Source organism: Serpula lacrymans (assembly GCF_000218685.1).
Source record: "Serpula lacrymans var. lacrymans S7.9 unplaced genomic scaffold SERLAscaffold_1, whole genome shotgun sequence".
In the NCBI taxonomy this organism is placed as follows: domain Eukaryota; kingdom Fungi; phylum Basidiomycota; class Agaricomycetes; order Boletales; family Serpulaceae; genus Serpula; species Serpula lacrymans.
In genome coordinates, this window is record NW_006763290.1 from 4,465,843 (window position 1) to 4,609,151 (window position 143,309).

At 41.9% G+C, this 143,309-nt stretch overlaps 23 protein-coding genes across 23 annotated transcripts in view; 12 read left to right on the forward strand and 11 right to left on the reverse strand.

Moving 5' to 3' along the window:
- SERLADRAFT_404853 (uncharacterized protein) overlaps positions 1–433 on the reverse strand; it is a gene marked incomplete at both ends in the record, with an annotated part of 6,557 nt that extends 6,124 nt beyond the window's left edge. Inside the window, 2 exons of the mRNA XM_007312690.1 lie at positions 8–365; positions 419–433. Of these exons, the coding sequence (XP_007312752.1) occupies positions 8–365; positions 419–433 (373 nt within the window). The remainder of the gene's footprint in view (positions 1–7; positions 366–418) is intronic.
- A 1,807-nt stretch (positions 434–2,240) lies between these two features.
- Positions 2,241–3,259, reverse strand: SERLADRAFT_455145 (uncharacterized protein; the record flags this gene model as incomplete). The annotated part of the gene is made up of 4 exons (XM_007312691.1): positions 2,241–2,496; positions 2,557–2,797; positions 2,847–3,070; positions 3,132–3,259. The coding sequence occupies 3 exons, from the start codon at positions 3,155–3,157 to the stop codon at positions 2,574–2,576; spliced, it is 474 nt and encodes a 157-aa protein (XP_007312753.1).
- A 4,014-nt stretch (positions 3,260–7,273) lies between these two features.
- On the forward strand, positions 7,274–7,678 carry SERLADRAFT_432513 (uncharacterized protein; the record flags this gene model as incomplete). The annotated part of the gene is made up of 1 exon (XM_007312692.1): positions 7,274–7,678. The coding sequence occupies one exon, from the start codon at positions 7,274–7,276 to the stop codon at positions 7,676–7,678; it is 405 nt and encodes a 134-aa protein (XP_007312754.1).
- A 12,673-nt stretch (positions 7,679–20,351) lies between these two features.
- On the reverse strand, positions 20,352–20,902 carry SERLADRAFT_432516 (uncharacterized protein; the record flags this gene model as incomplete). The annotated part of the gene is made up of 2 exons (XM_007312693.1): positions 20,352–20,687; positions 20,738–20,902. 2 exons carry the CDS (start codon positions 20,900–20,902, stop codon positions 20,352–20,354), a joined length of 501 nt encoding a protein of 166 aa, XP_007312755.1.
- A 1,395-nt stretch (positions 20,903–22,297) lies between these two features.
- SERLADRAFT_432517 (uncharacterized protein) lies at positions 22,298–22,729 on the forward strand (the record flags this gene model as incomplete). Its single annotated transcript, XM_007312694.1, has 2 exons — positions 22,298–22,374; positions 22,429–22,729. 2 exons carry the CDS (start codon positions 22,298–22,300, stop codon positions 22,727–22,729), a joined length of 378 nt encoding a protein of 125 aa, XP_007312756.1.
- Positions 22,730–24,483: 1,754 nt separating this feature from the next.
- SERLADRAFT_404854 (uncharacterized protein) lies at positions 24,484–28,090 on the reverse strand (the record flags this gene model as incomplete). Its single annotated transcript, XM_007312695.1, has 9 exons — positions 24,484–24,507; positions 24,942–25,088; positions 25,510–26,172; positions 26,519–26,620; positions 26,715–26,984; positions 27,056–27,641; positions 27,691–27,764; positions 27,814–27,885; positions 28,028–28,090. 9 exons carry the CDS (start codon positions 28,088–28,090, stop codon positions 24,484–24,486), a joined length of 2,001 nt encoding a protein of 666 aa, XP_007312757.1.
- A 1,282-nt stretch (positions 28,091–29,372) lies between these two features.
- On the forward strand, positions 29,373–33,038 carry SERLADRAFT_404855 (uncharacterized protein; the record flags this gene model as incomplete). The annotated part of the gene is made up of 19 exons (XM_007312696.1): positions 29,373–29,414; positions 29,477–29,496; positions 29,553–29,680; positions 29,729–29,828; positions 30,068–30,081; positions 30,167–30,243; positions 30,316–30,513; positions 30,565–30,852; positions 30,975–31,073; positions 31,132–31,306; positions 31,573–31,619; positions 31,757–31,788; positions 31,883–31,941; positions 31,997–32,183; positions 32,236–32,323; positions 32,369–32,473; positions 32,522–32,752; positions 32,803–32,941; positions 33,025–33,038. The coding sequence occupies 19 exons, from the start codon at positions 29,373–29,375 to the stop codon at positions 33,036–33,038; spliced, it is 2,043 nt and encodes a 680-aa protein (XP_007312758.1).
- Positions 33,039–43,981: 10,943 nt separating this feature from the next.
- On the reverse strand, positions 43,982–44,215 carry SERLADRAFT_344367 (uncharacterized protein; the record flags this gene model as incomplete). The annotated part of the gene is made up of 1 exon (XM_007312697.1): positions 43,982–44,215. The coding sequence occupies one exon, from the start codon at positions 44,213–44,215 to the stop codon at positions 43,982–43,984; it is 234 nt and encodes a 77-aa protein (XP_007312759.1).
- Positions 44,216–45,528: 1,313 nt separating this feature from the next.
- Positions 45,529–46,853, forward strand: SERLADRAFT_404856 (uncharacterized protein; the record flags this gene model as incomplete). Its single annotated transcript, XM_007312698.1, has 6 exons — positions 45,529–45,684; positions 45,738–45,857; positions 46,191–46,316; positions 46,375–46,446; positions 46,473–46,548; positions 46,570–46,853. 6 exons carry the CDS (start codon positions 45,529–45,531, stop codon positions 46,851–46,853), a joined length of 834 nt encoding a protein of 277 aa, XP_007312760.1.
- Positions 46,854–48,035: 1,182 nt separating this feature from the next.
- SERLADRAFT_432527 (uncharacterized protein) lies at positions 48,036–48,464 on the forward strand (the record flags this gene model as incomplete). The annotated part of the gene is made up of 1 exon (XM_007312699.1): positions 48,036–48,464. The coding sequence occupies one exon, from the start codon at positions 48,036–48,038 to the stop codon at positions 48,462–48,464; it is 429 nt and encodes a 142-aa protein (XP_007312761.1).
- A 231-nt stretch (positions 48,465–48,695) lies between these two features.
- SERLADRAFT_412419 (uncharacterized protein) lies at positions 48,696–51,145 on the forward strand (the record flags this gene model as incomplete). The annotated part of the gene is made up of 5 exons (XM_007312700.1): positions 48,696–48,880; positions 48,942–49,021; positions 49,073–50,390; positions 50,476–50,659; positions 50,693–51,145. 5 exons carry the CDS (start codon positions 48,696–48,698, stop codon positions 51,143–51,145), a joined length of 2,220 nt encoding a protein of 739 aa, XP_007312762.1.
- Positions 51,146–51,723: 578 nt separating this feature from the next.
- On the reverse strand, positions 51,724–52,510 carry SERLADRAFT_376108 (uncharacterized protein; the record flags this gene model as incomplete). The annotated part of the gene is made up of 2 exons (XM_007312701.1): positions 51,724–52,056; positions 52,115–52,510. 2 exons carry the CDS (start codon positions 52,508–52,510, stop codon positions 51,724–51,726), a joined length of 729 nt encoding a protein of 242 aa, XP_007312763.1.
- Positions 52,511–52,995: 485 nt separating this feature from the next.
- Positions 52,996–53,462, forward strand: SERLADRAFT_376110 (uncharacterized protein; the record flags this gene model as incomplete). Its single annotated transcript, XM_007312702.1, has 2 exons — positions 52,996–53,341; positions 53,406–53,462. One exon carries the CDS (start codon positions 53,055–53,057, stop codon positions 53,322–53,324), a length of 270 nt encoding a protein of 89 aa, XP_007312764.1.
- Positions 53,463–66,517: 13,055 nt separating this feature from the next.
- On the forward strand, positions 66,518–66,799 carry SERLADRAFT_432533 (uncharacterized protein; the record flags this gene model as incomplete). The annotated part of the gene is made up of 2 exons (XM_007312703.1): positions 66,518–66,632; positions 66,696–66,799. 2 exons carry the CDS (start codon positions 66,518–66,520, stop codon positions 66,797–66,799), a joined length of 219 nt encoding a protein of 72 aa, XP_007312765.1.
- Positions 66,800–70,042: 3,243 nt separating this feature from the next.
- Positions 70,043–71,444, forward strand: SERLADRAFT_455154 (uncharacterized protein; the record flags this gene model as incomplete). Its single annotated transcript, XM_007312704.1, has 3 exons — positions 70,043–70,254; positions 70,309–70,541; positions 70,600–71,444. 3 exons carry the CDS (start codon positions 70,224–70,226, stop codon positions 71,341–71,343), a joined length of 1,008 nt encoding a protein of 335 aa, XP_007312766.1.
- Positions 71,445–73,798: 2,354 nt separating this feature from the next.
- On the reverse strand, positions 73,799–74,238 carry SERLADRAFT_404860 (uncharacterized protein; the record flags this gene model as incomplete). Its single annotated transcript, XM_007312705.1, has 2 exons — positions 73,799–74,127; positions 74,211–74,238. 2 exons carry the CDS (start codon positions 74,236–74,238, stop codon positions 73,799–73,801), a joined length of 357 nt encoding a protein of 118 aa, XP_007312767.1.
- A 3,052-nt stretch (positions 74,239–77,290) lies between these two features.
- On the reverse strand, positions 77,291–79,442 carry SERLADRAFT_404861 (uncharacterized protein; the record flags this gene model as incomplete). The annotated part of the gene is made up of 7 exons (XM_007312706.1): positions 77,291–77,486; positions 77,515–77,615; positions 77,669–77,759; positions 77,901–78,217; positions 78,295–78,366; positions 78,442–78,733; positions 79,276–79,442. The coding sequence occupies 7 exons, from the start codon at positions 79,440–79,442 to the stop codon at positions 77,291–77,293; spliced, it is 1,236 nt and encodes a 411-aa protein (XP_007312768.1).
- A 5,203-nt stretch (positions 79,443–84,645) lies between these two features.
- Positions 84,646–84,957, reverse strand: SERLADRAFT_344264 (uncharacterized protein; the record flags this gene model as incomplete). Its single annotated transcript, XM_007312707.1, has 1 exon — positions 84,646–84,957. A coding segment is annotated over one exon (312 nt), but the record flags the coding sequence as incomplete, so codon positions are not given.
- Positions 84,958–89,024: 4,067 nt separating this feature from the next.
- Positions 89,025–89,958, forward strand: SERLADRAFT_432538 (uncharacterized protein; the record flags this gene model as incomplete). Its single annotated transcript, XM_007312708.1, has 3 exons — positions 89,025–89,115; positions 89,234–89,377; positions 89,447–89,958. 3 exons carry the CDS (start codon positions 89,025–89,027, stop codon positions 89,956–89,958), a joined length of 747 nt encoding a protein of 248 aa, XP_007312770.1.
- A 7,398-nt stretch (positions 89,959–97,356) lies between these two features.
- Positions 97,357–97,563, reverse strand: SERLADRAFT_343458 (uncharacterized protein; the record flags this gene model as incomplete). The annotated part of the gene is made up of 1 exon (XM_007312709.1): positions 97,357–97,563. A coding segment is annotated over one exon (207 nt), but the record flags the coding sequence as incomplete, so codon positions are not given.
- A 2,258-nt stretch (positions 97,564–99,821) lies between these two features.
- On the reverse strand, positions 99,822–100,972 carry SERLADRAFT_404863 (uncharacterized protein; the record flags this gene model as incomplete). Its single annotated transcript, XM_007312710.1, has 5 exons — positions 99,822–99,890; positions 99,952–100,230; positions 100,281–100,339; positions 100,749–100,865; positions 100,915–100,972. 5 exons carry the CDS (start codon positions 100,970–100,972, stop codon positions 99,822–99,824), a joined length of 582 nt encoding a protein of 193 aa, XP_007312772.1.
- Positions 100,973–112,642: 11,670 nt separating this feature from the next.
- Positions 112,643–112,973, forward strand: SERLADRAFT_432546 (uncharacterized protein; the record flags this gene model as incomplete). The annotated part of the gene is made up of 2 exons (XM_007312711.1): positions 112,643–112,732; positions 112,794–112,973. The coding sequence occupies 2 exons, from the start codon at positions 112,643–112,645 to the stop codon at positions 112,971–112,973; spliced, it is 270 nt and encodes an 89-aa protein (XP_007312773.1).
- Positions 112,974–130,124: 17,151 nt separating this feature from the next.
- SERLADRAFT_432548 (uncharacterized protein) lies at positions 130,125–131,180 on the forward strand (the record flags this gene model as incomplete). The annotated part of the gene is made up of 3 exons (XM_007312712.1): positions 130,125–130,394; positions 130,452–130,522; positions 130,583–131,180. The coding sequence occupies 3 exons, from the start codon at positions 130,125–130,127 to the stop codon at positions 131,178–131,180; spliced, it is 939 nt and encodes a 312-aa protein (XP_007312774.1).
- Between the last annotated feature and the right edge of the window lie 12,129 nt (positions 131,181–143,309).

A 143,309-nucleotide genomic window follows, 5' to 3' on the forward strand; every position in this document is an offset into this window, starting at 1 on the left:
AAGTTACCATTGGTAGCGGTGTGGATATTTCCACCTTCATCTAGCAGCCTTACAAAAGAATTGCCTCCAAAGCAGGCAGGGCAGTATTGGACCAGAATGGAGGCACAATGCCCTCTTGTCAAAGGCTGAGAGATAGTTGGGGTGATAGTTGGGGGAAGTGCAGTTGGAGATAGAGGTGTAGGAGTGGAAGTACTGGAGGACATTGGTGAAAAGGGAAAGGTGGGAGGCTCCTGAGTGGCTACCACAAGATCACAACAGTGCTGGACCGCAACCTCCACTTGGCGCTCAACTTTGACTTGTAGGATGTCGTACCACTGAATGGCATGTCCAAGGCTACACAGAAAAGGCTCTTGAATGGCTTCACCCTGTGAGGTAATTGTTCTGATGTTTTGTAGGTGGCATTAAATAATGTACATACCTCTGAGGTGGTCATTCCGAAGCCTCTGCAGGTAACTGTTCTGATGTTTTGTAGGTGGCATTAAATAATGTACATACCTCTGAGTTGGTCATTCTGAAGCCTCTGCATATGTAGTGAGTATTCAAAGCAGCGGTCAGGGTGTTGATGACATTGCAAGATTGTTCAAACAGGGCCTGATAGAATGTTAATAAGCCGATTGAAACTGCCATGCAATGTTGTGATGGCACTGTGGGAAATAATCTGTGATATATGAGGACTTGGGGGAGGCTGGAACACAGACAGCTCAAAACATCCATCAATGCAAAATCTGGGTTTGATGAGAGGGAATCACACAATGAGGGAAATGCAAGGACGTACGGCCAAAAAAAAAGACAAAGGATCAATGTCCGCTTGTGAATACAATTGGTATTAGTGCATGCTGACAGTGGCTGGTGGAATACCGTCAAGGGCTTGCCAAGTGTCTTCATCATGTATGCATTTTGTGGCTTTATAAAGTGGGGTAACAAAGCTTTCCAGCTGGCAAAAAGTCGGTTTGTGGATTTGTCAGGGAGAATGTGACATTTGGAGGGCTGTGGCTCACTAGATGGGCTGTAAAGATCAGGAATTGCAGTGTCATTGTTGTCAGAAAATAGGCTGTCACGCAAGGACTCTTCAGGGTGTGTTAATTCTTGATGAATGGCTCCACCTGTAGGATTGACTCCTGCAGGTTGCTGTGACTCTGGCTGTGTCTGACTTAAGAGTTGTTCCATCTTATCTAGCAACCGACACCGCTTTGCTTCCTTGCCCAGGATTTCAACTAGCACCTGCATTTTTCTTTTATCGTGAATTTTTCAGGGGCTGAAAAAATGATGCCCAAGTCCATAGCTATGTAGATGAAGAAAAGAAAAGAGAGAAAGAGCATGAGAATATCGACTTCACCTGAAGAGTACCATAGTATCAGTGCCAAGAGCCTATCTGTAGTAAGGCTCTCGACCAGTGTTGTGCAGAGGCTCAGCAACAACAAGGAGGATGCAGGGAGCCATTTGAGGAGGGAAATGTCTTTTTTTAGCTTCTAATTAGATTACAAGCACAGATGCTGGGTCTCACAGACCAGTTTTGCTCTACAAAGGAACCGGGTCTGTATGACTACTAACGAAAAGCAGGGTCTGAGGTGTATCACACCATTCTTTCTCTCCGGTGCAAGACTGTATATTACCACAAGTATGTACCCTCACAATATGATTTTGATGCCACCTTGGGACTTTTTCTGCATGAATCTTTCCTTTAGAAGGTCTTATTTGTCTTTGTGAACAAGCCCATAATAATTACAGTTATTATAGTTATTTTTTTAGGAACTAGGAGTAGTCAACTGACAAAACCGGATAAACCCGGTCTCTGCCGAAGCAGCCATTGTTCTCCATGGAGCATAGTCACCACTCCATGGAGTCACCATTGTTCTCCTAGGAGTCATTATACTGTAGCGAGTAGCACCTCCGACTATAAGTAGTAGGGGGCTTAGTATAGAAATACCTCAGTCGTTTCTATAGCCTCTTGGGCAGCGGCTGAGTTTCACATAGATTTATTATCAACACCTCAACTGTAATCAGAACAGATGAGGGAAATAGACAAAATAGTGAAGCAAGTATATAAGAAGGAAACAATGAAGTTTGAATACCACTTTGTATCGTAAACTTTTAGTCTATGATCCAACAATTTTTTGTTTTACAAGCGCTTACAAAAGCTATGGAAAAAAATTCCGATTTCGTTGATGAACAAGATCAGCAAAAGCAAACGACAAGAGAAAATAGAGCCACTATTCAATAAGTATGAAAAACCGGATGAGTAGCGGTTATCAAAGGTTAAGCGCAGTGCACGCTCGGTATGTTATTTCCATTCCTTCAACTGTACATTCAATGTGACTTGTCCTGTAGAATCAAACATTTGGTTAAGATTCAAATTCGCTGAACATCTATTTTGTATCGTATGAAGTCCAAGACTTCTGTGTTGTGCTTAGGAATGCCAGAGTTTTAAATACTGGAGTACGTATCGCCGTTCGCTATGTGCTTAATTACATGCTCCATCTCGAATTAACAAATTTCCTGTTGGAGGGAAGGGTATGGATACGAACCCATAAGTCCAAATGTAACGTACATGCTCACCCGGCAAAGTAAATAATTTACCCGACAAATCTCATCGCGTCCGCGTTGACAAAGTATTTAGCAACCTCCCCCACTTTGGTGGGGGGTGTTGTGGGGTCCGGTACAAGCATGAAAGTTTGAGAGAAAACTCGTGGTTGTCCGTCGAGAGATTTGTTGAGAATCGCGGTGGGATTGCCAGCAGGACCACGTCCATGGGTAACGTTCCCTGATATTGTCAGCAGAAGGGAAGGTGGTTGGCTGCCTATTCGGACGATTAGCGAGCCAGGCAAACAGAGAGGGGATGCACGAACCGGGTATGGGGTGACAATCGAATGACTGCACTTCATGCTTCGTGCTCGGCATGCCTTGTATAAGCTTCTCTATGCCATCCACACCTTGGAATGGCGTCCCATTCCACGTCAATGATGAGGTAGGCCTATAAAACTTGGGTAGGTCATTGACTCGCGTTATAGAGTCGTAGGTGGTATAGTATAACCGGGTAAAATGGTCTGCCGCTCTGGTTGCTATTTCTATGCTGATAGATATTTCTGAAAAGTCACGATAAAGTGAAGGCAGTATCATAACGGAGAGCGTACTCGTTGCGTGTAAATGGTGAGGCCATTGTAAGGTGTATAGGCGATGCTCAAGTGCTCAAGCTCGAGTTCAGGAAACCACCTCACTGCACATTGGGCCTCTGGGATCAGGAATTACTAACTTAGGTCCCGTTGTAACGGTCACACTCAGTAAAAAAGCTAAGTCGCATAGAGTCATGGATAGTCACAGGTAGTCATGGATAAGTCACACAAAGTCGAGGTATAGTCACACGCAGTCAAAGTCCAACAGTCACATGTAGTCACCATACAGTCATAGAATTAACAACAGCTCCGGGAACCTTGGAGATTTAGACTTGTACATAGTCACATATAGTTGTGTATAGTCCACTTATAGTCATACCATAGTCAAACTGTGGTGTGAAGTCAACTCCTCATCTAAATTCACCAAGTCTCAATGCTATTATGTTGAACTTACACTCAGCAAAGGTATTGGCATAAATTGAGCAAAATTAACATTTATATTACAATATTTGCACAAAATGATTTACCTACTACTCTTCGTTCTGTGTGCCTTCATTCTGTTTCTCAAGCTCTTCTTCAGTTAGCCACTCAAGCCCTGGATGTTTTCGAAGTACATATACCCTCCTATTGTAATACCAGATCCCAACAATGTCAACTATAGAAGAAATTGGAAGAACTTTGATATCTTTGGCCCATTTTCCTCTCCACACATTAAGAGTGCACTAAACATCCACAAGGGGATAATATACAACAAATTATTGTGTATTGCCATCAAGTCCTTCAATCTCATAGAATGCAAGCGCTTCACCAAAAAAAAGGGACCACACTTGCATCATTTCCTTCAAAGTAATGATGTGATCTTGAAGGAGGGTGTCCCTGTAGCTTACTCATCTGGGTGTTCAGGACATTTTTCTTGCTCACATGCATTTTTCCCTATCTTGTGACCAGCATATTTGGATTAAAGGGAATTTGTTTCCAGGACAGGATAGCCCCTATATGAATATAGAAACTTTGGCCAAGTTTATATTCACGTTTTCTGATTGGCACCTTGAAAAAGAATAGGGTTGTTTTCTTAGATCCTGGTTGAGTCTGCAACTCAGGAGGGCCTTCAAGACTTCTTTCTCATAGATAATATTAGCCAAATTTGCAAAAGGTGCTTTTTTGGAACAGATCTTGTGCCCAAATTCTCCAATAGTCCTTTCCACAGTAGCTTGAGAGCTAAGGCAAAGTGATACATACCACTTAATATGAACAGGAACATGGATCAACTGGAAGATACACAATTGGAATCTTGAAATCTTCTCAGGATGTATTCCAACATAATTTTTTTCTAAATCAGTCAAGAATACTTTAATGAGCTGATGGAGATCGGTCAAGTCTTTGGTGCTCCTTGCTTTGATAGTCATGGAAAATTCAATTATAGCCATAAGATGGGAGAAGTTCTGAAGCACTGAGGAATTTATCCCTAGCTCAATGCCAATTGGTATTATGTATCAGTATAACAGTGCCATCTACTCATAGACTTTATATTGACCTTGTCTTTTTAAGTGGGGATCTTGAACTGGGCCACAGAAATAGGGTGGCAGTGTTGACATTCCTGAAGCAACTAGTTTACCAAACATTTCAGCCTTCTGTATGTTGAGGTGGATGAGTTCAGACTGTGAACTGTGGATTGTCCACAAACCCCATATAAATGCAACAATATTTTCAAAAACAGATGGAAAGGATCAATTGGGAAAACTGAAGGGTGAATAAATGCCAGGCTTGCTGCTGCTAGAGGCATGCAAGAAATCCCTGTCTCCCTTGTAATTTTAGCACAAAGATTTTTAACTGTGGTAGCATCAAGTTTGTTGATTGTAGCCCAATAATGTTCTTCTGTTTGTATTGGCAGATTATACAGGTTATATATGGGATGATCACTGTTGTATTTATTGTTTTCTGGTGGTGACAATGGGTAGAACTAAGCCTTGGCACCTTTTTCAAGACTGGATCTTGCCCCTTTGACCAAAACAAATCTATCACCATAATTTGCAGTATGTCCTGCCATCCCATTTAACTTTGCTGAGCCTAGCATATCTCCCAGAATCATAGTCATGTACATGCAATTTATGAAATAGGAAAAATCTATAGCATCCCACATCTATATACCTTGACTACATTGTGCTGCATCCTGGAAAAGGGGATATATAAATGACTCAATATTTCCTGGACTGTGGGGTCCTGGAATGGCCATGGTTAATATAATATTGTTGGAATGGTACCTCATTTCTGGAGGTATGTTGAGCAATATCAGAATCAATATCCAAGTATCAGACTGCTTCGTCATTGTAAGCTGGGCCCCATCTGTGGATAATGTAAAGGCAATGTCACACTCATCCTGAAATAATCCCATGTCCTTATAATGGTGTTCATGAACACTCCCACTGGGGAAATCAGAATATCTTGCCTGAGCCTGAGTCCCAGAACATTGTAAGCCAACTGCAAGTAACTTCAATGTTTCTTGTAAACATCTATCCCTGTATTGCAGGAGTTTGGATGTTTGCTTATTTGCAAACATTGCTTGGATAATTGGAATGAAAGATACATATAGCATTTGTGCTCTGGGCATATTTTTAGATCCAGCAACTTGCGACTTTCCCCACATGTTACACTACACAATTTTCGGACCTTCAAATTTCATTCTCCTCTTTAACTTTCTTCTATAGTTTTCACACACTGTGCCATGAGGCACTTTCCATTTTGTTCATCTCGCGCTGCACTGTGTTTCTTTATTTTTAGCTGCAAGTATCTTACGCAGTGGAGCTGGTCACACGGGCTGTGCCCCATGACATCATTAGCCACTGCCTTCATCTACTGTACAGTACAGATGTACAAACAACCTGTAGTAGTATATATACCCCAATCAATCAAGGAGACTCCTCAGCGAGTCCTCCTGTTGTTCACCCACAACAAACTCGGTCCTTACTCCCCTCACTTTTTTATAGTTTTGTCTGAGTTGTGTGCCAGAGTATACAAACTCTAGGTCGTTACATTAGGACTTGCTCTCTCTACTCTCTCGCACTTTGTGCAAACACGGTCCCCAGGGTTAAGGGGTTATTATTTTGGAATATCCTGTATAGCAGAAGGGTGCGCTCCTAGTGATGGCCCTGTAGTGCTCAAGGAGAAAAGTCAATTATCTACACACAGCCCCCAGTGTTAAGGGGAGTACTTTAGCTCAGCAGTTGGTGTAGAACCACTGTTGATTAGTTTTAGAATAGAAAACTTCTTCTTCACATTCCTTTGACCAGGCCGGGCACTTGCCTCTGCCAGTCTGGAGAAGGGTTGACAGCTTAACAAGCGGACCACCACCTGACAACCATTTGGACCAGGGTTTATTACATTTATTTTTTATATACATTTTCAAATACTATAGTATGGGTAGTTGGAGATTGAGATCCGATACTCAGCTGGGAAGAGGTAGACCTGCAGACAGCAAGCGGGGACCCCCAGTTACGTTTTTTTATGTTTACAAAGAGAACAAGTCAACATGTTGTTGCAAACCACCCAACCCAATGTCAACACCTTGTTGCACAATATTCAGGCACAGGTTTTGGCATTGACCACACAGCTCGCTGAGCTTCAGGCAAACCCCCCTGAAGCGGTTGAGTGAAAATTCAACAAGAAAGTCGAGATTGTTGCTGACCCCGGCACTTTCAAAGGAGACCCGGTATGATTTGCCAAGTGGTGGATCAAGCTTCAAATTTGGATCAAGGCAAACTGGGATGCGTTCACCGATGATTTTGAGATAGCAACAGCTGTGCTATCAAGATTAAAAGAACCTGTGGTGGGTTGATACACCCAAGTACGACTCCAGGAGTGCTATACCGCTGGTCACTGGCCTACCTGGGACGAGTTAAAAGTTAAAATTGAAAAATATTTCAAACCACAAGCTGAGCGTGACTAGGCGCGCCAGCAAATAAGTACTTCAAGCAAGGAAACATGAGGACAAATGACTTTGTTACTCGGTTCCTGGCCTACAAAATGAACATGTGGTGGAGCTGTTGGAGCACAATGTGCCACCAGCCATTGCACAACAGCTTTACATACAAGATATGCAGAGCAAGAACCTTTCAGCAGCTACTGAAAAGGTTTGAAAGATTAGTAGGGCCATAAAGCTCTACAAAATGCAATTCAGTGGCGGATCCACCACCAAAAACAACTATTCCCAGAGGAGCCCTGGGTTATCAAACCAACATAATCATTCTCAAGGGTTCAAGCTGTTCGGGCTGCAACCAGGGCAGGGAGCCCCTATGGATATCAGCATGGTCCAAAGTGAACAAATGCGCAGATTCAAGGGGAACTGCTACAATTGCAGCCAAGAGGGACACATGTCCCAAGATTGCAGAAACGGGGTGCAGACTGCTCACCAAAAAAATAACCAAGGGTGCCAGGCGCGCCAATTAGAAGCAGAGAAACCAGATGATTGGCTCACTACTCTGGCCGGTCATTCGTATGACGAAATCCGAGCTTTCTTCTATGACCAACAGGTCAACAAGATGAAAGCCCAGGGAAAAGAATTTGGAGCTTAGGTCACATGGGTGCCTTCACTCCTCGAAGAAATGAAGTAAACCACAACAAGATGGCCCCTGCTCCGGGGTGTTGCACGAGCAATAAAGGAAAGGGGGTGGCTCTCACATTTGTAAATATTTTTTTTAATTTGCTATCTGAAGTATGTACTTGTATGAAGAATTGTAACTGTAATATTTATGATACTACCGCTGCACCACCGTCTCCTCTGGAGTGTGGCCCCGGCAAGACAAACACTAGGGTGCTTGATTCTGGTAAAAATAAAAATAAAAATATAGAAAATTATAAAATAGAAAAACATGTTTCTCTTGATATTTCTTCTTCTTCTTCTTTGGAGCCATTTTCCACAGAAATCCCAAGGCATGTGTTAATGCGCACATATTTATTCCAAAAAAAGATCCATTTAGATGTTGGTGTGGAAAACCTTGCCCGGAGCACAGTACACCCAACCAGCGCACTGCTTGATTCATGCACTAACGGCATCTTCATAGATCAGGTTTGGGCGGAGCAAATTGGGCTCCCCCTTGTAAAATTAGATGTATCTATACCCGTCTATAATGTTGATGGTACACTTAACGCAGGTGGCTGCATTATGCACAAATGTTTTTTTGTTGTCGAGTACCAAGGACACAGAGAACGAGTCACCGCCAAAGCTACCCAACTAGGGAAGATTAATTTAATCTTGGGCTGGACCTGGCTATTTAAACACAATCCTGAGATTGACTGGCAGACAGGGGTTGTCACATTGTCACATTGCCCTCAGGAGTGTAAAAACTTGGGTAAACCATATCACGTCCGTCAAACTGAGCGCCTTGAAAAGATAGATGCTGGTCACGTTTATGGACTCAGATCTTTGGAAAAGATTGACAACAACAATGAGTACCATGACTTCTGGAAAGTCTTTTCAAAACATAAGTCAGAGCACTTCCCAGAGGCTAAGCCTTGGGACCATGCAATAGATTTGAAGGACACGTTCAAACCAAAAAAGGGACACATGATTCCCTTCTCTGCTCCAGAAAGAGATGAGGTTTCAAGTTTCATAGACAAACAGCTTAGGAAGGGTTACATCAGACCTTCCAAAAGCCCTATAACATCCCCGGTGTTCTTCATTCCTAAAAAGGATGATAAGAAGCGCATGATTATGGACTATTGTTACTTGAATGAGTACACAGTTAAAAACACGTATCCACTGCCTTTAATCAGTCAGCTAGTGGACAAGTTGGCTGGTGCCAAGATCTTAACAAAGATGGATCTCAGATGGGGGTACAATAATGTACGTATCAAGGAAGAAGATGCTTGGAAGGCCACGTTCACGTGCTACCGAGGATCCTTTGAGCCCCTCATTATGTTCTTTGGGTTGACCAATTCACCGGCGGCCTTCCAGAGCATGATGAACAAGATCTTTGCGGATATGGAAAACTGTGTCGTCATTTACATTGCCAATTTATTAATATTTACAAAGTTGGACAATGTGAAGGAAGTAGACTTCCTCGGTATGATAATTGGCCAGAACAGAATCAGGATGGATCCTGAGAAAGTTCAAGCTATATTGGATTGGCCTGAACCTACTTGCATTAAAGGAGTTAGGGCCTTCCTTGTCTTAGGCAATTTCTACCAAAAGTTTGTTGAAAACTTTGCAAAGATAATGAGACTATTGAACAATCTCACTAAAAAGGACATTGTTTGGCACTGGGGCGCCAAAGAACAAGAAGCTTTTGATAAGCTTAAACAGGCATTTACAACAGCGCCCATATTAGCATTTCCAGAATTAGACAATCAGTTCCGGCTAGAAACCAACTTTTCTGATTTTGCTACTGGGGCTGTTTTATCAATCAAATGCCCTGATGATCTTTGGAGGCCTTATGCCTATTTATTGCATAGTTTATCGCCTACAGAGCGCAACTATCAAATTTACAACAAGGAGATGCTGGCCATCAATAGAGCTTTAGAGCACTGGTGGCACTACTTAGAAGGTGCTAGGCACCAATTTGAAATTTGGACTGATCTTAAGAATCTGGAGTATTTTATGACAGCCCGAGACTTGAACCAAAGACAGGCCCGCTATGTGGTGTCCTTGTCAAGGTTAAATTATAAGTTAATTCATAAGCCTGGAACTTCTATGGGGAAAGCAGACACTTTATCTAGAAGAGAAGATCATGCCAATGACATCAAAGATGACAACAAAGGTGTCATCCTGATAGATCAATCCAGGGTCACCAATGTTTGAATTGGGCAGGATTCTGAACTTCTAGAAGTCTTCAAGAAAGACATCTCCTCAGAAGAGAATGTGCACCTTGATGGCAATGAACACTATTTATGGGAAGACAGGCTCTTCCATTTTAAAGACAAAATCTATGTGCCTGAGTCCGCAAGGATCAAGGCAATAGACAGACGTCACAACACTCCAGTGGCTGGGCACCCTGGGTGGCAATGGAGTTGATCTCCAGAAACTATGTGTGGCCTGGCATGGTCAAAGATGTACAGGAATATGTAAAATCCTGTCTGGGCTGTGCCATGGCAAAGAACTCGCATCAACCGCCTACCGGTAAACTTATGCCAAATCTGATACCAGCTGGTCCCCGGCAGGACATATCGGTTGATTTCACGACAGATCTACCCAAATCAAATGGGTATGATTCAGTAATGGTGGTAGTAGATTGCTTCTGAAGTGGTATTCATTCCCACCAACAAAACTATTACTGCCACTGGTACAGCAGATTTATTTAAAGATTTTGTATGGTCTACCCACAGATTACCAGAAACGGTTATCTCCGATAGGGGCCCCCAATTTGCTAGTGAATTTACAAAAGAATTATGCCAAATGCTGGGCATCAAACCTAAACTATCAATGGTGTTCCACCCGCAAACCGATGGACAAACGGAGAGGCTCAATCAGGAATTGAAGCAATACCTCCATATATTTATTAATGATGGGCAGACAGATTAGGCTAAGTGGCTAAAGATAGCCCAGTTCTTATATAATATCAAACAGTCATCAGCTACAGGGAAAGCACCATTTGAGGTTACAAGGTCATACCTCCCCAGAATGGGTGTGGAACCTGGCAAAAGCAAGAACGAGGCTGCTAGGAACATGGCCAAAGACATGAAATCTGTCTTAGATGAAACGTGCAAGGCGCTATTCAAAACTGCAGAGTAGATGAGAGACAGGGCAGAGCGTAGACGCTCTAAGGCCCCTGACTACAAGGTCTGCAAGTCTGCAACCTGGTTCTGGTTAGACACTGACCACTTAAAGTTAAAAGACCTGCAGTCTAGAAAACTGACCAAAAAGTGGATTGGCCCTTACCGAAGTCAAATCCAATGCAGTGGAGCTGGAACTCCCAAAACGAATGAGGGTAGTACCCACGGTCAACATAAGCCATGTGAAACCCTACAAAGGGCCGCTGCCAGAACAGTGCGTAGAACGGCCTGGACCGGTTGTAGTCACCCAGGAAGGTGAAGAAGAGTTCAAAGTTGAACGAGTGGTGGATGCACACTTGAAGCGTGGAAAATTAGAGTTCCTAGTCCTATGGAAGGGCTATGGAGATAAAGACAGAACAATGTGTTAGTTTTGGTGATTCTGCACCTAGTTGTGCTATCTATTTTCCCTTCTTTCTAAATCACTTTCCTCTTTATTCTTTTTGCTCTATTGTTCAGTATTCACTGAGCATTCTATAATTTCGCCTTTGTGGCTGATTTGTTTACCTTTGTTTACAAAACTTCGGACTAGTATTGCAGAGTCCAGGATTCCTATTCTTTAGTTACTCATACTGGACTCTAGGTACTGTACACATTCTGTACTCTCTGATAATAAAGTTACTCATACTGGACTCTAGTTCTGTCCCTGTTAGCTCTCAGAAAGTGGCTAGACACTTCCCAGAAGTTCTCAATTGAACACAATGGAACCAGAAGCCCATCTGAACAATTCCTGCAATGCTGTTCAATAATTTTATTCTAAGAATCCCTCGGCTCCTAGGAAGCTTAGAGGCATGTATTCAACTCTTTTTAATTCCCTTTTTCAACCTATGCCCAAATATTGAACTACTACCTCCGGTACTTGGTCTAGCCTGGAAGTCGAGCCTTAGAAGGGGGGTAGTGTTACAATACACAATTTTTGGACCTTTGAATTTCATTCTACACTTTAACTTTCTTTTGTAGTTTTCACACACTGTACCATGCAGCACTTTCCATTCTGTTCACACTCCACTTTCTCGCGCTGCACTGCTTTCCTTTATTCTTAGCTACAAGTCTCTTATGCAGTGGAGATAGTCACATGGGCTGTGCCCCATGACATCATCAGCCACTGCCTTCATCAACTGTATAGTACAGATGTACAAACCACCTATAGTAGTATATATACCCCAATAGATCAAGGAGACTCCTCAGCGAGTCCTCCTGTTGTATCCTCACAACTAACTTGTTGAAGCCTAAAGGGTAACCATTCCCTCATCATCATCTCTATAGTAACTAACTCTTGGTTGTTACAGGCACCATGATTACTCCCAATGAATGCTCTGCCATCCAAGCCAGCACCCGTCCCGCTCAATGTAAGCTTGAGCAGCTACCCCTGCCAAAGTGCCAATTCTCAAAAGAGGCATTAAGCGAGGTCAAGCATCTCAAAAACGGCAAAAAAACAATGACCAGTGACCAGTATTATTTCAGAGGGCACCCACTCAGACATTGGGATGACAGTGAATCACTCTCATCTGCAGGCATTAATGCCTCAATCTACTACAGGCCAATCTTTCTTCTAATTCAATTTAGTATGCTAATGTCTATGCTTCAGTGCCTGTTCAAAAGTCACTGGCTCCTCCGTCTTTTTTGTCTATTGCTTCGGATATTGGATCCAAAAGGTACAACATAGGATTTATAGAAGTCAATTCCTCTATATCCAATTTGAAAGGTACTTTTTCTCCATTTTTTTCATTCAAATTTAGACCTGAAGCATTCTAGGTATCATCTCTTGCAATTTCAGCTCATTCTCCTCTGGCATTGATCTTCTCGACACCATGGATTTATCCCCTGACTTCTCCCCCGGCCTTCTTTCCCCCCCTGTGCTCAAATTCATTGAGCGTATTGAGCGTGCTGATCTACACTCCTCCAACTTTGATGAAGTCAACCATGGTATCTCTTGGGGCACCATCAGTTTACCTCCGGCTCTATAACCTCTTTAGCTCTACTGACATCCTGGGATACAATAGGTAACTGCAAGACAGCTAGGCGTCTAATTGCTGCAGCTGTAAAGACGTGTCAAATTGCAAGACACATATGCTTTCAGGACAAGATTCTTTCTTCAACATTTCTTGCAGATAATTATCTGAGCAACATTCTCAACCTTCTGTAAGCAGCCTGGAAGATGGCCAGAGGGGTAAGTACTTGGTTTTCTCAAAATATCCATCATCTTTTCAATAAATCTATAGCCAATATCTAAGGGTAAGGCCTCGTCTGATTTATCCTTGTCCTCTACTCTTCATGGGACTGCATCAATCATCTCATCCATCACTTCAGCCTCTATGGCACCTCCCTTGTCTGTTTCCACCGTCTCAGCTCTCACTGTACTCGCATTGGTGGCTGCCTCTGCCCCGCCTGTCTCACAAATCACAGTTGGTGATTCTGATTCACCCAACGAGGAAGAGCATTGTGTAGAATTCCAGGTAAGTGTGTTATATCTGTCAGTGAAAAACCAACTCATACTCAATTCACAGACCTTGAAGAAAGACGAGCTGATTGAGTGGATCAAGACCAGTGGGGTCACCATCTCCAACTTAAAATGAAGGAATAAAAAAGGTATTGATTGATTTTTTTTACCACTCTAACTATCTGATATGATTTTGTAGATCTTGTAATGACTATACTGGCCTTACCCTCCGAGAAACAGCCCTCCAAGAGGGAAATTAATTCATTTTTTATCTAATGTCAGTCTCATATTTGTTTTTTTTATCACACAACTAACTTGTATTACTATTACAGCGGAAGGGGAAGAAAAATTTGCCCACAGCCGAGAAATGATTGAAGACAAAATTTGAATCCGCTCGCACAACATGAACATATTTTTTTTTGGTCGTTATACAGTAGAGGTTTTCTCTTGTCGCTCTCCTATGATTTTTTGTGTGCTTTCCTTATGCTTTCTTATGTTTTTGTATGCTTTATATGTACTTTGTATGATTGAGACTATTTGACTGCAATGTGACTAAGCTATTATTTGCAACAACTGGCAATTGAGACTACACTAGACTACAGAGTCACTTGACCTTGCTGGACTCTTGCTTGACTTTGTAGGACTCTTGTCGGACTATGTTCTCCCTTATCCTGGACTGAGAAACACAACTGTATCAAACTAAAATTGACTATTTCCTGCAGATTTTAGTCACAGTTCTTGCAAGTCGGACTGCCGCTGGACTATATGTGACTGTATGTGACTAACCATTATTACTGAGGGTCACACATACAGTGGCATTTGTGTGACACCAAAAACCTTACACCTGACACATCACAGTGAGGAGCATTTTGACGTTCTAAAATGTTATCCAAAACTGCATATAAAATATATAGTTTTACGTTAACATTTTGATTGTCTGAAATTTAAGATTTCGCTTAGGCCCAAAATTGTAATTGAAGTAGTATATTTTATTGTACATTTAACTCTTTCAAAAGGCATATATATATATATATATTATATTGAAAAATAGACACCTATTATTACAAATTTCACTCAAGGTTTGAGTGAGTCCCAAAATTTACTGTGTAGGGTGCACAAAAAGTCGGTGTGAATATGATATTTCATCCCCCACGTCTAAAAGTTATAAGTATGAAATTCCGGTTATCATTTTGGTAGCGCCTGTAATATGACATTTTGAGTGCTATCAAAAGGCATCGCCCACCCATCAGCCCCTGATCGCCCCTTCCTTACCCAGTGGTCGCCCAAGCAATGCCCCCTCTTTCCATGCCTTAGATACGGTGTCACCATATCATATATTCTGTTATATAATACCTGTACATCAATAGCATTAACTACTTGTGACATAATTGTTAACATTTTTAGAAAGGTCTCCCTGAGTGAATCATCTGAGACATCCAGTAATTGTGATGCCCATCTGTCGGGGTGGTACTTCCTCTGCACATCCTTCAATAGTAGTTTGAAGTCTCCCGGAACCAAGGATCTTGCCTGGGTGAAAAAAGCCTCAACATTTTCCCAATTGGCATCATGGGGTGTTGTAACATTCTGGGAGTATAGGCCAAGGTACCTCCATAGCTGAGGGAGGGACCTTAGATGTATTAAAGAAGTTCCACACTGCAATGAACCATCAAATAGCATGGGCATCATCCCATTGTCCATCCATATTCTCATGTAATACCTGCTGCTTCTTCGGTTCAAATTCTTGTTTCTTATGTTCTTCTTCCTGCTTTAGATGCTGTTTTTTTTAATTTGTCCTCTGGTATTTCTGCTTCTGCCACTCCCAAACTGACTTTGCCTCAAGCTCTGCTTGTGCAGCAAATGCTTCCTCTATGACTTTTGTATCATCAAACTTCCCTTAGTTAACTTCCATGTGTTCCCATCACAATTTTTGGACTTCTTTCAACCACTGACATCATTTGAAAACACCTCGAGCCAATCTCCCAGCTATGTCATTGGGGATATGTTGCAGGTTCATTTGTAGCCCAGCTGAGGGGAAACCACCTTCCTTGGACTCATGTACTTCTCTGGGATTATATAGCTGCTATCTATCTCAGATGTTATAGAATTTTGAGTTTACTAAATTGGGTGAAGTGTGAACCAAAAAAAACAAGCTTACATGTTTGTTTGGGAACACTGGCTTGAGATGCACCAGGAAGACTACTGGCATCATTATTGCCACACACACCTGCTTCAATATCTTTGTCAACTGACATGGCACTGCCTGTACCCAGCGTTGCGGAAGATTTCTCTTGTAGGTAGTCCGATGGAATGATTGTTAAAATTTGGGGTGCCGGATAGACATGGCATTTATACGCCGGATCCAATTTATGTATATCCCACTCATCCATCATACAATATAAGAGCTCCCTAGAGATGTGGTCAGAAATGGAGAGCGCTCAATGGAAAGAGTACCTACCCATTGAGATTAACCAGCCGAGGCCAGAGCCATTTGTCATTTACCTCAGGTTCCAATATTGCTTTTGGAACATATTGCCACGTTAAATCTCCAGAAGGGAAGACCTCAAGAATCCTTCTGTGAGTAATATTACAGCCCTGGGATGTGACATGGTTGTTGTTGGTGGTGAAGTTGTTGTAATTTACAAACACGAGCCTAGAGGCTGGATGCCGCAGTAAGCATGATGACTGCAACGGGTCAATGACGCCAGGTAAAGAGCCGCTAAGGAGTCAAAGGTTAACTTGTGAACACATAATTGAGCAATATGAGGTGTAGAAACACCCCAGATTGCATCAGCCAGCTGAATGAATGAGACTGAGTGCACTGCACTGGCCTTACTAGAAAATAAAATGAGTGTGAGGTGGGAACAACAAATTTTGATATGCAGCAACAGAACAGGAGATCAAAAGGAACTTGAAAGAGTGGGCCATGTACCAAAGTTTATACTACCTGAAAACAAAAGCTCAATGTTAATGTGCTGCCCATCAAGCGGCAGAATGAGTAATGCTGTATGCATTACCTAACTGACGACAGAATGGAGCTGGAGATATCCTTTACCCCTTATTTGGAACACAAAAAGCTCGCACATCAGCAGGCAAGATCCAACCAAACCTAGTAAATGTGTTTGATGTGAGCCAAATTATTCATCAATTATTCTTATTGGGCTTACTTACATAGTTGCTCCATTGCTACAAAGAGAGTTCATTATTGAAAACAGTTAACACAACAGATTTTGATGCAAAAAACACAACTAATAGTTATACATGTACAAGCTATTACACAGCTGACATAAATACATGCACTGTTGTAAAGAATTACTTAGGGGAAAGCTAGATAGTAAGGTAGGTAGACTTACAGTAATAATCTAGAACCACAATGACACAATTTCACCAACAGTTTTGTTACTGTGCTAGAGGAACTTGGGAGTTTTCTTGTTCATAACCATACCCACTTTCCACATCTTCCCACTCCTCAACTCAGCGGTATTGTGGTAGATATATTCTAAGCATTTATGAAACCATTTCTCAGCAGAGCCCAACCAAAAACCAGTATCGAGGCCCCCACCCATAAACACTGGATTCTTTGGTCACTATAATGATTGAGACATTTGAGGTCCATGTCCAGTGTAGACATTGTAAACCCCTGAAATGAGATCCAGCTCTTCCTGAGAGAGACAATCATCAATGAAAAAATGCCCGTCTATAGTCTGAAATATTTTCTTTGGTTCTTAGGCATCACTTGAAGGTCCTGATAAGACAGCTTCTGGGGAAAGGACATCTATAGCCAGATACCATACAATCCCACCTTGCAGTAAAGCAACAGGTCCACAAGTTCTGAGCAGAAGCTTGTTGCAGGCATCCTGATAACAACTATAGTAAATGACATCAGGTTAACCTTCCCTTTGATACCCCAGAGTAACGCAATGAGGTGGGACAACACTGGGCGGTGTTTCCACTTGCAGAAGAGTTTTAAACGGTATAGCCATTGATACAAGCTGTAAAGCAACATTTTCCAAAATAGGCCCAAATCCTCGCCGTATACATTCTATTATAGATGAAGACCTGCTCAGACAAATTTTGCATTTTGGGCTTGTTGCTAAGTCGAGAGAGCTGAGTAAATAGCAGTCTTGCAAATTGTCTTTGAAGCAAATGGTGGTGATTTGAAAAGGAAAGTGTGTCCTTGAATGTAGTTCAGAGAAGAACTGCTCATGTCCCAGACAGGTGACAGTGCACCTCTAGCCCTTTCATATTGACCAAGAGATAGAAAAGCAGATGTGAAGTAGCAAGCAGAGGAGGACCAGCAGGGGAGCTGTGCATCTGAGCCAATATCTCCCAGTATTCCTTTGATGTCTTTCCATTTAATGAGCTCAATTGTGTGACACTTGCCAACTGAGAATATATCTTCTGGTACAAAACCGTAACAAAATTGCATGATATCCTCTGCTGAAGGTACAGTGCACTGAGACACAACCAGATATTCTTGAGCCAAGGACAAGTCAACTCGTAAGGAAGAGGTGATCTGCTCACAAAATTTGGGTGGCATTGGGGCTTGTCCTTTGATTTCCTTGTGATTGCCTTCTCCTGACAACATGTTATCTTGCCCTGCATCCACAACAAAGGTCGTGACATATATCCCAGCAGTGGGAGAAACTGTTGTAATATTTGGGCTGATTTGGAATTGACAACTAACATTGACGGACAACGTCAAATGGCATATGTCTTTGCACCCAGTAAATTGCACCATCATTCTCAACACTCCACGTATAAACACAACACTCCCGTGTCTCTGGCATTGGGAAACTAGATATTAAGATGAAGACGCTGATGGCGACTGGATTCACGAGCGCAAATCACAGTGTTTTTATCATCTCTTCGGGCCATAAAATTTCTCTAATGCTCTCCAGGCCTCTGTTTGCTTCCTTTTTCTACTTGATATTTAGTGTATTGTTATAGTTGTACAAGCCAGCGAGCTGGTCACAGTAGGCAGTGTACATAGACTCCATCTTGTGCTGCATTTGTTTCAGCCATTCTTGCTTGATCCGCTCCTTATCTGCCTTTACTGTGTTCACAGCTCACAATGAAGGGTAGTATTTCAGGATAGGGGCCATCATAGTTGAGGGTTGTATTTGGCTCTGCCCATATATTCTATAATAAAACCATACAGGAACATTGGCTCATATTGTACAGGATACTATTTCAATCCAATCATAGGGTTGTGAAGCGTGTATGAACACCCCGCATTATTTTGTCGACTGGGAAAAGTCACCAACAACTAAGGATCATAGATTTTTAACTCATTCTGGATGAACTTCGCAAGAGTCTTGCAGTACACAAGCCCAAGGTGGGTGAGGATCTTCCAAATGCTTGCCTTGGATGCTTTAGCTTCACTCTGGTGCCCCTTGAGGTATCCGAAGTTTTTAGGAGAGAGGTATGTCTTGCAGTCAAGAGGCCAAAAAATTGGCTGTAATTGCTCGAGAGAACACATCATGAGAGTGATACTATCTTCAAGCCTTGCCCATGACATGTGTACTTTCTTTTCAAGATAATAGAGGCCGTCAATTTTTTTGACCATAATTTTGGAGGCAAGTTTCAAGCAACCAATGAGTGGGCCATCAAATTTGATTTCCAGTGGTGTAAAACCAATGTAGGAGCAGGCGGCAGAAGCCCAACATGGACATGGAACAAGGGCTTCACGAGGGTGCATGCTAGCACAAAGGACATCATCCGGAGATGGAAAGATGCATAAACGCAAAGAGTCTTATCCAGATGAATGAAGGAGTGGTCTGTTGACTGCGCCATTTGTATGTAGTACAATGGGGATGATTTTTAGTTTATGAAGTGATAAAGGACCTTGTCCTGTTCTTGGGAGGGGCTTTCAGGTATTCTTCCTCTCTAAAACATCTGTGGTGTATAAACACCGCAGACGCAGAGGATCAATCAGTGGTGGTGGTCCAGAATGAAGTAACTTGAAAGCTGGTGGCAGATGAAGACGTGCAAATCATTTGTCATGTGTGATGACCAAATATGGGAAAGGCCTGTTGCGTGACTGTGACCATGACATGTCCGAGTCCCCATCGCCCAATCATTTCCCACTGCATCTCTATCATGTTATCGCACAATGCAACTAGGGGGTTTCTACCTCCCAGTCATACATTCTTTGTGGACAATAAACCTAGGCCCAGGACCACTGCAATCTCAAATTGGAGAGTGCTACCCATGTCAATTATCTGAGCTATCACAGGGCAGCTGTTTGTTGTGTGCTAGGTCATCTGGGGTGCTCCTACCTCCCAAATGCTGCTGCTATGGCTCATTTTTGCCATTGTCCAGTTATTTCACGTGAGTTGACACCCTTGTTACTTCTAAGTGATAGTAGGGGGGCCTTACATTCAACCATAAGGATATTTCACAGCACCATAGTATATACATCTATGTACAAGTTACAACCTGCGTACTAACCTTGAACCATCTGAACTGTTCCCTCAATACCCGCAGAGTCAGTTTGCGATAGCTGGCGCTTTGATTATCCAGCCAATCCTTGTCGTAAAGTACCTTGGGAAGGCTACAAGCTGGATTGCATTTTGTTAGCGGATTCTTGTTGCTCCGCCTTTGTTTGGCCGGCTTGAAACCTCACTGCAAGTAAATGTTGTCATCTTGCAATATTGTCTTATCAATAATTCCAAGCTCTTTCTTGATGTTCCTTTGCCAAAACATCACCTTCACCCTATATATTTTTTCCACCATTCCCTCATCATCACTCTCCACATTGCTCTCTTCTGAGCTCATACTGTCCTCTCCCAGACAATCAATCATGTCTTGCAGCCATTTTCATATTATAGTGTCTAGTGCACCACTATGCTTCTTGGTTTTGATAACCATCTCCAGTGTTTGTTTTGGACGTTTAAATTTCTATGAGATCTCAGTCAACAGTTCCCAAGAGCAAATAACGGGCTTACATTACTTCATCTTTCCCTTTGTCTTGCTTAGTTCAACCTATCATCCTATTGTGTAATCAACTCTTCTCAACTTCCTGCCATGTTTCTACTTCATCATCTGAATTGACTTGCTGCTTTCCAGTACAATTTAACCCTATTAAATTCATCAATAATTAAATCTTCTAAATAGCTGTCTGGAGCTTCTGGTAGATGCCATTTGTTTTTTGCTTGCTTCAGGTATTTGAGAAGATATTGGAATATCTTCTTGTTCCACTCAAAACCCACGTCTCCCCTCATATTGAAGTGTATGTCTTCTCTGTTGGGCCCAGTAGCATTTTCATCACCTCTGTTATACACAAGTACATTGCTTCTGACTGCAGAATTGTGTATAGCAAATTCTTCGTCCTGGCCAACATCAAACTTGGACTTGAACAAGCGCCGCATCAGCCTCTATTTTATTGTAAGCTTCGTCCTAGGTTGTGTTGTGTTCACTGACTGACCATATATTGTATATGTAGCGCCTTGCTATTTTGGAACTGTTGGATTTCTGCCGCTTTCTGTTTCTGTTGGCGGTGTGGAGAGCCACTCTGATTTTGTAGGCTCTGTGCACTCTGTGCAAGAGAGGCCAGAGCGGGGAAGGCCCAACACATTGCCGCTTCCATCATACTGATGAACCTTGCATCATCCCCTTTGTCCTTTGGAATTGACTCTCCTTGTCTGGGAGACTATGAAGGCCCTGTATTGGCATCAAGCCCCGGATGTGACGACACCAACAAGACACAGTCTTGGGGCACTGGAGCACAATGAAAACAACACTCAAAAGAAGAGGAAGAGGTGGGAGTGGTTACCCATTTGGTAGGAACAAGTTAGTTGTTGGTAGACAACAGGAGGATTCGCTGAGTCCTTCCCCATGTATTGCTCCTGTATATATACTAAAATACATGAGGTACTGTACAGTTGTAAATAAAGTTTAAAGTCCGATGTCTAGCATGTGACCGGTCACATGCTAAATCTAGACACTGGTCAGGTGTTGTGTCACATGACTATGAACAGTTCAAAAATGTAAAGTAAAGTAAATGGTCACATGACTGGTCATGTGACTTGGAAAAATAAAAGTAATACAAAAAAGGTGAAGTGTAAGTAGATACTGGTACGTCAATTCTAACACCGGAGGTTCCTGTGACCCCTTTCCCTTTCATTGTGAGTAACAAATATACAATATTTACCCTTTTACTCACAACTTTGTGCGCTACCAATGTTGTTCTCGCAGATTATCTATAATGCTTCCTCAATACGCGGGTCATTACACGGCTTTGGGGAGTTGATTGGAAATAGTGTGTAGTAGATTGCAGATTGATTGTGTTGGAACCTTTGGTTGCTTCCTGGGTCTGACTACCACTATTGTGCATCTCGGAGGTATTACTCAGGTCAGCATGCCTCGTCTTATTTCTCTTCTCCCCGCATAAGTATGAATCTCTTAATGTGACAGGCAAGCAAAACAATACCTCTTTCTGGACAAGCTGCTTGAGCTTCTGTGTGAGATTGGCAATTGTAGCCGTCTTTTCCACCTTCATCTGTGCTATGTTGAGCTTCAGTCATTTTTTGGCCTTTGCTCTCTCTTTGTCAATTTTCCTCCTGTGCATCTCCTCTCGTTCTAGCAATGTTTTGTTAAAATGTGCTTCAATAATTGTTCTCCATTCACTTTGGCCACTAGTTGTCCTTTTAAGCAGCTTCAACTATATTATAACTATGACCTTTACAGCTATAGGAGCTATGTAGGCTACCATAGGCTATAAAAGCACTTATAGTACCTTGCCTATAATAATATACTTGAATCCAAACACTTCTAGCCTGTTTCTATTATTGAACAAGTTTATTAGATTAATCCAGAGTTTGAGGGAATTATAGATACTTCTCCCCTTGGTTGAAATTTTGCCTACTACTGTGCTATAAGAGCTATAAGAGCTATGATTGCACTAATAGTACTATAGTATCTATGAGTGCATTTATATATATAGGTGGTGGCTATATAGCGCTATATAGCAAAAGGGTTTTTCCTGATGCAAGAAGCAAAAAATGGAGTGGTACAAGGAATAGCTGCTTGGTTATTGGTGGGTCTGAAGTTGGAAGAGACTCAGTAAGTCCCCAGGCCCCTGGGATCCTGGGAATACTGATTAGCTCTACCTAACAGGATACAGCTGCAAATATATGCAAAACAAATCAACAAAAAGGGCACAACCACAAAAAAATTGGAGTTAGAGGAAAGGCGTCAACACCTGCTCTCCCGTGTAGATGCTCTCAACCTCAATGTTGAAATATATCTAGGTAATATTGATGTTGTCAAATTTCTTGAGGAAGTCCCAGGGTGGCCAAATTCCAACAAAGTCAATGATGCAGAAGACATAAATCTGTTTGACCTCCCAGGTTCCTTCAATGGCAATGATGGGCCTATTGAGAGGAGAAAATTGGTGTTACAATCCAACTTAGGGTGATATGTATAATGACCCTTCTATACAGGACCCCGAGATGTGTGGGTGTGGGTTTTTAGGAGAAGGGATAGTTGGATGATGAAAGATAGGGGCTTGTGACAAGTAAAGACAAGCACTACCTTGCTAATCATAGTACAAGGTAGGTTTAAGAATGACAAAATGACGAGGTTCCCAGTGATAGCAGGCTCCTGTTGCACAGACTGTAGTGCTCAGAAGGACTCTAATCAAAAGAGATGACAGTGATTTCTGTAGTGGCAAGTGAATACATAACCATATTAACAACAAAAAAAAGCCTTGGAAACACTTTGTACTTGGTGTACTAACCTTGAGCATTCTTCAGCAAAGCCACACAGCATAGCAGCAACTTATACTAACCATAAATTGTTGCCAGGTTAAGATTGGCCTATTTCTCTTATAAAAAAACCAACAGCTCATCTAAATTCCAACATTACAAAGCACTCTGTGCACTATATGGGCACTTACTGCAGGAATTTTTTATCATTGCAGGTCAGATACATCAGCAATATTTTCATTCTTGATGGCTTACTTAGCTTTATGTACTAAAAATCATTAGGACTTCATTGTGGGAGGTTCAAACAGTGAAAAACTTGTGTCAAAGTGTCTATGTAGAAAAAAGTTCATGTAAAAAGTATGTTATCTTCATGTGTACCTTCTTTGAAAATTCTGAAAGTTAAGTGGCTACTATTCATTCTCAATGGCAATATCTCAAAGCACATCACTTCTGTGTGACAGCAACAGCATTTTTCAGTAGACATATATACTGAATACTTAGTATAAGTAATATTCATGGTTTTACTGCTTAATCCAACAGATTAAGCTATCCTTGTTGACCCTACTATACTAATGTCACAGTGTTTATATGCAGTGATTATGATACACCAACAAGAAATTGAAGGTGGGGAAGAAGGAGAGTATTGTTAATGGGTAAAATATATAGCAAGTGAAAAGGAGATTAAGTGGGAATGGTGACAGGTTTCAGAGTGTCAATTCCTCAGAGATCTGGCAGGAGATTCCAGGTCAGTATGACCAAGTCCTTAGTAATATGCAGTGTGAGAGATTACAGCTAAATTCATATTGCTAAACTAGGGTGTGAGAACACAAGTACAGATGGACTGGGTGGTGTATAAAACTAACTGTAGTGCTGACATTAACATACTGCAGCTCAGCCACAATAATTAGCCTTTCATTGAGATTTAGTCTAATATTATTATTCCATGTTACTGGTAACATTTTGGTTCATTTTATCATTTGCATACTAATAGTATGATTGAAAAAATGTTGTTTGATCCACAATATAGAATTCAGTTGCAAACCTATGTTGATATATGCATTTACCATATGTCCATACTCAAAGACAGATACCAAAACCAGAGAAGACCTGTATTCTTACCTCCACCTGGTCACATCCATGAACCTTCCTTATCATATATCATCTGATGCTTGCCTGGAGGATATATTATCTTCACAGGTTGCAGTTGCTTTTACAGTAGAGACCCTTGTCTCTTCAGCTGGTACTGTCAAGTTTTCTGCCAGACCACTCCTTGTACATGCAATGTAAACCCTATTGCAAACATGTTAATACCATGCCATAATATTGCTATCTGTGGAGGCATGATATTGGTCAAAAATGGTCTTATGGTGAAGAATGGGGGGAAAAGGTAGAGAGCTCCAAATAGACTCTTTAATTAAAACTAACTGGTGGTATAAACAAAGTAGAAGAGACATTACAACTGTAACTACTGAGTGAAAGATGCTGCACTCTATAAAAAAAATGATTTACTAATCAAATAATCCTAGTCTTACACTGGAAACAGGTCTGCCTAGAGGACTTCACTATAACCTTACATTCAACATGTTTGGTATGTGACATTACTATCACAGCACAATGGGATCCACACCCGTGTACAGTGATTCTGGACCTTCTGGGCATGCAACCAATCAGTATGCTTTCCAAGTACACCTTGGTAGCTTAGTTGGTAAAGCACCAGACCATGAAAGCTGGAGTCCCAGGTTCAAGCCCTGGCCAATGCATGTTTTCTCATACTATAAACAAATGTCATAATTTGTCAAGAATAGGGTTAATTTTTCTCACTGCACCATCTTCACCTGTAACCTCCATTCCTTTAGGTCCAGCCTCAATAAGTGGCTCCAAAATCATCTATACTGAGGCATGAAAAAGTCTTTGAACACGTACTATCTTCTCCTTTGTTGTCAAGCTTTTTTTCACCAATTTATTGACAGACAGATATCCAATAAGTACACAAGCGTGCTGAGAGGGTTTGTGCCTAATAGAGCTGGGTATATTGCCTAGTGTAAGATGTGCTCCCTGAGGTAGAAGAGCCTAAAATCAAAGAAATAAGTATGAAATTTAGAAAGGAAATATTGGCGTGAATATATTAACCTGTACAGAATGCCACCATTTCCCAGTCCACATCTTATTAATTATATGATTATCCCTGTTGCTGTTTGTGAATATTCTTAAGGGTTTATAGACTATGTCTGTCGCATGTGCTGGATTGCCCAACAAAGACGCAATGGCTTGTAAGGGGTCTCTATATTATATAAGGTGTTTTTCTTCTGGACGATCATCAAAGTGTAGATATTTTGAGTGCCATTTGGCCCTTTCAGGAATTCTGGAGTGGATAATTTTTAGAAGGCTTCTGCTATTTTGATAAGAAAGGCCCAGTCTCTGGGAAAGCTGGCATAAAGGTTGGAGGTCAGTTAACATAAAACATGAATCAAAGTGTGGAGGCGTCACTCACTTCAGGAATTGCCAGTAATCTGTCAAGAGATTTCTGGCCAACCCCCTCCTGCAATGCCCAATGTGCAAATTTCCAGTCTAATTCTGTGGAAAATGGAGCCCATCTATTATCTGGAAGATCAACGTCCATTTCATCGTCATCTTGATGTAACTGGTGAAAACTCTCCCTCCATTTATTATGAGCATCCAGATCCACCCTTATAACCTTGCCAGCATTCTCATTTTGTTCCACTACTCTTTCATCATTGTCATCATTGTTATCCAGATTAAAGTGCAGGGAGTGGGGGTGACATGAACTGCTAGCCTGCATCTCTGGGTCAGGGTTCAAGTTATACTGGATGTTGCCTTGCATTGCAGGATCATTCAGGAAATTGTTAAATGGTTCTTGTAAGCTGTTGAGGAATATATCTTCTGACCCATCTGAGTCATAGTCTTCTTGGTCATAAAAATTTTCATCCAAGTTGACTTCATCAAATACTACTTGTTCAGGGCCTAGGTTGTCTGCCTCAAGTTCTCTTCTCTTTCCTTTCCTATACCAAGCACAAATCGCTGACATTGATAGGTGAGCCATGATACCTTGTGGTGTTTTCAAAAGTTTTCCACATGCAGGATATGTGTGATCAACCATACTTGGTATGTGTGCCATTTTCTCCTTGAACCTAAACTACACCATACACATCCAGTCAGTTTATGAAATAATAACACCAGTTAATATGAAATTGATACCTTTGATTATCTAGGACCTCTTTGTAAATATGCTCTCAAGATGCAACACCTGAATCTGCACCGGCAATATCCCAAATTGGAAATATGTAGTGGTAAAACATAGAATTTGCTTGTTCTAATACAAAGAGACTTCATACATGCCTAAGTACAATATTGTTTACAAGTGCAGAGTACAAGAACAAGAGAAGTAATACATATAATGTTGTCCGTGTCCGTTTTTCACTTCCTCCTTGTGATATTGTTGCTGGAGCTACCTACACTCAATTTCTGTCAAACAAGCTGACCCACTTCTTCTTCAGAGTGAAAAGGACTCCTTCTCCTAGCTGCCTTACCACAACTTCGGGGGGCTTTATTGTGATCCTGAAAACGTCTATGTGCCAGATTAGCTACAGATCCTTGAAAAGCCTGAAGAAAATTGTCAAAATCCAGCTGGATATTGAAGACTGAGAGATCCATGGAAGATATCTCTTTAGGCAATACTTGGGGGTGCAAATGGGGAGTAGGTAGAGTAGTGGTGGGCATGCGTGAATGGGTACCACTCTGAAGAGGACAACCAGTGTGGTTTGCTATCAAATCCTGGGTAGCAACCTCTAGCGCTGCCATCTGAGCAGCTGCACTTTCAGCTTCTAGGTTAGCAACAGTCTGGGGCGCACTCCTCATAATCTTCTCCATCTCCAAAATTGACCTGGTAATAACATGATTGAAAACTTCATTGAATTTGTCCTTGAGTGGGATAGAGTTGGCCCACATCTATATTAGGTACCACCCTCTGTACGTATGTTATATTAGTCAAAGAAGATTGTGATCAAGAGGGGACCCACCAGTACTACGGGCATAGGAAGATCCCGTGCGTAGCCCTCCTTCCCTACAACCTTTGGGTCCTTTTCATACAGGTACATATCCACCACAAATCTACCTGCCCATGTTACGCTGTCAGCTGTCCTCAGAGGGCCATATTTGATATTGTCATCCTTTTGTAAGTTGTACCAATACTGCATGTTGACGGGTTCAGCGTACCCATATTGGGGCTTTGCGTATTTGTGGGACTCGTAGAATTTGACCACTAGAATGCCAACAAGGTGGGGGAGCTCCTCCCAGTACTTTTTCACCTTCTGGGTGATGTCCCCAAGTGACTGGGAGTGGGAGACCTTGACAATGAACAAGTCCTGCCACTCAGTGCTAGGGTTGAGGCTTTGGAACCTGAGGGCTAAGTCGGGTACAGTGGTGATTTGACCTCGCCGAAGGAACTTGGATGTATTGGGGTTACACTTGAACTTCCCATCTGGCCGTCTGATAAGGCCTGATAGTTCCCCCTGTAAAAGGTCACTGAGGCGCTCGATGAAAACTTCATGTACAGGAGTAGGCATGCTCAGTTGCAAGATGCCTTTCACATGGTCATACATATATCTGGAAGTAAGGACATAAGTACAGTATATTCACTCACGAAAAAGCATACCTTAGAGTGCTGTAGTCACTTTCTCTGAGCTTGTCCACAAACTCAGGGAAACTTGATGGTTCAATATAGAATTGCTAGGGGGAAAAATCAGATCAGGAATGTAGCCAGACAATAATTTCTCACCTGGACATATACGTCCTGAGAATTATACTTCAAGTTCCTAACAATTTGCTCAATGATAGGCTGGACTTGATCCTCAGATGTAGTGATTAGTGCAGTATGGGTGGACATTGAAAGAGTGGATGTTGATAGATACTCTGGGGAGTGGCAAAAGAGCGTTGTTGAGTAGCTGTGCATTGCCATCAGGTAATTTTTTGAAATTAAATAACTGACTTACCTTGTGGTCCAGGAGAGGACTTTGACCGAGTAATAGAGGGGGTGTACCAGTAGGTAGCACCATTTCCAGTGGAAGTGGAGGATATTGCGTACATGGGGAACAGGTGCATTTTTGTAGACTGAGAATGGGATGTTCTGCTGAAATACATCTCAGTACTCAGCCAACCAAGTAAGTAGTTTAAGAAAACCCAGGAAACTCACCTCATATCTAAATATTTGCACCAATATGTAGGTGTTAGCGGGCGGGCAAGGAAGAGAATGATTCAAAAGATGATAAATGGAGAGCCGCCCACATCCACAGTTGGATGTGTGCGGTCGCATTTCCATGCAGTGTGAGAAAGGGGACAACAGCTGATCTTTTTTCTCACACTGCATGGAATCAACAGGTTGCTATTGTGAAAACCTGATAATCACTATGAGAAAAATAGTAAGTCTCTGTTCATTCCACCTCAGTATCAGCACTCACTGCATATGATTGCAATAATAAATACCCAATGAGCCGTGAGAGAATGGACAGTCTGACCGTCCATTCTTGCACGGTCCAGCAGATTGTTGATTTGATGTTATCAGCATTGCAACGCCTTATCATATTGTTGTGTAACCAAGGTCAGGCTGCCATACATTTTCCCACAGTCTTTGTAGTATACTGAAGATGTACAGATTTACTATTTCGGCATTACAGGTCAAGATCCTTGCTCAGATACTGGGTCAGCAACTACTGCCAACAGAGCTGATGGATTTTCACGCCCAACTGGTGGGTATCCTAAGCACGCTCACTCCTGCTGACCTCTTTGCATTGCTAGACAAAGTGGCTCCATCCTCAATGGTTCCATCGTCACTTTCTGATAGCCCACCTTTTGTCACCATCAACACCTAACCATATCATCCCCAGCCCACTCTGGTGAAGAGGTATGTTGGCTCTCCCCTCCTAATGCCAATGTTACTGACTATTGTTTCTCCACAGCAAACTCAAGCTGACAAATTACAGACCAATCAATCTCTGCAACAATCTCTGACAGTGATTCGCTCACAAAGATGCCAACCACGTCAACACCCATATGCTGCTGCAGCTCCTACTCCTACTCTTGCACATCGATCTTGTTGATCTCCATCTCCTGCATGTCAACAACCTGCTCCTGCCCCTGCTCCAGCTCCTGCACATTGACGGCCTTGTCTTGTCCAGTAATCTCTGTGGCAAGCAGTCAACGACCCTGCTATTAGGATCAACTCGGCCGTCGACTCTTTCATAGCACGACTTGCGGCTGCACATGAAGACTCCTCAATATTCAACTCAGGAGAGTTGGCACACTCTGTCAACTCCCTGTTGACCTCTGTTACGTCCACCAATGACTACCTGGACGAGTCTTTGGCTTCTGTTGTGGCGCGCTGTTAGCGCATGAGCAGTAAAGACATAGGTGTCAACTTTTTGCTGATGATCAGCTACATCCAGTTTGTTGCCAAGTCCAAAAGGTAAGTGAAAATTGTTACAAATAATTATCATTTTCTTTCTGATGTTTGTATGCTAGTCCTTGGTCTCAGGAAGGTATCTCCCTGGCAAACCTTTGGAGGGATTTCCCTCAGCCCAAACCGTCTAAGAAACAGTTTGAGCAATGGCATGCTATGGGCTGCAAGTTTGCAGCCATAGCAGCCGGTGGTAAGATGGCCTTTGTCCGCATTAAACCATACTTACAGATCTATATAGGATCTATCTATGCCCTTGTTTTGGTTGCAGGCTTGAACTTACAGGTTCAACTTGGTGAAATGGATGGAATGACGCCATGGGGGATAGCCAATGTCTTTAGGTGGCCAGTTTAATGTAAGTGTACTACTTCTTACTGCGTGTATCCTAACTAAACAATGTCATGCAGCTACTGTTAGTGGACAGCTGGTGATTAGTAGAATCATCCCAACTATTTCTAGCTTACACCAAAACCTGCCACTGAACATGAACTGCATATTCACACCTGGCGTGCTCAGTTATTATGGCCTCCCTGCAAATATTGATTGCACAAATTTTGAGGCTTCTGATCAATTTTTTAAGGCTATCCGGTTCAAGTACGTTACAATCATTTGATTCTAACAGTCTCTGATTTTTTTTTGGTTTTTTGTATTACTTTCCAACTCTTGGATCCTCATCTAGATTGTTGGGGAGTCCGTATGCGCACTATAGACATAGCTCATGTACCCATACATCATCATGGTCAGGCTATCTTAGGTGTAGGTACAACATCTTCAGTACGCTTCCTGACTCCCTTATCCAATCTTGATGACATCCTGCCTTATTCTCAGCCACTATCATCATCATTACCACTAGTTGTCCTCCCTGAAATGTATGTGGTTAGCACAACATTCCAGAATATGGCTGAAGGCAATCGCCAATACTCTGCACCACGGGATCCTGGCACTAACTACGAGTGGACCAAATCAGAAAGTGAAAGGGCTAGTCGAGCCATCAAGGTCACAGATGTGGAGGACCTGACAGCCAAGGTATATCATTATCATGTATGTAGTGTATGCAATCTCAATACTTGTTCTTAGATACAGAAACATTATGATGGGGGTGTTCATACAGACCCCTCAGCATACTTGTATATACCATCCTCAATAGTTCCCTCCATCCCTCTTCTCTTGAAAAACAGCAATGATTCGCTCATGTTATTTTTAAACAGCTCTATGCCAGAATCAATCCGCACCACTCTCCTGCCTAACTTCCAGTCCTGCCTAGGCTCCACCACATCTCTACATCATGTAGACTCAGCTGTTGAAGGTAAAGGCTTCACATTTGAAGCTCTACATTTTTCTTGGTACAACCGCCATTGTACAAAAGTGAGTTCTTTTTTTTTCCATTTACAAACTATGCTGAATCAATGAAGGGAAATGATGCACCCAATGATATCCTCCCTTTGATGATGAGGAGAAAGTATGCCTAGAGGACAACTTATTTGCAGCTTGTCCCCTATACATCCAAGGAGATTCAAGACCACACTGACATTTACCAGAGACATAAAAATGTATTTGCTGATCTCTTTGAATGGATAAATGAAATGGTGAGTGACATTGTTTCTGGTTAATTTACAGGATAATCTGCTGATACCATTGATGTAGCTTGCTACTTATCTACCTGCCAAATATTTGGTACTCAAACAACATGCTGAGTTACTCTTTGGTAACAACACCTCTGCTGTTTGCCCATTCTTAGGTCTTGTGGTCAATATCAATGTTTCAACCAAGGCTCACAGGGATGCCAAGGACAAACTCTTTTGTCTAGTCATACCACTGGGTAAGCATGAAGGGGGAGAGCTTTGTCTTGTTGAGCTTGGCCTGGTGTTGCAGATAAGAGAGGGGGATATTGTGCTCTTTTGCTGATGTGATATAACTCATTTTAACTTGCACTTCAGAGGGCAGAGGGGCTCAATTGTCTTGCAAACTGACAAGGAGATGTATAATTGGAGGAATGGGCAAAACAGATGGGCTGGTCATTCTTCTTGACATTGATAACCATGGACTTTGTACTGCATTTTGTCTTTTTGACCTTGATACTCTTAGACATTTACCAATTGTTTGATCCAGAGTTTGTCACTAATTGTACTAGTGTATATTTGTTTGTTGTATCACTTTTGAGAAGAAAGTTGAAAGGTGTGAGGGATGAAATGTTCCACTGTTTGCCAATTTCTCATTTTCTATATCTTTTACCTCTGTCTCTGTCTACTATTTTGGTGATGGCTGCTAGCATAAGATCTGGGCAGAACAAAACTCAGGGGAGTAAGTCCAAGAAGCCTTTAACTAAACATTCCAGGGCTCAAAGGACATCAAACTCTTCCAATAGGCTTACACAAGATGAATAAATCTTATACAGCCAACTGATGAAGAAGTTGCAAACATCTGAAAAGGATGCAAATGCTGACAGGCTAGCAGGTGAGTCATTTAATATGTGTTATGTATCATGTCCATTACATAATACACTTCCCAGATATTTGTCAGAAAACAGCTCACATAATGGATACTAAGGATGGTGAGGAAGAAGGAGACTTGGATAGGCCTGACATTGATAGTGAAGATGAACCTCTTCATAAGAGGGCCAGGAATAGCATGGAAGAGGAACTAGAAGATGAAGATGAAGATGCTCTAATGCAGACCTTTAGATGCTTGACAGGCAAGTAACTCAACCTTAGCTATAAGCTTTACTAATACAGCATCATCAGAAGAAAGCTCACAGCAAGTTACTCCGTCGCCTTCATTGACCCAGGAGTTGGACAATCCTTGCTACGAACAAATGGTCTCATCATTGCGTACCAATGTGAGTTTTACCTTTTTTTGCTAGTTCACTGATCCACATATACAGATACAGATTACTGCATCACCAGCTGAAAGTGTTTGGTTGGTCAACAATAACCGTAAAAGGAATAGCAGTAGTTCTCCTTCATTGACGCCTTCCAGAGATTCCAAGGTAAGTGTACAATAAGTTTAAAGATTATGAGGCTTATATTCTCCAAAGGCCATCATCACTAGCTTTAGTCCTACCAGCTCCAGGCTGGCTAAAGCAGGACATTCTCAAATGTGTGTCATTCTTTCTACTGTAAAAGGCTTCCCAGGTACTGATGAACGAGATGAACTTGTTTGGAATGCAATCATCAAAGTTGCCAGTTCTTCTTCGCTATTCAAGACTACCATAGTAGATTTGGAGAATGCAAGGAATGAGCAGAAAAAAAGTAGAATCATCGATTATGTGAGTGAGAACAATGCTTCCAATATTACTAATATTAAAATTTTAGACAGGTGTGGGCAGCTGCAGCTCAGCTTAGAGGTGAAGTCAAACAAAAGGCTAGGATACTCATTCTCTCAGAATATGCCCTCAAAAACAAGCTCCCAGAGGAAGTACGTACTATAGTGGAGTGGTTGTTGAGTAACGGAAAAGGTGTCTTTACATTTGGTGGTTTGGATGTTTCTGTAAGTGTTCATATCTACTCTTCTCAAACGTTTTATGACTATGTATATCAGACTTATTCATATGATAAGCAAAAACCTTTTGGACATCACATCATCAAGCTACTACTTCAGGTTCAGTGGTTTCATAAAAAGGGGGAGGGCGTTAATAAAACTAAGTGAAACTCAGCCGCTGCCCGAGAGGCTATAGAAACGACTTTACTATTTACCTAAGTGAAACTACAATAGATGTTAGTTTAAAATAATCTCTAATAAATGTAATGTAACATACCTCAGCCGCTGCCCAAGAGGCTATAGAAACAACTGAGGTATTCCTATACTAAACCCCCTACTACTTATAGTCGGAGGTGCTACTCGCTACAGTATAATGACTCCTAGGAGTACAATTGTGCTCCTAGGAGAACAATGGTTACTCCATGGAGTGGTGGCTATGCTCCATGGAGAACAATGGCTGCTTCGGCAGAGACCAGGTTTATCCGGTTTTGTCACTCCCACTCGAGTGCAACCATAGTCCCATAGCTTTAGAGAATTTCCAGTGTTTTTCATGAGTGAGGGGTTTAGTGAGAATGTCTGCAACCATATCTCCTGTAGGAACGTATCTGATTACTGCCTCTCCCTTTGATACTAAGTCATCTTGGATAAAATGATATTTCCGTTGAATGTGTTTTGTGCGAGCACGGAACTGTGGATCTCGTGTAAGAATGATAGCTGCTTGATTGTCACAGTGCAATGTTGTAGGTCCATTTTGAGCATGTCCAATTTCTTCAAAAAATGTCCAAAGCCATGCAAGGTGTTGTCCAGCATTGCTCAATCCAATGTACTCTGACTCCGTGGAGGATAAAGCTACCATGCTTTGTCTTTTGCTTGTCCAGGAGATTGCTCCTCGGATGATGATAAAGACAAACCCTGATGTTGATCAAGACGTGTCTGGGTCTCCAGACCAATCTGCATCTGAATATCCATAGAAATCCATGTCCATGGAGACATCTGTGCCATCATACCGTAGTTCCATGTCCCTGGTTGCTTTCAGATATCAGAGGACACATTTTGCAGCTTCCCAGTGATGGCTCCTTGGAGCTGAGCTATGCCTGCTTGATATTCCAACAATGTAGGCAATGTCTGGGCGGGTTCCGAGCATGGCATACATAAGGGAGCCTACAATTGAGAGGTATAACACTTGACGCCCTTCAATATGCATTTTGCATTGCACAATATCTTCCCCTGGAGCATTTGCAAGGAGTTTTGATCCATGGGCCATTGGTGTCCATACTGGTTTGCAGTTCTTCATTCCAGTACACTCCAGGACTGTGTCAATGTATTGGCGTTGCAATAGGGATATTGTTTTGTTTGAACGATCACATTGGATTTCTATTCCGAGGATGTATTTTGCTTCTCCAAGGTCCCGCATTTTGAATATGGATTCAAGTTTGGCTTTTGTGATATCCATGAATTTTCGGGATGAAGCTCCTAGGAGGAGGTCATCTACATAGACAACAACAAAGCATATTTGTTTGTTGTCCTGGAATACATAGAGACATGTTTCTGCATTTAGTCTTGTGAAACCGAGCTCCTGGAGCTTGCGATCAAAAGTTTTGTTTCATGTACAACCAGCTTGTTTTAACCCGTAGATGGATTTCTTCAATCTCCAGCAGTATCCAGGTTGGATAGGAACACCCCTTGGAGGAAGCATGTACAGTTTTTCTTCAAGTTCTCCATTGAGATAAGCTGTGGATACGTCCATTTGATCAAGTTCTAGGTCGTACTTTGCTGCCAGGGCTAGAATAATTTGGATTGACTCTAAGTTTGCAACCGGAGCAAAAACCTCCTGGTAATCAATCCCCTCCCTTTGAGTAAAACCTCATGCAACAATCCGGAGTTTGTATCTCTCAATGTTTCCGTTTTGATCAAACTTGATCCGGAACACAGGTTTTGATGTGATGGGTTTTACTCCCTTCGGAAGTGGAACAGTGTCATATACTGCATTAGTATTGAGATTTAGGAGTTTCTCCTCCAAGGCAGACTTCCATAACTCTCCATCCGGACATGATAAGGCTTCCTTTAGTGTCCTTGGAAGGTCTGTGTTAGATGGACCGGTACTTGCTATTCCAGCAAAGAATGTCTCCTCTGTATCAGATGTTTCTTCATGAACCTCAGAAGTGTTAGGTTTCTCCATGGAGTTGTCATGCTGCTCTTTTCGAGACTGTTCCTCATCTAAAGTCCTTTGATAATCTCGGTTTTTGTCTGCAGGACGGGTCTGGCAACTGCTTCTGCGTACTCCTAGGACTTCAGCAGGCATGACTGCTCTTTTAGGAACTTGTGCAGGTACTCCAGGGAGTAGATGCATTTGTGTATTTGTTGCCCCACTCACTCCTGAAGGTGTTGAATCACTCCTCGGAGGCGTTGTATGCCTTCCAGAAGCTGATCCAATGGACAGGCTGTCTAGCTGTATTCGGACTTTTTCCACATCACCTGGCTGTATGTTGAGGGGCTGGTCTCCCACTGACTGTAACTCTACTTTGGCTTTCCATTCTGAAGATGGCCAGTGTTCAGGTCTTGGTTGTAGAGACTGTTGTGGAGGGTGTCTTAGCTGATCTGGTGCTCCCACTGCTCTCAGAACATCTTCATGCTGATATGGTTCCATTGCTTGTGGAACATCTCCTTGGAGATGTGGTTCCATTTGCAATTCATTTGGATCTCGGATCCGAGGGTCAGGGTCATCCTCCTCCAATGTTTTTTGGTCTGGATAATGAGCATTCTCTGGAATGAGTCCCTCTCACTGATCTGTGCTAGTGTCTGTGTTCCAGGGAGCAGTGTCATCCTTTTGTACCTTTCCGGATTCATTGAATCTGACATGCTGACTGGAAAACACAGTCCGTTTTTCAGTGTCTAGGAGTTTGTAGGCTTGCTTTCCATGTGTGTAGCCAATCATTATGGCTGTGCGCCCCTTGGAGTAAAACTTCCCTTGCCTTTTGTCTTTCGGAATCAAGGCATATGCTTGGCATCCAAAAGGGCAAAACAAAGTTGGATCAACTCTCCTTTTAAACAGTATTTCATATGGGGTCTTTCCATGGAGTCCTGATGCTGGGCTGCGTGCTGTGATATATGCAGCTGTTTGCATGGCATCTACCCAAAATGACTTTGGGAGCTTGGAATCATGGAGCATAGTGGTTGCTAATATAGCCAATGTCTGATTCATGCGTTCTGCAATGCCATTTTGTTCCAGAGTATCTGCAGCTGTAGTTTCTTGGATGACACCATCTCCTCGGAGTTGATTTTTGAATGCATTGCCAGTATATTCTCCTCCCCCATCGCTCCGGAGGAATTCTGTGTATAGTGGAGTGAAGTTTTCTTCTCCCAAATGAGTCCAGAAGAATGTTTGGACATCTTCTTTCCATTGCTTGTATTGTTCCAGTGCTTCGCTTTTATGTTTTAGGAAATATATCCATGGAAATTTGGAGAAATCATCTACAATGATAATCCAGTACCAAAAACCCTCCCTGGAAGTTAGTTTGATTGGTCCTCCAACATCTGTGTGCACAATTTGTATGGGGCGCTTGGCTCGGTTTCCTCCAGTGGACTTGAAAGGTAGTTTCTTCATCTTTCCTAAAGCACAAGGTTCACAAAACTCCGGGGTTCCGGTAAGGGTGTCTATGTCCTGGAGCTGTCCTTTTGTAACCATTCATTGCAAGCGGTCCATTCCAATGTGTCCCATTCTCCTGTGCAATAAATTTACATCTACTGCTGCAAAAGCTGACTCCGGGTTGATTTCGGGTTTTGCTTGGATGTGATAAAGTCCTCGCTTGTGTAATGCAGTGAGGATAAGTTCCTCCCTTTTCCGAACTTCACAAGCATTTGACCCTGCTGGAAAAAGTGTTGATAACCCTGTTTTGGACAATTTGTGGACAGAGACGAGTGCTAACGTGAAGTTTGGCACAAGTAAGACATTTGACAGTGCAATATTGTAGTCCTTTTTGCCAACAGTTGCTTGTAGGATTACTATCCCAATGCCAATGGCATTTACAGAGGATTCATCCCCAAAACTGATTGTCCTCGGAGGATGCAGAACATGGTATGTTCCTGGCTCAAACCAGGAGCGGTGAGGGACCATGTGGGATGTTGCTCCGGAGTCAATAATAATTGTTGTTTTGGTCTAATCGGGTTCCGACACAAGGTAAGCTTGAATGCGTTTAGCAAGGGGCTTGGAAACATGTACATGATCCAATGCAATATGACTCTGTTCCTCCTCGGAGTCAGATCCAGATGATTGCTTCGCTGTATTTGCCTTTTCCTTCTTCCTTTGTCCTTTTTCAGAGATATGGTCCTGGATGATTCCATTTGCCTTCTCATCCTTAAGTATCCAGGTGATCTTAGGATCCTCCGAGGAGGAAGGTTTTCCTGGTGAGGGCTTAAGCTCCTCTCCAGTAACAACCCGGAGAACTTTTTCCCGACGTAGCTTTGAGATGATCCGGAGTTTCCATATCTGAAAATTGTTGGGTCCAGTGAGACCTGGACATGCAGATGTATCGCGTGCTATGGTCATGGTTCCGAGGTTGCCGTTTCAAATAAGAATTATTTCCTGTGTAGCTTTTGCGCACCAGGGCTCATAACCTAATAAAACTAAGTGAAACTCAGCCGCTGCCCGAGAGGCTATAGAAACAACTGAGGTATTCCTATACTAAACCCCCTACTACTTATAGTCGGAGGTGCTACTCGCTACAGTATAATGACTCCTAGGAGTATAATTGTGCTCCATGGAGAACAATGGCTGCTTCGGCAGAGACCGGGTTTATCCGGTTTTGTCACACTGGACCACAATGAAAACAACATTCAAAAGAGTAATGAGAAGGAGGGATTTCCCCTCAAGGTGCGACCGAGTTAGTTGTTGGTAGACAACAGGAGGACTCGCTGAGTCCTTCCCCATGTATTGCTGCTGTATATATACTAAAATACATGAGGTACTGTACAGTTGTAAATAAAGTTTAAAGTCCAATGTTTAGCATGTGACCAGTCACATGGTGAGCATAGACACTGGTCAGGTGATGTGTCACATGACCAGTCATGTGACTATGAAAAGTCCGAAAATGTAAAGTAAAGTAAATGGTCACATGACTGGTCATGTGACTTGGAAAAAGTAAAAGTAAAAAGTACAAAAAGTGAAGTGTAAGTAGGTGCTGGTATGTCAATTATAACATCAGATCATTATAAACTCCGTGTCAGACTCTATGCTCAATAGACTAAAGTCCACTGCCAAAACTGTTGAACCCCACACTATGTGGAATGAACTCTGCAAACTACATGAAGGGAAGGGTGATATGATTCAACTAGATATGTGGAGAAAAATCATGAGATTGGAGGCATCCGAAGAAACAGACATCACCAAGCACATCAACAAAATTCTCAGGCTCAGGTCTGACCTTGCAGGAATGGGAGGATCCATAGGAGACCCCCGCATGATGATCATGTTATAATTGCCTGAAAGCTTTTGACCCATGCTCTCCGCCATAATAGCCAGCTTGCGCCAGTCTAAAACGGGTCTCACACCCAAGGATATCATAGCACATGTGCTAGAAGAGGCGGACCACCAAAAATCATGTTTCAATGGTCAGGAGTCAAACCTAGCCCTCGCTGCAAAATCCAAAGATAAAAGGAATCAGCGAAACAAAAAGATACCTCACAAAAACGATGCAGAGTGCTACAAATGTGGAAAGAAAGGACACTTTGCAGCAGACCATGAGAGTCAGGACAACTCATCCCACAGACAAACCAGGTTTAATACCAACCGGAAGAATAATAACTGGAGAGAAAAGGGAAAAACCACAGCTAAAACAGCAAAAGTAGAAGAATCATCAGACAATGATAACTTTTATGCGCTAATAGCCTCCAATGGAACCTCCCACCATAACAGTCCCACTGATAGGCCAGCAATTATTGATTCCGGTGCTACCAAACACTTCTGTCCCTACAAAGACATGTTTCTCTCGTTCACTCACATTGAACAGGAGACCATTGAAATAGCAGGGGGACCACCACTGAAAGCCCTAGGATGAGGTGATATAATAGTCAGGCTGCCAAACGGCAATAAGCATTCAACTATAGTACTGAAAGACATGATATACGCACCACAAATGTCAAATACCCTCATATCAACCAGCCAAGTTGACAAAGCCGGATACTGCATACACATTGAGAAGTGAATGTGCCGCCTACTATCACCACATCCTAAATGTCACACCATAGCATCCGTATCAGCTCAGAAGGGCTCTAACAAGTTAACAACACTGCACCACCAAAGAACATTTTTGAACGCTTTGGTGGATCAGCCATAAATGCCAAAATGGACATAAACGAGCTACATAGAGCCCTTGGCCACATTTTCCATTTGTCTGCAAGGAAGTTAGTAAAATCTGGTATGGTCACAGGCATAGACTTGGACAAAACTGCCGAGAAAGAAGTATGTGATGCCTGCGTAAAAGCAATATCAAATGTAAAGCCATTCCCTGCAGTATTGGACACTCGCACATCCTCATATGGAGAATGTATCCACTCAGACCTATGGGGACCTGCATCTGTAGAAGATATAACAGAGAAGAAATACATGCTCACCTTCACAGACAACTTCTCACGAGAAGTACACGTACAATTCCTATCAAGCAAAGACAAAACCCTGCACAATTACATCCTATTTGAAAAATGGCTGAAAACCCAGAAGGATGGAGCTATAATCAAAGTTCTACATTCAGACCAAGGGGGAGAATACACTAGTAAAGAGTTTGATCAACACCTTGACGGACAAGGAACTGTCCGCAAACTCACCGTGTTAAGATATTCTTTACCTACTCATTCATTAATGCTTCTCATATATTTTCTCTATTCTATTTCCTCTGAAAACCGCTCTTTTGCACATTACATAATCATCGGACATTCCCAAACTTACACAAAACTCAGACTTTCTTTTTCTTGACAACCTCAGTCTTCTAATAATCAGACTGAGGTATGCCATTTACACTTACATCACATTATAATAACTTACTTCTACCTTTTAGACATTTTCTCTTACAATTTGCTTGACTAAACACACTGTACACGATTCACCGCAGCAAAACAGTGTATCAGAATGACTAAACAGAACCCTGATCAAACATGCTGGGGCCATGTTAATAGCTTCACACCTCCCAAAATTCCTATGGAGTGAGGCCATTAAACACCTCATATGGACAAAGAACAGATCACCCACCCAAAGTCTTGACGGAAAGACACCATACAAAATGATACGTGGTGAACTACCAGACCTATCAGACTTGCACAAATCTGGATGCAACGACTTTGTAAAAGACAATTCAGCTGGTAAACTCGATGTCAGAGCCAAGAAAGCCAAATACATAGGATTTGACCCACAAAGTAAAGGTTACCGGGTCTACTGACCTGACAAGAGAACTATAAGTGTGGAAAGAAATGTAGTATTTGTACCACATAAGAACTCACACAAATACATGACTACCATACCCAAACATAATGTCGACAAAATCCCACTGACTGCCACCAAACCTACCCTACCCTCAAATATGCACAATACTCCTCCTAAAGAACAGTCTATCAGCAAGATACAGGAGGTAATAGAGAGAGAAGAGTTAACTGACGAAGAGGCGGACAACCAAAAGGAAAAGAACAACATGAGGGAAAGGCCCACACATATTGCCGCACTTAAACTGCAAGGCTTCTATAAATCATTGAATGATGGGAAACTTACTGCCAAATCAGCACACATATCAGAAGAATCTGACGTGTCTATTGAACACAATGATTACTTAATGGCCTATGCAACCGGAGCTGCCGACTGTGACAGTCCTCGTATCCGACGGGCACTTCAAGGCCCTGAAAAGGATCACTGGACAAAGACGATTAATGAAGAACTAAGTCAACTAAACAAGCTACATACCTGGGATGTAACTGACCCTCCACCGGGGTCAAATATCATACAAAGTCATTTCGTCAAATGAAAGGAGAGAAATACTAAAATATAAAATCAGGCTTGTCGCAGATGGAAATAGACAAAAATACAGAGTGGATTACCTCCAGACATATTCTGCAGTTGCCAGATTAAGCTCTCACAGGATGGTTCTCACCCACGCAGTCTCAAAAGTCTGGGAAATTGAGCAAACCAATATAAAGAGTGCATACCTGAATGCCCCTCTTGACGTACACGTTTACATGCGACTACCCAACCAAATAATGGATGACAAGATCAGCAGGAAGATTGTCCAACTGTGCAAAAGCATATATGGTCTAAAACAATTGGGCAATAAATGGTATAATTGTCTAAATAATACATTTACTCACCTAGGGTTTTGCCAATCAGAATATGATCATGCAATATACATCAGGCAAGATGGTCAACCTGACATGGTAGTCGCAGTGTTGGTTGACAATATGTCAGTAACAGCCAAAGCAAAAACTACAATCAACAATTTCAAACGAGACCTACAAAAACAATACAAAATCAGTGATATGGGGGAAATATAGTGGCTATTAGGCTTCAAAATAATGAGGGACAGAAAGACACATACCGTATCAATAAGTCAAACAGCATACATTGACTCCATCCTTGAACAATTCAGTCTAAAGGATGTAAAACCCCTCAAAACACCACTAGAACCTGGTATAATCCTATCAAAGGACCAAGTACCAAATACACCCGAGGATCAGAAAAGAATGGAACACATACCTTACCGCAAAGCAATAGGGAAACTAATATACCTATCACTAGGTACACAACCCAACATCACATTCACCATCTATATCCTCTTGCAATTCTCAAACAACCCAGCACCCGTACACTGGGAGTCTCTAAAATGAACGATGAGATACCTAAAAGGGACCAAAATGAGAAAATTGACCTTGGGAGGGACTAACGAAGGATTGATGGGTTACTCAGATAGTGATTGGGCCTCGCAACCCCACCGTCACTCAATATCCGGATACATATCCACCTTCAATGGTCGACCAATATCCTGGAACACCAAAAAACAGCCAATCATTGCCCTATCAAGCATTGAAGCCGGATGTATTGCACTCACCTCCACATTGAAAGAAGCACTATGGCTCCAAACATTGCTAGTCAATATTGACCCCAACTTTCCTGCAAAACCCACCATCATAGCCACTGACAACCAAGGTGCACTCACCTTAATGAAATCGAACTCCTACCATGTGCAAACCAAGCACATCAACATCAGATATCATCACATCAGAGAAACTGTACAAAATGGAGATATTGATATCAGATATTGTCCTACAGAAGATATGCCTGCCAATATGCTTACCAAAGGCCTTTTACGCACCAAGTTGGACAAATTCTTGTCATACATTGGTCTGCGCTAGGCTCAAGGGAGGGTGTAGTGATTGTGCAGCTCACGCCCAATAAGTGTGAGCAACAGGTAGACACCAACAACTACAAGTGGCGCAAATTCACGCGCGCATGAATCTCCTTCTTGATATAGATATCAGACATTCCCACAAACTCATACTTACTTGTTCTTCATTCATTGTTACACCTCAGTCTTTTATTCATTGGGTAAGGAAACCATATATTACAATACCTACAAAACTATACTGACTTCACAATAGTCTCTTAATTTATTGCTATAGGTACTTACAACAGACTCAGTCTTTTATTCATTGACTGAGTCTCTTAAATCATTTCTATAGAATATCATAACTTTATCATGATATTGCTCAGTTCAGTTGCAAAACAACAACAACATTATTCGAACAGCCAGAACACATAATAACTAAGATGGTGCCAACCCAGAAGTTTTGTCCAGTAGTAACAACATTTGTAGCCCAAGTCAAACCCCAATCATATTCACTCACAAGATGTAACACTGTAGTTAGTCTGGTTAGTATCTCTACCCTGTATTGCCACTCGTTTCTCTCATATTTTGGCTAATGCACTGTTTGTGGATGGCAAATGTTCAGGGAGAACATAGACTGGACTGGGAAAACTTGGCTGTGCAAAAAAATCAGCAAGATCAAAGCAATAACTTATAAAGTACATACCAATTCCACCACCCCATAAGTTTGTAAACCTCATCTTTTTTGTCGCAATCCTGGAGAAGGTTAAGAATACTATTATAAAACCGCTCTGAGTCCATGGCCAAGTCACAGATCCTTGTTGAGCAGTTGCCAGTGGTTTTTTGTTTGCGGCTGTGTCCATGATAATATCATTGTTTAATTGCACCTGTTCATGGTTGGAGGATACTGGATTTCCACTTGTATTAGAACCATGTGGTGGATTACAGTGAGCATAAACACGGCCAATTCCAAGGCCCCAGTAATATGTTACCATCATGTCACAATCAACAAATCTGTCGAAGAGAATATTAGTATAGTGAACCGTTTGAATAAAATGATTTAACTTACTGATTATTGTAGTAATGCTTGAAATTTTTACCATCTTGAGCAAATCAAAACATCTGAATTCTTTTTTATTGAGGTCTGTCATTCATGGTGCACTGGTAGTGGAGGATAGGGTGAAAGCTGGGGAGTATATTGTTGTGGACATGATTGATGGGGACATGTTTCTCCGGGTGACAGCTATACATGAGGAAGAAGGGAGTTGATACAACGTGAGTGTACACTTTGCTCTTTTAGGATAAAACTTCAAGCTTCTATTCATTAGATGTCTATCACGCTATATGATGCCTTTTTTCTCCCTTCACTGTATTTCTCTGGCCGTGTTCTGTAGTGCTCCTGATCTTAGAAGAATGTATCCTTTGCCTTACCTGCTCATCAAGTAACTTTTGGTAGAACAAATATTCCCCCACAGCAGACACAATATCAGCAACTGCAACAATCATAGCAGCCAGTGGTCCAGTCTAGTCAGGGATAAGCATTACCAGGGTTGAGTACATATCTTCAACCATCTAATCTTGTGCTGCCAGGACCAGGTTTTTCTCCACTATTGCAGTCACGTTCACTGTTGCAGCCTCCCACAACTTATCATTCACAGGCTCTAGTGAATAGCTCCTAGTCTAATACTATCACTGGCTCCTTTGACTCCAGTCGCTACTCCTGTGGCCACAACACCAGCACCACTCACCCTTGAGAAGCAACATATTACCACTTTCAAAAGTATTGTTCTGACATTGCAGAATATTTTTGCTACGGTCAACCTCAATTGTCGGCTTAACCTGAAAACTATTGTGTTACACGCTTGTAATGCGGAATATAATCCCAAGGTTGGCATTATTTGATTTGTTATGTATGTGCATATTGAGTTTCTCACTTCATCACTACACAGCATTTTGCAGCTGTTATATGTGTATCTATGGATCCCAAGATGACTGCACTCATTTTTGCTTCAGGCTAAATTGTAGTCACTAGTGCAAAGTCAAAAAACCACTTGCAACTAACATCACACAAATATGCACGTATAGTGCAAAAACTTGTATTTGACACAAAGTTCTCCCAGTTCATCTTCAGTAGCTGTGATGTCAAGTTTATTATACAACTAGAGGCCTTAGCATGTAGTCAAGGGCAGTTCAGTGGTTATGAGCTAGTGGTAATAGGTAATATGTTCTACTAAATTACTGAAGCTGGTGTTCTCCACCATATGTTATACCTTGTCTTTCCACCTTGCCATGCTTCTCCATTTACACTTATTGGTGTACTATAGAGGCATAATATTACATTTAATAGTTATGTACTCTCTTCACAGTTGTTCCCCAATCTCATGTATCACAATTCAATTCCAGATGATTCAGAGGCCTTTTTTATTACAATAATATCAGTGCACACTTAGGATATTAAATGTTATGTGACTCAAATCATGTTGGAATAGCCTTGGTATGGTTCAACTTCTCTGGCTTCTGAATTACCATCCACCAACAATGCATCCATATTATTGCAGGCCATTTTCTTTTACATCAAAAACCACAATCATTTATTCTTGCATGGGCACTAGATGCACTCAACCATCTCAATTTCATTTAGTCACCTTGCTAATTAAATAATTTAATGTACATCAGAAATGGTGCATCGTTTCAACATGTCAGTGAGCTGCCCCTGCAGCTGTTGCTTTAAATGCTTACAATGTGTTTGCAGTGTGTTGTCAATGGTTCTTTTCTGAACCGCTGACATTGTTCTCACTATAAAATGATAAGAATTCTCACTTTGCTCTTCTCCACTTTTTGTTCATGTCTGACCCAAAGCTATATTCCAAGCCTGATATCACAAACCCTGGTGCCGGCCCATTTCTCCCTGATCCTTAAGCAACTAAAGAGAAGTTATTTCGAGGTAATATTTATACTCTACAATGTCAAAATGTAGACTATCTAATTTATGGTATTAACAGGTCCTCAAAGAGTTTCAACTTTATGACCAAACTCTCATGAAGGAGGTTAGAGGCCTGAAGTCAGATAACAAGCTGCTCCTGGCCAATGCTCATGGCCATCAAAAGAAATCAGGTATACCTCAAGAATTTGTTGTTAACAAGACTACCATAAAAAAAATGCCCGCTGGTATGGTGTCATGTTCAAGATATTCCCCAATAAGGCCATGATGAATCAGACCCTTCCAGAGATTCCTGTACTATTTGATAACACCAACAATTATGATATCCCCACTACTCAAAAGAGTGCACTACTTGACGGGTTATACAAAGCATTTCCAGACAGCCTGCATCCGCTTATGACCTCTAGCCACTTTAGCAACCTCGTGAGTGCATATTTATTCTTATTTTTCTTTACTTGCTAAAGATCTTATTATAGGTTGTGCCACAGGCTCAAGCTGTTCATTCTGATCATCTCAAGAAACTCTGTACTTGTGCAGCCAACATCTTCCCCGACATTCCAGCCAATTACATCAGTAATGCTCAGTACAAACAAAAAGTCAAGTTTTAGTCATGTGAAGTCAGGTTCTAGTCATACAAAGTCAGGCAAAAGTCACACTTTAGTCAAGGTTTAGTAAAAAATGACCTGACTCCCATGGTGTGATGAACTCACTACTTTTTGAGTGCAAATAGTGAGAAGATAGTCATATTTGTAGTCATATGTTAGTCATTTACTTTAGACTGAAACACAAAACTGTCACTTCAGTACAAAAGGAAAATGGAACTTGACAAAAATTTTCAAAAGATGTGGCTACCACTGGTTGGAACAAAGTGTCTACTTTAACACACACATCTTTTCTTAGTTTGTTTCTGGTGTTTTATTCACACACAGGTCCCAAAAAACTGTCTTTGTGGCCAGACTTCTCTGGAAAAAGAGGGACAATCCAAGAACAACACAGCAAGGCAATGGGGTGTTACAGGTGCCACACCAGGTGCAATAGCTGGGTTTTGTATTAAAGTGAGTCCCACCTTTTTACTTTACGGCTTCAAATCTAACTATTATTTACCATTAACAGACTGCTGTGCTGCTTGCACCCGACACTCAATTTAGCCATGATGAGCTGGGAAAAATCTTGAAGATCAACTATGTAGAGTTTTTTTCATGCTCAAGCAGGTCCTTATCATGGGTTGGAACATCCCTTGCATCAAGTCTATTGTTCGGAACATCAATTACTCTATCTGGGGCACTGGTCAGCCCTGTTGAAATACAGCAGCAGGTTCTCTCAAAGATGAAATATTTGACATTGACCGCATCCTGCTGGCCCTCAATGTAAAGGAAGGTGAAACAAAAGCTGGAGAGAATATAGCTTTGCTTATTAATATGGCTGTCAGTGTCACTGCTGAACTCCAGCCACCAACTATAGTCATAGATTCAGAGTTTGTAGCTGGCATTTGTGATAATGCTGGTGCTGTAGCCATTGATACTATGCAACCTTGCAGCAGGGGGAGAAGGGATAGGGTGGTTTTGGGAACAGCTAGGTCTAGTGCAAAGTAGTTTTTTTAATTTTGTCCTTACAACAATGTTCCATCTTGCAAACCAAGTTTGTTTTATTGAGGTAGTGTTGCAATATAATGTAGCTTTCTGAGTTATGGTGGTACATTGTATTTACATTGCAACGCAAACATGTAGCCATTACAATGAATATTGCAATGCTGACGTCATGATAAGGGGGTAATTGTAATCACAATTGCAATTGGGGGCTTTGATTGCAATTTTATTTGAAGGCACTGGGGGCAAAATCCCATGTTTTATATTAAAACCTTTGAAAAACACTTGAAAAACAGAGACTTTGTTCCTTAGCATGTTTCTCAACATGACATTGTGAGTTATTTTGCTCACTGTTTTTTCAATCTTTTCTCATGAAATATTAGAGAAAATATCCAAATGTACTGTCGCAAAACATTTTTCCACCCAGTGTAGATGCAATACTGATTGCCAATGTTTTGCAAAAATACATTTTGTATATTTTCCCCAATGTTTCTTGAGAAAGCATTGAAAAACATTGAACAAATAAAATCCAATGTTATTTAATGAAATATGCAAAAAAACAAAGTCTCTGTTTTTCAAGTGTTTTTCAAATGTTGTATTATAATGGGAGTGGGCAACACCAGCCAACTCGGTAGCGTTCCCACAATCCCGTGGGAAACAATTGAGACAAGAGATAATGACACAACTGGAGGGTGCGGGTTGCGAGGCTAAAGGTTCTTTGTACGCCAAGTTGTGTACAAACTTTGAGAGGGAAAGTTGTTTGCAATGCAAATATCTTCAAGTTGTTGTGAGCAATTTCGAAAATCGTCTTTTTTGAGTGAGATATGCATTCCATATTCAATTCAGTAGGTAATTGTACAGATTTTGTAGAAATGATCACAACAAATCAAAGGTATATACAGTGAAATAAGAATGCGCCACGACTTGCACAGAGAATAGATGAATGACATGGGCCTTTAGGATATGAAGGGATGGCAGTTAAATTGGCGCATCGCGCGACCACAAGCGCGTTTGCTGATGTGCGGGCACTGATTGCCTCGACTCTCCCTGGCGAAACATCACAGTCATTACTCCTTTCTGCGCTGGAAATTTCATCTCACTTACTGGATAGTCCTTACAAACTCTGTGAGCCTTGAGAGCCTGCCTAATCATATCTCCCTGTCAACTTCGAGCCCGAGCTAGCCTTTGATGCCTCGCTGCAGAAAACAGCGCTCTCAAGCCCAGGCAGCCCACCTTGATCGAGCGCGAGAGTTGCGGTGGCTGCGCCTCGATTCCAACAAGAAGAACAACATTATTTCATTCTATAATGCCTTGAGTCAGGCTGGAGTTCAAACACGCAGGGCTGCTCACTCACATGCAATCAAAGACCTTGAAGTTAAGTTGTCGAAGGCCAACTGCAACTTTGATCTTGCTAGAAAGGCTCTCACACAAAGAAATTCCTGCATTAGACGTCAGAATGCTGAGCTGGCAAGCAAGAAGGCCTTGCTTGCAGCCAGAAGTGCGGAGGCCATGGAAATGAAGAGTACATTACAAGCACTGGAGCGGAGTGCGAGTGCAGCAGTTGAAGATCTTTATGATGCACATTTGAGAGTGCAGCGGCTGCACGTCCTCCTTTGAAACGAGAGGCGCAAGGTTTCTCGTTCAAAACCTGCAGCATGGTTAGCCAAGGCAAGCCTCAAAGAAGTTCGCACCATCAAAATTCCATTAATACAGAAGGATGCCTTAGAAGGCGGTGGCACATGAGGAGGAGCTGGCGGGGTGCATCAGAGAACTCAGACTTTGCGCTGAAAGGAGTGAGGCAGACATTGCATCTCTGAAGGACAACTTGAAGGCAAGCTGAAGAAAAACATGCACCTATCAGATGTGTGCACTTTGGACATCTCGGAAGCTGGCAAGTGCACTGACACGGAGAAAAGAGGGGACACTGCATCAGTCGGCAATGCAGCGCATCATTTCCAAGGGGGTCTACTCACAGCAAAGTCGCTCCCTCGCAAGATCACTTGTTCTGGCCGGCTGTGCGCGCGAAGCTGTGGGTAAGCTCGTCCAGCAGGTGTTCAAGCTTCTCGGCTTGCCCATACCTCCATGGATGAGCAGGCGGACTGTTGGGAGGGCAATACTTGAGGGTGGTGTAGCAGAGAAGGTCCAGTTGGCCCATGAGATGGCACAAACAAAGAGTGAGCACAATCCAAGTTAGAACACTTGAAATTTGACTTGCGTACTTGTAGGCCTCACTGTCAGCACTGACAAAACATCCCATAGGCATGTGAACTACGAATCTCGGCACATTTCATACAAAGTTACCTCCTATGCCAAGAATGATGTAACACCTGCCAAACCAGTTGTGCGGCTTCTGGGAGTTGAATCATCAAAGAACCATTGTAGCGAGACGCAGCTAGAAGGCCTCCAATTATCAGTAGCTGCTCTTGCAACAATTTACAATGACTCTCCTCTTGCGCAATGCACTGGTTCTGACTTCAGTGATTGGATCTTCACACGGAAGGCAAAGGGGATCAATGGTGACCATGCCGCTGATCAGAAGAAGGCCTTCTGGCTGTTTCAAGCATGGAAATCCGAGAACTTGCTGGCTGATCTTGGCAATAACGCTCTGTCTGAGAACCCTGCTCTCTCGGCATCATTCTCTGAAGCCCTGGACCGTGCAAAACATCAGCTGGTTGCAGAGGCTGGTGGGCTCGAGTGCTGGAACAGCCTCTTACCCTCTGAGCGCACCAAACTGGAGTTGACAATGAAGTCTTCCATGGTGCGGACACTTGGACAAGATGCCTACCTTGGGTTATCAGAAACAGAGAAGCATGAGGCTGAGTTCCTCATACGTGCAGGGTGTTGCATGCACAAGGAACTAAATGCTGTAAAGGGCGGGAATGATGTAATGATGGCCAAATGGGATCGACTTGGCGTTGAAGGGCCAGTGCTCCTTGCAAACAAGGATAATGATGCAACGCTACAGGGTGCTTCTCATGGTGCTGATTGTGAGCCAACTCCTGCTGAGGTGCGTGCACTGAATGAGTCAAACCAAGGAGCAGTCAAGGCAATCAGTCTTGCGGGCGGAATCTTCAACAATAAAGATAAGAAGAAAGGCCAGCATGATACATATTGCTGGTACATGGAAAACAGAGGGCTGGTAGCCAGTCAATTTCCCGACACGAGCAATGTCAGGTTCCAGTCTCACATTGAAGCTGCGGAGGTGGTTCTCACGGATCATCAAGCTATACTCGAGTTTCTGGAATTTGTACGAGATAAGAAAGATCACTGGAAACTCAATCACATGGAACTCAACTTGTACAAGGCTCTCCACTGTTCGAAGACAATGACGGAGGTTGTTGCCATTGTGATATATGGTGGTACAGTCTTGCATCCATATTCACAGATGGTTCGGGGGCCAGGCACAGAGTCTCTCAATGTGCTGGACTTGGGACCGTTACACGAGGAACTGAAAAAGCACCTCAAAGTCATTCTTACTAATCCCAAGCTGATCTTTGGTGCTAATGTGGCCCCCGAGACAGCTTGCTTTGGTGGTCGGCCCTGGTGTAATACTGCTGCTATGGCTGCAGCATTCAAACTTGCCTCCAAGCTTGAGCATCTGCATCCAATTACACTAGCCCTATTCCAGGGAGCACTCGACAAGTGGGAGTCATTCACAACTGAATTTGCACCAGGCGGCACATGACCAAGCCAGTACTGAGGAGCGCGATGCTGCATGGATGCCTGCGACAAATGACGCAAACGAGGGGGCCCTTGGCGCATTCCGCCTGCGTGCACAAGATAAGCCTACCTTATCAATGCATCAGCACAATGTGATCGCACAATTTCGCCACAACGACACGTAGTCGTTTGTGGATGCAACATTTACCTCAGAAGATTTCTGCCATGCCATGCGCCTCGCGAGAGAAATTGATAGGGCTGGCCTCGAAAAGAACCGCCGCCTCGAGATTATTTGGCATGAAGAGGGTGAGGTCCAAGCAAAGAGGCAGAGGGTCGCAGAGAGGCAGCAGAAGGAAGCACAGAAAACGGTGAGCCGAGAGGCTGAACGCAATGCCACAGTGATGGTCCTGACACTAAATGAAGAAGAACTGAATCGACTCACCAAGGATAAGCTGATCATTCAACTGGAGATTCACCGGGTACAAGAATCGACTATACCTCGGGGCTTGCGAAGCATGGTGAATAAGGACCTCATAAGGATATTGATAGCTCAAATCTCTGTCGTTCTCCAGCAAAACGTGCACGCTGCGAGTGCGAGTGGTCCCTGTGAGCAAGGCAGAAGCTTGGACTCGAGCTAGGGGCACAGTCAAATGATAAGATTCTTGCGATCACTAGTTTCTTTGCATTTTTAATAAAACATAGTCATTCATTACTTCATACAGTACAAATACAAATACCTACTTGCTATGCGTACATTCCGAGCTTAATACATCTTGTATCACGCAGCTTGCTCGAATCTACTCCCTGTGTCATTTCACAGCGCGACCTTGAGGGGAATATTAGGTAAGCATCACACACTTTTGGCGGGGGCTGCCCACCCCCAATTATAAAACATAGGACCTTGCTCCCAGTGAGGCACCGGCTCTATTTAGACATACAATACATTGCAACAATGCCAAGCCATTTTCGGAATTTGCGACAGAACTGATAGGGCTTTTCGGCTGTCGAGCCCACCATTCGACTGTGCGCTTACGGTTTTCAATAGCGTTCCACTGGTTCAATAATTCTTCGTTGATTATTGACTATTACTCTACTACTGTACAACGCAACAGGAAGCGTCATGTGGTCTCGCCGAAATCCAATGGTTAGATGGTAACCAATTGGTTCAGACTACATAATTCTCCTCATTGTTAAGTGATAAGTTTCTCCTCCGCATTTACTCTCGTGTCTTCTCTGTCTTCCCTACTGTGTCGAGGGCCTTTTCCCCAGACACTATCAATTCCTCCAGCATCATTTTAATCTTCTCATACAAAACATCACCTTTGCCTTTCCTTCCATTGTCAGTACCCTCGTCCTCTTCGTCATGGTCGCTTTCGCTGAGATATGGCGAAGAGTTGAGAACGCGAAAAGTCCCGGGGGACAAACTCAGCCGAGAGTCTCTTAGTTTCCTGCGCAAATCACGAATTTCTTTCGCTTGCCGATGTTTTGTATTTTCCAAGGACGCGTTAATGGCAAGAAGCGAACGATTGGTGATTTCTAAATCTGCAATCTATGAGCAACAACTTCTTAGTGTGGAGGAATATGAGTGCACTCAAAGGTTCAAGGACCTTACGATTAGATTTGGCCTCGGCTTTCACTTTATGTTCCGAACATTGTGGACCCAGCTCAACATAATCCCAATGGTCTGATCTTCCATGCGCCACGAGAGTAGAATCTCCTGAAGTCTGATCACCAACGGACAGATCGTGCAAGGACGGCCGCTGTTCTGACCCGCATAGGCCTCCAAGCTCGATATCTCTTCCCACCTTCAAAGGGGAAAACATGACCGATGTACTGATGCTACTTTCTCCTGAGTTATCAGCGGTATTTGAGATAGCCGAACGCGAGACAGATGATGGAGACGAAAGGGATAACGCTGAGACAGGAGGAGAATATGAAGGAACAGGGATAGCAAGAGCACCCACTCTTTTGTCATCGAGTGAATGATTATCCAAGGCACCCATATGATGGATACCATCACTTCTAGTTCTAGTAGACGACGTTCGGCCAACGGTTCCATGGACGTAAGTGTAAGAATCTGCATCTAACTTTGATAAAACGGGAAGAGGAGAACTGGGTGAAAGCACGGAAGACATTAACTCGGAAGGGACATAACCACGAGTGCGGATTGGCCTCCTAGTGACTTCGGCTGGTGATGACAGCGATACAACAGGAATAGTGCCGGGATAGTCGTACTCTGTCAACTCAGATATTGAAGACCTTACGTCAGCATGAACCAATGGTTTTTCGCCACTCCCATTACTTCCCAACTGGCTCGACAGAGAAGATGTCCAGAAATCTGGAGTAACTGATGTAACGGTTTGAGACGTAGTAGGCACATGATGCCTAGTCACACTACTGCTGGGAAGCCTACCCCTTGAGCGTTGAAGGTTTCCATCAGGGCTGGCAACAGCTAGCGGTCGTTTATAAGTATTGGCACGGGTTGTTCTTGACTGAATTGCTTCTGACTGGGACGAAGGTTGAGCAACAAGATGAGCTTTGGCAGCCATGTCACCCACAGAACCTGCACTTGACGACACGAGACGCTTGGAAGGCGAAGCCGCCCTCGAACCGACTGCTCGACTTTCGATGGTTTTTTGGGAAATGCTCAACGAGCTAGCACTGGATAGTTTTCGTATAGTGACGACACTGCTGTTTACTTTGGCCCTAGGACGTCTAGCAGGTAACGATAGCGAAGAATTTATTGATATTGTAGAGGGTGACGTTGACCTTGACAAAGGTCGACTGGGAAGTGAAGATGAGCTAACGTTGTTGTAGTTGCATTTAACAGTGACCTAAAGCAGAAGATTGCTAAACTGCTGCAATGACCGTTGAAAAGCTCTCTAAAAGCCCTCATACCTTCGTTTTCAGCGAGGTCTCCATGAACAAAATTCCACGGAAAAGGATATATGGGATGAAAAGATTGCGACCACCGCATCACGAAAACGGACATGGTGGCGGTGGGCAAACATCGCCATACAGATGGTGGTAACATATCACTCTCAGTAACACTTCACGGTGAGGAGCATTTTGTCGGCTTGAAATGTTATAGCATCGCCCTCCGGGCACCCCTGGCACCTAAAAGGCCACTTAACAGTATACACCAAGGTCTGTATACAACGCAGTACACCAATTTTTTATTTTGAAAATTTAGAAATGTATAACAGTCAAATGAGAGTACAGTAATCTATGCAGGCTCAAATGAGGTGATGAAATGCGATGACGCTGTAGAAAATTAGTAAAAAACAGAACACAGGAAGTAAGAGAACATACGCAGGAACCAAGATATTCAAAAGGCCGATGTCTCTTTGGGAGAGGTGTGTGGCGGCGGAAGGATCTGAACGGGAGTGTTTGATGATAACAATTCCACCACACCATTTGCGATGGTCATGGTAAAAATACAGGTGGGTGTCGAGCAGGTCATTTACAATTTTGTTCTCAATGGTAGATATGGTTGAAAGGGATTGGTTGTGAAACAACATAGTGAATTTATTGTTGAGGAAAATGATGGGAGTCGTAAAGGAAGGTACTCTGTTAAAAGTTATGGAGTGGATATGGGTGCTTGGCTCACGCTCGAAAGACAGAATGGGTAGGATGTTGTCATTGTATTCAGGTATTGGAGTAGATGCTTCTTCATCAAGTGTGTCATGGATGTCCCAGTAAGTTTGATGTAGTTCTTCTTGTGTGGCAAGGATGGTGGGTGGAAAGAACAAGTGGTAATTGAGTTGAGTGATATGAGAGCAGGAGCATTCATCATGTGACAAAGAAGGCACATTGATGATCATAGGGCAAGCACCATCTATTGGGAAATAAGTGGCTTTGTACATGCGTGAGTAGCACTGGTAAGGGAGATGCCAGCGTTGTCAGTGTGTGCAAGACAAGATACAATAGACCTCCATGTATGTGAGAACATATAGTACGAGAAATATGAGTTGCGGCATCTGAGTTGCTAGGAGGGATTGAGGTCAAAGTTTTGCAGTTAAGAGAGGATAGAGCGTTCTTGAGCAATAGATGATGGGGAGTTTCCACTGTGAAAATACACCAGATATTGTGCGTGATGTCCTGAGAAGTGATACATGCATTTGTAACCCAGTCAGTTGAAATTGGTCCATTTTTCAGGATAAAGATTCTGCCTCATCAGGAAAAACCCTTTTGCTATATAGCGCTATATAGCCACCACCTATATATATAAATACATTCATAGAAACTATAGTACTATCAGTGCAATCATAGCTCTTATAGCTCTTATAGCACAGTAGTAGGCAAAATTTTAACCAAGGGGAGAAGTATCTATAATTCCCTCAAACTCTGGATTAATCTAATAAACTTGTTCAATAATAGAAAGAGGCCAAAAGTGTTTGGAGTGAAGTATATTATTATAGGCAAGATACTATAAGTGCTCTTATAGCCTATAGCAGCCTACATAGCTCCTATAGCTGTAAAGGTCATAGTTATAATATAGTTCAAGGTGCTTAAAAGGGCTAATAAATCATCCAGTATTAATTGATTATGTAGCCTGTATTAGTGAAATAGTAGTTTGTATCCCTGATACTCACAAAATGAGAATAATGATTTATCCAAATATAAGTAGTGACAATGAGTAAAAAAATAATCTAAGTCCATAAAAGGTCAATATATAACACCTGTATAATACATTTTATAAGCTCTCATGGTGTAGTGGATAAATGTGATGTGTGGCTGTAGGTTGCTTAGTCACCCAAGAGCTGACTAGCAGGTTGAGAGCTCAAATCCTGTCTGTGTTAGTTTTTTTAATCAGCCACACAACAATTTGCAACATCTATAAGAGCATTTATAGAACTATATGAGGCTCTATAGATGGCAGAGGTTCTATAACAGGTTTAACCACTATAACAGCTTTATGAGTACTTATAGTGCTATAGAGCTCTATATAGCTACCCCATTTTTCCTGATGCTATAAGTAAGGGCCTTTTTTTTCATGTGCAAATAACAGATTGGCGATGTTGTTTGGGATCTGTGGTGAAGTCGGAGAGGCAATGGACCCATATAACTGGTAGTAGGAATGATCACACTGAGGGACTCAATCATAAAAACACCCCAAATCATGCACGGTAGATTGCCCTGGCAATGATTCCAAGTAGTGGAGCAAGGCAGGATCATCAGGTGAGTAAGGCATGGAGATCCCCTGAATGCCTCTTTCAAGACATTCACGTGTCATGTTTTGGATTTGCAATATGACCAGCTTCAGTCGGAAACAGGTAAATAATTGAGGCTGTTGTTGTTGTTGTTGTTGTTGGTCAATGTTGACACAGAATTTGCAAAATTGCTGTGTACATGTGGAATCTCAGTGAGATGTGCTACCGCTGCACCAGCGTCTCCCTTAGAGCGTGGCCCTGGCAAGACAAACACTAGGGTGCTTGATTCTGGTAAAATTAAAATTAAAAATATAGAAAATCATAAAGTAGAAAAACATGTTTCTCTTGATATTTCTTCTTCTTCTTCCTTGGAGCCACTTTCCACAGAAATCCCAAGGCGTGTGTTGATGTGCACACATATCTATTCCAAAAGGAGATCCATTTAGATGTTGGTGTGGAAAACCTTGCCCAGGGCATAGTACACCCAACCAGTGCACTGCTTGATTCAGGCGCTAATGGAATCTTCATAAATCAGGTCTGGGTGGAGCAAATTGGACTCCCCCTTGTAAAATTAGATGTATCTATTCCCATCTATAATGTTGATGGTACACTTAATGCAGGTGGCTGCATTACGCTCAAATGTTCTTTTGTTGTTGAGTACCAAGGATACAGAGAACAAGTCACCGCCAAAGCTATCCAACTAGGGAAAATTAATTTAATCTTAGGCTGGACCTGGCTATTTAAACACAATCCTGAGATTAACTGGCAGACAGGGGTTGTCACATTGTCAAGTTGCCCTCAGGAGTGTGATAACTTGGGTAAACCAAGTCATGTCTGTCAAACTGAGCTTGATGAAAGGATAAACGCTGGTCACATTTATGTCAAGCTTAGACCTTTAGATCAGATTGACAATGATGATGATGAGGTAAAACCTGAGGAAGAAATTAAGAGGCTGGTACCTCCAGAGTACCATGACTTCTGGAAAGTCTTTTCAAAACACAAATCAGAGCGCTTCCCAGAGGCTAAGCCTTGGGACCATGCTATAGATTTGAAGGACACGTTTAAACCTAGAAAAGGACACATGATTCCCCTCTCTGCTCCAGAAAGAGATGAAGTATCAAGTTTCATAGATGAACAGCTCAGGGAGGGTTACATCAGACCTTCCAAAAGCCCTATAACATCCCCAGTGTTCTTCAATCCTAAAAAGGATGGTAAAAAGTGTATGATTATGAACTATTGTTACTTGAATGAGTACACAGTTAAAAATGCGTATCCACTGCCTTTAATTAGTCAGCTAGTAGATAAGTTGGCTGGTGCCAAGGTCTTAACAAAGATGGATCTCAGATGGGGGTAGAATAATGTACGAATCAAAGAAGAAGATGCTTGGAAGGCCGCATTCGAGTGCCACCGAGGATCCTTTGAACCCCTTGTCATGTTTTTTGGGTTGACCAATTCACCAGCGACCTTCCAGAGCGCATGATGAATGAGATCATTGCGGATATGGAAAACTGTGTTGTCATTTACATTGACAATTTAATAATATTTACAAAGTTGGATGATGAGGCTAAGCACAACAAGATTATGCAAGAAGTCCTTTGACGCTTACAGGAACAGGACCTATTTGTCAAACCCAAAAAAAGTAATTTTGAAGTGAAGGAAGTAGACTTCCTCGGTGTGATAATTGGCCAGAACGGAATCAGGATAGATCCTGAGAAAGTTCAAGCTATTTTGGATTTGTCAGAACCTACTTGCATCAAAGGAGTGAGGGCCTTCCTTGGCTTAGGCAATTTCTACCGAAGATTTGTCAAAAACTTCGCAAAGATCATGAGACCATTGAATGATCTCACTAAAAAGGACATTGTCTGGTACTGGGGCGCCAAAGAACAAGAAGCTATTGATAAGCTTAAACAGCCCTTCTCAACAGCGCCCATATTAGCATTTCCAGAATTCAACAAAGAGTTCCGCCTAGAAACCGACTCTTCTGATTTTGCTACTGGGGCTGTTCTATCAATTGAATGCCCTGATGAGCTTTGAAGGCCTTGTGCCTATTTATTGCATAGTTTGTCACCTACAGAGCGCAACTATAAAATTGACAACAAGGAGATACTGGCCATCAATAGAGCTCTAGAGTACTGGCGACACTACTTAGAAGGTGCTAGGCACCATTTTGAAATCTGGACTGATCTGGAGTATTTTATGATGGCCCAAGACTTGAACCAAAAACAGGCCCGCTATGCGGTGTACTTGTTTAGGTTTAATTATAAATTCATTCAAAAGCCAGGTACTTCTATGGGGAAAGCGGATGCTTTATCTAGAAGAGAGGATCATGCCAACGGCATCGAAGATGACAACAAAAGTGTCACCCTGATAAATCAATCCAGGGTTGCCAATGTTTGAATCAGGCAAGACTCTGATCTTCTAGAAGTCTTCAAGAGAGACATCTCCTCAGAAGAGAAGGCGCACCTTGATGGCAATGAACATTAGAAGATGGGCTCTTCCATTACAAGGACAATATCTATGTGCCTGAATCTGCAAAGATTAGTGCAATAGATAGACATCATGACACTCCAGTGGCTGGGCACCCTGTTAGTTTTGGTGATTCTGCACCTAGTTGTGCTATCTATTTTCCCTTCTTTCTAAATCACTTTCCTCTTTATTCTTTTTGCTCTATTGTTCAGTATTCACTGAGCATTCTATAATTTCGCCTTTGTGGCTGATTTGTTTACCTTTGTTTACAAAACTTCGGACAGTACTGCAGAGTCCAATGCTTCCTATTCTCTAGTTACTCACATTGGACTCTAGGTACTGTATACCTGTCATACTCTCTAATAATAAAGTTACTCACATTGGACTCTAGTTCCAGTCCCTGATTGCTCTCAGCAAGTGGCTAGACACTTCCTTCAAGCTTTGTTCTTAATACTAACTTGGTCCTGCCTAATGGAGTTTATCCACTCCTTCCCTCACCCCTCTTTTCTTGTTGTAGTTGTGTGCCAGAGTATAAAACTTTGGTTGTTACACCACCACTTGTGACAATACCCCAAAATATTTTGTACTCTGGCACACAAGCAACACAAGCAAATAGGATGAGTGGATGAGTGGATACACTCCCTTTAGTGGTAGGACTGAGTTAGTTGTTGGTAGGCAACAGAAGAACTCGCTAAGGAGTCACCTTGATCTACTGGGGTATATATACTATTTGTTACAATAGACACTTCCAACACCTACCTTTGTGCTTACTTTTACTGTTACTTTTACTTTTTTATTTTCCAAGTTATGTGACTGATCATGTGACCATTTACTTTACTTTACTTTTCGGACTTTTTATAGTCACACAACCAATCACGTGACACATTACCTGACCAGTGTCTAAAGTCAACATGTGACTGGTCACATGCTGGACATCAGACTTTTAACTTTTCCTAGTGTATACCAACATTAGTGAAGACAACCTCCCTCTCTTAATGAGTTGTACACTTCCCTTGCTTCCATTGAGTTGTAGTTGGTTGTACTCCAGTGCCCCAAGGTAGTACCTTGTTGGTGTTGTCTTGTTACTACAGATTTGTTTGTGCATGTGTACTATACAGTTGTTAAGTGTGGTGGCTGATGATGTTATAGGGTGCAGCCCTTGTGACCAGCTCCACCATGTAAGAGAGTTGTAGTTTAAAAATAAAAGGGAGTAGTGCAGCATGCAAAAGTGAAAGTATAAATGGAATTTGAAAATAATGGAAAGTGTGACATGGCACAAGTGTCTAAAAGTGACAAAGAAAGTTACAGAGGAGAAAAAAACTTAAAAGTCTGAAAATTTGTGTATTATAACAGAGTGGCTGATGATACTATAGGGCCTAGCCCTGTGAATATCCCCACCACATGAGAGATTTGTATTTAAAAATGCTATGGGGCGCAAGGAGTAAAATAAAGTGGTGTAAGACACAAAGCCTTAAAGAAGAAAAGTATAAGTTAAAGAGAAAAACTCATTTAGTGGCGGAAAATTGTGCATTGTAATTGTAAACTTTTTTTAATGGCTTTATGGAATAGTATTTGCAGTCACAGGTTTATTATCCCTTCTTGCAGAGAAATTTTTGTGCTACTTGCCAGTGATACCCTCTTATGTATTCCTGAGGCACTTATAGGGCACTTTATACTTTTTTTCCCCATTGTTCCATTATGGTACAATCTTGAAGGCCTTATAGGGTCTACACCTCATTGGGCTGTCTGACAGCAGTAATACAACTTGAAGCCAATTATGGAATATCTCAGTATTTTCTGAGCCTCAATATACTTTAGAGGTGTTTATTTTAATATGGTTTATGGAGACTAGGTCTTCTACAAAGGTTCCTACCTTTTTATTTATTATCATAGCTAATAGGCATATATTTTTTGTGCTTTTGTGCCGCAATTTGCAATTCAACATCATGTCTATGTGATAATATGTCTGATGGGCCTTATTTGAATATCAACTAGTGTTCTTGCATCCTCTCTCCTCCCCTATTTTACTTTGTCAAGTTAGAGACCAAGGTCAGCAAAAGGGCCTAGCAGATGAGCTGAGTCAACTCCCAACATCATGCTCTGTTCTATTACTCACCTTTGCCCTCTATCCTCTAATACTTCAACAACTCTGAAGGTCACAGTTCTGACAATAAAACATCTTCATTAGGCTCTAATTCTGTACTGCTTTGGTTCTGCTGTTATTTTATCTCACAACTCCATGAGGGGTTTCTGTGCGTATCTTTCACTTAATGGGGCAATCTCGTAGTTGTGCCTCTCTGTGTCTAGTTGTTTATGCACTTTAATTCATTTTTCCACAGCCACTATGGGCTAGGTTACACTCAGTAAAAACAAAAGTCAAGTATAGTCAAGTACAAACATGTGAAGTCAGGCAGACCTCAAGTAACAGTCATATATAGTTATGCAAGGGTTGAGCTGTAGTAAAAGGTTTGAAAAAAGTATGATTCCAGTATAGCCTTAGTTTTTGTGCCTGCTGAGTCAGGTAATAATCAAGTCACAATGGCATGGTAGTCAGATTATGGTCAAGCTTGTTCCCCACACAAAATATACTAATTCACATTAAAGATGTCTTCAAAAAATCTGCTAAGTCCACATTGGCTTGCTTTTTTCTTCTTTTTTTACTATACTAGCTTTATGCACACTACTTTTTTAATAGTTACTACAGGATTTTCATATACAAGTGATTCAACAATCAAACCTTTGGGTTTATTTATGCCAAAGATTCTGAGTACATCATATGTGTGAAGTATATACTGCTTAGTAGTATCCAATTCTTCAGCTTATCCACGCTCTGTTGTAGAAAGCCATTCTAAGCCTGAATATTTTCTGAGGATGTAGGCTTTTGCTACATTGCTTTCATGGCCCCATATTCCAATAAGACAATTAATATTAAAAATTGGTAAAACTTGAATACCAGCCCAATAGTCTCTCCACTTTTGCAGCACTTGATTGAGATTTATAATAGGATAATAGATAACCACAAGTCCTATTCCTTGGATCTACAACAATAGTAGTGCTTCACCAAAAGTAGGCTTGTTAGTTTCTTGAGAATGAGCCTAAAAATATCGGGATGACCTTGCTGATTGATTTTCTGATATTTCACTCAGCCAACTATTGAGAGTAACTGTAACAACCAAGAGTTAGTTACTCTGGTGCACACAGGAACACACTATAAAGGTAGTGAATGGAGAGTGGTTACCCCTTAAGCTGCAGAGAGTTTGTTGGTTAACAACAGGAGGACTCGCTGAGGAGTCTCCTGGATCTATTGGGGTATATATACTAATACAGAGTATTTGTACTTATGTACTGTACAGTTGATAAAGTCAGTGGCTGATGATGTCATGGGGCCTAGCCCGTATGACCAGCTCCACTGTGTGAGAGAGTTGTATCTAAAATAAGAAGAAGGCAATGTGGCGCGAGAAAGAGGAGTTTGAACAAAAGGGAAAGTGCCGCGTGGCACCATGTGTGAAAGCTAAAGTGTACAAGGTTAAAGTGGAGAATGAAAAAGAAGGAAAGATCCAAAAATTGTGTTATTGTAACAGTAACTCCACTTGGTAAACAAAATTTACCCCATTTTTGCAAGGGTCTGGCTCTGCTATTGGAGTTTTGAGAGAAGGATAATATAGAGAAAAAAGCTTTATTAATCCTCTTTCAGATATTAAATTGGGCATATTTTCAAATTTAAGGCTTATTTCCCCTATAGTTCTCCACAGTAGCTTGAGAGCCAAAACATATACAGTGACTTCAAACACACTTTCCATGTTGACTCTAAATGTAATAACTTGAGTATTATACTAAGCTTTGGGAGAATTATCAATAATATATACTCTTCGGTACAAAATTGCCCCATAGGTCATGTGATTTGGTTCACATGCTATGGAGATATGGTCAATTTAAAACAGCAATACCATGACAAGGGTTTTTTCACTTTTGAACTGATAACTAGAACCTCAGTGAAAACGTTAAAACATTGAATATTTGCTATTATATGTTAGATATATATATAAATAGTATGTCTGAATTTAAAAAAGTTCACACACTTCTTGTTACAACCAAAAGTTTGTATACTCTGGCGCACAACTCAGACACAGCTATAAAGAAGTGAGGGGAGTGGTTACCCTTTGGATAGGACCGAGTTTGTTGTGAGTAAACAACAGAGGACTCACTGAGGAGTCTCCTGGATCTATTGGGGTATATATACTACTACAGGTTGTTTGTACATGTGTACTATACAGTTGATGGAGGCAGTGGCTGATGATGTCATAGGGCGCAGCCCATGTGACCAGCCCCACTGCGTGAGATACATGTAGCTAAAAATAATGAAAGGCAGTGCAGCGCGAGAAAGTGGAATTTGAACAACATGGAAAGTGCCACATGGCACAATGTGGGAAAACTCCAGAAGAAAGTTAAAGAGGAAAATAAATTTAAAGGTCCAAAAATTGTGTATCGTCACACTTCTTGTTTTTCAACCACCATCATGGTCAGATCCCTTTTTCTTACTCAAAAATTCATTCTTTTATTACTTGATGCTGGCTACTCTGATAAAGCCATTGCCAAGCAGACTGGTGTTAGCCCTTTTACTATATCCAAACATTGCTCCAAAGAGTGTTGTAGAGTTGAATTAGATGCTGGCATTGTAATCCCATTGTTTCCCAACATATAAATCCAGTTCTACAACAATCCATGCATCAATATGTAACAGTCTGCAGAGCCCATGTTTGCAGACACATAGGGTCTGCACCTTTTGGATTTTGGACCCATTGGATAAGGAGCTAACTCAGCACTCTACTCATGTGCAAGCCTCCACTTAGACTCCAGAGCATTACGGGTGTCCACGGATCAACTACCCCTTTCCTTTTATGGGTTATAGGAGTTGTCCCTGATGATATGGGACTGTCTGGACTTTGGAAATGGCTCACTTTTTCTTACATTTTCATATGGACACTTTTTAGTATTTATCCTTTGTTTCTCCCATTGGTTCTTATATGTTTTATGCTATTGTTCTATTTTCTTTGGGTACTACTACAAAACTGTACTTCCAAAAGGAAGGAAAACTCAGAATTCATCTGAATAAGTCACCATAGTCACCTCAGAAGTGTTGTAGACGTTCTCCAGCCATATAGCCATATTTTCAACAAGTGCAGAGCTTATTGTGACATTCCACTTGTACAGACCCAAAATGTGGACTCTCAGGAGTCATCATATTGTTGTATTCTCAGCCCTATATTCATCCTCCACTTGTATTATTGTTCACACACTTTTTTGCTGCCTTTCTAGCAAGACTGCAACTTGCTGTGACGTATCCACTCAGTGTAGACTCAAAAGTGCGGACTCTGCGGACTAATTTGCAGACCTGTGAACTCATCTTAACAGAGATGCATCTCAGATGGGAGTACAAGAATGTACAAATCAAAGAAAAAGATGCTTCAAAGGCTGCGTTCACGTGCCACCGAGGATCCTTCGAACCCCTTGTTATGTTCTTTGGGTTGACCAATTCACCGGCAACCTTCCAGAGTATGATGAATGAGATTTTTGTGGATATGGAAAACTGTGTTGTCATTTACATTGATGATTTATCAATATTTATAATGTCAGACAATGAGGCTGAGCATGATAGGATCATGCAAAAAGTCCTTCAACGCTTACAGGAACAGGATCTATTTGTCAAATCTGAAAAATGTAATTTTGAAATGAAGGAAGTAAACTCCCTCAGTATGATAATAGGCCAGAATGGAATCAGGATGGATCCTGAGAAAGTTCAAGCTATTTTGGAATGGCCAGAACCTACTCACATCAAAGCAGTTAGGGCCTTCCTGAGCTTAGGCAACTTCTACAGACTTCATATCTTTGGCCATGTTCTCACAGCCTTGTTTTTGCTTTTGCCAGGTTCTACACCCATTCTGGGGAGGTACAACCTTGTAACCTCAAATGGTGCTTTTCCTGTAGCCGACGACTATTTGACATTATATGAGAACTAAGCTATTTTTGGTCACTTGGCCCAATCTGTCTGCTTATCATTAATAAATATCTGGAGATACTGTTTCAATTCCTGACTGAGTCTCTCTGTTTGTCTATTGGTCTGTGTTTGGTACACCGTTGATAACTTAGATTTGATGCCCTGCATCTGACATAGTTTTTTTGTACATTTGCTAGCAAATTGAGGTCCCTGATCAGAGATAACCATTTCAGGTAACCCATGGATAGACCATACAAAATTGTCAAATGGATCTGCCATACCAGCAGTGGTGATAGTTTTATTGGTGGGAATGAACACTACTTCTTTGGAGAAGCAATCCTCAACCACCATCACTGAGTCATACCCATTCAATTTGGGTAGATCTGTTCTGAAATCAACCAATATATCCTGCCAGGGACCAGCTGGTATCAGGTTTGGCATAAGTTTACCATTCAGTGGTTGATGCGAGTTTTTTGCCATGGCACATCTCGAACAGGATTTTACACGCTTGAAGCGTGGAAAATTAGGGTTCCTATTTGTCTTATTTTTACATACAACTCTCTCACACGGTAGAGTTGGTCACATGGGATGTGCCCCATGACATCATCAGCCACCATCCTTAACAACTGTATAGTACAACATATACAAACATCCTGTAATAGTATACACCACGGGCATGAAAGGGTTCCAGCCAAGCCAGGAGAGATATGATTTGTACACAAACAGCATAATTTCAGCCACCTGGCTGGGATACTTCAAATATTATAAATATATACTTTGTGATAGATTAACTAAGATTTTTCCAATATTTTGAGATATAGCTGTGATGGTTCGTGCCCAATTAGGGGCTGACATGTTGCTGGTTCTTTATAAACTAAAATTTTACCAATGTTTTGAAGTAGCTGGGATGGTTTGTGCCTGACACATTGCTAGTTCTTTGAAAAGTCAGCAGCTCAGCCAATACAAACCTAGTTTATAAAGAACCAGCAACATGTCAGCTTCAAACTGGGCACAAACCATCACAGCTATTTCTCAAAATATTGGTAAAATTTTAGTTAATCTATCACAAAGTATATATTTATAATATTTGAGGTATCCCAGCCAAGTGGCTGAAATTATGCTGTTTGTGTATGAATCATACCTCTCCCGGCTTGGCTGGAACCCTTTCATGCCCATGGTGTATAGATACTCCAATAGACAAGTCACGTGACCATTGTTTTTACTTTACTTTTCAGACTTTTCATAGTCACACGGCTGATCATATGACACATCACCTGACCAGTGTCTAGACTCACCATGTGACCAGTCACATGCTCGATATTGGACTTTTAACTTTATTTACAACTGTACAGTACCTCATGTATTGTAGTATATATACCTGAGCAATACATGGGGAAGGACTCAGCAAGTCCTCTTCTAGTGTATACCAACATTAGTATGACAAGTTCCCTCTTTTGATGAGTTGTACTGTTTATTCCTTGAGTTGTAGCCTTTGAGGTTATGCTCCAGTGCCCCAAGATTGTATTTTGTTGGTGTTGTCACATCCTGTTGTTTACCCACAACTAACTCGGTCCTACCACTAAGGGGTTTATCCACTTTTATTTCCCTCACACTTGCCTGTCTGAGTTGTGTGCCAAATATTAAAACTTTGGTTGTTACAATGGGATTTGTATCATACTTTGTAGTTTCTCATTACTAAACAGATTGATTGAGAAGCAAGCTGCGCTGCTACAAGCACTAGCAACTGGGATTCAATGTGTAAACTACCAAAGGAGAGCATGAACACTAACACAGATGGCCCCTCACAAAAAATTATTGAATTGGGTAGCCATCTTGTGTCTGAGGTAGTTTCCTTGCAGGCTGCCATGGTTAGGAGATATAGTGCAACAATGTACAGTGTTATTCAGTGTATGAGGTTGGACTTGAGGGGAATTGAAGGTCTTGTATAATTACAGGAAACAGCTCTTTTGGCGGGATGTGCTGTAAGAAGTACTTTATATGAACTCAACTCGAAGGTCTTCGTAGTGTAAAATTATTATTGCCTCACAGCTATTTTGAGCACAGTCCTCTCTAAAAAGCTAAACAGCTTTAAAATGCTTATACAATGTGATGTTTTGTGGGAACCAGTGGCCTGAAAGTTTGCAGGTATCATTATCAAGTCATATTGTCACTAATTATTAGTATCATTTGAAGTAAGTAAATGCTGAAATATTTTCAGGAGCCTGAAAAAAAGTGGAGATTTGTAAGTGTCTTTCAGCTGAAATAATTACCAGGAAGGGTTGGGTATAGATGAATTCATTTTTTCCAAAGAATTCATGGGGCTAACTCTGCTTGAAATTCTGATGTGTATTATTGAACTGACCAGACACAGCTATTAGTCTCTTTATGCCCACACTATGTCTCACTCTACTCAACCTGCCAACAACTACAACAATGATCTTGACAATCTCGATAAATTTGACAAGAATGGGATGTCTGGAGGCCCCCTGACCATTAAGTGGACATCGGAACGTACAGATCGTCTCCTGGATTGGTTGGAACAAAATATTCAGAAACAACATCTGCTCTTTTCAGACTCCCAGGAAGATGCCAACCAAGAGAGTAGGAAGAAGGGTCAGGCAAAGTCGAGCAAAGTTACGATACATGAGGAGATATTCGCAGAAGATCCCCAACTATAATCTGTTCACAACATCGTCAGATCCAGACCAGGATCATGGGGTGTTCCCAAACAAGTGTAGCCAGAGTTGAGCTGACCATCATTCAGCAAGTGAACCCGCAATACAGGTCCATGATCAGCTACCTCAACAACCTCTCCCCCAGAGCCATGGGTATGAGGACTATCAGCATTTCCAGAATGACAACTTTGTACACCAACCGTTCAATCAATTCTCCCAGTTCAGTCAAATCCCTCTGCATATCAACCATCACAGTAGTTTTCTCGCCAATTCTGGCATGATATCTTCAGCTTCTTCCTTGCCAAACAATTCATCACTACCTTCCCTACCGTCTATTGCAACTGATCCTAGTTTTTTTGACCCAAATGCTGCCAGCCTTTTCCCAGAAGCCTACCATCAATCCCTTTCTTCACTTTTCCAGATGAACCATTCCTTTCACTCTTTCGGTTCTTCATTTGACAATATGCAGCCTTGAGATCTCCAGGGTTTAGAAGTCGGACATCTACAAGTACATAATATACCATTTCAAGATATACCCTTCTTGCTCCCTAATTCTCCTGTCTCTGGATCTGTGTCTGGACACTCTGGTTTCTTTATGAACCAGGCTCCCTCTTTTCCCACCTTGGGCCACTCCAGCTTCTATGCAAGTGTTGAAAAAACCGGATAAACCCAGTCTCTGCCAAAGCAGCCATTGTTCTCCATGGAGTTTAGCCACCACTCCATGGAGTCACCATTGTTCTCCTAGGAGCACAATTGTACTCCTAGGAGTCATTATACTGTAGCGAGTAGCACCTCCGACTATAAGTAGTAGGGGGTTTAGTATAGGAATACCTCAGTCGTTTCTATAGGTTCTTGGGCAGCGGCTGAGGTATGTTACATTACATTTATTAGAGATCATTTTAAACTAACATCTATTATAGTTTCACTTAGGTAAATAATACAAGTCATTTCTATAGCCTCTCGGGCAGCGGCTGAGTTGCACTTAGTTTTATTAAGTGTACCTCCAGGCTCTCTGTCCTCTGGCCAGTCTGGCTTCAGCACAAATCCCAGCGCGAACCTCGTTCCTCTCTCACCTAACCCTGGCTTCTTTGGAAACCTACCCCCATCTTCTCCTATTTCTCGCTTGGCCTCACCTCCTCCCCCCGTCCCATCTAAGCACTGCAACTGCACCCGCAAATATTGTCAATTTGGGAAAACGGCCATCTGTTGTGACCGTCAGAGAGACACTCCGGGCCCAGTTAGCAATATTGTCAGGCAACAAAGTGAGCACAGAGTGTCTTATCACCACAGACAGAAGGGTCAGTATGAAGGACGCTGGGACCCCACAGTCTGCAAAGGTAGACAACAGGCCACGTAAGCAGCCACAATCTCATATTGAGGACAATGTGTCCTTGATGCAGCAGGTGATGGAGCCTGTTGCACAGGCTATGTAAGGACAGCAAAGCCTTGCACAGGAGGTGCTCCAAGTTAAGGGAGGTAAGGTAGCTGCAAGGCATGTGAAGTACACAGCTATAGCAGAACGTACACACAGCAACAGGTGGTCAAAAGATAAGGAAGCCACTGTGTTGGAGCACGAGCAGTTCAAGGAGAAGCTGCAGTTAGTTAACAGAAGTCAGGTACAAAGGGAACAAGAACAGCAACAACACGAGAAGGACAGGTTTGAAATGAAATTCAAACTCATCCAAGCTGTCAATGATATCCCTGGTGTGGATAGTAGCATCATCTCTTCCCTTTTCGCCAACAACTCTACCTCCCCTGCTCCCTCTTCGCTGGTGTCCAATTTCTTTGAGCAATTGATTTCTGGCCCTGTTGCATCCTCTTCCACTTCCATATCCACCTCTGCTTTCAATTCTTGTGCATTGGAAATGCTGTGTGATTGCAAAAGATCTGAGTGCTTTCAAACTCATAGGAGTCGTGGACGCTGCCCATATGGCCCAGACCGTAATCAACTATCCATAGATTGTGCAACAAGATAATGATCTGGGATTAATTAGTTAATAACTGTATGTTATATTTGTAATCAGGACAATGCACCTGAGCATTTAATGAGTAATTTGATGAACAATTGTACCAGGCCTTGCCAAAATGGCTTGGCTTTTGGAACAGCGGGAATGTTGTCCCATCTACTGAATGCCAGCCATTTTGCCACAATGGGCAGACCTTTGACCCTGCATAAGCTTTAGCTTTTATTTTTTCCTCATTTGTTGGTTTGCACATAACCATGTCATACAGGGAAATGAGCGCAACAACCACCCACTTAGTCAATAGCACTACTGTGCCGGCTGATACTCCAGCCCATTTGGCTACATCATTGCATGACGCAGCATTCCCGTAATGTCCGGCCCAAACAAGAAAGATGGTAAGCTGGAGGGAAACAGCAAACTGGGAGTTGTTGGACTTGTTATGAAATATTGGGTGGTTGTTGATCAGGGTCACAATCACATCAAAAGTTGCCGAAAGCATGTGGAGCTTACACAAGAAATGGGGGGTGTAGTTATGGCGAGCCCACTCAAGCAAGCCAAGTTGAGGCGGCTGAAATGCAGGTGCTTTGGGAAAAAAAACCCTTGTCTCTTCCACCATTTTGTGTAGCATTATGTATACTACGGATGTGACCTGCATAAGTGTGAGCTGAGTGATCGGATGTGATTGATACCCCATATCCTCGGCATTGTTGTCCTCACCACCCTCCTACTCTTGATCAGATTCTCGATCCAACTTGCCTATGCCGTCAGACCCGCCGCTAAGCGATAAGCTATCCAAATTGAGCCCCAACCCCAACTCTGATCCCACATTGGAGCTAACTGAATTGCTAGAGTTGGAATCACTTGATGATGATGTTGAAAGGCCAATAGACAACTGGGCCGGTTTTTCAGGGAGGCTAGCAAGTTATTAAGTAGCATTGTTTGTGAGTTGACGAATAAACTGTCGAGAGCATCGAGATGCTGATCGTGGATTGTAGGACGGCATCTGTAGTCTGACATTGTATATCTGATCAAGAATTCATCTATACCCGACCCTTTCTGGTAATTATTTCAGCTTCAGACACTTACAAATCTCCACTTTTCTTTTTTTCAGGCTCCTGAACATATTTCAGTGTTTACTTCGAACGACACTATTGTCTGAACTGTGTAGGTCCAAAAATACAATCAAATATTTTAATTACTTTCAGGCCTTTTCTTTTTGGTGTGACAAAAGTCTGTTATGCTTGGTGTGACAATACAAACATTCGGAAAATGCCGGAAGCGAGGTTTCAGACCAAGGTAACTAACTACCTCGACTCGGTTGACCCCGTGGCGGCACGACTCGTTCATCGGTCCATTGGAGTCTTTTCGAAGTCGTTTCAGTTGAACAGCGACCTTACTAGTAGAACCACTTTCCTTTCCTCGTTATATTTTATCCTGAAAATTCCTGTTGTCTACTGTATTTCATGCATTCTGGGTCTCCGGCTCATGTTTCTGGTGAGTTTTCTTTGGATAACCTACGTGTTATCCCTCCATCGCTGAGGATCAAAGTTGTAGTGTCACCTTCCAGGTCTCGCTCATCATCTCCAACCCATGGCTATAGTCCACTGTCCCTTCGGGCATTGGTTAGCACCAAAGAAGCGGGTGTTATCATTGGTAAAGCTGGAAAGAATGTCGCTGACTTAAGAGAACAAACTGGTGTCAAGGCGGGTGTTAGTAAAGTCATTCCAGGCGTTCATGAACGCGTGCTGGCCATTAGTGGTTCTGTAGAAGCCGTAGCAAAGGTACGTCATACGAACGAGTTTGAAGTTCATCGGCACCGGTTTACAGCACTCTGCCTAGGCATATACTATCATTACCTCGCAGTTAGTGACCTCGAGCTCCTCTCTCGTTTCCTCCCCGCCTCCTTCGTTATCGCATACAGTTATTCGTCTCCTCATTTCTCACAACCTAATGGGAACCATAATTGGGCGTAGCGGCCTCAAAATCAAGGCGATACAGGACGTTTCTGGTGCTCGAATGGTTGCATCAAAAGACATGCTTCCTCAGTCTACAGAGCGTATCGTGGAAGTACAAGGTACTCCTGAAGCAATCGGTCGTGCCATAGAAGAAATTGGGAGATGTTTGCTGGAAGATTGGGAAAGGGGCTTAGGAACCGTACTTTTTCATCCAGGACTCGGAGATGATATGTCTCGCTCGAGAAAGACAGCGAATTTGCTAAGTGGAAGCGGCGGAAGTGGCAGAACCCATGAAGAGAGTACCAACAATCTTGCTTCTTCGCCTGTTTCACCTCCCCCCGCATCGCCTGTGCAGCCTGCAAACCTTCGCACTCAAAATATTTCGATACCTTCGGACATGGTTGGCTGTATCATAGGGCGCAGTGGAAGCAAGATCACAGAAATTCGTCGCCTCTCTGGGTCTAAAATCTCCATTGCGAAAGCGCCTCATGATGAGACAGGCGAGAGAATGTTCACTATTGTCGGGACTCCCGAGGCTAATGAAAAGGCACTATTTCTCCTGTACAATCAATTGGAAAGTGAAAAGGAGAGAAGGGTTGGGCGAGAACAACAACAAATGCAGAATTAGACAGTACCTCACTTTATTTGATTACGAAATTGTTTCGCTACGTTTTGTTGACTCTGGCAACCCTGCGTTTGAGAAATTTTTGCGTCGAGGACCCACTCAAAGGCAGGAGCTTAATCCATTACGTAAGGACACGAAGGGCCATTTCTTTGTTGATGAGTTGGCCCAGTGAAGTTTGAATATTTGCATATGTAGTATCATTACCCAGGCTCCTCCCCATCCACTGTTTCGAGGTTCAGAATGTATTCACTGCGGGCATCGGCTTATTTAAGCCCAGCTTATATCCTGAAAACATTCAATTTTAGCTTTTTCTAGCCAATCAGAACCCAGAACTCCCATATTTTCAGGATATAAGCTGGGCTTAAATAAGCCCATTAATGTCCGCAGTGATTCCTGGTACCGTCAGGTTACCAGGTTTCAATCATCAAAATGTCCATCTCATCTTTTACCGGACTGTACGTAAGTTTGGCCTTGCATTCCGTTCTGTTCTGTTCCAAACAACTATCATCGTTTCCATCTTCAATGCTTTCTTTTCGCAACTTTCGTTGTGTTTGGATGTCTTTCACTCGAGGTTAGAAAGTTTTAAATATCATTGTTCTTTGTTTACAGATTGTATAGATACAAATGTGGACTGTCCATAAGCGAAAGAGTTTGAGCATGTTATGACATTTCTTCATTTGTATATCTGAGCAAAACATTGTGGCTGTTGAGCCCCAGTGAAAAGTCGTTCTATATAAATCTGTATAATTCGTGCAAATGACGCATCAATGCAAAAAACTAACAGGTTAGCTGACTTTGGAATCAAATATCGACATATATAGAATTGTATCAGCCTGTATTGAATTATATAGAAATTTGGCAGTATTCACATATTTTTTGATATAATTCAATAGAGATTCTTCATAGTATTAGAATCATATAGAATCATATAGAATTTGTTGTAGCACATCTCAGGGTAAAAATTCGAGAATATCAATATAATTCTATTTGTTTCAATATAAAATAACACAGCGTCAGAACAATCTAAAGAGTATACAACCCACCACTTCTTTTACCCAACAGGTTGATGTGCAGCAGCGAGAGTAAAGTGAGAATTTAATGAGTGTATTAGCATAGTATATGTGAAACGGAACAGATACATATCTTACACTGCATATAGCCAAGTGCGTGAACATTGGACCTAAAAAGAGTACAGCTGTGAACAGCAGTAGTAGTAGCATAGATGTACATAATACCTTACAGCGCATACAGCCAAGCGTGTGAATGTTGCTGAAAAGATTATGGTTGAGTATATTTATGCACATACAATGGTGGGAAGTACTTACAGCAGCAACAAGAAACAAATATGCAGGATGTAGTTCAGAGAGAAAGATCCAGAGTGTTGTTTGAAATCTCTCAAAGTCAACAGAAAGCTATAAATGATATCATATTATCAACAAAAGTAAACAACTCACTGAGTTAGCGTGTCTTGTGTTATGAGATGGAAGCAGAGTTAACTCAAGTTGTGTCGAGCACTCGAACACATGTATTGAGATATACGATTGTGAGTGCACTGATGTCATGCAATGATAGGCCTGTGTTCGGACATTACCGGACACATTCATGATTTTTCATATAGATTTATGCACAATTATATTTATTTATATAGATTTATAACTAATTATACAGAATAACTTTTCACTGGGGTTGAGCAACTGGTATATAGGAACATAAATCTATGCCAAAATAATGCAGACTTTCATCGTAGGTAATAAATTCCAGAAACTTGTAAGTTCTTTCCAACAAGCATATAATCAAATATCAAAGTGAGATGAATTTTTAGCATAGACAATAAATTCTAGTTGCACATAAACTGGTTGTATGAAGAATACAATTACTTATCAAGATGGTATTTATCTTCAGTCTTGGTAGTATCTTCTAACTATCCGTAAGCCAGCTGTAATCAACATACAATCAAGTATCAAAATGTCATAGTCCTTCAAAGCAAGCAATAAAATACGGCTAAGTAGGATGCAGTTGTATCAAGGACGTAGTTACATATCAAGGTGATGTTAATATTTAGTCTTAGCAGTAATATATGTCCATCCGCAAACTAGTTGTATTTGGCATACAATCAGATATCAAATTGTCGTGAACTTTCAGTACAGACAGTAAGTTCTTGTTAATTATAGACCAATTGTATCGACAATATAGTTGCATGTCCAGGTGATGCAAGTTATTCCTTCAGACAGGAAAATTAGTTAGATGTCAATGAGTTGTATCATTGCTGTAAAAGTGTACATGAGCAGAGAGAGGACAGTACCACAAGAACACAGTATGAGGCCAGATTTCAAGAAGGCAGATCCATAATAATACCCCTTAAATTTGTATAGGCTATTTATAATGTATAATACAATCAAAGCTACTACAGACATCTACAAAATGAAATACAAGAACTATATAATATGTGGTTAGTGAATCACAAATTGTCAAAGCCAACATCAAAACTGCCAGCATCCTCCTCTTTGTCTCCATCTCCATCCCCATCCTCATCATTGTCATCCTCCTCCTCCTCTTGACCATCACCATCACCATCACCATCCTCATCTTCGTCATATTCTTTGTCTTTACTTTTGCCGCCATTATACTTGTCTGTGCCCTCTTTAATAGCCTCCTTATAATAGCCTTGATCGCAGTATGTGCGTTCTTCTTCTTCATTTTTGTGCAAACCTGGAAGTTGTTTTTGAGGTCCATAAGCTCCAGAAGGGTGGTGCTTGACGGAGTTGCCCATGTGTCCAACACCATTCCCTAGATACTGCATAAATATATTCCTGTTGCAAAATCTAACACATAGTGAGACAAAGGCTAGCAAACAGAACCAATGCACATACATATTAATGTAGTAGGCAGTCCAGTCATTGAGCTCCCCCTGTATCAACTAGCTGAAGATCCTTCTCTAAGTAAGGACAATGTATGGCCATCCACAAAAGCTGGAATTAGCTGACAAGCACGCACTACCACAGAAGGATCCAGGAAGCTGAATGGTGCAACATGCCTGTTGTTTTGTCGAACAAAGCCAATTTTTGGTAAACGGGCTACCTTAAAGCCAGATTGGTGGTTGGGGACACCACCAAACCATTGTAAGTGGTATAATAAACTCGCATAGTCTTGGCTGGGTGCATGCAATTGTTGAGAATCTGCAGGTGATTCCGCTGTTCGGGTGAAAACTTACACTTGTCACTGTTACAATAACACAATTTTCGGACCTTTCCTTCATTTTCATTCTCCGCTTTAACCTTGTATACTTTAGCTTTCACACATGGTGCCACGCGGCACTTCCCCTTTTGTTCAAACTCCTTTTTCTTGCGCCGCATTGCCTTCTTCTTATTTTTAGATACAACTCTCTCACACAGTGGAGCTGGTCATGCGGGCTAGGCCCCATGGCATCATCAGCCACTGACTTTATCAACTGTACAGTACATAAGTACAAACACTCTGTATTAGTATATATACCCCAATAGATCCAGGAGACTCCTCAGCGAGTCCTCCTGTTGTTAACCAACAAACTCTCTGCAGCCCAAGGGGTAACCACTCCCCATTCACTACCCTTATAGTGTGTTCTTGTGTGCGCCAGAGTAACTAACTCTTGGTTGTAACAGTCACCATCATATTCAAAGTTCAATAAATGGCCTAATAGGTGATCATCTTCTGCAAAGTTACACAAAAATCCATGCAGGTCTTGAGGCTTATGCTGAGACACTGAGACATGGTGATGTAGTCCAATAGGTAGATTGACTTGTTCATCAGACTCATCAGGATCTGAGCTCAAATTATCTTGCTGCAACATTGATGTATCTGCAACAGGTTCTTCATTTCAGGACATCCTGTTGTAGCGGTGTTTTTGAACTGACAAAGACTTAAGGAGCTGAGTTTTGTTTGTGCGATCATATAATTTTTTGACTAGACAATGAGCAAGTTCACCCTACAAATTGTAATCAGATCCATAGTATCGAGAAAAGTAAGAAAACTTAACTATCTGTGTGCTATAAGAGTCTGTCATGTTAAATAGACGGATAGTCCTGGCGTAGTCTCCTAGAGAATGGAACTTATATGTATGCAAACTCATTTTTTTCTCATTAGCACCGGATTCCTCATCTTTTTCCATCTTCTCATGGTCATTCTCTTTAGCACGGCTCTTTTCCTTGTTGGCAAAAAACGGCCAAAAAGATGCAAGAAATTAGCCTACTGAAGGTATGTAAGCTAAATGGTGACACACCCCCGACATCGGTTTTGCACAAACATACTTAGATAGAGTCCCAAAGTACATGTACACAGGCCAAGCTCCAACTGATCCAAAGGAAGTTAGATGTGTCACATCCAACCAGAACATGAACACCACTATGACCTGCTCTAGCTTGCAGCCGGGCTCTGGAGGCTGTTTGTTAAGGGCTTCTTGTGCTTGAATCCAAGAATCAGATGTGTAGGGCTCATTGTGAACACATTGTTTGGGGCCACAGAAGGGAGGTTGCCAGATCCGTTTGAATAGGGAGAGGTGAAAGGATTTGGCGTGTCCTGAACAGCGTTAATATTTGCCATCATATTCCGATACTTTGCCTGCCAGAGATCTTCAGGACATATGTTGTGCTTGGGATCATAAGAAGGCCTGCTACTGTAATCTCAACCAAGGCCAAATATATTGGCAGCAGTCCAAAAAGAGTCTCGAACATACAGCATGACTCTGTGAGCTGTTGACACTTTGGTAGAAATTGGGACTGTTCCTTCGGGAATGTAATCTGGGCATCTATTAGGATTACAATCACCTTGTACAAAACTTTTGGCCTGTCAATATGCGTAGATGGAAAACAGGTAGAGCCTACCACGGGAACTTCCAATTGTGATATCTGGGATATATCTTGAGTTTCACTTTGCAAAGCAGTAGTTGGAGATATGGGAGGTGATCCCATCTGGATATCAAAATCCTGGGGTTTCTCAAGATTGTACATCAACTGGTCATTGTTCTCATACCTTGTCCTTACAGAAATTGATTAGCAATCAATCAGACATCATGGAAAGAAATAGAGAATATGACATACCGCAGAACACTGTCCACTTTTTCCTGGTCAGAGGCACCATCACTAACAATTGCAGCCTGAGTCTGCTCTCCACAAAAAGTGGACAATCTAACTCTTGATTTTTTTGCCTAGGACCTTCGCCTTGCGACTGCATCAACTTGTGAATCTTTGTATATCGGACAGGAGTGCTGATGCCTGTTCAATCCTTGTTGGTCTTTGAATGTTTGATCACACAGATAACCACATTTCAGCACCATTGAGATGTGGCTATAAATGAGAACCAGAATTATAAAAATGAAAGTTGATGCAGATGAATTCATGAATTGGTGTTATTTTGATTCGCAAGTTGAATCTTCTGAATTGCCAAGGTGTTGACTCAAGCTGGCCCGACTTGCCAGAGTGGTAACATGAATTAAAACCTGCCAAGTCGGGGTAAGAAAAATCACAGTACAAGCCTGAGTATCAAACCAGTATCCTTACCACTCTGACCACTACACACCAGATGAACGTAAAACAAGCAATCCAGCAATTTCAAAATCAGTAAAATAAGGCAACATTGAATGTTGACAACTGGCATGTGCACCAGCAGCTCTGCCGCGTGCTCTGAGTGAGTTCATATACCAGATTTGGAAATCTCGGCTCTTCATGCCAAGTTGAGTGTGATTTGATTCAATATCTGCACAGGACACTTCTATATACTAGCACATATTGATAATATTGACGGCCTTACAGTACTGATTCCAACTATACAACATAGTTTCATAATAGGGCTACACACCAAAATACAACTCCACAATTCATAAGGAACACAAAGTCAAGAAAAACATACAGATAGCACGGTAATTGCACAACATTAGCTTGAACCCAGGCTAGTATCAGGATCTTGAGGTAGTATAGTCCTAACCGTGGTGTTTGTGGACAGATTGACCACCATCATTCACATTGTCCCTGCTACTATTGCCTGCTGCATCAGTTCCCAGGCCACCGCTTTCAGTATTATCACCCTTGTTTCTGCTTCTCTTGTGCTCAGTATACCAAGTCGTATAGCAAAGATAGGTGTTTATAATGACACCCTTCTTGAGAGCTTCAAACAAACTGCCAGTTCACTGAGAACAGTACTAACACCAACCCAGGGTAGACCTTGTCTACCATAGCATGCCAAGCCTCCTGCAATGCCTCGTTCACAGCCGCTAAGTTTCTCTCCTGTGGTAACAGCTGACCTGCCTGCGGTATCCTTCAGCATCAACCAGATTCTACCACTATACTGCAGTACATACTGTCATTTTCCAATCTTTAACGTAGACTTTGATATTACACATGAAGTGGCCCACCCACTTGTAGTTGTACCCAAGTAATGGATCAGAGCAACTATGTTCCTTATAAGTGGTGAACTATTGTTCGCATGACAGAAGGGAAAAAGCTCGAGCAATAGCATGATTGGATGTAGGTGACGCATATCTGTGTTCTTTAATGTCTATGATCATCGCTCCTACAACAGATGGAATTAACGTATAATTTGCAATGCGGGCTTGGGCACTGTTTAAGGTCTGGGTAAAGCAGGTCTCTACTGGGAATATAAGGCCAATCTGAGGGTGTTCAATACCAATATCCGGTACATATTTGCCCTTTGGCCTGTTGTTACTGGTCTTGTTGCTCTGTATCTTGAAGCTTTCAGCCGTGCTTACATCCCACACGGACATAGGGTTGGATATGTTATCTGTTCCCGCACTTGCGTCCTGCACCCCCATGGCTTTTAGAAAACAGTTGTGCAGATTTTTAGTGGGTGTCTTGTGTATAGGAGAGGGTGGACCAAATATAATCAAAATCTTTGAGATATCGTCCCAAGAGTACCTATTTATACCTGATAAGTTCACAGTGAAAATCCCTGACAATAGATTCATACCTGATTGGAAGTGTATCCTTTCTTTTCTAAAATACTGTGGAGTTCCAAATATTTGACATTCTTGAAAGTCAACTAGGTCAAAAGAAAAGACAGGCAGATGATTGGTGAGCATACTGTTGACGGAATAGATTTTTACTAATGATGTACCTCCTTTCCTGTCACAGTTTGACCTGGGACAAGGCCCTGGGTGTTAGGTGCAAAAAATGCTGCTGCTGTGTTGGCAATAGCTACCCATGTTGGGTGCTGACAATGATCCATTTTGGAATTCACTGTAAGTTGATTCACAACAGGCATAACACCAGATTGTGTGGTCTGAGCTTGAGCTACTTCTTTGGTAGGGTGTAGTGCAGAGGGGACACCATCACTGTGACAACGCTCAATACGGGCTAGTGGCATGTTCTTGTTGTGTGCGCTTAATTCTGTTATCACTGTTACGAGCCTGAGGACTCAAAATTCCAGTCATTGAAGATAGCATCAGAGAACTAATAGAGAAATGTGAAACTCGAGAATGGATGCTAAGTGAGATCTTCCTGAGAAGATGGCGTGCATTTACCTAGGTCTTCCTCTGAAATGTAACACTGAATGAGAGCACATTGACGAGCTCTTCAGCCCAACAGACTTCCCACATGTGAGCCCCCTCCCTATAAGTGATTATCTGACTATGTATGTAGTTTAGTTCCTTGTGCAGGGCTTCATTTTGAGTCTGTAAGAGTTTGTTATTGGTATGGTCAGTTAATTCAAGGCAACAACCTTCTCATAATCTGTGGTTTAACATTAACTCGGTACACCCAGAAAAAACTACAAGCACCCACCACTTAAGCCATCAGCAGCAGACTTTTGCTTCTGCAAACACCTGCACCTGGAGCAACACTGGTTCTGTGCGAGGAAGGGCGCTGTTAGCCCTATAATAATGCCCATCCTAAACAACAACAACAGTACATATTTTAGAGCACAACTGATGTAATATTAAACAGTACTCACAATTGGAACCAAGCAAACTGATGGGACACCATTTCTGAAGGCTGGTGTTGCAAAGAATGAAACAAGTTTGCTGCCCTAGCAAAAGCTGCAGCGTTGGAAGAAAGATTCAGCAATATTTGGGCACTCCAGGTGCTGCAGGTGTGCGTCTTCCAAGTAACTCTCAACATCCTGAGGATACATTTGGTTGCCAATGATTAATTGAATCACAAGGTGATTGTTTGTGTTACGACAACATGAAAATAATGGACTCACCTTCTTATATAGCTGCAATGGATTTAATCAGACAACAATTGTGAGTTATCATGGTGGTTATTCAAAACTCTGGGACATTGTGATCAAAGAGGAGCCGCTCGCTTGGGTGGCTTTTACCAGGCCGCGCTAATGCAGGTCTGCATTTGACCATTCTAGTGAAGTTCTAGTGCCTGGCAGTATCTGATCATTGAGTCTTGTAGAGCTAGCCGACTGAGCAGCATTTGATAAGGTCCATGCCCCACAACCGTGACATTTGCTCAGGTGGGCTAACATCCAATCATTGTCACTCGGTTCCACAAAAAAATTTGCGAACATCTACAAATTGCCCGTGCTGCAGCAAAATGTTATCCGCCAACCCTTTATGTATTCAGTGTCAGGTAAACAGGCTGTATTCCCGCAGTGCAAAGTTTGGTGTCAAAAATTGAATTATAAAGTTTGGTAAGGGTTACAGCTATGATTCTAGCGAGACAGTGGGACCACATCATGATAATGGACGGAAAACTTATTCACTGACGTCGCTGAATCTCTCTCACAGGTTATGCCTTCAAATTATCCTGCCAGCAAGGTTGCAATACTCTGATTCAGGTTTGGCTGTGCCAGTGAAGTTGGGACATAAACATTGTTGCAGCTCAGAGATCTGAGCCAGGTTGGCCAACGCAGTCTATTACCACCCAAATGGAACCAGATTCTGTTGTAAAGCCCAGCGTTGGCAGGCGTTGGCATCAATGTCACTTTGACTCCCACCAATCTCAGGCCGGTGGCATGGCCTGTAGACCTGGTTTAAATCCAGGATATATTGTCCGTTCAACAGAGTCTTGCACTATCCATGGATTTGCTACTCCCTATACTAATGGCTTTCAAGTTCAGGGTCAAATGCTCAACTTGGTCGGGCGGGCTACTTCAGGGATGACCGCCAATAGCAGCCCAAGTTATAGCAAACTTATGATTTATATTGCACAACCTGTATTGATCAGTGTCTTTCAGCTGATTTGGATATTACGTTGGTTGATGCTCAGACTGATTTCAAACATGCCTTGGCACTTCAGGACTGCAATAATGGCATCAGTGCCTCCTTAGATTGGAATGTGCTTCAATATTGGGTACCTCAACAAGAATTCCCAAACCTCTGTGCTAGCAAGGCATTTTTAGATAGTCATATAAACCAGGAATTGCCAGTTCACAATATGGACCTAAATCAAGAGAGTGTGCATCAGGATATCTTTTTTGTGTTGATTGTTGATCAATTTATCAGCATCACATAGTCAACGACCATATTATGGGCAAAGACTACCCTTGACAAAAGTCCATGTGTACACCCAGTACATATATTGAACCACCCCTGTATGATGAACATGGCATAATGGTTACTGTTGCTGCTGGTGCACTACAGGTATCTTGTTATTTTGTTGTTGTTTATTCAGTTTACTAAATGCTTGTGCATAATCTCAGTTTCACCCAGCTGTCCTCTAAGGAATTCCTGAACAACCAATTCATATACAAATGCCAAGTCACCATGTTGTTTGTACATGTGTACTATCACTGTGGGGATTGACTTATAATAGCTAGACTTGCAGTGTGATCTTATAGTGATTTTTTTGTAAAAATATACCAATTATATATAAGCAAAATATGAAGCAAAATATTAAAATATAATCCCTAATATCATTTGCCTGTCCTCACAGCTTTGAGTCTGGAATTTTTAGTAAAATCATTGTACTACTATCTCATATATTATATAGAATATATCTACAAAATGATCATGCTCAAGGCAGGCAACATAAAGAGAATATTTTGTAGATAATATTTATAAAATTATCCAAGGATCCACTCTAAATTACATTATCATTGATCCTAAGCATTTATAATGAAACATTTCAAACTCATATCTTCCTTATATTCAACCCTTATCCACAGCATTTTTCTGAAATTATTTCTAATTATCTTCCAGACTATTTTCATCCTTGAACTGCAGCTTTGATTCACAATCAAAGCTGCACTCCAATGATGAACATGTCACATGTGACGTAATTCCTTATGTGACTATTTTCCTTACATTTGATTGAATCCTGCCAGCTGAGTTGTTCTGAATCTTATCTAAATGTTTGTTGCCATTATACCATTATTATGGTGCCCAGTGAAAAGTTGCAATCTAAAATGTGGAAAAAGCTTGAAATAGAAATATATAGACAAATGACAACATATCACGGAAATTAGTGATCAAGTGACTCATTGGCATGTAAGGAATGCTGCATAAGTTCCATAATCAAGATTGGTGTTGCACATAATATATTTATTGTCGCTTTCTTGTTTACTTGCATATTTTTACAGACTCAAACAGATATGTGGAGTATCAGTAAGATGAATTCAGCAAAATGGACTTAGCAAAAATCAGTCATAGTAAGTGTGGATTAATATAGTAATCATTAGCTATATGCGTTATCATACCAGTATACTGTCATATATACCACCAATGGTTCTACCGTCACCCTGTTCCCTACCATCACCTCAAATCTTCACATTGACTCCCTCATTCCAGCTTTGGTAGTTCCCAATTGCCAAACCTGTTACAATAACACAATTTTCGGACCTTTCCTTTAATTTTCATTCTCCACTTTAACCTTTTTACTATAGTTCACACTCCATGCCATGCGGCACTTTCCTTTTTCGTTCTAACTCCACCTTCTCGTGCAGCGCTGCCTTCATTCTTCTTTTAGACACAAACTCTCTCACGCAGTGGAGCTGGTCACACGGGCTGTGCCCTCTGACATCATCAGCCACTGCTTTTATCAACTGTACAGTACATAGGTACAAACACTCTGTATTAATATAAATACCCCAATAGATCAAGGAGACTCCTCAGCGAGTCCTCCTATTGTATACCAACAAACTCTCTGCAGCTTAAGGGGTAACCACTCCCTCATCACTACCTTTATAGTGTGTTCTTGTGTGCGCCAGAGTGACTAACTCTTGGTCATTACAAAACCACAAGCAGCTGTGGTGAGGTGTCCTCATGTACACCACTGGTACCAATTATTCCCCCACTACTAAAACCACCTAGCAAATGAATAGTGCCAACAAATTTAAAGGCTTTCACGCCAACATCAACTTTTGATCCCCCCAGCAATTATTTCTAATCAATTTTCAAAGAAATCTCTGTGCTATCAAATGGCATGCAAACAATCCAGCTTGATGGCACCAGTGACAATTCATGCAGTATTGGAACAAATTGGCGGTGTACAGAAAACAGGTTTATTTGTTCTCTCTCTAGCCTAATATTGTTCTGATCTCATTCCAGGTTTATACAGAGAGGTCAGAATAGAAGGTACACATATTGATTTACTATCTATATTTTGTTTACTGACTATACATCTAGAAACTAGCAGCTTCCATGATGGATTGAAGAGATTCCTTGTGTTACATTTTTAGGCATTATTTTCGAGTTTTTTTGCAGTACTTTGTAGCTCTCATTTTACATTTTCTAGTGATACCTACACATTTTTATAGCTTACAGAAAATTCAATATTTTTTCTGCTTTTTCAATGCTATTTTGAGTGGTTGAAGATGCAACTGGAATTCTGCAGATAACACCAAATATCTGGATGTTCCAGATTTCCAAATTTTCTCTCTTTTTTTAAATGTGGTTTGTCCAATTTCTACAAGACAAATCTTAAAATACCTGGAGATTTGGCTTACTCAAATGTTTCTGATCTTTGATGATTTTTACAGATATTTTCATCAATTTCTATATATTCCAAGGTATTTCTAGATATTTACATTTGTGACTTTTCACTGGGCATTATAATGATGGTGTAATGGCAACAAACATTTAGATAAGATTCAGAACAACTCAGCTGGCAGGATTCAATCAAATGTAAGGAAAATAGTCACATAAGGAATTACGTCACATGTGACATGTTCATCATTGGAGTGCAGCTTTGATTGTGAATCAAAGCTGCAGTTCAAGGATGAAAATAGTCTGGAAGATAATTAGAAATAATTTCAAAAAAATGCTGTGGATAAGGGTTGAATATAAGGAAGATATGAGTTTGAAATGTTTCATTATAAATGCTTAGGATCAATGATAATGTAATTTAGAGTGGATCCTTGGATAATTTTATAAATATTATCTACAAAATATTCTCTTTATGTTGCCTGCCTTGAGCATGATCATTTTGTAGATATATTCTATATAATATATGAGATAGTAGTACAATGATTTTACTAAAAATTCCAGACTCAAAGCTGTGAGGACAGGCAAATGATATTAGGGATTATATTTTAATATTTTGCTTCATATTTTGCTAATATATAATTGGTATATTTTTACAAAAAAATCACTATAAGATCACACTGCAAGTCTAGCTATTATAAGTCAATCCCCACAGTGTATACACTTGATGAAGGCAGTGGCTGATGATGTCATGGGGCACAGCCCCTGTGACCAGCTCCACTGTGTGAGATACTTGTAGCTAAAATACAGAAAGGCAGCACAGCGCGAGAAGGTGGAGTTTAAACAAAATGGAAAGTGCCGCATGGCACAGTGTTTGAAAACTACAGAAGAAAGTTAAAGAGGAGAATGAAATTTAAAGGTCGGAAAATTGTGTATCGTAACACTACCCCCCTCTAAGGCTCGACTTCTAGGCTCGACCAGATAACAGAGGTGGTAGCTAAATTTTCAGGCATAGGTTGAAAAAGGGAATTAAAAAGGGTGGAATCTATGCCTCTAAGCTTCCTAGGAGCCAAGGGATTCATCACAGGAGTTCTCCAGATGGGCTTCTGGTTCCCACATTTTGTCTTGTGTCTTTAGCCCTTCCATAGGGCTAGGAACTCAAATTTTCTACGCTTCAAGTGTGCATCCACCACCTGTTTCACTTCAAATTCTTCTTTACCTTCCGGGGTGACTACAACTGGTCCGGGCCAATCTATGCACTGTCCCGGAAGCGGCTCTTTGTAGGGTTTGACACGGCTAATATTGACTGTTGGTACTACCCTCATTCCTTTTGGGAGTTCTAGCTCCACCGCATTGGGTTTCACTTCCTTAATCCTGTAAAGACTGATCCACTTCTCGGTCAGTTTTCTAGACTGCCAATCTTTTATTTCTAAGTGGTTAGTGTCTAACTAGAGCAGGTTGCCGACCTTGTAGTCAGAAGCCTTAGAGCATCTACGCTCTGCCATGTCTTTCATCTGTTCTGCAGTTTTGAATAATGTCTTGCGTGTTTTGTCTAAGACAGACTTCATGTCTTTAGCCATGTTCCTAGCAGCCTCATTTTTGCTTTTGCCAGGTTCTACACCTATTCTGGGGAGGTACAACCTTGTGACCTTGAATATTGCTTTTCCTGTAGCTGACGACTGTATGATATTGTATGAGAACTGGGCTATCTTTAGCCACTTGGCCCAATCCATCTGTCTGTTATTAATAAATATACGGAGTTATTGCTTCAATTCTTGGTTGAGCCTCTCCATTTATCCATCTATTTGCGGATGGAACACCATTCATAACTTAGGTTTGATGCCCAGCATCCGGCAAAGTTCTTTCGTAAATTTGCTAGCAAATTGGAATCCCCTATTGGAGATAACCATTTCTGGTAACCCGTGGATGGACCATACAAAATCTTTAAATAAGTCTGCCATACCTATGGCTGTGATAGTTTTGTTTGTGGGAATAAATATCACTTCTTTGGAGAAGCAATCTACTACCACCATTACTGAATCATACCCATTTGATTTGGGTATATCTGTTGTGAAATCAACCAATATGTCCTGCCAGGGACCAGCCGGTATTGGATTTGGCATAAGCTTACCTGCCGGTAGTTGATTGTGAGGCAACATTAAACTATAACAAAAACAATACCCATCTCCATCTGCGCTTGCAGGGAGTAAAAGGCACAATGAGTTTGAGGTCAACAGGTGCTAGAGATTATAGCAGGTAGAGAACTGATGGTAAACTCAAAGGTTTTTGATGAGGAGTGAAGCGGGTTATTCAAGTAATAAAGCTAAAAAATGATACATGGGTATGTAGGGTTTTTATAGCTAATTGTCTATCTCTCAGACCGGAAGTAGAATAAAAGAAAAGTGGTCTGAGGATGAAACTGTCCAATAAGAAAAAGAATAACTATTGTATGACTTCTAGGAATTAATCAGCAGGTGAGAGAATGTACTAATAGCGAGTATTGTCACGTGTATTCAGGAACTGTATCCTCATGATGCAGTACGATCCTGACTAAAGTGTTTATTAATATCTCCAGGCACTGATGGGTCTTGGAGCTGGTTGGTGAGATCTCTACCACCAGTCCTTACCCATTGTGCTGGCTAGCTGGGAGTACTACTCAGTCTCTGATCTGCAATATGAAGTGGTAATAATGGTTAAGAAAGCCTGTGAGGGCTATGAGAAGCAAGATAGCAAAGGATACTTCTAGCCCTAGAGCCAGAGGTGTAATGGGGAAAGCATCTGAGAACCAAGACATGGAACAAAAAGATAAGAAAATAAGAAAATATAAATAGCCCTTACATTGATGCAAGTTTCTGGCCATGGCACATCTTAGACATTATTTTATGTACATATTCCTGTACGTCTTTGACCATGCCAGGCCACATGTAGTTTCTGGAGATCAACTCCATTGTTCATTGCCATCCAGGGTGCCCAGCCACTGGAGTGTCATGATGTCTATCTATTGCCTTGATCCTTGCGGACTCAGGTACATAGATTTTGTTTTTGGAATGGAAGAGCCCGTCTTCCCATAAATAATGTAAATTGCCATCAAGGCGCACCTTCTCTTCTGAGGAGATGTCTTTCTTGAAGACTTCTAGAACATCGGAATCTTGCCCGATTCAAACATTGGCAACCCTGGATTGGTCTGTCAGGGTGACACTTTTGTTGTCATCTTCAATGCCGTTGGCATGATCCTCTCTTCTAGATAAAGTGTCCGCTTTCCCCACAGAAGTGCCTGGCTTGTGAATTAATTTATAATTAAACCTAGACAAGTACACCGCATAGTGGGCCTGTCTTTGGTTCAAGTCTTGGGCTGTCATAAAATACTCTAGATTTTTATGATTAGTCCAAATTTCAAATTAGTGCCTAGCACCTTCTAAGTAGCTCCGCCAGTGCTCTAGAGCTCCAATGCTGGCCAGCATCTCTTTATCATAAATTTAATAGTTGTGCTCTGTAGGCGACAAACTATGTGATAAAGATTCTGGAGCTTAGGTCACTTGGGTGCCTTCGCTCCTATTAACAATAAAGTAAACCACAACAAGGTAGCCCCTGCTCCGTGGTGTTACACGAGCATTAAAGGAAAGGGGGTGGCTCAAAGCTTTTGATAAGCTTAAACAGGCATTTACAACAGCACCTATATCAGCATTTCCGGAATTAGACAAAGAGTTTTGGCTAGAAACCGACTCATCTGATTTTGCTACTGGGGCTGTTTTGTCAATCAAATGCCCTGATAGTCTTCTATTAGATTATTCTAGCTATGTGTGTGTTACTGGAGCAGCCCTGCCAATTTAGGGATGCAATATTCATGGAGCAAGAGGTCATCAGAAAATGGCTCAACCCTGAATTTGACAACAAGTTTACTCGTCTTGATGCGGCTCATCATAAATTCACAATGTTTGGCAAGGCTGATAACCTCCGTAGTTCTCTCAACAGACATATTTCACACTATTTTGTGTTTATGATCCCCTATCTTGAGCAACTGCATAGCACATTTTTCAATTCGGCAATATTTGTTCCTGAAATATTTGTCAAACTTGGCCCTACCCCCTTCTTTGTGTTGACTCCTACCACCCATACCTCAGTTTTGCAAGTCCTCCTTGACGTATTATGTGCTATACAACGTAGCAAGAAGAAGTGGAGAAAATTGAGACAGCCATTTGCAAGGCCAAAAGGGCTTGTACCTCACTTGGATCTCTGGCGCTCAAGCAACAATAAATTCAACTTCCTTGCTCCCCCACTTGTGATGTTGCATGTTGCAGGGGAAGGTAGTGGGGGGAGCATACCTAGGTATTCTTCATCAGCTAAGCATTCTAAATCAACTTTGTCTGATCTTATGAGATCAACTTGTGCACATACTCTGGCACTTAATGTTCTCAAGAGGAGAGAGTGTGTTCTGACTGCTTACATGCATCAGGAAAAACACTTTGGCTATATAGGCTCTTATAGTACTATAATTGCAAAAATAGCTGTCATAGTGATCATAGCTGTAAGAGAAACCCCATCATCTATTTAGGCACAATGTGCTTATATAGTGATCTCATAGTTGGCTATAGTTCCAAGAAGCTCCTATGGTAATGTCAATACTATGATGGCATTTAGAGTAGACATAGGTATAGTAATGCTAATACTATAATGGCACTTGGAGTAGCCATAGCACTTATTTCAATTAGAACATCCATAGTACCTATAGTAATCAAAGCACTCATAGCACATATTGCATTCAATTAGCAAATAATGAAATGAAAACAGCGCAGTCATATTTTGTACTAGCAATTGTACTATATGCAACAGTAAATAGGAGAGTGACTACAATACTATCAAGCAGCTTGTGCAATGATAGTATCCTCTAGAGCTTCAAAATCAATACCAAAATCCTCATCCTTCATCTGGTCTTCATCAATCCCTAGATAATGGCTTTGGCAACAATTTCTCCTCAAACCTGGGCAACAGCAGACCAGACCAAACCTAGCAACAAGATACTTGATTAGTATAACATTATTGGAGGTGGAAATATGTACATAGTCAATCAATATGGTTTTGATTTCTTCATTACTTTGAACCTCTAAAGCTTGGTTTGTAATTATCTGCAACATTGGGAGGCATCAATAAGTCTGTTCCAAGTAAACTCAAAGTGTGATGTGGGGGGAGGAAAACCCTCTTGAGCTGCAATGTATAATCTCATTGTAGCATGCCCAGCTGTAGCAAGGTCCACAAAAGAACTAGGAAACATATCCAGGGTGATTCTACGTCTTTTGCCAATTTTTGACAGTAAAGAGACAGCCGTAGGTGTTGAGATATAAGTAAAAGTTGAAAACATCCTGGATGAAGGCATGGAAGATTTTCTGGAAAAAGTAGAAGAAGAGGAGTACACCAATGATTTAGCCTTTTCCTGCCCAACAATGGGTTTGAAATTGGGCTAATATAAGCTGTTAGCTCTATGGATGTAAAAGATACTAATTTAGAGACGTACTTGCTCATCCAGAATTAGTCCATCTTTTCCCCCGTCATTGGAATCTTGGGTAACAATTTAATATTAGTATTTTTGTCTAAAAATAATGATTGCTTAGGGCTCGTACGGGAACTCTATTTTTCCTGACATTTTTTGTTTTTTTCAGCCACAATATGCTGGAATGCCGTCAGAGAGACGGATAGGCATCCATCCCATAAGTTATGAATGGGTAGGTATCATACTTTCATCAACCTTATGTCTAGAGCAAAAAAATGCAGGGCCTCCAGCCCAACCCTAGTCCCAGTTCCTTCACCAAAACGACTGCGACATTCTACCAGGATGAATCAAAATCTCCAGCCTGCTCAGGACATGTTTACCGAGGTTGCAATGGATGTTAAAGAAGGCAATGGCGCAGGCGCCCAAGATAACAGTAGCAACAATGTCATTTGAAGTGAAGCAAAGACATCGGCTCTTATCCAGTTCATCACCACCAACAGCACAGAGGGTGGGGACAGTTTGAATTTCAAGGCTGCATTCTGTCCCCAAAGCCCCCAAACTACCACCTTCCGTCAATGTTCCCTCTAATCAGCCTAACACCGGTGCCTCTGTAATGAATACCAGCACCACCAGCCCTGAATCATCTGGTGGCGTAAAAAGCTGGCTTGGTGGTGTTGAGTCTCCAACATCTATCTGTGCTCCCACCACCTCATCTATAACAACTATCAGCAGCAAGCGCTCTGCATGAGATGCCACACTCTCAGACGATGACGCGGAGGATGGCGCTACCATCATATCTCGCACCAAAAGTGCAGGCAATGGCAGCAGAGGCTCTAACAAGGCCCCGCGCAACACCACTGCCAATTCTCTCAGTGGGTTGAACAACCGGTTGGGGGAAATCATCCCCATCTTCAAGGACTTCAACTCAAAACTCAACATCGGCCTTGCTCCACCTGCCTCCCCAGTTATTGCCCCTTCGCAAACGGCTTGGGTGGAAAACTGCTCCACCACGTCTACCACTGTGCTGCCCATTGCCACTACCTCCATTACTCCCCCTACTGCAACTGATACCTTGCAAGGCAGCTTGTCTATGCAGCCGGCCCATACTCGTTGTCGTGCCGCTATCACCTTCATGATGCAACATGACAAATATCTGGGAGTTGACAGTACTGTTAAGTTATTACATTTATGTCATAGCCATGGACACGTACCGCAGTCTCCCAGAATCCGACGAACTTCACAAGGCATATGTAAATTCAAAGCTGGAGTAAGATAGACAATGTGGATGGACTTTAGTGTACTGTAATGTGTACCTGTGTTTTTGTTGTATCATTTATCTTGTTATCTTGTAGTACTGTGTGTCTCTTAACAAATCTAACATTTTGCTTTTGTTGACTGAATCTGAATGCATTCTTGGTAACAAATCATATTGTAAGGATGCAAAAACATCTAAACTAAAGTAGGCCCCTTCTACCTAGCTCCTGCTGATAATCAATCCACATAGCGCGAGCAATCCAATCATGGCAATTATTGGTGGCAGTACAGTTTGCCTCCATTGGTGGGACGTGAGAAAGCTCACCATTGTCGACCTCAGGAGTAGGGTTGAGGAGCTTGATGTCATTGGGAGTGTTGATGTCAGAGGGATCGTGGGTCTTGATGAAATTGTGCAGCATACAGACTGCAGGTGGAACCTTGGCTCGGATGGACATGTTGTACTCTATAGCGACCCTCAAAACCCCAAATTGGCCTTTCAATACACCAAACATTTGCTCCACAATATTTTGCGCAGATGCATGGCATAGATTAAAATATTCCTCAGGATTTTGAGGTCTTAAAAATGATTTTTAGTCTACTGTAACATAGTAAATAGACGCTGTACATTACCTGCAATTTCCCTGAGCATATTTGGCCAAATAATAGCGGACACCTCTGTAGAGGACCAGCAATTGATCACATGAAGGAAATCCCGCATCAGCGAGATAGTAGCGATGATGAGGGATGTACAGGTCATGGGTCCAAGCGTCATGGAACAGGCTGGCATCTGCAACTGACCCCTCCCAGCCGCTAAGCATGTATATGAACTTCATATCGAAGTCACAGCACATCAAGAAGTTCTGGGTGACTAAACCCTTCCAATTGCAAGAGGCTGCACGTTCTGCGGCAGAAGGACTGCAAACAATATGGGTGCCATCAATTGCACCGATGGCACCCGCAAAATGGCGAAGCTTCAGGTTATTGCTGATGGCAAATGGCGTAGGGGCATTGGCATCTGGTAGACGTACATACATGTTGTAGATATTAGGGCAAGTGAAAGCTTCAAGCATTCTCTTGAAGTACCTAGAGACTGTATCATTGGATCATTGGAAATGTTTGGTGATGTGGCGGATGGACAATCCTGTCACACAAGTGTACAGAAAAATGGCGAGTTGTTCTTCAATCAACACATGCTTTGAATCTGAGTATCCATTGGCCTGCAATAAATCTAACAACTTCAAGAAAACTTCCTGCCGCACCCCAAGCTCCGTCCTGATACAATCAGGATGCCCATCTATCAATTCCCGGACCCATCCATAGCCTGTCAGGACCAAGTTGTGGTATGGTCTTGGTTTGGGGCATTGCACTTGTTCTTCCACTATAGCCCGAGTAGCGTGTGCAATTGATTCGACAACAATAGAAGCTAGTTTTGACATCTGTAAACGGGCCAAGTACATCTGCTGTTGGCTCGTCATTAGCTGGTCATTAGCTACAACATTCAAACCATCTTGCCCCTTTGAATCACAAGTATCATCTCCCACCGTACAAGTTGCAGGATTGGTGTTACAATAACACATTTTTGGACCTTTAATTTTCATTCTCCTCTTTAACCTTTTACTGTAGTCTTCTCACATTGTGCCATGCGGCACTTTCCCTTTTGTTCAAACTCCTCTTTCTCGCGCTGTACTGCCCTTCTTCTTATTTTAGCTACAAGTCTCTCATGTAGTGGAGCTAGTCACACGGGCTGCGCCCTCTGACATCATCAGCCACTGCTTTATCAACTGTATAGTACAACATGTACAGACTCCTCAGCAAGTCCTCCTGTTGTATCCTCACAACTAACTTGTTGAAGTCTAATGGGTAACTACACCCTCATCATCATCTCTATAGTTGGTTCTAGTTGTGCGCCAGAGTAACAAACTCTTGGTTGTTACAATTGGTGTCTGGGTTCATATAGGCGGTACAGCTGATAGCTGATGACATGGTGTCCTAGCCTGAGTACTATCTTATTGATGGGTTGCGGAACTTTACAATTGTGTCTTCGCTAGAACGGCAAGGCTTTGGCCAGGGAGGAAAATCTCAAAAAAAAGAAGAAAAAAGGAAAAGAAATTTGATCCCGTATGAGCCCTTACTTTCAGCTCTGGACTCCTCATCCTTGTAATAGTAATACTCATCATTTCCCCCTGTAGGTGCTTTCTGAGTTAGGATCCTTTGAAAAACATCCTCATTGGAATCATGGTCTGTGTAAGGACCATTTTATTATTTCCTTATCTTCTCTATGTCTTGGTTCTCGAACGCTTTTCCCATTACACCTCTGGCTCTAGGGCTAGAGGTATCATTTGCCATATTACTTCTCATAGCCCTCACAGGCTTTCTTAACCATCGTTACCACTTTATATCACAGATAAGAGACTGGGTATCACTCCCAGCCAGCCAGCACAATGGGTAGGGACTGGTAGTAGGCATCTCGCCAACCAGCTCCAAGCCCCATTAAGGCCTGGATATACTAATAAACACTTTGATCAGGATCGTACCTCATCATGAGGATACAGTTCCTGAACACGCGTAACAAACATCTATTATTAGTACAAATCTCTCACCCGCTGATTAATCAAGTTAAAGTCGTACAATAGTTGTTCTCTCTTTTTCTTATTGGACAATTTATTCCTCAGACCACTTTTCGTTTATTCTCCTTTCGGTCTGAGGGACAAACAGTTCACTATATAAAGCCTTACCTATTTATGTATAGTTCCTTAGTTTTCTATTACTGAATTTACCCGCTTTACTCTTCAACAAAAACCCTTGAGCTTACCTCTCAAGTCCTCTACTCGCTATATTCACTAGCGTCTGTCGACCTCAAGCTCATCAAACCCCTTACTCCCTGCAAGTGCAGAAGGAGACAGGTTTTGTTTTTGTTATAGTTTATCGTTGCCTCACAGTCTGAGTCCATGGCTTGTCTTTTTCTAGGAGGGTTTAGTGGCGTAACTGGGTTATCATCATAGTCATAAAGATCCTCTTCTTCCATTACAACAGCTGTCCTTTTTCTTGTCTCTGAGAGGGGAGATCAATATACTTTTACCAACCAGAATATACATGTTACCTTGATGTTTGGCTTCCAATGCCTCTTTTTGAGCTGCTTGGGTAGATTGCACATCAGAATTCATAGCATCCACAATGCACTGATACTCCTCAGCACTCAAAGTAACTGTATCATTTTTAGCCTTTGAGCGAGGAGCTTTAGATTTACCCTTGGAACTTCTTTTGCCTGCCATTGAAAAATTAGACTGTGAGAAATAAGTGAAAAGAGAATGAAGCACAAATGAGAAGTCACTAAGTACTATAGGGACTTGGATCATACTATAGCTGCTCTTATAGTGCTATAAGTGCTATAGATGCTATAATAGTCTTTATTTGCACATATGTACAAACCCCTCTGCTATATAGAAAAAAGCTTTTTCCTGATGATGTCTAGTCTCCCTGACTCTCGTGATCACAAACACCAATATTGCGCTTTGTAAACTGGTACTTGTAAAATGTCTTATCACTTTTGTCTCTGTACTACTGTATTTGTTTTACTCTGTACTTCTATACTTCAAGCAGCACAAGAATTGACACCTTTGACTATCACTGCATTGCCACAAATAGTAAGGTCTATGAGCACTCACTATCCCACGGTCATACTAAAACCTTTGAAGAAGGCTGGCATTGAAGAGATAGACATCACTGGGGGTGATGGGGCTATCAGGAGAGTTCATCCTGTTTTGGCTTGCTATGTTACAGAATATTCAGAACAATGTCTAGTGACAGGTACAAAGTATGGCACCTGTCCCAAATGCAAAAGGCCTGCTTCTGAGCTTTCAGGATCTACTCCTAGAGAGCCATGTATGCAAAACTAGACAGAAAAAGTCATTCAGAACGCTAGAACTAATACAGATGCAAGGATAACAATGTCTCTGGTGGTGTTTATGAGCCATTCTGGCTTAACTTCCCTCATTGCGACATTCATTTATCTGTTTCCCCCAATATTCTCCATCAACCATTACAACACCAAGATGTTTGAGCGCTTCTATATTGACATTGCACAAGAGGGTTGGAGTGCTTATAATAAAACAAATGAAGCACCACAAATGGTGACATGGCTTCTGCGTCGTGAAAAGGTGGTCGCTTTTCAGAGCTATCTGAAAATGACCATGGATAATGAAGAAGACAAATTCCCTCATTCCAAATTCCAAGACCAAAGGCTTGTCATAGCAAAATACCCTGCCTAGCCTGCATGGCCAGTTCCACTGTGTGAGAGAGTTGTGTCTAAAAAATAAGAAGAAAGGCAACACGGCGCGAGAAAGGGAAATGCCGCGTGGCACCTTGTGTAAAGGTTAAAGTACAAGGTTAAGGCGGAGAATAAAAGTAAAGGGAAAGTCCAAAAATGTGTTATCGTAACAAATACTATTATTGCTTTTGTTGCTCCCATTGCTCTTATTGCTCATATAACATTATAGTCACTATGATCATACTATAGTTGCTCATAAAGTACTATAGGGACAGTGATAATGATATAGTTACTCTTATAATGCTATAAATGCTATACATAGGTGCTATAAAAGTCTTTATGTGCACATATGTACAAACCCCTCTGCTATATAGCAAAAGGTTTTTTCCTGATGTGTCTGCCTGTCATTAAAAAATATACGGAGGTATTGCTTCAATTCTTGATTGAGCCTCTCCATTTGTCCATCTGTTTGCGGATGAAATGCTGTTGATAATATAGGTTTGATGCCTAGTATCTGGCAAAGTTCTTTTGTAAATTTGCTAGCGAATTGGGGTCCCCTATTGGAGATAACTGTTTCCGGTAACCTGTGTGTAGATCATAAAAAATCTTTAAATAAGTCTGCTATACCAGCGGCTGTGATAGTTTTGTTTGTGGGAATAGATACCACTTCTTTGGAGAAGCAATCTACTACCACCATTACCAAATCATACTCATTTGACTCGGGTAAATCTGTTGTGAAATCAACCAATATATCCTGCTAGGGACCACCTGGTATCAGATTTGTCTTAAGTTTACCAGCTGGCGGTTGGCAAGAGTTCTTTGTCATGGCATATCTCAGACAGGATTTTATGTATTCCTGTACGTCTTTGACCATGCCAGGCCACATGTAGTTTCTGGAGATCAACTCCATTGTTCATTGCCACCCAGGGTGCCCAGCCACTGGAGTGTCATGATGTCTATCTATTGCCCTAATCTTTGCAAATTCAGGCACATAGATATTGTCCTTGTAATGGAAGAGCCCATCTTCTAATGTTCATTGCCATCAAGGTGCGCCTTCTCTTCTGAGGAGATGTCTCTCTTGAAGACTTCTAGAAGATCAGAGTCTTGCCTGATTCAAACATTGGCAACCCTGGATTGATTTATCAGGGTGACACTTTTGTTGCCATTCTCGATGCCGTTGGCATAATCCTCTCTTCTAGATAAAGCATCCGCTTTCCCCATAGAAGTACCTGGTTTTTGAATTAATTTATAATTAAACCTAAAGAAGTACACCGCATAGCGGCCTGCCTTTGGTTCACGTTCCGGGCCATCATAAAATACTCTAGATTTTTATGATCAGTCCAAATTTCAAATTAGTGCCTAGCACCTTCTAAGTAGCACTGCCAGTGCTCTAAAGCTCTATTGATGGCCAGCATCTCCTTGTTGTAAATCTGATAGTTGCACTTTGTGGGCGACAAACTATGCAATAAATAGACACAAGGCCTCCAAAGATCATCAGGGTATTTGATTGACAAAACGGCCCCAGTAGCAAAATCAGAAGAGTTAGTTTCTAGCCAGAACTCTTTATCTAATTGGGGAAATGCTAATATGGGCGCTGTTGTAAATGCCTGTTTAAGATTATCAAAAGCTTCCTGTTCTTTGGTGCCCCAGGGCCAAACAATATTTTTTTTAGTGAGATTGTTCAACGGTCTTGTTATTTTTGCAAAGATTTCAACAAACCTTCGGTAGAAATTGCCTAAGCCAAGGAAGGCCCCAACTCATTTGACGCAAGTAGGTTCAGGCCAATCCAATATAGCTTGAACTGTTACAGGATCTATCCTGATTCCATTCTGGCCAATTATCATACCAAGGAAGTCTACTTCCTTCACTTTAAAATTACATTTTCAGGGTTTGACAAATAGGTCCCATTACTGTAAGCATCAAAGGACTTCTTGCACGATCTTGTTGTGCTTAGCCTCATTATCCGACTTTGTAAATATTATTAAATCATCAATGCAAATGATGACACAGTTTTCCATATCCGCAATGATCTCATTCATCATGCTCTGGAAGGTTGCTGGTGAATTGGTCAACCCAAAAAACATGACAAGGGGCTCAAATGATCCTTGGTGGCACGTGAATGTGGCCTTCCAAGCACCTTCTTTTTTGATGTGTACATTATTGTATCCCCACCTGAGATCCATTTTTGTCAAGATTTTAGCACCAGCCAATTTATCTACTAGCTGACTGATCAAAGGCAGCAAATACGTGTTTTTAACCATGTACTTATTCAAGTAATGATGGTCCATAATCATACACTTCTTACTATCCTTTTTAGGAATGAAAAACACCGGGAATGTCATAGGGCTCTTGGAAGGTCTGATGTAACCCTTCTTAAGCTGTTCATCTATGAAACTTAAAACCTCATCTCTTTCTGGTGCAGACAGAGTAATCATATATCCTTTTTGCAGTTTGAAGGTGTCCTTCAAATCTATAGCATGGTCCCAAGGCTTAGCCTGTGGGAAGCACTGTGACAACACTAACGAGACACAGTCTTGGGGCACTGGAGCACAATGAAAACAACACTCAAAAAAAGAGGAAGAGGTGGGAGTGGTTACCCATTAGGTTTCAACAAGTTAGTTGTTGGTAGACAACAGGAGGACTCGCTGAGTCCCTCCCCATGTATTGCTCCTGTATATATACTAAAATACACGAGGTACTGTACAGTTGTAAATAAAGTTTAAAGTCCGATGTTTAGCATGTGACCAGTCACATTGTGAGCCTAGACACTGGTCAGGTGATGTGTCACATGACTGGTCATGTAACTTATGAAAAGTCCGAAAATGTAAAGTAAAGTCAATGGTCACATGATCAGTCATGTGACTTGGAAAATAAAAAGTAAAAGTACAAAAAGTGAAGCGTAAGTAGGTGCTGGTATGTCAATTGTAACAAGCGCTCTGATGTATGTTTATAAAAGACTTTCCAGAAGTCATAGTACTCTGGAGGTACCAGCCTCTTAATCTCTTCCTCAGGTTTTACCTCATCCTCGTTATTGTCAATCTTATCCAAAGATCTGAGTTTGGCATAAATGTGACTAGCGTTTATCCTTTTGTCAAGCTCAGTTTGACGGACATGACTTGGCTTACCCAAGTCATCACACTCCTGAGGGAAATGTGACAATGTAACAACCCCTGTCTGCCAGTTGATCTCAGGATTGTGTTTAAATAGCCAGGTCCAGCATAAGATTAAATTAATCTTCCCTAGTTGGGTAGCTTCAGCAGTGACTCGTTCTCTGTGTCCTTGATACTCAACAACAAAGGAACATTTGTGTGTAATGCAGCCACCTGCATTAGGTGTACCATTAATATTATAGGCGGGAATAGATACATCTAATTATACAAGGGGGAGTCCAACTTGCTGCGCCCAGACCTGATCTATGACAATTCTGTTAGCACCTGAATCAAGCAGTGCGCTGGTTGGGTGTACTATGCCCCGAGCAAGGTTTTCCACTCCAACATCTAAATGGATCTTACATTGGAATAAATATGTGGCGCATCAACACACACCTTGGGATTTGGTTGGAAAGTGGCTCTGGAGAAGAAGAAGAAACATCAAAAGACACATGTTTTTCTACTTTAAGATTTTCTATATTTTTATTTTTATTTTTACCAGGATCAAGCATCCTAGTGCTTGTCTTGCTGGGGCCACACTCCTGGGGAGACACTCGTGCAGCGGTAGTGTCATAAATATCACAGTTGTAACAACCAAGAGTTAGTTACTCTGGCGCACACAAGAACACACTATAAGGGTAGTGAATGGGGAGTGGTTACCCCTTGAGCTGCAGAGAGTTAGTTGGTATACAACAGGAGGACTCGCTGAGGAGTCTCCTGGATCTATTTGGGTATATATACTACTACAGAGTTGTTTGTACATGTGTACTATACAGTTGATCAAGACAGTAGCTGATGATGTCATGGGGCCTAGCCCACATGGCCAGTTCCACTGTGTGAGAGAGTTGTGTCTAAAATAAGAAGAAAGACAACGCGGCGTGAGAAAGAGGAGTTTGGAAAAAGGGGAAGTGCCGCGTGGCACCATGTGTAAAGGCTAAAGTACAAGGTTAAAGCGGAGAATAAAATAAAGGAGAGGTCCGAAAATTGTGTTATCATAACAACAGTTACAATTCTTTATACAGGTACGTACTTCAGATAACAAATTTAGAAATTTATGTAGAAATTGGGGAGCCACCCCCTTTCCTTTATTGCTTGTGCCACACCCCAGAGCAGGGGCCACATTGTTGTGGTTTACTTCATTGTTAAAAGGACCGAAGGCACCTAAGTGATCTAAGATCCAAACTCTTTTCCCTGAGCTTTCAGTTCAGCAACCCGTTGGTTGTAAAAGAAGGCTCGGATTTCATTGTACAAATGATCAGCCGGATTATTGAGCCAATTGTCCGGCTTTTCTGTTTCTAATTGGTGTGCCTGGCACCCTTGGTTATTTTTTTGTTGGGCGGCCTGTGCCCCGTTTCTACACTCTCAGGACATGTGTTCCTCTTGGCCACAGTTGTAGCAGTTCCCTTTGAATATCCTGCAGATAAAGCTGTTCTGCAATGTGGGGGTTCACATTGCGTTCTAGCAGCTCTCCTGCATGTTCATTACCTAGACCCTCTTGAATAGAGAGGGCCAGGAATCGGGTAACAAAGTCATCTGTCCTCATGTTTCCTTGTTTGAAGGAACGGATTTGCTGGTGCACCCAGTCATGCTCAGCTTGGGGTTTGAAATATTTTTTGATCTCCCCCTTGAGATTGTCCTAGGTGGGCCAGTGTTTGGCAATGTAGCACTCCTGGAGTTGTACTTGGGTGTATTGACCCATCACACTCAGTAAAAAGCATTAGTCAGAAATAGTCGCCTGTAGTCATATATAGTCCGGGATTAGTCCGATCTGCAAGAATCGTGTATTTTGAGGACTAAAATATGTCAGAATAGTCCAACCTAGTCTACTATTGTCAAGTCTCACCAATAAATGTAGCATTAATTGTAGTCTGGTTTAGTCAAGCCCACAGTCTGGCATAGTCTGACTGTAGTCAAGCTGTAGTTGCGTTTGCAGTCTAGCATAGTTGAACATAGTCAAGCTGCAGTCAAGACCTAGTCATTAATAGTCAGTATTGTAGTCGCACTTAGTCACATAATAGTTATGTTTACTCCATACATAGCATGCACAGTCAATAAATGAACTACCATGAGATTTTGAAACATACTAATACAAGGTCTTTAAAATACGACAATTTTACAATGAAAGAAGGAAAGCAAACTTGAAAAAAATCAACCTGCAATTGAGCCCTAAGAATGACAACAAGTCCTAATTGTACACATGCATCCCTCTGCAATAATTGATGATGATATTCATTAGGTTCTTGTGGCCTTGTGAGGGACCTTCTTCATTTTTTGCTGGAGTGAAAGTCATTAGTATAAGTATTTGAAAAGTAGGATAAAAGCTTACATTAGTCATAAGTAATGCAACCTCAGATTTTGAAGATTGTTTTTCAGGCGGCAAGGCCAGAATCACAGTGACAAGATCTGTAGAGATACATCATATTGATAAAATAATATAAACATGTCATGCTGCTTGCCTTTTTCCATTCACTACTTGAGGCTTGGAAGAGGAACCTTATGATTCTTCATCCATTCAATAAGATCATCTTTTTTGAATATCTGTGTCATAATAATAAATGTGAGTAACTTGTAGGCTTGTAGATAGAAATCAGATACTCACGTCAAGATCTGCTTGCTGTTCTCCGCTTGGTGATTCAGATTCAGCTGTGGCAGTCGGACCTGCTGAGGGAGTGACGGCAGCAACTGATGCAAGTACACTGAGGCCTGATAATTCCAATGCAGCTGAAGTTAGTGTGCTAGGAAACAGTTGCTGTAAGAAGATATTGGATGACGAGGAAGGTGATCCAGGCCAAAGATGATAGTCGGACACAGAGGGGGGATTCATTGGAGAAAGCACCGGGTCCACTATAAAGGAAGTGCCCTTCCCTTTTAGCAGGGGCTGAAGAATAAATTAGCGTGAATATTATAAAGATGAATGGGAGTAATTACCCCCCCAGCGGCTCTCCAGACTTCCCAAACACGTTCAATGGCACTCTGTAGGTAGGTGTCTGCAAGGAAAGCGGCAGAAGGAATTTTATCTTGAAAGCAGATGTGTTGTGCAACCATACATGTTTTGATTGCAGCTGCAATAAAGCGGCTTGCTACCTTGCAGGTACCTATGACTTCCCAAGATGTTAGTACTGTTGAGCATATCATAGGCCCTAACATAAATTGGTGGTGCCCCCAGTACAAGCCATGGTTATTTTCATCAAATTGGGGGGAGTTTGGGTCCACCTGCTCAATCCGCTCAATAAAACTGAATGCTTAAGGGGAAGTAGGGCCTGGAGAGAAATCGGGGTCAAGCTCCATGGTGTCAAGGAGGTGGAGACCGACACTGGCAAATGGGAAGTCCTTATATAAAATAGCTAGAAGTATGTTAGTAGGAGACAATGTGAGACTCTGAAAGGGAAAAAAAACCTTTCAGGTTTTCTAAGGATGCATCAACCTGTATGAAATCAATATTGTACTTCTTGTTCCTAGCCTTGGAAATGGCAGTGAGAAATGACGGCTGTGGAAGAGACTTTTGTGTGAGTACTAGAAATGCTGTATTAGATAGATATTAATGAGTCAAATGAAAACTTACCGCTGGATGGGGGAGGCATCAACATTTTTGTGACTGTAATGTTATTGTCAATGTCCATACCTGAATCTGTTGCCTTCTTGGAGGCCTCCTTTTCTGGCTGGTGTTTCTTGGCAGCTTCTGAAATGCTGGACCTTGTGCAGCATTGTTTTTGTGACTCGGTGTTAGTTTTGGTGATTCTGCACCTTTGTGCTGTAACAACCAAGAGTTAGTTACTCTGGCGCACACAGGAACACACTATAAAGAGAATGAAGAGGGGGTGGCTACCCCTTAAGATGCAGAGAGTTAGTTGGTATACAACAGGAGGACTCGCTGAGGAGTCTCCTGGATTTATTGGGGTATATATACTACTACAGGGTTATTTGTGCATGTGTACTATACAGTTGATCAAGACAGTAGCTGATGATGTCATAGGGCCTAGCCCGCATGGCCAGCTCCACTGTGTGAGAGAGTTGTATCTATAATAAGAAGAAAGGCAACGCAGCGCGAGAAAGAGGAGTTTGGACAAAAGGGGAAGTGCCACGTGGCACCATGTATGAAAGCTAAAGTACAAGGTTAAAGTGGAGAATAAAAGTAAAGGGAAGGTCCAAAAATTGTGTTATCATAACATGTGCTACCTATAAATTTTCATTCCTTTCTCTATCTATTCTTCTATCATTCACTATTGATTGTGTTCTCTAGTATTTTGCCTTTGTGGCTGCTTTGTTTACCTTTGTTTACAAAACTTCGGACAGTACTGCAGAGTCCAATGCTTCCTATTCTCTAGTTACTCACATTGGACTCTAGGTACTGTATACCTGTCATACTCTCTAATAATAAAGTTACTCACATTGGACTCTAGTTCCAGTCCCTGATTGCTCTCAGCAAGTGGCTAGACACTTCCTTCAAGCTTTGTTCTTAATAGGTTATGAGCCCTGTGCTCTAGCCATCTTCCTGACCACATATCTCACCATCCAAGTGTCCTACTGCTCATCCATCATAACCATTGTCTTCTGGGACTCTTATTATCTCATTCATCACCTCAGATTACTCGGCAGAGACCGGGTTTATCCGGTTTTGTCACTCCCACTCAAGTGCAACCGTAGTCCCATAGCTTTAGAGAATTTCCAGTGTTTTTCATGAGTGAGGGGTTTAGTGAGAATGTCTGCAACCATATCTCCTGTAGGAACGTATCTGATTACTGCCTCTCCCTTTGATACTAAGTCATCTTGGATAAAATGATATTTCCGTTGAATGTGTTTTGTGCGAGCACAGAACTGTGGATCTCGTGTAAGAATGATAGCTGCTTGATTGTCACAGTGCAATGTTGTAGGTCCATTTTGAGCATGTCCAATTTCTTCAAAACATGTCCAAAGCCATGCAAGGTGTTGTCCAGCATTGCTCAATCCAATGTACTCTGACTCCGTGGAGGATAAAGCTACCATGCTTTGTCTTTTGCTTGTCCAGGAGATTGCTCCTCGGATGATGATAAAGACAAACCCTGATGTTGATCAAGACGTGTCTGGGTCTCCAGACCAATCTGCATCTGAATATCCATAGAAATCCATGTCCATGGAGACATCTGTGCCATTATATTGTAGTTCCATGTCCCTGGTTGCTTTCAGATATCAGAGGACACATTTTGCAGCTTCCCAGTGATGGCTCCTTGGAGCTGAGCTATGTCTGCTTAGTATTCCAACAATGTAGGCAATGTCTGGGCGGGTTCCAAGCATGGCATACATGAGGGAGCCTACAATTGAGAGGTATGACACTTGACACCCTTCAATATGCATATCGTGTTGCACAATATCTTCCCCTGAAGCATTTGCAAGGAGTTTTGATCCATGGGCCATTGGTGTCCATACTGGTTTGCAGTTCTTCATTCCAGTACACTCCAGGACTGTGTCAATGTATTGGCGTTGCAATAGGGATATTGTTTTGTTTGAACGATCACATTGGATTTCTATTCCGAGGATGTATTTTGCTTCTCCAAGGTCCCGCATTTTGAATATGGATTCGAGTTTGGCTTTTGTGATATCCATGAATTTTTGGGATGAAGCTCCTAAGAGGAGGTCATCTACATAGACAACAACAAAGCATATTTGTTCATTGTCCCAGAATACATAGAGACATGTTTCTGCCTTTAGTCTTGTGAAACCGAGCTCCTGGAGCTTGCGATCAAAAGTTTTGTTCCATGTACGACCAGCTTGTTTTAACCCGTAGATGGATTTCTTCAATCTCCAGCAGTATCCAGGTTGGATAGAAACACCCCCTGGAGGAAGCATGTACAGTTCTTCTTCAAGTTCTCCATTGAGATAAGCTGTGGATACGTCCATTTGATCAAGTTCTAGGTCGTACTTTGCTGCCAGGGCTAGAATAATTTGGATTGACTCTGAGTTTGCAACCGGAGCAAAAACCTCCTGGTGATCAATCCCCTCCCTTTGAGTAAAACCTCGTGCAACAATCCGGAGTTTGTATCTCTCAATGTTTCCGTTTTGATCAAACTTGATCCGGAACACAGGTTTTGATGTGATGGGTTTTACTCCCTTCGGAAGTGGAACAGTGTCATATACTGCATTAGTATTGAGACTTAGGAGTTCCTCCTCCAAGGCAGACTTCCATAATTCTCCATCCGGACGTGATAAGGCTTCCTTTAGTGTCCTTGGAAGGTCTGTGTTAGATGGACCGGTACTTGCTATTCCAGCAAAGAATGTCTCCTCTGTATCAGATGTTTCTTCATGAACCTCAGGAGTGTTAGGTTTCTCCATGGAGTTGTCATGCTGCTCTTTTCGAGACTGTTTCTCATCTAGAGTCCTTTGATAATCTCGGTTTTTGTCTGCAGGACGGGTCTGGCGACTGCTTCTGCGTACTCCTAGGACTTCAGCAGGCATGAATGCTCTTTTAGGAACTTGTGCAGGTACTCCAGGGAGTAGATGCATTTGTGTATTTGTTGCCCCACTCACTCCTGAAGGTGTTGAATCACTCCTCGGAGGCGTTGGATGACTCCTTGGAGGTGTTGTATGCCTTCCAGAAGCTGATCCAACAGACAGGCTGTCTAGCTGTATTCGGACTTTTTCCACATCAGCTGGCTGTATGTTGAGGGGCTGTCCTCCCACTGACTGTCACTCTACTTTGGCTTTCCGTTCTGAAGATGGCCAGTGTTTAGGTCTTGGTTGTAGAGACTGTTATGGAGGGTGTCTTAGCTGATCAGGTGCTCCCACTGCTCTCGGAATGTCTACACAGAGGTATTGCCCCACTGCTCTCGGATGCTGATATGGTTCCATTGCTTGTGGAACATCTCCTTGGAGATGTGGTTCCATTTGCAATTCATTTGGATCTCAGATTTGAGGGTCAGGATCATCCTCCTCCAATGTTTTTTGGTCTGGATAGTGAGCATTCTCTGGAATGAGTCCCTCCCACTGATCTGTGCTAGTGTCTGTGTTCCAGGGAGCAGTGTCATCCTTTTGTACCTTTCCGGATTCATTGAATATGATATGCCAACTGGAAAACACAGTTTGTTTTTTGGTGTCTAGGAGTTTGTAGGCTTGCTTTCCATGTGTGTAGCCAATCATTATGGCTTTGCGCCCCTTGGAGTAAAACTTCCCTTGCCTTTTGTCTTTTGGAATCAAGGCATATGCTTGGCATCTGAAAGGGCGAAACAAAGTTGGATCAACTCTCCTTTTAAACAGTATTTCATATGGGGCCTTTCCATGGAGTCCTGATGCTGGGCTGCGTGCTGTGATATATGCAGCTGTTTGCATGGCATCTACCCAAAATGACTTTGGGAGCTTGGAATTATGGAGCATAGTGGTTGCTAATGTAGCCAATGTCTGATTCATGCGTTCTGCAATGCCATTTTGTTCCGGAGTATCTGCAGCTGTACTTCCTTGGAGGACACCATCTCCTCAAAGTTGATTTTTGAATACATTGCCAGTATATTCTCCTCCCCCATCACTCCAGAGGAATTATGTGTATAGTGAAGTGAAGTTTTCTTCTCCCAAATGAGTCCGGAAGAATGTTTGGACATCTTCTTTCCATTGCTTGTATCGTTCCAGTGCTTCACTTTTATATTTTAGGAAATATATCCAAGGAAATTTGGAGAAATCATCTACAACGATAATCCAGTACCAAAAACCCTCCCTGGAGGTTGGTTTGATTGGTCCTCCAACATCTGTGTGCACAATTTGTATGGGGCGCTTGGCCCGGTTTCCTCCAGTGGACTTGAAAGGTAATTTCTTCATCTTTTCTGAAGCACAAGGTTCACAGAACTCCGGGGTTCCGGTAAGGGTGTCTATGTTTTGGAGCTGTCCTTTTGTAACCATTCGTTGCAAGCGGTCCATTCCAATGTGTTCCATTCTCCTGTGCAATAAATTTACATCTACTGTTGCAAAAGCTGACTCTGGGTTGATTTCGGGTTTTGCTTGGATGTGATAAAGTCCTCACTTGTGTAAGGCAGTGAGGATAAGTTCCAAACTTCACAAACATTTGACCCTGCTGGAAAAAGTGTTGATAACCCCATTTTGGACAATTTGTGGACAGAGACAAGTGCTAAAGTGAAGTTTGGCACAAGTAAGACATTAGACAGTGTAAAATTGTAGTCCTTTTTGCCAACAGTTGCTTGTAGGATCACTGTTCCAATTCCAATGGCATTTACAGAGGATTCATCCCCAAAACTGATTGTCCTTGGAGGATACAGAACATCGTATGTTCCTGGCTCAAACCAGGAGCAGTGAGGGACCATATGGAATATTGCTCCAGAGTCAATAATGATTGTTGTTTTGGTTTTATTGGGTTCTGACACAAGGTAAGCTTGAATGCGTTTAGCAAGGGGCTTGGAAATATATACACATTTCGGTGCAATATGACTCTGTTCCTCCTTGGAGTCAGGTCCAGATGATTGCTCTGCCGTATTTGCCTTTTCCTTCTCCTTTCCTTTATCCTTGTGTCTTTCCTTTCCCTTCTTCTTTTGACCTTTTCCAGCTGACTGAAGTGTTCAACGCTCCGAGGTGTTGTGTGATTTGGCTTTGTGGAAGTCACACCACTTCTCCTCGGATTTGAGTGCTGATTCAGAACCTCCAGGGGCCTTCCCTGACTGTCGTGCAACTTCTGCAGTAATCCGGATCTCAACTGCATCGAAGGTAAGTTTATTTTCTTCAATCGTGTTGATAACTGATGACTGAAATATTTGCCATTCAGGAGTGCATGGGAGAGATTGAAGAAGAGCAAAGGCCATGAGTTTGGTATCAACTCCTAGTTTCATTCCAGAGAGGTGTGAATCAATTGTCCAGATTTTCGCAATGTGGTCCTGGATAGGCGATGTCCCATCCCAGGACAATTTGGTGAGTTGCTGGAATGAATAGGGGGCCAAGGCAATGTTGGACGTCTGATGGAGTAAAACGAATTTGTCAAATAACTCCTTGGAGCTGGTGAGGTCTCCAGTCCTCATAAAGAGGGCATAATAAATGTCAAGTAACATACCTCAGCCACTGCCTAAGAGGCTATATAAACAACTGAGGTATTCCTATACTAAACCCCCTACTACTTATAGTCGGAGGTGCTACTCACTGTAGTATAATGACTCCTAGGAGAACAATGGTGACTCCATGGAGAACAATGTCTGCTTTAGCAGAGACCAGGTTTGTCCGGTTTTGTCAACCCCAGGGACATGACAACCTTTGGAACACCTCTGAGTTTGCATTGCTTGACCACTCTTCCAATGGGATAGACTGATTCAGTTCCTATTTTTCATGCGGATGTAACTTTTATCTTGCAGGACAAGATCCCAGACCATTGCATCCCCTTTCTAGATGATTGTCTGTCCAAAAGACCAAAAACCCGCTACGAAAAAGCAGATGGTTATCACAAAGCGATTCCGCAAAATGCGGATATATATAAGTTTGTATATGAACACCTTACTAACGTGAACAGAATATTACAGAGACTCGGCCATGCAGGCGCAACAGTGCCTGCAAAAAAATTCACACTCTGCACACCCACAGTGTCAGTTGTGGGACACTGGTGCACTTATGAAGGACAACGTCCAGATCCTGCCAGAGTCAAGGTCATACAGGACTGGCCTATTTGTCAAACAGTGATGGATGTACACAGCTTCTTAGGGACAACAGGAGTGGTGTGCATTTTTATTAAAGACTATACTTTCCATATGTGTCCGCTTGTGGACTTGATCCCAAAGGGTGTAACCTTTTATTTTGGTCCAGAACATGTTCAAGCTATGCTATGGATATCCTCAAGGATGCTATAGTCAAGTCACCTGCTCTATGGTCGCTTAAATACAACTGTGATAGAGAAGTAATTTTAGCAATGGACACCTTAATGGTTGCTGTAGGCTTTATTTTAGCAAGTTAGAGAGGACGGAAAGCGATATCCTAGCTACTTTGGATCTCTGCTTCTCAATGAAAGGGAACACAGGTACTCACAGGCAAAGCTTGAACTATTTAGTTTATTCTGTGCACTCCGCTATGAGGCAATGATATACTATAACAAAAACAAAACCTGTCTCTTACTGCACTTGCAGGGAGTAAGAGGTTCAATGAGCTTTGAGGTCAACAGACGCTAGTAAATATAGCGGGTAGAGGACTTGGGAGTAAACTCAAGGGTTTCAGTTGAGGAGTAAAGCGGGTAAATCAAGTAATAGAAAACTAAAGAGCTATAGATGCAATGTGTAGGGTTTATATAGCTAACCGTCTGTTCCTTAGACCGAAAGGAGAATAGATGAAAAGTGGTCTGAGGAATAAATCGTCCAATAAGAAAATGGGGAACAACTATCATACAACTTTAACTTGATTAATCAGTGGGTGAGAGAATTGTACTAATAATAGATGTTTGTCACGCGTGTTCAGGAACTGTATCCTCATGATGAGGTACGATCCTGATCAAAGTGTTTATTAGTATATCCAGGCCTTAATGGGGCTTGGAGCTGGTTGGCGAGATGCCTACTACCAGTCCCTACCTATAGTGCTGGCTGGCTGGGAGTGATACCCAGTCTCTGATCTGTGATATAAAGTGGTAGTGGTGGTTAAGAAAGCCTGTGAGGGCTATGAGAAGTAAGATAGCAAATGATACCTCTAGCCCTAGAGCCAAAGGTGTAATGGGAAAAGTGTTCGAGAATCAAGACATAGAGAAGATAAAAAAATAGTAAAATGGTCCTTACCATCCGCTCTGTGCGGATTTACATATATAGGCTTTCCAACCTTACACTAAGTATATCAAAGGTATAATCAATAATCCTGATTTGCAACCCAATGCAACCATTAATAGATGGATTGCTGGTATTCTTCTGTTTCGATTCCGCTTGGTGCATGTTCCTGCTTCCTTATTGATGGATGGCCTTTCTAGGTGTTCTGCAGCAGATGGAGAACACTTTAGTCAACCTCTTTCCATGGCCTCTTAGGTTGATCAGTCTCTGTTATTTGATGTGCCTAAGAGGCCTTTATCCTGGGATTATCCCATAAGCAGGTAATCCATACAGGACTCCCTTGAGCTAAGGTCATCCAGGAACAATTTGAGAATCCTGGGAGTTCCAATTGGTGGCAGGGGTCCTATCATTAATTAAGAATCTGAAAAATGTCCATCCTATACTAATACAAAGTAGGACTATTTTAGGATGTACTCAAAACTAATATTTGTACTACTTTGATAGCTATCTAAAATACTCCTACTAAATAGATATGCTCTGTGAGTATCAAATGATGTCCAAAGCATCCAATAGGACTACTTTGACTACTTTTGGGTACTACTCAAGTCCCACTGGGTATCCCAGAAGGTCTAGTAGGATGTCTTTATTGTATCCATGTGGTATCAAGAAGATTCAATGAGATTAATATATATACTGCTGGTATTCCCACTAGTTATGTAGAATATCTTTTGGAGTACTTGTATGGTGTCCACAACATCCAATGTGACTACCTTGGGTACATCTTATATTCTACCAAGTATCCCAGGTGCTCTAGTAGAATGTCCCTACGTTGCCATAGATGTCCTTTAACAGCACTCAGATATTGTCCAAGAGATCCAATGAGACTACTGCTGATATCCTAATAGTCCTCCAAAACATTCTTATATATACCCAAATACCCTTTGAGAGCACCAAATACTAACTGGGAGATCCAAAGAAGCTAATATTTGTGCTGATGGTTTCCAAATGGTTATCCAGGATGTCCCTATTATACCCCAGATGTCCTTTGGGGTACTTGTATAGTGTCCATAGCATCCAATTAGACTACCATGGGTATTACTTATATCCTATTGGAGCATCTGGGATCTCCTTGTTATACATGTATACCCTTTAGGAGTACTTACAATTATATAAAACATCCAATAAAACTACTGGTGTCCTTGTGGGCATTTCTAATGTCTCTGTTATATCTTACCATTACCCACAAGGTGTCCAAAATATCCAATAAGACTACTATTTGTACTGCAGGAGTCCCAATTTTCATCCAAAACATCTGTACTATACCTGGATATCCTTTGGGAGTACAAAATAAAGTCAGAATATCTAATGTGACTACTTTGAGTATTACTTGTGTCCCACTGGGTACTACAGATACTCTAGTAGGATGTTTTTATTATACCCTGGATGTCCTGTGAGGACACCCACACATTGTTCAAAACATCTAATGAGACTGTTATTTATACTGTTGGTGTCCCAATGGTCACCTAGGATGTTTTTATTGTACCTGGATATCCTTTGGGAGTACCACATGATGTCCAAAGCATCAAATGTAACTATTGAAGGTACTAATTATATCCCAATGGGCAACACAGAATATTGAATGAGGCTAATATTTGTACTGTTAGTATCCTGATGGTCATCCAGAATGTCTCTATTATACATGGATATCTTTTGGAGTACCTGTATAGTATCCACAACATCCAATGACATTACTACTTATGTTCCACTGGCTGTCTCAGATGCCCCAGTAGAATGTTCCTATTTTATATGGAAGTCCTTTGGGGGTCCCCATAACTAGCCAAGACATCTAGAACATCCTCCTTATACTTGTATATCCTTGGGAATTACCAATGAGATGTCTAGAACACCAAATAAGACTACTATATTTACTGTTAGTATCCTAACAATTATCCATAATACCCCTATTATACCCAGATATTCATTAGAAGTACCTGCAAGCTGCCCATAGTATCCAATGAGACTACTCTGGGTACTACTTATACTACATTAGGATTTCTTTATTGTACCATGGATATCCTTTGGGAGTACCTACATGTAATTCAAAATACCAGGTAAAACTACTATTTCTATATGGATAACATTTGAAAGTACTCCCACAGGATATTCTATAATATAATTAGATTAGTCAACACACCTGACAAATTATGATATTTGTTTATAGTATGAGAAAACATGCATTGGCCAGGGCTTGAACCTGGGACTCCAGCTTTCATGGTCTGGTGCTTTACCAACTAAGCTACCAAGGCGTACTTGGAAAGCATACTGATTGGTTGCATGCCCAGAAGGTCCAGAATCACTGTACACGGGTGCAGATCCCATTGTGTTGTGATAACACCTTAAAGTGAAACACTTTGATTTTGGGTTATTCCAGGATAGTCCTGCTTTATATTGATATAGGGTATTGGATTTTTGGAATTAATTAGTGCTAGGACCCCTGGCACCAATTGCAACTCCCAGGGTTCTCAAATTGCTCCTGGATAACATTAGCTCAAGGGAGTCCTGCATGGATTACCTGCTTATGGGATAATCCCAGGATAAAGTCCTCTTAGGCACATCAAATAACAGAAACTGATGAACCTAAGAGGCTATGGAAAGAGGTTGACTGAAGTGATGGAGAACAACCTGAACTAGAAGATGAGGACTGAATTGATAACACCAACACTGTGATATTTGAGCAATTTACACTGGTGTCTGCACTACCTTCTCACATAGTATAGTAATAACATTCTATATTAGACGGGGCATTATTACCTGATAATATTGCTATATAGATAGGGCCAGCAAAGTCCAGCGGTGTGTACCAGCCGGGCCATTTCAAATGTGATATTATTGTGCCCATCCTCAACAACCCGACTCAGTCACAGGATAATGAGTGGAGAAGAGCGCAATATGTTGCTGAGATGAAGTGTGGCCTTACCTCCACTCTTGATATATATCTGAGCTATTATTAAATCTTGACAATTCTGCCTTTTAAGGTCCTGATATTTTTGAGGCATCCATGAGACATCTTTAGGTATACATGTACATATAGCAATACAATTATCTACTTGAGTTTTGGTATACCCAGGTCAAAGACATTTGTCTCTGTGCTCTCTTTTGGTTTCTCTGTCACAGATGGAGCACCAACACTGAAAACAAGCCCTCCTTTTCCACTATTATTCTGGTTTAAATGTTCAGGCATTGGTGGCATTGAATTTACAGCTTTTGATGATGTCCTTTGTATACAAGGGACCCCTATATCAAAGACTAAGGGTCCGGGCATCCCTAATTTTGTGCTCCCAGGGTTGTTGCAATTAGGCCTCTTGCATGGCACCCCAATATCAAAGATATTGTTTGTGAGAGTGGGTGCCGGGGAGAGATCTGAGGAGGGCACAGAGGAAGGCCCTGGGAAGCATTCAGGTGAGTTGGACCCCAGACTCCCCCAGAGATGGTGAATCGTCTGATAAGCCAGTCAACTCACTTGAAGTTGCTGATGAAATGTATATCAGACCTTTTAAGAACAAGTAAATGTATGAACTTGGGATTCATGGTTGTTGGGTTATATATAGTGGGTAACATGGGTAAACCTAAAAAAAAAGCATTTCAAGATGGTGGTGGAGTAATATTGAAGATGATGGGACATACCTGGGGAGTTGGCATTTACAACATTTCTGCTGTTTGAATGTGAAAAATACAAGTCCAACTTTCATTACGTGCAATCATGTGCATTTTTCTCAAAATTCCCACGGGCACAATTTGTGGCACCAGATCCATGTATAGCATGTTTGAACCCTTTAACATCTCAGTCACTTGGACAATACTACCCTACACCACACTTTTATCACATCCCCAACCAAAAACACTACTCCTGATGTTTTGTTCCACCCAAGAAAAGATCTACAAAGCCAATGAGTGTTTCAGGAAGGCTGTTATGTACTAGCCCCTGGTTCTTGTCCAATACAGGGACTAGTATGTGGAGATGCTGGGGGAGGAAGTAGTAAGTGGGACAGACACAATAAGGGAGGGAAACGACGCTGGGCATGACTTTGATGTCCCCTGGCTCTTTCTGAGTACCATAACACAGTTTGGCAGAGCAAAGAACAAGGGAGGGGCAGTGGATTCTTCTATGATCAGCCAGAAAGATGAGACGGTGGAGGGATCCGTCTGGTTTGATCACGGGAGACAAACTCCTGAGAGGAAAGAGGCTTTGGATAATAGGTGATGGTTATAAAGTAAGTTTCTTATTTTTTCATTCTTTTTCAATTACTTACTGACTGTTTCTCTTTACATTGGTTCTGTCTTGTCCTTTCACCACCCTGCCCATTGCAACAGCAGCAGCACAGTCCAAAAGCCCCCCTTGCACCCACCACTGGCAAAAAAAAGTGTGAATTTGCTCGCACGACAGTGGTGTCATCAAAGAAGAAGAGGGCAGCTCCATCCCGGTGTTCCCCATCCTCGCCCCCTATTTCCAGGCCCTCAAGGCCATTTTGCCCCCAGTATACCCGCCAATGCCTTGGGACATCTAGAGCTCAGCGCCCGGACCCCATAGCACCTCCAATGGGCAAGGGAAAGGGAGATTACCAGGGGTGTAGAGGATCTGCAGAGGAAGAGTATGGAGGAGGGGTGCAAGCAGTGCAGGCTGGACAAGTCTGCCTGCACCATCAGCAGGAGTAAGCAGACAAAGATATGCAGTATATTTTATGGTCAGGAAGATATCTTCCACTACTTCAAAGGTCTTCCAGTGCAAGAATTCTTCCCTCCCCTGGAAGAACTTAATGTGCATCACAAAAGCTGCACAGAGCCTATTCAAATAGTCGAGCACCAAACCATGCTATTTAATTGTATTTTGGACCTACAAGATTTTGTCAGAATAACTTATTTTTGCTAATATAATTCTATATTTCCACACAAAAACATAGTATCAATGGAAATATGTCAACAAAAATACATTATTCTGACAAAATCCTATAGGTCCAAACTACAGTTAAATGTTTTTGACTACTTTAGGATTTTTCATTAATTTTGGGTGTGAAAGCACAGTTAGAAGGTCATCAAATGATGATTATGTGATTTTAGAGAATGAATTCCTTATGAATTTCCTGCAGCTTTGTCAAAATGTGAAGTGATATAATCTCCTTGACCCCAGACTTCTCTCTGGTATGTTCAAAAAATAATGATTATTTCCCTAACAACATATTAGCCATTTTCTACCAGCTTTTGTAGACTGCAAAATATCCACAACTTCTGGGAGGGTGTTTACAAATCCTAGTGCTGGGAATCAATGATGTGCACTGTTGAAAGGGCACAAAGTGCTTAGTTTTTCAATATAGATGTACTGTGATGACACATCTAGTAATATGTCCAAGAAATGGAATGAACATAACAGTTTGTTGTTTATTCCTACAGGTCTTTCACAATCTGAAGCCCAACAAGAATACAATGTATGTTACAATTCACAAATTTCAGACCTTTAAATTTCATTCTCCTATTTAACTTTCTTTCTCACTTTGGACACTTGTACCACATGGCACTTTCCTTTATTTTCAAACTGCATTTTGTACCTTTCCATTTCTCGCACTGTACAGCCTTGTTTTATATTAGTCACAGCTCTCTCATATAGTGGACATTACAATCTGCTTCACTTTTAGATCACATTTGACTTTAAAAGCATACTACCATCCGTCTTCATGGTCTTTAATTGTTGAAGGGATAGGTTTATGCATGTTATAGTCTCCTCAGATGATAACAACAGGAGGACACAATAAGGAGTCTCCTTGATCTATTGGGGTATATATACAACTGCACACTATTTGTACATGTATACTATACAGTTGGAAAAGTAGTGGCTGATGATATCATGGGGCACAGCCCATGTGACCAGCTCCACTATGTGAGAGAGTTGTATCCAAAAATAAGGGGAAGCTGCACAGCACAGGAAAGTGAAAGTTAAAGTGCAGTATTGAAAGGAAGGGAAAGTGCCGCATGGAACAAGTGTGAAAGAAAGTTGAAATGGAGACTGAAAGGAAAGTCCAAAAATTGGGTATCATAACACTTGTCCTATCCTATTGGGGTTTATAATACTAATAGGTAGTGAATCCAAGCTCAGCTCCAAGCTGGGTTTGTAAGTAAGAGTCAATAGTGTAAAGACCTCCAGGGTCAAGGGCAAGAGGGTTGTAGTCCGACGGGGCATTATTACCTAATAATATTATTATATAGACGGGGCCAGCGGAGTCTGGCGGAGTGTGCCATCTGGGCCATGGTAGGCGTGATATTATTGTGCCCATCATCAATGACCCGGCTGGGTGAGAGGATACCCGTCTTAGACGACCCAGCTGGATCAGAGTCTGCTCATTAAGGACCTTTCTGTCACCTTTTTAAGCATCATTTTCTATTTGATGTTGGATATGCAAATATCTCATAACTTCCAAATCCAGTGGTGTCTTGTTGCCGGGAGGCTCTCTAAGACTATAGCGCTTATATTATAAATTCATGGATATGTTTGAACAATGTGATTCTGAAATGCTGTATTATATAATGTACTGACTAGTAATCAACTATAAGAGAACCCACATATATTTTTGTTGTCTACAGCAACGCCATGAGTCCTCAGACCACCAAGCCATCCATTCCCTCTGATATTCCTTCCAGCTGGAAATTACTGTTTACAGAACTTGCAACACAGTGTGTGCTATTTCACTTCCGGCAAGCATTGATTCACATGCATACTGAGGGGCCCGACCTCCTCCAGCCAGAGCCAGGATCCCAGTGGGATTGGAATGTAAAATTTCTGGGAACATTTGTCAGTGAATGTAAGAGAGCAGCTGGGGTGTTAGCAATTGCATACCTCACAAGGAATAAATCATTGGTATTGCACCAAAAATGTTACTGATGAATACCCGGGTAGTGAATATTCAATGGGATGCAACATTGTATGCAGAGCATGTGGGCCCTTGTAATAACAGCCCTAACAACAAGCTCAAACAGAGTATATCTGAGGAATACCAACCTGCAAAAGATATTGGCATCATCACAATCCCGTCCATCATAATTGAAATTCACAGAAGAATAGTTCTATGGTACCTCCCACACATCCTTGCTGAGGAGAGACAGGTGAAAATATATTTACATGGTCAAACAAAATACTTGAATTGAGCTAGCCCTCAAAGAGCTGGCATCAATCTTCCGAATATTACAAAAATCCTGGGGAGTGTCAGGATTTCTGCTTTGCTGGGTAATTTTGCCAAAAAGACTTCATATATATCCATGGTGTCTTCTTATGCAGCCAGTTTTGCTGTGCCCTTTTGTTCTGGGAAATTCAGGCCTCTGTGTCCTCAGAGTCTGCAGTGGAATTGATGTTTTTGAATGCAAGCTTACTTGATGGCAAACCTTGTTGAACCTTTTTGAACTTCTTGCAAAGCACCAGTGTCATGCACCAAAGTTGATTGGTAGCATGGACAGGTGTCAATAACGAAGCAAATATTCAAAAAGACTTGCCTTTGTGCCACACAGGCACAGTGCCATGTGGAATAGTAATTAATATTGCCTTTTTTGAACTTGTGGCTGATCAGCACCACCTCTATTAGGCAATCCAGTCACGCTCACCTTTGCTTTTCCATTCGGTACTTTCCGCGTTTCGGCATTTCGGCAAATTTTTGCGTCGCCACTGGCTACACATTGCATTGCACCCCCGCTTTTGTCGTTTCCCTTACTCCCCTTCCTTTGCCTAGCCCCACCATGGGCCCCTTCCTCTCCTTTTTATTCTCACCTGACAGTTGTTTCTGGATCCCCATTCTAATCCACTTTTTTATCACCTCCACCCTCCTCCTCCTCATCTTATTTGCACCCCCACCATTTCTGATGTCACCACTTCCGTCGCCAATCCGTTGACTACCACGTGCCACTGCTGATATCAGCAAAGCCCCAGCGGCCAGTTCAAATAGGGCAACAGGTCCATCTTTATGACATCGATCTACCATCATATACTATCAAAACATCGGTCGCTCGTCTTGCCTGGTTGGAGCGTGGGTGGGTAGTTTTTGAGCTGGAGAAGGTTCATCCCCTTGCGTTGCCCATGTTCATTGCTGTCCCATTCACTTGGGTAAACTTATCTTTTGTCCATCGTCTTCGCTACAGCTACACCTACCACACACTGCCTGGGACTCACTTGTTCCAAATTGGAACTACTCCTCTCCCTCCCTCGTTTGATCAGGTGGTCCAACACAACCAGTCCATTGGTGAGGCCATGGAACTGTCAAATTTGGACTAGGTGGTGGACCGGTGGCTCCAGTTTCTTTTTTTCAGCAGAACATTTATTTACAGTGCAATTATTTTTGATTTTTGAATCATTTTTATGGACACATATTTTTTTAGAATGCCTGACTGACAACAAAGGAACTGTGTTGATAATGATAGTGTTTTGCCTTACCCTTTTTTTACTGCATCTTCCCATGACATCATGATTTTCCTGCTCTCTTTTTGCTATTGGACTTTACTTTATGGCTGTACAAACCTGTGACATTACTCACAGCATTCATTGTTCTATCCCTTTCTTTTCCTTTTTTGACAATCTTATCCTGTATTACCTACGCAGGATTTGTCAGCGTACATTCTTTCCTTCATGTTCTTTCTCATTCTTTTTGCACAGCTATACTGTGCATAGCCTACTTTTCTTTTACTATATAAACCCCTGTATTTTACCTTGTAAAAAACATAAACTCAATTCCAGACTTCTTCTTTAATTTCAAGTTCACTACTCTGCTGCTTGTGATCCAGTGTGGTCACAACACTTCCCACTGCTACCACTGTCAACTGCTGTCATCGTCATTTCTCACTTTTGAAGTCATTATCATCCCTTTCAATTAGAGTCCTTCTGAGCACTACAGTTTGTGTGTCAGGAGCCTGCTATCACTGGGAACCTCGTTATATTGTTGTTCTCAAACCTACCTTGTGCTACAATTAGCAAGGTAGTGCTCGTCTATACTCGCCACAAAGCCCCTATCTTTCTATATTCCAACTATCCCTCCTCCTCAAAACCCACACCCATACATATCTGGGTTTTACTTTGAAGGATCCTTATACATACCACCCCACAAACAACCAGAGCACCCACTGTTCTAGGAGGCAAAGCCCATAAACAAGTTCCGTGGAATCTGGGAGGATTGTGGTGTTAGTTTGTTTTTTGTGTGTGGTTTTCTAACAACAGTTCTCATCATCGACACCAGGACTAGGCATGCACTTAGTCATAAATATGGGTGAGTTATTGAAGCCCGGGACCTACCCATTTATATAAGCTTCTTCTAATTGGAATCACTCATGTGGCCATCCAATATTTCTTGTCTATGTGACTTGCTCATAGCCCGGGTGCTTCAAGAGTCTTCATTGAGGGGAGCTCAAAGTGTTTTCAATATCTCACCATCAACCTGCCTGGCCCCGGGAATGAAGTTAGGGGCGTATCTTGGGAAGCAGATGTCTTGATGTCCATGCACATGAAATAATCCAATGCCCTTGTACATGGATACATCACTGGGGACCTGAAGATAAGGACTTTTAAGGACCCTCTTCAAGAAGTGTTTACCATATTGGCACATTATATTGTAGAGGACTATGACTGAGTCAATCCCAACCAATGAGGTCAAGGCCTGACAAAGGGAATAGTCCATGTTCATTTGGCTATGAAGAGTGAGCAATTGCCATGATCACAGATTTGTGGGCAACTCACCGTTCACCTTTCTGAAAATCCACTACGGCACCCAGGCAAAATACTCCATGCCGGGCACAGGCAGTAGCACCAATCCTGGTAGCATTGAGGTGCTGCCGGTCCGTGTTTTCCAGGTTTACAGCTCTGGGGTAATTACAAGTAGACCCCACTTTATTTTCTTTGGCAATTTTAAAGTTTCCATCCATGATAAAAGTCCTCAAGTAATACTGCCTGAGGGTGTCCTGCTTCTAATCAAGCGAAACATTGATACCCAGCGGAGGGCAAGCTGGGCAAAACAATGCTAGAGACCACGGGGAAGGGTGCCAGCTGGGTTGGTGTGAGAATCCATGCCAGTGCTTATATTTCAAATGTCTCTATTGCCGGGACACCCTCATAAACTCCTGATATCTATTCTAGAGGGAGGAAATATCATTGAGGTTGAGGTACCTAGGAAGTCTAGAATTGAGGGACACACTGGGACCTTGTGCGGGAATGCACTGTTTTTCACCCGCTGTATCTTGGAATAGAAAGTCATTGCAGAAGTTTTATATTCCTTGTTATCAATTAAGAAGTCATCCAAGCAAAGAAAAGGTGAATGCTGTTTGATGACTTGCCGGGTACAACCCATTGGACAAGAGCTAACATCTGAGCAAGCAGCGTTGGGACAGCTACACCATATAATGGGCAAATTATGCAGGCCAGATCTGTCTACCAGAAGCATCATTGTGTTGCCATTGATGTTGGTGGAACCAGTCCTTTTGAGCATGTCACCCATTGTGATTACTTCTTTATCTTCCCATAATACTTCTTCCTCATTGTCTGATGGGGCACCTGGAAAATTGTCCCAGGTACTGTCCACCCAGGAATCACCCTCCGGTGAGTTGTCCTCTGCTAGACTGTGGTTGTTATCACGTCCCGAGCATGGTTTCCCAGTGTGGCCCAGATAAATTACCAAGCCGGCTCTATAAAGCCAAGAAGGCTTGAAATGTGTGCCCACTCATTGCTCAACTCTATAAAAAGGTCACCTCTGGTGAGCATCCCTGCAACATGACATACAATACTCTGGTCTCCCCAAACATTCTGTGCATCACCAAGTTCCTTCTCTCACTAAACAAAGGCTGCAAGTCCGGGGACCGCCCCTCTTCCTGCATGAGGACTTGCAGATACTCTGAATAATGATCCAGCCATTGTCTCATATAATCATTTTGTGACTAAACCAATGTTAGACAAATAATGGTAGGTGTGCTTACTCAATGAGCCAGGATCTGAGAATGTTGAGTTTTGTGCTCATTGCCCATAGAGATACAAATGGAACCATTTGCATGTTCTTGTAAGTAGTCTATGGATCCCAGTCAAACTGGGTGTGTGGTTACTGAAACTGATCATATTAATTGCAGCCATGAGCAAAATGATGAAGCTGGGTTTGAGCTTTTTAGCAAGGTACAACCCAACTGGCAACACATAAAGATATGGGAGGCTTGGGGCAAGTATACACAAAGTCAGTTTGGTAATTTTCCAGAGTACTGAACTGTATGTAGCTGATATAGATGGGTCTGTGCCAAAAGAGAGCCTACCAAGCAAGCAGAAAGAAAAAATCAAGCTTCCACTCGATGATAATGGATATCCCATCCTTGTAGATGAGAATCCATCTTCCCTGGCAACCTTTTAAAACCTACAGGCTATCATCAGGTCTTTCCTGACAACACATTATCGGATTTCCACTGGAAACACAAGGCTTCAGTACCTTGCACCAGCCATGCTGAGCGACTATATTTGTTACAATAACACAATTTTTGGACCTTCCGTTTAATTTTCATTCTCCTCTTCAACTTTCTTTTATAGTTTTCACACTCCGTGCCATGTAGCACTTCCCCTTTTTGTTCAAACTCCTCTTTCTCATGTTGCGCTGCTTTCTTCTTATTTTAGCCACAAGTCTCTCACGCAGTGGAGCTAGTCACACGGGCTGCACCCTATGACAGCATCAGCCACTGCCTTTAGCAACTTTATAGGACATACGTACAAACAAACCTGTAACAGTATATAAACCCCAATAGATCAAGGAAACTCCTTAGCGAGCCCTCCTGTTGTATACCAACAAACTCTCTGCAGCTTAAGGGGTAACCACTCCCTCATCATCTACCTTTATAGTGTGTTCCTGTGTGCGCCAGAGTAACTAACTCTTGGTTGTTACAATATTGACTTGTCAAAGGGGTATATACCTCTGGGGTATAAGTTCTGGGAACCATCACGTATGACAAAGGAGGAAACCTAGGGTCTGTTGGACCATTGGTACAACCGGCAGAACAATATAAATGCAAAAGTTACCTTCAGGTTCAAATCTAGTCTGCACTCAGTAGCCAATAAAGGAAAGGGTAAAGAGAAGGCAGCAATGAAGAGAGTCCTTCCCAGAGTGAGAATGGTTGCACCAAAAAGCAAATCCACCAATGAGGAACAAGAGGAGATTGAGGGGCTTGATGAAATCCTAAGTGATGATGAACATGGTGCTGACGTTCAGAACCAGCCCGGGCCCTCCAAACCAGCTGCAAGTCAACAAACTGTAGCCTTCCAGGAATCAACAACCAGGCCCAGGCCCTCCAAACTGATGCCTGACCCCATCCTGGCTCCTTTGAGCAGCAATCTGTAGGTGGCTCTGCGTGCAGCCTTATCTACATTGCCCGGGGTCCTGGGATGGCCACACAGGTATCAGGGACTATACTGCTATGGCCCTGATATGTTTGGCAGTAGGAATGCTGCTCTGGGACCTTCATATAATCCAATTCACTGACAAGGATGAGGACCTGATGTTGTTATACATTGAATTTGCCATGGTGGACAACAGTATTTTCCCATTCTACAGGGATATGACCACTGCAATACTATACAGTTTGGAATCTGTTACAATTGACATACCAGCACCTACTTACACTTCACTTTTCTGTACTTTTACTTTTCATTTTCCAAGTCATGTGACTGCTCACATGACCATTTACTTTACTTTACTTTTTGGACTTTTCATAGTCATATGACCAATCACGTGATGCATCACCTGACCAGTGTCTAGACTCATCATGTGACCGGTCACATGCTAGACTTCGGACTTTAAACTTCTTTACAACTGTACAGTACCTCATGTATTGTAGTATATATACCTGAGCAATACATTGGGAAGGACTCAGCGAGTCCTCTCCTAGTGTTTACCAACATTAGTGAAGACAACCTCCCTCCTTTGATAGGTGGTACACTTTCTTATCTGCCATTGAGTTGTTGTTTTTGTTGTGCTCCAGTGCCCCAAGACTGTGTCTTGTTGGTGCTGTCACAGAATCTGCCTTCCCTGACAAGGCAAACCCACTACCCAGGATGGTGACAAGGGTGATGCAGAGTCCCACCAAACATAGACATGAGGAGATAGATGAAGAACTCAGGAACATTGCACACAGGACAAGGTCAGGTAATAGTCCAGTAAAACAGCTTCAACAAGCCAAGGACACCAAGGTAGATCAGATACTAAAGGTAAAGAAACCCAGGAGGCATGGAATAGTAGGTATACCTCTTGTACAGTAATACAATAGATGTATACAATGGCCCTGGGTTCAAAATGTGTACCCGGGGATGTGAGTGTTATAGTCATCTCGGGTTAGATGACCTTACAGCCTGGGTTGAACAGATCATAGATCACTTGGCTATAGGCAGTTGCTGGGCAATATTCCCATGTTGCTGGGCATCACTTACAGATAGCTTATCAATGAGTTGAAGTTAAACAGGTCCTGGGGTAGAGCTCTCAGACTTATTCTTATCACACATTTTTGCACTGGGATTGTAATGTAGGTAGCTCAGATTTATAAGAATCAGGTAAGTAAATGTACATGTACAGTAAGTGGTGAGTGAGGAGAAAGAAAGAAAGAAAAAATTAAATTTATATTACAAGTCCCTTCAATAATGATCTCTTCTAATTGTGGTCCCTCTCCTTTGCTTTCAACCTTGCTACCTCATCCTCCAGCTTGCTAATCCTCTCATAGAGATCCCCAATGATCCCCTGCCTTTGCTCCATCCTTGCTGCCCTTTCTTCCAAGGAAGGAGGGGGACTCCATTGCTGTGCCGGGGACAACCATTGTACATGGCTGGGAACCGGGGATGTAAAGCTGAAGTCTATGAGATCCTGACCATCACTTTGAGGAGTGACAGCAATAGGGACCTCACCTCCCGGGGGTATGTGGGGCCTTGGTGGCTGAGGCAAATCCCCTTGTTGGACCTCAAAAGGCCAGTAAGAAGGAGGCCTGAGGGAAGGACAAGGGGTTCTGGGAATGTCCAAAAGCGCTCCTTCCTGCCTGAATGGATTGGGAGAGCCAGTGGGATGGAAAAGCGGGGACTGTTACAACACACAATTTTTGGACCTGTAAATTTCATTCTCCACTTTAACTTTCTTTTGTAGTTCTCACACACTGTGCCACGCTGCACTTTCTATTTTGTTCAAACTCCACTTTCTCGCGCTATGCAGCTTTTCTTTATTCTTAGCTACAAGTCTCTCATAGTGGAGCTGGTCACACAGGCTGTGCCCTATGACATCATCAGCCACTGCCTTAATCAACTGTATAGTACATATGTACAAATAGTCTGTAGATATATATAAACCTTAATAGATCAAGGAGACTCCTTAGCAAGTCCTCCTGTTGTTTACCCACAACACACTTGGTCCTATCTTAAAGGGTAACCACTTCCACTCGCTTCACTCAAAGCTTGTCTGAGTTGTGCACCAGAGTATACAAGCTCTTGGTTGTAACATTAGGACTTGTTCTTATTACTCTCTCACAATTTGTGCAAACCCGGACCACAGGATTAAGTGGAAGTCTTTTGAACAGTAAGACTTGGGTGCCAGTCTGGTGTTGAGCATTTGCTAGCCAGCAGAAACCAAGTGTGTGCCCCAACCCTGCAGGCAAGCTCCTCAAGGCAAGATACTAGAGAGAATTGAACCAAACCATACATGGCCCCCAGTGTTAAGGGGAGTACTATAGCTCAGCAGTTGGTGTGGAACCACTGTTGATTAGATTTAGATACAAAACTTCTTCTTTGTTTTCCTCTGACCAGGCCGGGCACTTGCCTCTGCCAGTCTGGAAAAGGGTTGACAGCTTAACAAAGCAGACCACCCCCTGACAACTGTTCGGACCAGGGTTTATTACTGTTACCTTTTATATACTCTTTCAAATACTATAGTGTGGGTAGTCGGGGATTGAGACCCGTTACTCAGCTGGGAAGAGGTAGATCCGCAGATAGCAACCCCCAGTTACATTTTTTTATGTTTACAAAGAGAACAAGTCAACATGTTGTCACAAACACAATCTGATGTCAACACTCTGTTGCACAACATGTGTGCACAGATTTTGTCGTTAACTACACAGCTCAGCAAGCTTCAGACAAACCCCCTAAAGTAGTTGAGCAAAAATGCAACAAGAAAGTCGAGATTGTTGCTGACCCCGGCACTTTCAAAGGAGACTGGGCTTGATTTGCCGAATGGTGGATAAAGGTCCAAATTTGGATCAAGGCAAACTGGGACACATTCACTGATGATTTTGAGATAGCAACAACTGTGCTATCAAGACTAAAAGGACCTGTGACACTCAGTAACAAAGCTCAGTCAAGCAAGGTCATCTGTAGTCACGCCACAGTCATAATGTAGTCGCATGTAGTCATGATATAGTCACAAATTTGACAAACAATTATCCAAGCTCCAGAACTATGTCTGTAACAGTCTAGAATAATCCTAACTGTGCAAGTAAACCCAAAATAATTAGTCATGTCCAGTCAAGTATAGTTGTGTTGATTTTTTATCTAAATTTTACCAAGTGTGCATTATTTGGCTGGACATCTGATAATAATAGGGCATATATTGATCTTTGCCTTCCACAGGCTCAAAACAATGGCATCACCTACCTAGGTTTTGTTGGAGCAAAAATAAATACCTATAAAATGATCTGTAGTGTTTTCAAATTTACACTGGTTAGGGATGGTTAAGTTTGGTTTGATTCAGTCCTTGGACATTTTTGTTTGAACCCCAAACTGAACCTGTACTGAACTTGCACTGGTCCAACTTACAAGTTGACTTTACTAACATTCTCATATGTTGGTGCCTGTACAGACTTCTATTGCTTGCTTACAACAACACACATATCTGAAGCTAAGAGCCTCTCAAAGGAGGTAGAAGAGCTTGAATGGAATAAATATATAGTCAAGAACAAGTTTTATAGGTATAAAGACAGATTATCACAGTCTACCAGATGATTCTCAATTCTATTCCAGGGATTATGTTACAATAACACATTTACGGACCTTTCCTTTTATTTTCATTCTCCGCTTTAACCTTTTACTGTAGTTTTCTCACATTGTGCCATGCGGCATTTTCCTTTTGTTCAAACTCCTCTTTCTCGCGCTGCACTGCCTTTCTTCTTATTTTAGCTACAAGTCTCTCACACAGTGGAGCTGGTCACATGGGCTACGCCCTCTGACATCATCAGCCCCTGTTTTATCAACTGTATAGTACAACATGTACAAACAACCTGTAGTAGTATAAATACCCAATAGATCCAGGAGACTCCTTAGCAAGTCCTCCTGTTGTTTACCCACAACTAACTTGGTCCTATCCTAAGGGTAACCACTCCCCTCACTACCTTTATAGTTAGTTCTAGTTATGCATCAGAGTATACAAACTCAATGTTGTTACAGATTACCTCCTGTTTGACCTTATATAAAAGACAAGTTAACTACATACAATCATATTGAAGAAATACTAGTATCAGTACATTTGTTTATATAGTTGCCTGTTGAAGACAATCAGAGACAACAAGGAAAGGGCTGGTCAACTAGTTGTATATTGACAGCTAATCATTTAGCATTTACAAGGTGTACCTCTACTAATGCATATAATCTGCCTCTTTCTGCTGCATTTCAAGTTCAAGTTCTTCCTCAGTTAGCCACTCAAGACCTGGATGCTTCTGAAGCACATATACTCTGCCACTGTAAGACTAAATCCCAATGATATCAACTATATAAGAAATAGGGCTTTGATATCATCAGACCATTTTCCCTCCATATATTCAGAGTGCACTGAATATCTATAAGGGGATGATATACAACAAATTTTTGTGTATTTCCTTCAGGCCCTTCAATTTCATAAAATGCAATTGCTTCACCAATAATTGGAATTATATTCCCATTATTCCCTTCAAAATAACGATGTGATCTGAATTTCCTTTGTTTTCACTCAGTTGAGTATTCAAAACATGTTTCTTGTTTACATGCATTTTCCCCCATCTTGTAACTAGAATGTTCAGGTCAAGGGAAGCTTGCTTCCAAAAGGAAATAGCCTCAATCTGCATGACAAAGTTTTGGTGAGGTTCACGTTCTTGCTTTTTCACTTGAACTTTTGCAAATAGTTGATTAATTTTTTTGGGTTGTGGCTCAAACTGCAGCTTAGGGTAGTAGAAGAGTAGTGCTTTTGTTACTTTTTGCTCATTTATAATATTAGCCAAGTTAGATTAGGGTGCTTTTTTTGAGTGGATTTTATGCCCAACTTCTCCAATAGTCCTTTCTACTGTAGCGGAGGGACCCATACCATTCAAAATGAACAGGAACATGAATTAACTGGAAGATGCATAATCAAAACCTTGAAACTTTCTCTGGATTTATTCCAACACAGCATTGGGTGATCTTTCTTGTTGTGTCCATTGTTTGCTCAGTGACATCCAGTGCTTACTATTCATTCAATCCCATGTGTTACACACCTTCACTTCAAGTTCAATGGTATCAATAATGACCCATTGACAACAAGGCTGAGATATTGGTAATTTGGATTCACTGCAGGTTTTGATTGAGGCAAACAAGCAGCAAATGTATTTTAAACACTAGATTTGCTACTATATCAGGGTCAGAGAAGCAAAAACAACCGTGTATCATATAAATAAATTGACATAGATATAGGAGCAATAACTACAGGTTGAGAGAAAGGATATGATTAAAACACAAGTTGGAAACAATTAATCAACACCACTAAAATGAGTACCTCCTCCTGTGTGGCCTTAAGTTGTGATGAATGAAAGACTGGTAACCATCTAAACCAGCATAACCCACATTAGACACGGATGGTGAAACAGTTGGCACTGTGGTATGTGACTCTTGGAGATCTATAAAAGTGATGTAAATCAACAGTATACAACTCACAGGGGGGAGAAAATGACTCAACAAATCATTATTGGCAACCATTGTACCCTGATTGGCTACAAGAGTGATGAATGGGAAAAATTAGAGTTGCTAAATAATAATAATAATTATAAGTAGTTGCTCAATAAATGTCCCACACAGCTGAAACTCACCGAGTCTGTGCAAGGAAAATACCATGTAACTCTGTTCTATGTTGATTGAATGCCTGATTTACCATAGCCTGCTGTTGTAAGTGGTTCAAAGTTTCAATAAAAACCGGGCCCTTGTATTCCCTCCATGTAAGCCTTGGCAAAGTTGTGCAGGTACCCGACCACAGCTGATGGAACAAATGAGATATCTGTGAAACCTATGTGAGTGACAGTGTATAAGAATCATGACAAACTAACCAATGTAACAGCATGCGCATAGGCTGCCAAAGGGATCATACCCAGCTCATGCCAGTCAGTTAAGGTGAGTACTCGCTCAAAAGGTAAGAGAAGAATACAGCGCAAGAACTCCTCAAAAGCAGGGTTGTTGTACAGGCCTAAAACATTACCCTAAGTGATATTAGTAATAGCACCCCTGATGTGGAACTTATATCTTATAAATTTGTTGAATGTATGTGCAAATGAAATATCACCGGGTCGAGAATGAAGCTGAGTGAGTATCGCTTTTGTCTCTTCTGCTGACTGAGTGTGACCGTCTATGTATTGTGAATTGTAGGAGGGTCAACTTGGTCAATCTTCCAATGGCTCTTCTCATTGCCTACCTTTACCTATTTGTGAAGATTTCCTCTTGTTTTCCTTTCCCTTGTCTTTGGGACGGGGTCCATCTACAATTGTTGCGATGCGTCTCCTATCGTTGGTACAAAGGTTTTGGATCCTAGTCCTGGATAGTTCAAAGAAGTGCTGATCCATGCAAACTTCTTGGTGAGGAACATAGAAAGCTACATAGGTAAAAAAAAAAGTAATTATCATGAATCTAATAAAATCAAAATATGGAGCTTACTGAAACCGCAACTGCCTATTACAATACACAATTTTTGGATCTTTAATTTTCATTCTCCTCTTTAACCTTTTCTGTAGTTTTCACACACTGTGCCATGCGGCACTTTCCCCTTTGCTGAAACTCCTCTTTCTCGCGCTATACTGCCTTTTTCCTTATTTTTAGATACAACTGTGACATACAAGTTTCTCACGCAGTGGAGCTGGTCACATGGGCTGTGCCCCTTGACATCATCAGCCACTGCCTCCATCAACTGTACAGTACACATGTACAAACAACCCTGTAGTAGTATATATACCCTAATAGATGAAGGAGACTCCTCAGCGAGTCCTCCTGTTGTATCCTCACAACTAACTTGTTGAAGCCTAAAAGGTAACCACTCCCATATCATCCTCTCTATAGCTTGTCTGAGATGTGCGCCAGAGTAACAAACTCTTGGTTGTTACACTGTCTGGATGTTCACAGATGAATTTTTGTTCAGCATCCACAGCTTTATCATCAACTGTGTCTGCATCTAAATTGGAAAACATATATAGGATCTTGTTACTACGCAAACAAGTTAACATAACCTGGATAATTTCATAGTTGTCTGCTTTGTTGCGAGGAATATTCTTATACCATTCTAACGTGCAAAAACAGGGATTGGTCAGAGGGTTATTTGCTGTGGGATTGACAAGCCACAAGTCATGGGGTGTCTGAAGAACCTGGGAATCCTGGTTGACTACACTAGGGGGAACAGATCCAACAGGAGTATTGAGGGGAGTAGGGGACGGCAAATGATCAACAGCAGTAGTTGTATGAAGTAATGGATTATCAGAGATACCTGCAAAAACAAAGATCACCTTACACATGCAATAAATGTATTAGCCATAGAATGTTTGTACCAAAACCAAGATCATACTCTATGTTGTAGGCCGCCAAGTGTAGGAGAGTAGTGTTTTCCGGCATAAAGCCTTGTCCTTCCCCATTACTAAGGGATGTGAATACATCCGAAATACTAGAAGCCCTGCTCAAAGCATTGCTATGGGCATTAGATGAGCTGTACCCTTCAGAAGACGAGGTCCAGCCCATGGCTCTGCCACTGGTGCGATGTTTTTGTGATATGATAAATAATAATAATAATAATATCACTGTTAAGTGATCAAAATGTTAAATGAACTCATGCTGTCTGTAATGTATGTTAAGTCTTTGAATCCTATGATGCGTGTTTGACTTGCAGTTCTGTCGTTGAATATTCTTATAAGCCTGCCCTAAACTTGTACACAGTATACTGAATTCAAGCAGATAGTTCATTGAATCTTTACAAATATCAACATATATTGTAATGTAAAAAGTCTATGGTATTACATTGATAAATTGATGAGAAATAAAAAAAGGGGATGAAAATATGATCTGAGAATAAAACACTTTAGTAAAAAGGGTGAGAATTGGGGAAAAATCTACTTGCCAGTCAAGGATAAAGCGAGTCAGAATTTTGGGATACACCACATTGACGGTATGTCTGTCATTTGAACCACATGGAAATAGCACTTTTATTCTCTCTCCTGAAGTGCAGCAAGACAATGCAATGTAAAGTTTCCCATGCAAAAACCCTAGAACAGGTAAATCCAGCCCAATCTATGTCACTGATTACCCTTGAGACTTGTTGATGGTCATGGCAAAGGCAGCATGGACAGGGAATTGACAATGTGATAGCTTGATGGGCAATTCTGCCAATGAAGGTTCTAATGTGAGGCGTGGAATAAAAGCTACCTTTCCTGCATGTTTTCCTCCCAAGACATGGCACTTCAATACTCTTCTCTTCATCTTTATCAAAATCATGCATGTTCTATTACAAAGTCCATTTAGGGGATCAATATTGCGGAGGAGCATAAGTGGACATCCAGCTACAAGTTTGAGGTGCGCTTCAGGAAGGCCAGATACTTGCAAGGAGTTCAAGAATTCCACAGGATAATTTTCATGCCCCTCTCCAACCACTTTATCAATTGACAGAGCTACTAACTCTTTTCCAGGGAATTTTGTGAGCATTGCTGAATTAAGGTTGCTAACGACATCATTTTTTGTGGAGAGGATGGTGCAATGGAGGAAATAGTGGTCATCTTGGTCTCCATTTGCAATTCCAGGATAGATAGTGTCGAATAATGAGTCTATGTTGTTTTCTGGCATAAGCATGTTGGCAGGAAGCTCAATAGTTCCATCTCCTGCAATTCCACGACCTGTTACGATAACACAATTTTCGGACCTTTCCTTCCTTTTCATTCTCCGCTTTAACCTTGTACACTTTAGCTTTCACACATGGTGCCACGCGGCACTTCCCCTTTTGTTCAAACTCCTCTTTCTCACGCCGCGTTGCCTTCTTCTTATTTTAGATACAACTTTCTCACACAGTGGAGCTGGTCATGCGGGCTAGGCCCCATGACATCATCAGCCACTAACTTTATCAACTGTACAGTACATAAGTACAAACACTCTGTATTAGTATATATACCCCAATAGATCCAGGAGACTCCTCAGCGAGTCCTCCTGTTGTATACCAACAAACTCTCTGCAGCCTAAGGGGTAACCACTCCCTCTTCATTTTCTTTATAGTGTGTTCCTGTGTGCGCCAGAGTAACTAACTCTTGGTTGTTACATTAGGACTCGCTCTTCTACTCTCTCGCACAACTGCGCAAAAAGTCCCACTGGGCACCCGGACTCCAGGGTGAAGGAGATTTGGTTATTGGTTGGGAATATCCCGCATAGCAGATAGGTGCGCTCTTGGCAACGGCCTTGTAGTGCTCTGGGAGATGAACCAAAACCTGTGATACGCGGCCCCCAGCGTTAAGGGAAGTACTATAGCTCAGCAGTTGGTGTGGAACCTCTGTTGATTAGAATTTACATACAAAACTTCTTCTTTGTTTTCCTCTGACCAGGCTGGGCACTTGCCTCCGCCAGTTGGAGAATGGTTGACAGCTTAATAAGTGGACCACCCCCTGACAACCGTTCGGACCAGGGTTTAATACATATACTTTTTATATGATTTTCAAATACTATAGTGTGGGTAGTCGGAGATTGAGATCTGATACTCAGCTGGGAAGAGGTTGATCCGCAGATAGCAAGTGGGGACCCCCAGTTACCTTTTTTTTACTTTACCAAAGAGAACAAGTCGACATGTCATCGCAACAAGATATGAACAGTCTGCTGCATGCTATGCATGCACAGATTGCTACATTGACCTCGCAACTCGCCGAGTTGCCGAATAACCCTCCTGTGGCAACCCCCTTGGTAGAGAAAAAGTTCAACAAGAAAGTCGAAGTCGTCGCTGACCCCGGCGCCTTCGAAGGAGACAGAGCGCGATTTGCTGAATGGTGGATCAAGCTCCAGATTTGGGTCAAGGCAAACTGGGACGTGTTTGCCAACAATTTTGTGGTAGCCACTGCGGTGCTATCTCGCCTAAAAGGACCTGTGGCGGGTTGATACACCCAAGTAAGACTTCAGGAGTGCTACACTGCGGGAGTGTGGCCCACCTGGGACGATCTCAAGAAAGAGATTGAAAAATATTTCAAACCGTAAGCTGAGCGTGACTGGGCGCATCAGCAGAACCGTTCCTTCAAACAAGGAAATATGAGGATGGATGATTATGTTACCCGGTTCCTGGCCCTCTCTATCCAAGGGGGCTTAGGTAATGAACACGCAGTAGAACTGCTGGAACGCAATGTGAACCCTCGCATTGCAGAACGGATCTACTTGCAGGATACAAGGAACGAGAACTTGGCCCTGGTGGCTGAGGAAGTACGAAGAATCAGTAGAGCCATGGAGCTTTACCAAATGCACCAAGGTGGCGGGTCCACCACCAAAAACAACGAATCCCAGAGGCGCCCTGGGTCATCAAACCAAAATAAACACTCTCACGGGTTCCAGCCGTTTGGGCTGCAACCAGGTCGGGGTGCTCCAATGGAAATTAGTGCGGTCCAGGGCGGACAGAAGCGCAGATTCACCTGCTTCAACTGTGGGCAGGAGGGGCACATGGCACGTGACTGCAGAAACGGAGTGCAGGCCGCTCAACAAAAAAATAACCAAGGGCGCCAGGCGCGCCAATTAGAGTCCGAGACACCGGACGATTGGCTCCAGACTCTGGCCGGTCGTTCATACAACAAAATCTGGGCCTTCTTCTATGACCAACAGGTCTATGAAATGAAGGCTCAGGGAAAAGAGTTCGGAGCTTAGGTCACTTGGGTGCCTTCGCTCCACGAAACAATGAAGTAAACCACAACAAAGTGGCCCCTGCTCTGGGGTGTTGCAGGAGCAATAACGGAAAGACGGGGATGGCTCCCCAATTTGTAAATAGATTTTTAAATTTGTTATCTGAAGTATGTACTTGTATGAAGCAATGTGACTGTGATATTTATGATACTACCGCTGCACCAGCGTCTCCCTTGGAGCGTGGCCCCGGCGAGACAAACACTAGGGTGCTTGATTCTGGTAAAAATAAAATAGAAAAACATGTAACTTTTGATACCCTTTCTTCTTCGTTGGAGCCACCCTTTCCCGAAATCCCAAGGCGTGTGTTGATGCGCACATATTTATTTGAAAAAGAGATCCATTTAGACGTTGGTGTGGAAAACCTTGCCCGGGGCACAGTACACCCAACCAGCGCCCTGCTTGATTCAGGCGCTAACGGAATTTTCATAGATCAGGTCTGGGCGGAGCAAATCGGACTCCACCTTGTAAAATTAGATGTATCTATTCCCGTCTATAATATTGACGGTACGCTTAACGCGGGTGGCTGCATCATGCACAAATGTTCTTTTGTGGTCGAATACCAAGGACACAGAGAACAAGTCACCGCCGAAGCTACCCAACTAGGGAAGATTAATTTAATCTTAGGCTGGACCTGGCTATTTAAACACAATCCTGAGATCGACTGGCAGAAAGGGGTTGTCACATTGTCACGTTGTCCTCAGGAGTGTGTAAATTTGGGTAAACCAAATCATGTTCATCAAAATGAGCGTATTGAAAAGAGAAACACTGGTCACATTTATGAGCTCAGATCGTTAGAAAAGATCGATGATGACAATGATGAGGTGAAACCCAAAGAAGAAATTAAGAGGCTGGTACCTCCCGAGTACCATGGCTTCTGGAAAGTCTTTTCAAAACACAAATCAGAGTGTTTCCCAGAGGCCAAGCCTTGGGACCATGCTATAGATTTGAAAGACACCTTCAAACCAAGAAAAGGACACATGATTCCCCTCTCTGCTCCAGAAAGAGATGAGGTCTCAAGTTTTATAGATGAACAGCTTAGGAAGGGTTACATTAGGCCTTCCAAAAGCCCTATGACGTCCCCGGTGTTCTTTATTCCTAAAAAGGATGGTAAGAAGTGTATGATTATGGACTATTGTTAGGTGAATGAGCACACGGTTAAAAACGCGTATCCGCTGCCTTTGATCAGTCAGCTAGTAGACAAATTGGCTGGCACCAAAATCTTGACAAAGATGGATCTCAGATGAGGGTACAATAACGTACAAATCAAAGAGACAGATGCTTGGAAGGCCGCGTTCACATGCCACCAAGGATCCTTTGAGCCCCTCGTCATGTTCTTTGGGTTGACCAATTCACCGGCGACCTTTCAGAGCATGATGAACGAGATCTTTGCGGATATGGAGAACTGTGTTGTCATTTACATTGACAATTTATTAATATTTACAAAGTCGGACGATGAGGCTGAGCATGACAGGATCGTGCAAGAAGTCCTTTGATGCTTACAGGAACGGGACTATTCGTCAAACCCGAAAAATGTAATTTTAAAGTGAAGGAAGTAGACTTCCTTGGTATGATCATAGGCCAGAACGGAATCAGGATGGATCCTGAGAAAGTTCAAGCTATTTTGGAGTGGCCAGAACCTACTTGTGTCAAAGGAGTTAGGGCCTTCCTTGGCTTAGGCAATTTCTACCGAAGGTTTATCAAAAACTTCGCAACAAAATCACGAGACCATTGAACGATCTCACTAAAAAGGACATTGTTTGGCACTGGGGCGCCAAGGAATAGGAAGCTTTTGATAAGATTAAGCAGGTGTTTACGACAGCACCCATATTAGCATTTCCAGAATTAGACAAAGAGTTCCGGCTAGAAACCAACTCTTCTGATTTTGCTACTGGGGCTGTTTTGTCAATTAAATGCCCTGACGATCTTTGGAGGCCTTATGCCTATTTATCACATAGTCTGTCGCCTACAGAGCGCAACTATCAAATTTACAACAAAGAGATGCTGGCCATCATTAGAGCTCTAAAGCACTGGCGGCACTACTTAGAAGGTGCTAGACACCAATTTGAAATTTGGACCGATCATAAAAATCTGGAGTATTTTATGACGGCCTGAGACTTGAACCGAAGACAGGCCCGCTACGTGGTATACTTGTCAAGGTTTGATTATAAATTAATTCATAAGCCTGGAAGCTCTATGGGGAAAGCGGACGCTTTGTCCAGAAGAGAGGATTATGCCAACGGCATCAAAGATGACAACGAAGGTGTTACCTTGATAGATCAATCAAGGGTTGCCAATATTATAATTGGGCATGATTCTGATCTTCTGGAAGTCTTCAAGAAAGACATCTCCTCAGAAGAGAAAGTGCAACTTGATGGCAATGAAAATTATTTATGGGAAGTCGGGCTCTTCCATTTTAAAGACAAAATCTACGTGCCTGAGTCCGCAAGATCAAGGCAATAGATAGACATCATGACACTCCAGTGGCTGGGCACCCTGGGTGGCAATGAACAATGGAGTTGATCTCCAGAAACTATATGTGGCCTGGCATGGTCAAAGAAGTACTCCATACTATCTTTAGAGTAATAATAATACAGTAAAGTGATCAAATCTTATTTAGTCAGAAGTCAGTGAACTTATGCTGTCCGTCCTTATAAACGTGAGAATTTCAATGTGGCTGCAATTTTCACTGCATTCACTACTACTGTACTGCTGCTCCTGTGTTGCCACAAAAACCACGCGAGCAAAACTAAGCGAAATAACCAACACAACATGGCTCACATGCGGCATTTGGGACCACCGTCCCCTTTGTTATAGATGACCCCTAGATCTGCGGATAAAACAAATGCGATGGATCAGTGATTTTTGTACAAAAGGAACTTGAAACTCACAAAAGGGGCCAAGGGTTGGAGGCCTCACCCCCATAGAAAATTCTCTGTTTGCAAGGATGCCCCAATATCCTTAGGACGTAGTGCAGCTGAAATGGAAGCTTGGACCTCATTGTTGTGGAATTTGTCTGGCGGGTCATCCAAAGGAGGGGCCATAGAAAGATGTGGTAGATTTAAAGCCTGACACGCTTGGTCGAACATCAGATATAAATTATATACCTGGTGAAAGCATCCAAAAAACCCCACTCATAATCTTTTACTTTGCCCAGAGCAAATAGACTTTGACCCTGAAAATGTGACAATTTCTATTGACGGGTAACTTGCCTCAGAGGTAAAATGTAAAATAATGTACCATTAACAGCAATTGGCTGAATAGAATTCTGTTCTAGTAGTGGGAACCAAACATCTCAGATACTGATAAAATATTGTAAGCAAACCTGAAGCTTTAACTCTAAGAAAATTGACTCATCCTTGATATAAGCCGTGGTGCCACTGGCTTGTAGAGATGCATTGTTTGCAGAATTTTGTGCTCAATTGAATACTTGCAAGAACTGTCAAGAAATTGCTCATGAAACCAGATCTAGAGATTGACTTGATCACTGTTTATACCTTGATCAGTTGATGGCACTTGGTGGATGATTGATGAGCAGCAACTCAACCAACTCGCTCAGAATTTATGATGAGTAAGCATGCTCAGGAAATTTTGACAACAAAGTGCCGGTTCCTGCTTCACTCACTCAAGTCTTAGATTTTAGACTTGAATAGCTACTGCTATGTATGCCTGTTTTAAGTTCATAAAGGAATGTTTTATTTTAGCAAAGTAAGAGAGCAACATATTTTCAAAATGCTTCTAGATATAATACCAGGTCTGGAAGAATACATCAGGGCAAGCTTGGAAGAAGACATTGGGATAATAGCAGAGTTGGTAAGTTTATTGCTTTATTTTCTATGCAAACTATTAACCTGAAATGTGGAAGATCCAGTGGGGTACATCTAGTGCTAGGTCAGACAATACCAAAAGCCTCAAAGGTACTATCCTTGACTGGACAACACCTCAAGGACAAACCATTCATCCTCCTTTATCACGCAATGTCAAATCTGATTGAGGGTTCAATCACAAGTATACTGGGGCTTTGTTATGCCTAGCTGGCTTGGCCTGGTCTAACCAACAGTAGGTTTATCAGGCTATTGCTCATTCACATTATTCATAGGTTTGCATAGCCTGAAAATGAGTTTTACAGATGGAAAATTGATCATCACCAGTGATCAGTGGCTGATTTCATCTACAAGGACTGCAAGTACGGTAGTGACAATCCCTAGATTGGAGCATTCCAGAGCTCATTGCTAGTATCTGTAAGTTACTTGCCTTTCTCATTTATGAAGAACTAGCATTATGATGACCATAGGCTTACAATCACACCTTCACATCGCCTAGCTCTGTAGAAAAAGAGCCAAAAGCAACCAGATCAGGCAATACCTGTAACAACCAAGAGTTAGTTACTCTGGCGCACACAAGAACACACTGTAAAGGTAGTGAATGGGGAGTGGTTACCCCTTAAGCTGCAGAGAGTTTGCTGGTATACAACAGGAGGACTCACTAAGGAGTCTCCTGGATCTATTGGGGTATATATACTAATACAGAGTGTTTGTACTTATGTACTGTACAGTTGATAAAGTCAGTGGCTGATGATATCATGGGGCCTAGCCCACATGACCGGCTCCACTGTGTGAGAGAGTTTGTATCTAAAATAAGAAGAAGGCAATGCGGCACGAGAAAGAGGAGTTTGAACAAAAGGGGAAGTGCCGCGTGGCACCATGTGTGAAAGCTAAAGTATACAAGGTTAAAGCAGAGAATGAAAATGAAAGAAAGGTCCGAAAATTGTGTTATCGTAATAATACCTGTATTCATGGGATGTTGTCTGTAATGTCTGCCTCAATAGCCTATGTTGCAAACCAGGTAAATGGACAATTTCCTTTCACTAAGGTCATAGCTCATATATGGGTATCACTCAAGTCTGGTTTGCGCTATTGTTGTTACTGGTCTTTACTAAAAGTGATGCAGTTACAAATTTCAAACAGTTTTACTCCTCAATATTTGATTTGTGTGACAACATCAATGAGAAAGAAGAAGTTAAGGTGTTGCTAAAATGGTGGAACATGTAAGCCTTTCAAACTATCACAATAGGTTTAATAGCTCAATTTTCCTCTGTTGTCAGCCAGATCTTTCCAAGTTACTTGTCTGCTTAATGCCTTGTATCCAAAAACAGTGTATTGGCTTGTGTAAAAGAAAAATGTGCTGCGTTAAAAGCAGCTAGGGCGGAATCATCCGAGCAGTAGGAGATATGTTGTTTGGGCAAATGATGACAAAGTAAAAATCAATATATAGCACATTTTCTCCTATGTAATTGCCCAATTAATAGTATGTTAGTAATTTTTGAATATAACATTGGGATGGCTGAGATAGAATGATACCACCTGCAGATATACATACAGTGCGATGGACATTGTCCAAGTTGATCAAAGCCCTAGCTAGTTATATTCATCATCCATGTACATGTCATTGTTCTCCATAATATTGACCTACACACTACCCAGTGTGTGACCATTAGACCATTAGTGCAATCTAGATGTGAACAGAACAGTCTCTCATATTTACCAGTGTGGTGCATAGGTATCCTTTAGAAGTACCTGTACGCTGTCTGGAATATCCAATGAGACCACTGGGTATCCCTGATGCTCCTATAGGATGTCCCTGCTGTATCTGGATATTCTTTACTCTAACCTACAATATGTCCAGAAGATCCAATGAGACTACTATTCATACTGTTGGTGTCCCAATAGTCATACAAAATAGTCAGGTTTTACCTAGATATCCTTTGGGAGTACCACTGTTACGATAACACAATTTACGGACCTTCCCTTTACTTTTATTCTCCACTTTAACCTTGTACTTTAGCTTTCACACATGGTGCCACGCAGCCCTTCCCCTTTCTCGCGCCGCATTGCCTTTCTTCTTATTTTGGACACAACTCTCACACACAGTGGAGCTGGCCATGCGGGCTAGGCCCCATGACATTGTCAGCCACTGTCTCTATCAACTGTATAGTACACATGTACAAACAACCCTGTAGTAGTATATAAACCCCAATAGATCCAGGAGACTCCTCAGCGAGTCCTCCTGTTGTATACCAACTAACTCTCTGCATTCTAAGGGGTAACCACTCCCTCTTCATCTTCTTTATAGTGTGTTCCTGTGTGCGCCGGAGTAACTAACTCTTGGTTGTTACAACCACATAGTCTCTAGAGCATCTAATGTAACTACTTTGGGTATTACTACTGATACTCCTATAGGATGTCCTTTCAGAGTACCCATACCCACATGGTATTCAGAAGACCCAACAAAACTAGCATTTGTACTGCAAGTGTCCTGATAGTCTTAAATAATTCATATTGTATCTGGATATCCTTTGGGAGTACCAAATAGGGTTAAGAGCATCGAATATGACTACTTTGGGTACTAATTATATCCCACTACACATCCCAGAATATCCAAGGAAACTAATATAAGTACTGTTAGTTTTCCTATGGTTGTCCAGAATGTCCCTATTGTACTTGTATATCCTATGAGATTAGCTAAATGTTATTTAAAATTTCCAGTCAGGATACTATATTTTACAAGGATAGTCTTTAGAAGTACTCCCCTAGGACATTCCAGAATATGATTGGACTACCATGTATATAAACTCTAAAGTACACCTTGCCACCTATTATGGAACACTTTGATTTTAATAACATCCTAGGATAGTCCTACCTTGTAATAATATAGGATATACAAATCTCAAAATTTAAATCAATACTAGGACTCCTGACAACACTTGGGAGTCCCAGAATTCTCAAATTGTTCTTGGATGACCTTAACTCAAGGGTGTTCTGTATGGATTACCTGCCTATGGGATAATCCCAGGATAAAAGTCTCTTAGGCATATCATTGAACCATAACTGATCAGCCTAAGAGGCTATGGAAAGAAGTGGATTGAAGTGATTTCTGCCAAAGGTTTGTTGAAAACTTTGCAAAGATAATGAGACCGTTGAACAATCTCACTAAAAAGGATACTGTCTGGCACTGGGGCGCCAAAGAACAGGAAGCTTTTGATAAGCTTAAACAGGCATTTACAACAGTGCCCATATTAGCATTTCTCAAATTAGATAAAGAGTTCCGGCTAGAAACCAACTCTTCTGATTTTGCTACTGGGGCCGTTTTGTCAATCAAATACCCTGATAGTCTTTGGAGGCCTTGTGCCTATTTATTGAATAGTTTGTTGCCTACAGAGCGCAACTATCAAATTTACAATAAGGAGATGCTGGCCATCATTAGAGCTCTAAAGCACTGGCGGCACTACTTAGAAGGTGCTAGACACCAATTTGAAATTTGGACTGATCACAAGGATCTGGAGTATTTTATGACGGCCCGAGACTTGAACCGAAGACAGGCCTGCTATGTGGTATACCTGTCAAGGTTTAATTATAAATTAATTCATAAGCCTGGTGATTCTATGGGAAAAGCGGATGCTTTGTCTAGAAGAGAAGATCATGTCAAAGGCATCGAAGATGACAACAAAGGTGTCACCCTGATAGATCAATCCAGGGTTGCCAATATTATAATTGGGCAGGATCTGATCTTCTAGAAGTCTTCAAGAAAGATATCTCCTCAGAAGAGAAAGTGCACCTTGATGGCAATGAAAACTATTTATGGGAAGACAGGCTCTTCCATTATAAAAACAAAATCTATGTGCCTGGTTACGCAAGAATCAAGGCAATAGATAGACATCATGTATGGTAAGATAAACTTGTAGGTGCATATTTAGTAAATGGTATAGTTGAAAAAGACTGTCAGATACTCACTTCAGACTGTGTAGAAAGGTCTGAAGTGAGTCTGTGTGCTCAAGTGGCTTATAACTTGCTACTCGGCCAAAGCGACAGCATACATAAACAATTGTCCAGCTTTAAAGCTGAGACATACATGTGTTTGTACAATGGGTCCGTAGTTCCTATTTGTCCATAGCTTAAAGTGGCAAGTGGTCTGTCCTCACTTGTACTCCAACATCATGACACTCCAGTGGCTGGGCACCCTGGATGGCAATGAACAATGGAGTTGATCTGCAGAAACTACACGTGGCCTGGCATGGTCAAAGATGTATGGAATACATAAAATCCTGTTTGAGATGTGCCATGGCAAAGAATTCACATCAACCGCCGGCCGGTAAACTCAAGCCAAATCGGATACCAGGTGGTCCCTGGCAGGATATATTGATTGATTTCACAACAGATCTACCCAAATCAAATGGGTATGATTCAGTAATAGTGGTAGTAGATCACTTTTCCAAAGAAGTGGTACTTATTCCTACAGACAAAACTATCACAGCCACAGGTACGGCAGACTTATATAAAGATTTTGTATGGTCCATCCACGGGTTACCAGAAATGGTTATCTCCAATAGGGGACTCCAATTTGCTAGCAAATCTACGAAAGAACTTTGCCGGATGCTGCGCATCAAACCTAAGTTATTAACGGTGTTCCATCCGCACATAGATGGATAAATGGAGAGGCTCAACCAAGAATTCAAGCAATAACTCTGTATATTTATTAATAACAAACAGATGGATTGGGCCAAGTGGCTAAAGATAGCCCAGTTCTCATGCAACATCATACAGTCGTCAGCTACAGGAAAAGCAACATCCGAGGTCACAAGGTTATACCTCCCCAGAATGGGTGTAGAACCTGGCAAAAGCAAAAATGAGGCTGCTGGGAACATGGCAAAAGATATGAAGTCTGTCTTAGACAAGACGCGCAAGGTGCTATTCAAAACTGCAGAGCAGATGAAAGACAGGGCAGAGCGTAGACACTCTAAGGCCCCTGACTACAAGGTCGGCGACCTGGTCTGGTCAGATACCAACCACTTAAAATTAAAAGATCGGCAGTCTAGAAAACTGACTGAAAAGTGAACTGGTCCTTACCAGATTAGGGAAGTTAAACCCAATGTGGTGGAGCTAGAACTCCCAAAACAAATGAGGGTAGTACCCATGGTTAATATTAGCTATGTGAAACCTACAAAGGGCCGCTGCCGGGACAGCACGTAGACCGGCCCAGACCGGTTGTAGTGACCCAGGAAGGTGAAGAAGAGTTCAAAGTCAAACAAGTGGTGGATGCATGCTTGAAGTGTGGAAAATTAGAGTTCCTAGTCCTATAGAAGGGCTATGGAGACAAAGACAGAACATGGGAACCAGAAGCTCATCTGGACAACTCCCATGATACTGTTCAAGAATTTTATTCTAAGAATCCCTTGGCTCCTAGGAAGCTTAGAGGTATGGATTCAAAACTTTTTAATTCCCTTTTTTAACCTATGCCCAAAAATTCAACTACCCCCTCCAGTACTTGGTCTCACCTGGAAATTGAGCCTGACAGGGGGGGTAGTGTTACAATACACAATTTTTGAACCTTTAACTTTCATTCTCCTCTTTAACTTTCTTCTGTAGTTCTCACACACTGTGCCGGACCGCACTTTCCTTTTGTTCAAACCCCACCTTCTTGCACTGCACTGCTTTTCTTTATTTTTAGCTACAAGTATCTCACACAGGGGAGCTGGTCACAGAGGTTGCGCCCTGTGACATCATTAGCCATTGCCCCCATCAAACTGTATAGTATACATGTACAAACAACCTGTAGTAGTATAAATACCCAATAGATCCAGGAGACCCCTCAGCGAGTCCTCCTGTTGTTTACCCACAACTAACTTGGTCCTATCCTAAAGGATAACCATTGCCTTCACTACCTTTACAGCTTTGTCTGAGTTGTGCATCAGGATAACAAAACTCTTGGTTGTTACAGATATGGTTTGAGCAGATCATCATTGGTGGTATGGCTCAGATTGGTTGACCCCTGTCAGCACAATATGGTTCACATAGAATATGTAGGTTGATACGGTGTGCACAAACCAAAACCCCCCCGCTGGATGTGGTTCAAATAGATCATCAGTGGTGATATGCTTCAGATTGACTATAACCCTGTAGTGCAGTATGGTTCAAGCAGATCATAAATGTTGGTATGGTCCTAATGAATTATTTTACCCCCACCTAGTACAGTTCAAACAGAGCATTAGTGATGGTGTAACAACCAAAGTTTTGATACTCTGGCGCACAACTCAGACAAGCAATAGTGAAGTGAGTTGGAGTGGTTACCCCGTAAGATATGTCCAAGTTTGTTGTGAGTAAACAACAGGAGGACTCGCTGAGGAGTCTCCTTGATATATTGGGTTTTATATACATCTACAGACTATTTATACATATGTACTATACAGTTGATGAAGGCAGTGGCTGATGATGTCATATGGCACAGCCCGTGTGATCAGCTCCATTGTGTGAGAGACTTGTAACTAAGAATAAAGAAAGGCAGCGCAGCGCGAGAAGGTGGAGTTTGAACAAAAGGAAAGTGCAGTGTGTGAAAACTACAGAAGAAAGTTAAAGAGGAGAATGAAAGTTAAAGGTCCAAAAATTGTGTATTGTAACACTTGTTGTAAGAATCTCGAGATTTAGACTAATGCTAACCTAGTGAAAAACTACACTGCAACTAGTATAAATCACTAATTGACTTCTGCATCTTATACACCCTGATATACAGTGAAAATACCATGTAAATGTCAGATAAAATACTACTATGCAATGTAGGCCTACTGTCTGCTTAAGTTTGGGTTTGATGTCATTGGACTTCAAAGCCGTATATAGTGTGGGCTAAGTTTCTGCTTTTGTCAATAATAGCCCATCATTTATCAACCTGTACTCTCCCAATAATACACTGGACACAAATAATTGTAGTATCTACAACTTCCATTGCACCCAATGTTGGGTAATAAGGAATATCATAGGAGTCTGTGGTTTTGACAATGCAGCTCTTGATGGCAGCAAATATGAAGTTGGCGGGTTCTAATAGGCCAAGAAAATAGTTGATAGGAAACAAAGCTTGTAAAAAATACTGATTCTGCCTGAAATAAGTCTTTTTTGTGTAGTGTGAGCCCCAATGTTGTTGGTGAGCATATTTATCAACCAATTCTTTGTACTTTTGTCAACAGTCAGCTAGATATAATCCTTTATGCCAAAGAAAAGACATGCTTACATAGACAATGGTTGCATCACGGGTATCTGGTCAAATTTTAATCATAGCTGCAGCAACCATGATATTGCCACCCTCCAAACACTTGATCTTTCCCCATAATGATATATCTGCATTTGAAAGATGTGACTACACATATATTGATACACTACTTCTTCTTATTTTTAGATATAACTACCACATGCAGTGGAGCTGGTCACACGGGCTGTGCCCTATAACATTATCAGCCACTACTTCCAAACTGTATAGTACACATGTACAAATAGCCTGTAGTAGTATAAATATCCCAATAGATCCAGGAGACTCCTCAGCAAGTCCTTCTGTTAAATACCATCAACTAACTCAATCTTACTCTAAAGGGTTTACCACTCCTCATTTCTCCTCTTTGCTTGTCACTGTGTGCACCAGGGTATTCAAACTTTGATTGTAACATTAGGACTTGCTCTCTTTACTCTATTGCACTTTGTGCAAGCCCAGACCACAGGGTTAAGTGGACATCTTTTGAACAGTAAAACTTGGGTGCCAGCCGGGCATTGAGCTTTTTCTAGCCCGCAAAAACCAAGTGTGTGCCCCAATCCTGCAGACTGTGGACATTAATGCCATTGTAGAGTTGACTTAGATGTTTGCATCACAATCCCTTTATTTCCCGACATATAAATCCAGTTCTACATCAAACCATGCATCAATAAGCAACAGTCCACAGAGCATAGAGTTTGCGGACACATAGGGTCCGCACTTTTTGAACTTTGGATCTGTTGGACAAGGAGCTAACTCAGCACTCCACACAGGTGCAAGCCTCCACATGTAACAACCAAGAGTTAGTTACTCTGGTGCACACAGGAACACACTATAAAGGTAGTGATGAGGGAGTGGTTACCCCTTAAGCTGCAGAGAGTTTGTTGGTATACAACAGGAGGACTCGCTGAGGAGTCTCCTTGATCTATTGGGGTATATATACTGTTACAGGTTTGTTTGTATATATGTACTATACAGTTGCCAAAGGCAGTGGCTGATGCTGTCATAGGGTGCAGCCCGTGTGACCAG